We start from the raw sequence: 143349 nt of genomic DNA, 5'->3' as shown, positions 1-143349 counted from the left end.
AGGAGCAGTTTATATGACAAAATTTATCCTTGGACACAAGTCGAGGATGAATTATATTATCTCTTCCAAAGGAGATTATAACTATAGATGACGAATGTGTACAGTGTTTTTTCTCTCTTTCTCCTGCCCCCCTTCTAATCGTCTTCCTCTTTTCCTTTTATATCTTCTCCCTTCTTCTTCCCCTCTTCCACGTATGGATCAAATTACTATTTAGATACTTGTCTCATCCACCTCCTCTAAAGTCTTTGGAGGCAGTTGTAAGGTTGAATCCTGATACTCAGGCCTCACTTCCTCATCAATGCGGCCAGATAAGCAGTTGTAAAACATTCAATGCGGGGCGGTGGTGACAACTTTATCTTAGATATTTCACTGCCCTTCTTCTTATCTTCCACATTTACCATGCTTACCCTTACCTGTAGGGTCTTCTAGAATATTGCCTGTGGATGTTAACCAGCCCTTCTCCTACCTTGACTTCACATAGCCAAGAATATGATCTTCCTCGGACTATCTTCTTGGATATACTTGTTCATGTATCATCTCCTTACTTTTTAGTAATGCTTTGTGAGTTGACATTCTTATGTCCTCAGACCATTCAGTGTCCTCAGATTGGGCCTTTAGCCTAACAAATACTCTTGAGCCAACCCCACACATATTCCTGGGTCCATTGACCTTACAACAACTTATTTAGATAAAAATAAATTAACAAGTAGATATAATATAGTTAATATGATATATTTTTATGGGTAATCTAATATTAAATTACCACTTAATATTCACGGAGTGGTATTTGATTTTTGTGTGTGTATATATATATATATATTTTTTTTTTTTGCTAAATGATTTTATATATTGATCTTGAGTGTTATATGCAAAATATGTGTGCATTGTATTGGTTCATAATGTGTATAAAACTACGCACGTTCCCTGGCGTATATATATATATAAAGTTAGATTCTAGCTTTACTATACTTTATCACACAATTAAACATAAAAACTACCAACAATTATATCTTTTCTCTTACCTTTAATTAGGTAAAAACAAATAACCTCTTGTATTGTTGCCATACGAACACTGATAAAGTCTAGTGAGGCGACTAGCGTATCCCTTTCCGTATCCAAGGTTTTTTTTTTTTTTTTTTTTTTGAGGAAGGATCCAAGGTTATTAATCGCGTTGGAAATGTGACTCTTGCCGGGGTTTCAATCATGCAGTGAACAATTTCAAAATAATTAATACTCTAGCATCTTCGCATGTGATGTGAAGACAGTAGTTTTTATCTTATGTGCTGTCTGACTTTTACAGTATCTCTTATGCGTTCAAACATCAACATATACCATGAAAACATCACTGAGAATCACTGTCAATTTGTCATGATGGTGTAAGGGTGAAATTGAAAACTATAGGAATCAAGATTAAAGGTGAAAATGAAAACAATTCAGTTGGGCAAGGGGAGGATAATGTGTTTGAGATAAGAGCAAAATGAAACATTTTGATTTAATTTTTTGGAAAAGGGATCACAATTAGTGTATTGAATGCAATGCCTTTTTTTTAAGAGATAATTACAATATATTACTAATCTAACAATTTGAACATTTTTCCTCTTAGACCCCTTATTAATAATTATTTAAGGTCACTTATTGTGGGGAGTAAAGATACCTTGATGGGAATATGGGCCGATGGGTCATGCTAAGGAAGGCCGACCTGCTCTTGGGTTTAGGGCCTGTTAGTATTACGGGTCGGCCCATAAGCCGAGGATCCGAAGATCCAGCCGAGGATGTTTTTTCCCTCGTACTGACACCAGAGAACCCGGGACTTCATGGTAAAGGATAGGGAATGACACGGTCAAGACCAATGGTTAAAGGAGGTGAACCCTTGAATGTCCTAGAAGCACTGATGTGGGAAAAATGTCAAAGGTAAAGGCTGCTACCTCCACATTAAAGATCCTGCACCTACCACCCTGGCCGCATTAATGGGGAAGTGACACTTGAACAGTGGAAGGGAAACTTCTAGTTACTGTTCAAAGGCACTAAGAAAAGAAATATCTAGGCTAAGGGAGGAGTTGGGACAACACGTGTATAAGGTATTAAAAAGAGGAGTATTTAAGAAAGAAACCTAGAACAGAAAGGGGACGGAACTTTTTGTAACCTAAAAAATAAAAAAGACAAAGAGAGAGATATAATATAAGAACAACTCTCGGCTTACATCCGAGGAGGCCTATTTACATTATTCCTTGTTGTTTCCAGGTACTGGCAATCTTTAGTTTGTCATTTAATCCCCACACACTTCTAACCTAGGTTTAAAGCCCTCACTCTACAAATTCGTATTGTTTAAGGCTCATTGGGCCTGAGCCCATAACTGTTCTTGGGTCCAGGTGCAATTGTGCACTTACACTTATATTCTAAGGAGAATTTTTTGTAGAAGTCCATTAATCAAATAAATCAATTCTGGTGTTTTGTAAATTAAGATTGGAATCCTCCTTTTTAATTTTTAGGTATTTTTAGGTTGACCAACTCATTATAAATCAATATTTTTCTTTTCTCTATTTTTTTTCCTCGTTATCTGGTGTGTGAGCTAGAGAAACCCTTCCCACTCTTACAGTACCTACCACCTAGTCTTCCTCCAAATTATTGGGCAACTTCAAAACAGATTAGCATTTTTTTGGCAGAAAGTTTAGGGGCATTACAAATTCTCATAACTTCTTGGTATCACTCTTGTTTTAAACTCAGGTGAGTCCTAATATAGTTTATCTTATTTTACTTTGACATATGGTAACCTGACAGTCTGACATTTTAATGTATTATAAAAATATTGTGAGATTTTATTGAATCTGTAAGTCCATTAATCAAATAAATCAATACTGGTGTTTCGTAAATTAGGATTGGAACCCTCCTCTTTAATTTTTAGGTTGACCAACTCATTATAATCCATTTTTTCTTTCCTCTATCTTTTTCCTCATTATTTGGTGTGTGAGCTAGAGAAGCCATAGCTTCCCACTCTTAAAGTACCTACTACCTAGTCTTCCTCCAATTTATTGGGCAACTTCAAAGCAAATCATCATTTTTTTGGTGAGAAAGTTTAAGGGCATAACATATTCTCATAACATCTTGGTAACACTCTTATTTTATACTGTGGTGAGTCCTAATATAGTTTATTTTACTTTAGTTTGAATTATGATAACTTGACATGACATCTCAATGTATTATAAAAATATTGTGAGATTTTATTGGTTCTGTAAAAGCTTTTTTTTTCTTTTTAATTATTTTATTTTATGTAATTCAATAATCAATGTATGTTAACAACAATGGTCCCATACGCTAACATTCTTGATAGATACAGTTTGTTTGGATAAACTGTTTAGAGTAAATGAAAGGCATGAGAATGGCTTTTTGGAATGAGGCCCAGAGCTACTAGAGAGACTGAATTCGAATACTGTTTAAAAATAGGAAAATGGAAAAGAAGAGAGAAGAATGGTTCCCCCCCCCCCCCCCAACTCCTCTCTTTTGTAAACTCTCCAAATATGGCAACTACGCTAGTTGTTACCTATAATTGTAAATTTGTAATTACCCTAAAATAGCTTGATCTAATTTAGCTAGCAGCTCGATCCTCATGAACTAAATAGTTCAGCCATTTATAATGACAATATGACATGCATGCTCGACTATCTTGAGCATACTTCAAATGAGAAGTAACATAGTTTTTCAAGAGTGACATCCAAAATAAGGAAAACATTTAAGCCTCAATTTGGCATCGAGAATCTCAATATTAAAGGAGTGTTTGGTAAAGTAATTTGAAATCAAAATTTTTGTAGTTTGAGATGGAGTTTTTGTAGTTTTTTTAAATACGTGTGGGTGAAAAAGTGTGTGAAAAAGTGTGTAATGTTGTTTAAAATGTAAAAATGTGAGTTTGAACTTAGAGACCATCACTAAGATCATGAGATGCCATCTAATGAGCTAGAATTCTCGCCACCGTTTGAATTTCAAACCTATAACATAAATTAAGGAGAAAATCTCTCCCATGAAAGAACAAATAAAATGTGGTCATTCTCGAAGGAAATTTATGAACAACATATTATGATATATTCATAATTTTATAAAATTGTAAGGAATGTCCCCCCAAATTATACACCTTTTACTTTCTCAAAAAAAAAAAAAAAATTATATACCTTTTACATTTACCCTTCTAAACTATGAAAGTGCACACTTATCCCTTAAACTACTACTTGTGTAACACTTTGCACCCCCATCTAATAGGTAATAGTTTAGAAAAGTAAGTATGCATTCTTATAATATATGAGATAAGTATAAAAATTATATAGTTTAAGAGGGTAAAGTTTACATTCTCATAATTTATGGAATAAGTGTAAAAAAGATATAGTTTAAGAGAATAAGTATGCATTCTCATATATTATGAAATAAGTATAAAAAATGAGGATAATTTAAGGGATAAAGTGTAATTCTTCCACACAAAAAATATACAGTTGATCCTAGAATTTTACAGATTTACTCCTATAAATTTTAATTTTTTAAATCCTAGTCCAATAGGCTTATCTCCCACTTGTAATCTTTGAAAATACTTGTATGTTAGAGTATTCATAATGGAAAATGTCATCATATTCTATTTTATCATCCCAAAAAGCTACTTTATCAATTATACCATACTATTTTACAATATACCCAACATCCTAACTTTTATTTTCTTATTCTACTCATTAAAATAATATATATTACCCACTAAAATAATATAATATATTCCAATATAACTCTCTTTTTTTCTTTTCCTATCTCACTTCCACTTTATCAATTAAAATATATTATATTTTTACTAAAGTGCAACAGTGTCATCTTACATTTAAGATTACACTGTAGCACAATTGTAAAAAAAATTGAATATGGTAAAATTTTACAAATTTAGTTGTTGAGCTCTTTTTGTGCATTTATGTTAAATTTCCATTTACAATTGTTAATGAGAATGCAACTAAGACAAACAACGGCTGAGGAGGCACGTGGTTAAGGTTAGGGCCGTTATGTAGTCTCTAAGCTTTTCACATCCCTTTCAAAATCAAAAAGGGACCAGCCTCCCTAGTGAAAGCAAATTCTTGCCTCCTAGTCCTAATCCGATAAGATCGGAATAAGCGGGTCAGATTCGCCCATTTCCTTCTAAGATAATATACCCTCGTGACCAAAGGTACAATTCTATTTACAACCAAAAATTAAAAAATAAAAATAAACCAGAACCTTCCTAGTTCCTATGATATGAAAGGTAGGAAAATTATTAAATATTTTAAAAGCACACATTTATAGTATTTATTTATTTTATATAAATTGTGGGTTTTATAGTAAGTTTAATTAATAGGTTTTATAGATACGTGAAGAAATGAATATATATTTATGATATTTTAAAAATACTTAATAATTATCTTAAAAAGTAATGTTTAGACTACATAAAATTGCATAATTTTTGTCAAAACTTCTTCTACTCATAGTTTTAATACATGACAAATTATGATAAAAATTTATCATTTTACACCAACGGATCGTGATTGTGATATGAATTACAAAAATTCTCCCATCCCATCACGCAATTTCACACTTTATTTTTATTTTTATGTGTCACACTTTATATATATATATATATATATCTATCTTGGTCATAATCAGATAACTCCTACAACTAGGCCTAGCTAGTCTTAATCTAGTACAGAGCTACAACTTATATTCTGTAACTTCGTCGAAACATCTGACCCACGAAAAAATAAAAATATATAAGCGGTTGACAACTTGATTATTGAAGACCGAGAGTCGTCCTAGTATTAGTATTTTGGTATCATAGATCGGTGGCCACGAGTTTTGCGCATTTGGGAAAATCGAAAGCTATACAACAACAACCTTTGGTGGACTGAAAGCGATTTTTACCTTTTAGAAGTCGGCATAAGAAATATATGGGTGTCATCAATCATATTGTATAACTCAATTTGAGATTGTCGATCAAAGTTTTTTTCTTTTTTTTCATGGTAAGTATATTCTGATTGAGGAAAAAAAAATTACAATTAATTTGTTTGTGGTTCTGTATCATTCTAGAGAGAGAAAGAGAGAGAGAGAGAGAGATCTGGCGGGGTGTTGTGACGCGTGTGGTTTTTTCTAATAGCCGGCAGTTTTGTTGGGATATGAATCTGGCTTCTCTTTTTGTTTTTTTGAAATATATATTCATCGTTTCTCTTTATCTGTTTTTTCTTCGGAGAGTTGATAGGTTGTTCAATCTTTAGTTTATGATAATGAAGATATAGAAGTGAAATTTCTGTTGGCTTGGCTATAAATCCATGGGGTTGCTGGTGGGTACACTTTTTTTTTTTGTTTACAAATCCAAATCGTTTAATTTCTTGTTCTGTGATATATTCCTGCAATGATAAATTCTGCATTTCTTTTTTTTTCATTCTTCTTAAGATTAAATGATCCATCTTGAACTTTATTTTGAGGGTGGAATTTGAGGAAAAGCATGAAGTTTAACTCTCTGAAAGTGAAATTTGTATTTCACACATATTAGAGCATACATACACTATTTTTTTGGTTTCCTGGTCAACCAGCATCATCTTTCAGTTGTGATTTGGTCTTCATTTTTTTCCATAGATCAAGGGTTTCTGTTCCTAAAATTTTGGTTTTATTTTTTAGTCATACTTATAATAATTGGCTTGTGAACCTTTATTTAGCTTTTTTTCTGTTTATATAGATATAAGATATTGACTAACATCTGGATTCTAAGTTTTTTTTTTTTTTTTCTTATTCTTGTTTTTTTTTGTTTTCTCCCTATTTTTATGTTTCTAAACTTACCCAAAAGCTAGGATAAAAAAGCTGAATTATTGTATGTTATTATTTAAATATGTTTTTCTTTGGGTTAAAATAGGTTGTTGCTGGCAATCTGATTCCAACTCACATGTTGCCTCCAATGTCGAATTAGTGAGGATTGAGCTTCTGAATTATGGAGGATCCTTGTGAGACATTGGGCAATGGTGAAGCAGCCAATCACAGCCTTCAGATTATTAGGTACCAACCCTACACAAAACTATTATCACCATGGTTTGATTTGAGAGTCTTCTATGTGAGGATCAGCAATTTTCGTGTCGATGATTCAACTCCTGAGTTTCTTACTCTGAATCATATTCCTTCAAGCCCTGACACCCTTTTGAAAGTAAATGGTGCAAGAAGTTGCAGTTATTCTGATGGAGCCTCTTCCCTTCTTAGAAGGGATCGGGTAGATAAGAAATCGGATGAAGCCACATTTGTGAGCACAGATAGTGTAAAATTGACAAGGAGTATAAAATTCGAGGTTTTTGATAAAGATGATCTAATTCTCTCTGGGGTTTTGGAGATGTCTAATAGCAATGGTTTCACTGGGGAATCGAAAAACAGTACCAAGCGATGGAGCATGAATTGTGAATCAGTGATCAACGCAGGCACTGGATTCTTAAAGGGGAAACATCTTGATGGCCCCGAATTCCCTACACCAACAATCGAGGTTTATGTTGCAGGCTCCTTCTCTGGAACCCCGATCATCTTGACCAAGACCTTACAGCTTAGTTTTCGAAAAAAGTACAATCGGAAGGGCACTTTGGATGCAATTCCGGAGTATGATACAGCTGAATCCCAGAAAAATGTGTCTGCTGATGATCTACAGGTATTCTACTAGATAATGTTTTACATTAGAATTCAAATTTTGTGATGTTCTCTTTGTTTCTCTGGTTTTAATTTATTGGCATTAATCTAGTGCTTTAGTACAGTACAATAATTTGCATTTTTTAAGGGTACTGAACAACCCCTCCATTGGAAGAGTTCTGTGATCCAAAACAACAGTGCAGTAGAGAATCATGTTTGTTTACCTTTCTGTTATGGCTAGCTATATGCTTCCTGTGTCGAAACATGTTTCCCGTTACAAAAAGTTCCAAGTTTTGGATGTCTGGGCCGGTGAAGTGAATCTTATCCTAGAAGTGTCATTTGAGGGGGTATGGGCAGGGCACATAAGTTATAAAGGATAGGCATTCATCCTTTTTGTTTTCTGTTGCATTGTTTTCAATACCCATCTTCTGTCATAGTCTGATGTGCACGAGCCTCATCTAAATGCCACGTGGAGGATGGTCCGTATATGTGGGGCCCACTCCAATATTTTTGGGCGATTTCTTCCGGAGGCCATATTGGCAAGTGGCAACTACATTATAAGTGCTTGAGCTTAGATGGGCTCTTTATGATTTTTCTATTTAGTTCCTTAATCAGCTTCAACTGAGCCAGTAAATTTACTCCTGCTCAGATATCCTTGACTGATACAAAAATTTTGTCTGACGAGTTTTTAACATTAATGCACGTTGAATTAGTGGAGAGAGGTGATTTGTACTCGTACTTTCCAAAGAGACTACATATTAGCCAGAAAAAATCACAGGATATTTTTTTGGCTGTCACGTATATTGAATGTTTCTCAAACTTACTAAACTGATGAAGGATTAGCACAGTGTTTAATACTGAGATGGTTCTTTTCCTCCCCTGCTGTCCGTGCACACAGGATATCATTATTAAGTTAATTCTTGTCCTTAATTTCATTGTCTGTCACTATAACATGCATCCCGCTGTTGATATCGCCTTGAGAGAACTATTTTAGTAGTCACTAGACTCCTGTAATAGATGACTCTTCAAATTTTCTCCCAACATCAAAGAAATCAATGTTATAAGTTTTATGGAGTTGCTGTTATGGATTGATTACGTTCTCTCAGAATATTTAATCTCTGTGAATAAGTGGGTATGCACAATTGCACATTTGGGGATGAGGGTGCTACATTTGTATTGTGTCAAGAGCTTCAGTATCTTTGTTTTCTGAGAGTTCTGAAATTCGGTTCCACTATTTACGTGATCTTTTCTTTGCCTGTTGTTGATTGTGGCATGTGGCCTTCTAGATGAGAACACTGGTGCACTTGGAGTTAGTAAGCTGCCGAGTTTTGGCTCTTTTTGATTATTCATGTCTTGTGTTTTCTTCATTTATTATTGACATCTAGATCTATAAGTTTGCAGATGTAGCCCCTTGGTTCTTCTGCATTTTGGCATTTTGTTGTAATCATTCAATTTTTTTCTCCATAGGATGCTTTTAGCTTTGATGAAACCCTCTGCAAATTTTTCCTTTGGATCAGTCTTGAATCTTTTAGATACTTTTCTTTGGGAGCTGCAAGAAAGTGTTGTTCTATTCAGATGATTATGTGTCTGCTTTGAATATTTTTATGGAGTGCTTGTAATTAATATTGAATATTATTATGGGGTGCTTGTAATAAAAGTTGAATCTTTTTATGGAGTTATTGTAATTAATATTGAGTATTCTGTAATGGTACTCTGACATGATGATATGGATAATGCTTAGGAAAAAAAAAAACTTGTTAGGTTCAAAAGTATGGATAATCGCCACTTACTTTCTTTCATGGTTCTATGATTACTCTACCTCTACATTTTGCTTGATTATCTTTCATCATGGGACTTTAGTCCAGCCACCTAGACAAAAGGTTGTATAAAAACTATTGTCATCACTTAAATGCTTATGCTTGTGTCAATTTGATGTATATGAAATAGTTCCTGTACTTGCTATGTATGTGCACCATGTTCATCCCTTCGGCTAAGTTTCTTTAATATTGAATCATGAACTCCCTAATTTATCATGACCGGTAAAAAGTAGCTGTCAAAGTTGAATGTCCTACTTTGGTGCTGTTTTGCTGTTTATTCTTCCATCTAGTATTTGCTTATGTGGCAGTTTTTTTTTTTTTTGGGTAAGCTAACTCAAATGGATGTGAACCACCAGTTGGGCCATTTACATTGTTGGTTCATCAAACAAGTCACCATGTTTGGCTGGATTAGGTTGCCGCATACATAGAAGAGAGATTTAGTTAATCTAGAACTGTTAAAAGCAAATACTGCTACCTTTCTTAGCCTTACTTGTGAACTGATATGCTTTTTGTTGTTTTGTTAGCTGTGTACTTTATATCTTATGTATGCTTGACTATTTTAATCCCAATTATTGGGTTTTTTGAATTGTAGGTGGCAGATTACAGAGCCTACAAAACAGAAAATGAAGATGACTACAACAACATGTACTGGAGGACAGAATACATAGATGGTGAAGATGGCGAATTATCCTGGTTCAATGCTGGTGTAAGGGTTGGTGTTGGGATTGGCCTTGGCATTTGCGTTGGACTTGGTATAGGAGTTGGATTGCTAGTCCGTACTTACCAATCAACTACTCGTAACTTCAAAAGACGGCTCATTTGATCCTTTTATCGGAACTATGATACAATAGTCCCTAAATATTCAAAGGCAGCTAACCTCATCTTTTTTTCCAATGTGTATGTTTGTTTGACATGCATTTTTCCTTATGGGCTTTGAGTAAGTAGTTCTTTCAGTAGGTAATGCTCCTTTGTTCAAATTGCGTGGTTTTGACCGACAATTGCTAGTTCCTGAGATTGGGAAGGGTGACATCTATGTGGTTCATGAAGTTATACACATCGAAGCTTGTGTGACACGAATTTCCCTGTAAATAAATGTCTTTGGAAAGTGAACTACAGCTTTGATATATGGATCAACTTCTTAAAATAGAAACCTGTGTTTCGGCCTCCTTAATTTATTGTTTTGAGCAACTTACCCAAAAAAATAAATAAATATTGTTTTGCGCACAAAAAAAGTAAATATTGTTTCGGCCTCCTTAATTGCCTTTGGCAGAGTGGTTTAATGGATGAAGCCCCTTTTAGGGTTCTTTATTATAGTCACTTAGTTCACTACTATGCAAACATATGCAACATAAGACTTGAATGGCTTACAAATTTGCATCAGCATGCTAAAGTAACAACTAATAGAAGTCATTTTAGGTAAACCACCCGTAAGAGGATGAAAATGTAGATGAGCATTTGGTAAGGTTTGTCAGAACAACAAACAAGAAAAAAATGTCATGAAATCTGTGAAGTTTTTTTTTTTTTTTGATAGGAAATGGTGCTTGTGTCATTACTCCATGCATATTTCCTTAACGACTTATCATTCATCTTTTTAACTTCTGTACATTCCCAACTATCGAATAATCAGAAAAAACTTTTGTTCATTCCCAACTTATCACTAAATCTGACTATCATTACTTAGTCATGTATTCTGTATACAGTATGCACATCACACCCCAATCTGCACTCGTTTATTATGAAACTACAACTTCTTCAGAGATTCATGACATTTTTTCTTAAGTAATACTTGGGATACTACAAAAGCGATGTGTACATTACAAAATAGTAATAAAGACCTTTATTTGAATCTCCAAAAAGAAAATTTTATTATGTATTGGAATAATACTAATTACATCTATAGTCATGTCAGTTTATAAATGTATTGAAGTAACTTTAGTATGCCTGTGAGTAGTCTAACTGAGGGAGCCAAGTGTAAGCAAGTTTAAGATAGCTTTTTTTTTTTTTTTTTTTAATAATAATTTGCTGAATGTTGAAGATAGCTTACGCAAAAGACTGTCTTTCATAATAAAATCAGACCAAAAAACCTGAAATTGCTATAATCTCTCAACAAAAGAATGGATTAAGGCAATAAAGTCTTGTCAAGACTCAAGAGACGCGAGAATTCAGAATTGGGAAAACAAAATTGAATTAGCAAGCATGTGGCAGATACGGCTTACATAATGAATTGTTGAGTTCCACCACCCAGAATGGCCCCAAGTAGGGACGAGTACTGAGGACATCTACATGCATTACCATGAATATGACATGGACATATAACCCCTGTAGCTTCTACCATTACATCTCCAAAAGAATTCCCGCAGTGGAAGTTGATTTAATCATCATTAGATTTAGCTGAATATATGTCATTACAATGTCCTGCTTGTAACTACAGTTACAACGTAAAGAATCAGTGCGGCTCTAGAAATTATTTTTAAGATAATCACTAAAAAACTTAAATTATTTCAAATTTAATAAAAAGATAATTTGAATATATTAATATCACAAAAAAACACGCAAATATATGAAATATTACAATTTTTTGTATTAACAAAGAGAATAAGAAAAAAAAATAGACTAATAAAAGCTAAAGTACAAATTGAAAATGTTGATATGAGAATAATAAAGTGATCACAATAATTTCATAACAAATTTTATGCAATAAGTTGTTAGTCTGTTATTGGTGGGTAAAACATATTAATATTGAACCCAAATTAGAATTAGTAATAGCTTACCAGATACAATTTATTGTGAAAATGTTGTGGATGTAGAATTACTTTTATATTTATTGAACTCAAATTCTTATGAGTCTCAAGTAAAAGTGTTCAATAATTTTATTAGATTGGTCAAAATATGTTAATTTAGTAAATAATATATATTTTTAAAATATATATATACAATATTTTCAAGTAAAGGTGGTCCCAGAACATATTAATTTAAACATAAACTTTTATATAAATTTTTTTTTGCATATTTTCTTGACAAGTGAGGGTGGTCCTAGGACCACCCTCACGCGGAAGTAGAACCGCCAGTGTAAGGAATGGAGAGATGGAGTGATACCGAGTAAAATAATATCTAAGGTATAGCACAATCACTGCACAAAGCAAACACAACCAGCCGCAAATGATGATAGCAGCAGTATAATGCATAGGATTATCTTCTCCAATGTGCTCCGACAAGTCACGAACCCAATCCTGATTCTCTTGCTTGGATTCAAATTCTTTCCAGAAGACAGAATAAGTGAAGTTGACTTTGATTTCAGCATCTTCAGTTATATCCAAAGCAGAATCATGGTCACCAACAACATGTATTTCTGTCACTTTGTTTCCTAAGTAATGAGGATAAAAGCGCAGGTGATTGATAAGAAAAAACCTACGACTTGAACAGATGTAGTCGCAAAAGGAATCCTTAGTATCTTCTCCAATGTCCTATGACAAGTGAATGCTATCGAAGTACATCTCGTACATATATTTGTTTCCAATGGCATTTCTAAATTTTGCAACTTCTTCTCTTGTGAGATTTTTCTCACAAAGGAGTTTCCCTGTTGTTCCCATCTTGAACCTCAATTCATACGGAGTGTTGACATAGCAATCCCCTGCTAAAAGTTCTTTAAAGGATATCTTCCTGTCAGGTATTGGATCTATACATCGAGATGTCTGTTAGAAAGTGCATAAGAATGCTCTTTTTTTTTTTTTTATGAATGAAATGGGTGAGCGGGGGCGACCATTGTGGTAGACCGCATGGGCGTGACTATTGGGGCACTCACCCGCTATGGAATGTTGGATTGAATTATAGCTACTGTAGTCTGGAGTAACAACAAACCTCATCCTAGCCCCACTAGAAGGCTAATACCCTTAGACTAGCTACAGGAGAGAATTTTAACGTTCCACCCTTTGGGGTTCGAACATGGGACCTCAAGCAATGTTGCACTCTTGCGTTCACACCAAGACCACTAAACCACCCTTCTCGATGGTAAGTGCATAGGAATGCTAATCATGACTATTACATGGTAATTTATAAGACTATCCAATATTCATGACTATTAATTATGCTATTAAAATTTTTTTTTAGGTATACTATAATTAGTAGACCAATTTGAACCTATTCAAGATAATTTATAAAAAAATGTACACCCACATTTCATGGAAGACATGTTACATGTTACATTAAGTTAAAAAAAACTATATAAGTTTAGAATGGTAGCATTTATTTTTCTTTTCTTTTCAAATATAATTAGAATGCCTATATTATTGAAACTTGAGTTTTAAGGTAATCTTTTGAATATTTATCATTTTTATCGTTATTTTTAGCCAATATCTCTAATTTCTAATGCCTATTTTGTTTTCTTTTTTTAAAACCAAAAAATTAAGAGTTTGGCTCAAAATATAATAAAATTTCATTCTTTTCAACCTAAAAATTAAGAAAAAAAAAAAGAATTTTTGAGCTCAAAACTGAAAAGGAAACCTACAAAAAGAATCAATTTAATGTTCAATTAGTCCAAAATAGACCAAATGAACTACATTGGACCGAATTGGACTAAATGAATCAAATGAGACCCAAGTGGACTAATAGGAAAGAAGTGGACCAAACAGATGGTATAAAACTGAAGTGGATCAATAGGACCTAAGTAGACCAATAGAACCGAAGTAGACTAAATGGATATAATTGGACCTGAATGGACTGAATTGGACCTAAGTAGACCGATAGGACCTGAGTAGGCTTAATTAGACCAAAATAGACCGAACAGGACCAAAATAAACCAAATGAGACTGAATTAGACTGAAATGCTACGCTAGTATGGTTCAACAAGAGAGTAACAACAATAAATACTATCCGTCAGTTTTTAGATATTATATAAATATATAGACAAATTACATGACTTATTACAAAAAGTTACACGATGAAAACTACATATGGATGATTTTATAAACTGCCATATAATAAGTTAAATGAAGAGAGCTCCAAACTAGTTTGGAGCTAACAATTTTCCAATCATAATCGTAGTGGATTATAATTTGGATGTCTCTAATTACAATAGAACCAATGAATTAATTATCTATGCCTAGAAACTATGTTCATAAGACGAATATGTGCAAATTGTAAAATTGTAACAAGTTAAATTTTGTAATTTATATATTTATAATAATGTGAGAGCAGATAATGTTAATGATTTTTCCACAAAACCAAGAGAGTTAAAAGTTGTTCTTACCTCCAGGAGGGCAGAATGGCAAATCAAAATAGGAATATGCCTCACTGCATGTTGGAAAAAACTTTCCAATTAATATACAAACAGAGATGCATCAAGTTCATAAGGAGAGCCAGGGGAAAAAAAAAAAGCCATTATATGAAAGAAAAATTTTCTCTCCCTTCAAAGGCATGAGAGAGATTTTGAAGAGCTTGAAAATTTAGGAGGGAAAAGCTGTTAGAATTGCTCTTGCTTTTTAAGTTTTTATATACCATGGATTATGCGGGTTTTTTTAGCGGGAGAGTTTGTTGTAATAGTATAAATTTTGATTTTCGAATCTAAGCCGTTGATCTTTTAGATGGGAGTCAATCAGAAATTTTAGACAGTGAAAGATTGACTTGGATAGTGGTGCTGACGGGAGGTTGGTTCTTTTGCATAACAGAATTAGTTCTGTGCAGTGATAGAGTCACGAGTTGGTAAGATAATTATCTCAAGCCCCTCCTCGAAACTCATTTGATTGGAGCTGAGGAATAATTGACGAAATTACCCTTGGTAAATAGAAATTTTGCCATAGTTTTTCTTGTTAAAAGTTAATTGATGAAATGACAAAATTTAGTTATAAAATTGATTGTAAACATTACTATGAGGGCGTTTGGATTGCACTTATTCCTGCGTCTGCGTTTTCAGTTTTTTTTTTTTTTTTCCTCCAGCCGCAAGTGTTGACCCAATCTTCTGCGAACAGTGCATTCGTGCACTGTTCACAGACCCACAAATTTCACTTTTCAGCAACTTTTTCATTAAAATGGGTCCCGCGATACTATTCACACATTTTAAAATTATTTTGCTACAGTTTTCAGTTTTCAGTTTTCAGCAATAAGTTCTATCCAAACTGACCCTATATATTGAAATTACCCTTATTAGTTATATTGGAGCTTGGAATTCGCTATTAAGTAGGGGAAATGAAATAGTGTTAGTAGAAAAATAAAATTGGGTTTGATTTGATGATTTTGGAATTTGAATAAATCCTTCAAGAGTGCTTCTAGAGATGTCATTATTGATACAGATGATTAACCTGTACAAAATCACTTGGAATTTTTTTTTTTTTTTTAGGTGACCTCTTGATAAAATGATTCAGAAATCTTAATAGAGGTGAGGTGTCTGTGTTTCTGAAAGTGACCTATTGGTAAGCATATTTGCAGTTTGTTCTTGAGAAAAATTTACAAATCTTCCTATAGTTTGCCATAAAAACACAAAATCTAAGTAATGAGTGTAACACTAATTCGTGTGGTGTTATTTTATGTGTAAATATAAACTTTTAATTATGTAAGACTTAACCCCATGGGGTATTAAGTGTAATACAAAATTCGCATGCGATATTGTTTTACATCAAAATGTAACTCTGAATATTAACATGTGTCATCACCTTAGCAATTTATTGTTTATCTTGATGGATATTTATCAGTTTTCATATATTATTAATACCACAGAGAGAGTGAAATGTTACGTTTAAAACTTTAGTGGTTCCATGTCCTAGGGAGAAACAACAGCCGGGGGTGGGAGGTTGTGTACTTTTTCCCTTTTCTTCTAGCTTCAAATAAGACCTATGGGTTATCAGATTCATATGCCATATTGGCTTAGCTAGGAGGCAAGGATTAATGGGTCATTATTGGCCTTCTCAGGTTTTTTTAAGACTCTTGGAGTCTTGGTTCTATGTAGAATGTCTCCAAAAAGCCTTAGGGAATAATCTACCGAATATATTTTTCCTCAAAAAAGTAGGTTCCCTCTTGAAAACTGGGGCTGGAGAGTGGACTAATGCAACTCTTCAGTTAATACAGAGGCAAAAGATGGTGTATGGTGCACAGTTTCACCATCCCCAACCAGATTGAGGATGAGGATCATTTGTCCTCATTGTTCCTTTCCTAGATGCCTTTGGATAGTTCTACTTATGATTTCTTTGTTTTAAGTTAAGTTAATTCCTGTCCTTAATTTAAGATGGTGTCACTATAACATGCATTGATTGCATTCTACCGGTGATATAGCCATGATAAAACTATTTTAGTAGTTGCTATACTCCTGTAATAGATGACTGCAAATTTTCCCCCAACATCAAAGAAATCAATCTTATAAGTTTTGTTGAGTTGCTGTTATGTATCGATCATGTGTACTTTCATAAATAAAAAAATTGCATTCTGTAAGAGAATTTTTAATCTATGTGAATGAGTAGGCATGCACAATTGCACATTTAGGGATGAGGCATGCTTAAATTTTGAAACACTCAAATTTGGTTCCCGTTCCACTATTCAAGAGATCTTTTCTTTGCCTTTTACTAGCTGCAGAATTTTAGAGCTTTTTAATCATTCATGTCTTGTATTTTCTTCATTAATATCGACATCATGATCTAAGTTTTGAGATGTAGTCCCTAAGTTCTCCTGCATTTTGGCATTTTTTTGTAATCATACATTTTCCTTCTCCATAGTTAGGATGCTTTTAGCTTTGGATCAATCTTGAATCTTTTACATTCTTTTCTTTGAAAGCTGCAAGAAAGTGTAGTGTTCTATTCAGATAATTACGTGTCTACTTTGAATTTTGTTATGAAGTGCTTGCAATGAATGTTGAATCCTTTCATGGAGTGCTTGCAATTAATATTGCGTACAATATTGGTAATATGGCATGATGATAACGCTGATGATTAAAAAAAACTCGTTAGGTTCAAAGGAGTGGACAATTGCCACTTTCTTTCATGGTTCTATGATTGCTCTACCTCTAGATTTATAGGTTCTCTTTCATCATGGGACTTTAGCCCAGCAACCTAGATAAAAGGTTGTATAAAAACTATTGTCAACAGTTTAAATGTGTATGCTTGTATCAATGTGATGTATAGGAAATAGTTCCTATACTTGCAGTGTTTATGCACCATCTTCATCCCTTCAGCTAAGCTGCCATTTATTTTATGGGAAGACTAAGAATTTTATTCAGATGAAGAGATAAAAACTACGTCCGGGTGAAGAGTTTGTTCTAAAAGACAAGAACTCTTCAATCCAAGCAAAAAAAAATCATCTATGCCTAAAGGATGTTTTTAATGGATCACGAACCCTCTTAATTTATCATGACTGGTGAAATGTAGCTGTAGTAGAACGTCCTGCTTTGGTGCAGTCTCGCCATTTATTCTTCCATTTAGTGGTGCTTATATGACAGATTTATGTTGGTCCTTCACATAAAATCACCCTTTACCCAAGTTACATCCACTCAACAATATGTCTGGTATGTTCCAATTTGTCATTGTAAACTACGCTTATCCACAAGGATGAGAGTGAGAGAGAGAGAGAATCATATGATATGGCATTATAGGAAGAACCGAGTCCCGAGAACAAGGTGTGAAGGTGAAATAATAAAATGTGCTATCAAGGAAGTTCGGGGTTCAACTCACCTTAATGCGGAATTTGTGGAAATTATAGGATAAGAAATGACATATATTATGCATTGATTAAAAAAAAACAGTTTCTCTCATAATAAAAATAATAAAAATAATAATAAATAAATGAATAAATAAATAAACAGTGGTGTCAGATATTATGCAGGATCATTCATGAAAAATGATTTATCACAATGGCAAACGCACGCAAGAGAAAGAGATAAACCCATCGTATGCCCAAATTCTTTCATATCTTTACTTCAACGAAGCTAGTAGGGGACCCAACTCACCCAAGCCATCATATGCCTATTTCACTTCACATCTTTATTTCAAGGTGAGATGGGAGGATGATGTTGGCAACGAAGTGAGAGGTATACTAAAAATAGATAAATTCCCCTGTTAGATAGTAGGGAGTTGACATTGAATTTGTTTATCCTAAGCGGGAACAACACTTATGGCTACTCTTAGTTAAATTCAGATCCATCCCTTTTAGTCAGTCCAATAAGCATTTCAGGCATGGTGAGAATTCTATAAATTTATTACAATAATACAATGGGCATTAGCATAGTTGGCTCAGCTAGCTGCTGGTGCAAGACACACTGGCTCCGGAGCCACCTCAGCTCCTGAATATCCATTGCCAGCTTGTTGAAGCTTGATGTCCGATCCCCACAGGGCAGCGGATTTGACATCATCTTGAGTCATCATTTTTGAGAACTCCTCGTGGTCATAATTCAATAAGGCTTTTCCTCCAAACTCTTTGGGAAGATTTTGCTCATCGAAGTATGTCCTCATGAGCTCCACGCTATCTTTATTTTTAGGGTACACAAACTTCACCTTCTGGAATGTCTTCGCATCCAAGAAATACTTGACAATCTGTATTGGAAGTAGAACACATTATATATCCTAAAAGAAGAATCGTACATGAAGGAACAAAGAAAAAGAAAAACGAAGAAGGTGATTGGAATATAGAGAAATCTTGGTTAAATTCTCTCATTTTTCTGGGTGATTCCTCAAGATTATTTCAGCAAGTTTACCAAAGGTTGTGGAAAGCACTATGCAATGTTCGTCACACATAGTAGGAGCTGCTAGTGCATAGGAGCATCTATTCGTAGGATTACAATATTTTAAGCTACTTGGTCTAAACAGGGCATCCATCTATCCAACAAGCAACAATCATATGTTGCTCTTATCTTCAAGCGTATATTAGTGGTGAGTACACCAAACCCACAAATCAAAATTCTAAAAAAGAGGGCTCTTGGTTCAAATAACCTTGTGCAGGAGGGAGTATAAACGGGTTTCTAGTTGTGGTACAAGTACTTTAGTCAACTATTCTGCTATATTCAACTTATTTCTGCTAACATCACCTATGAGCCACTTCTGGACAGAGAGCACATGAAAAATGGTCCATATTTGTTTTATTCTTTAGTTACTACTCATTCATTTAAGTAATTTCAATTCTAGTGGTCATTATGCTATTTATTGATGAAGCAGAGTGCAATCAGGGAGGGTTAAACTCAAACCTTCCAGAATGCTTCAAAAATCCGTGGGGGATTGTAGAGAAATGCTATGGCAAGCCTCTCAGGGTAGTGGTTCTGCAAAATGTTGATAGTCTCTCGAGCAGATTTGATGGGCACATTGTTGGTTATTGACCACCCGGTGAAGTCAATCAACCATGACATTTGTTCTTGACCCTCTGGAAGGTTAAGGATAGCGTTCTCTAAGAGATACACTAGATGTCGCATCTGATTATCCATAGATGTAGTGTTCTGCAGCATTTGGAGAGACATTAATTTCAAAAACTAGTAAGCACAAGAAATATCTGTGCTAGAAAAATAAATACTACCTGCATTCCTGGCCTTAGTATAAGAACACTCCTCCCATTTCGGTCATGAAAATTTGCTCTGTATATTTTCCCAGTCTCACCTTCAATTGCAACTTCATTCTGGCAACAAAATCATTATATATAGTGATTTTCAATTAAACTATTATCAGAATTAATTTCTGGCTTTCGTAAGCACTACTGAACATGTGAAAATCAAACCCAACATACCCATCGAATTTCCTCAGGTTTAAAGGTTGATCTCCATTTGAGTGTCTCTTCCAACATTTTTTTTGATTTCTCTACATTCCAGTTCCTAGCTTCCAAATATCTCCTAAAGCATGCATCAGTACAAAACTGTAAACTATGTCCAGATAGAGGTCCAATTGCATCCTTAAGTTCCTTGACCTGCATGGAAATTAATAATGACATCTACTATTTTTGAAGCTGAACTGAAAATTCTTATTTCTGTGGAACTGTAAAAGTAAAAATCAATTATGAAAAAGGAGATCCTTTATCACAAAAACTGTTTCTATATATCAACTGGACATCAAAAAGAGCTATGCCATAGACAAATTTCAATCATGAAGAAGAAACCGTCTAGTGCCTAACCCAAGTGTTTGGGATTGGATCAGTTGAGTTAGGCTATTTGATAGATTTTCTACCTATGGACATGACGGCTAGCAGGGGCAAAGCCATTATATTTTAAAAACTGAAAGGAGCTTAACATAGTCAAATGAATTATTGTCTTCACAATCTCTGCAACTTCCAATTTATCATTACCTTTAACTCAGCCTGATGTGGATCATTCTCCTGATCATGATGAGAATTAGTCCAACGGCTAAACATGGTCACTGCCTCTCCGGTAGTCTGATACCACAATTTGGCAACCAAGTTTAACCTACAACATCAAACATCACATAAGAACATTCAAATATATGTGTGTATGTGTGTGTGTGTATTCTGTACCAGCTTTTACAGGAAAATGGCCACTCAACAATCTGGCAAACAGGATGAGAAAGGCATGTATCACACGATAGATAGAAACGACCTCTTCTTTTTCTTTTTTAAACACAACATTAGAAATCCATTGTATATTATTAGATATCTAAATCAAATTCTGTGTTCACCTTAAGTACCAACCCCCATTGACCCAAGTGATTATATATATAAGAATTACTAAAACAACAACAATAACAATAAATTGTTATGAATATTATCAATATTCTGTCCAATTTTATTTTACATCAACAGATAAAGCATGAGTCATATAGGCATATAGCCCCTCCCCCCAGAAAAATTAAAATTGTAATTGGACTTGTGTTAATATTCTCAAATTGAAACCATACAAATAAAATCAATCACCTTAAGATGTTTTAATTCCAATTATACAGCTCTAAACTCAAATCTGAAGAACTAACTTTTAATTCTGCTCCTCTCTCAGTGCAGAGGAAATGCAATCACATGGTTCCCAAATCAAAAGCCTCTGCTTAACCCACAGAAACACCATTTATTTCCCTTAATTTTAGGTGGGAGGTTTTTCATATTTCAAAATTAATAAAAATTTCTTGAGCTTTCTTTTTCTTTTTTATCTCCAAACAAGTAACAAACTAACAACAACAATAACAATAATAAAAAATGAAAGAAAAAAAAAAGTCAAGATCTCAAAGTATTTCCAAGAGCAATCACCTGAGCTTTTCATACCAAATTAATTTATTAATAACCAAAAAAAAAAAGACCCATCCGCTAATTCAAAAGACAGTAATTTGATCACAAAAATTAAATATTTGGACATAAAAGATACACATTTCAAAGAGAGAAAAATGCATATGAACTCACACAAAAGCTGAAGAAACTAAACGTACCTCCTACTCCACCACAAGAGAGAGATGGGTTGCCTAGACTTGTGAGTCTTCTTCACGGAAATAACATGTACTCTACGATTAGTGTGGACCAGTTATAGAAGAGAGAGAAGGAAAACTGTGTGAGAAATGAAAAGAGGGAGCGTTGGAGTTTCTATTGTCTTTTTGTGGCAGACCCTGATATTTATTGGGTTCTCAAACTAGTCGTAGTAGTAGCAAACTAGCAATAGTATCCGTACGATGCGCTGACAATTGACATGCTAAAGCCACCTACTGTTCTGCTTTTTTTGGCTAGTGACAGGCACTACAAAACCGACCCTCCTCCAGTGGAACGAGGGAACTATAATATAAAGCAAGAGTAATGTTGAGTGCACTAAATTTGTCATAATTTTGTACCTTATTTATCATGTAGTGACTTGTGATTAATAAGAATTTTTTAGTAGGCTATGTAAAAATATATTTTTATTCATCACAACTCGACATATGAGTAATTGTGACATAAAATTATGCTTAGTTCGATGTCCTCTTTAGCATTACTCATAAAGTAAAGTAGATAGATCTGTCTCATCAAAAAAGAAGTGGATAGATCTGAATCAGATCTATTTTGCTAGGGAAAGAGAGATTTTACTTTTCCATTCACTTTTTACAGCACGTGCTGTACCAACTTTGAGTCACACGTGTGGTTTAGAGAATCTCAATGGGATTGGTTTTCGGTTTTGCTGTCTGAAATGACAGGAAAGCCAGCCAGACTAATTCCAGTAATATTGGAGTTTAAACGAGACTGGCCGGCCCGACCAATTCTATTTTTTCCTTTTAGGGAAATGGCATGTATGTACTTTTAATTATTTTTTATAATCATATTGATTTCTAAAAGTAAATGATAAGGTCATCTCATTAAAAAATAAATAAAAATCTACCATCATAAAAATATATACAACTTTTATTATATATCTTCTCCTGATAAGTTATAATTTATCTTGTAAGATAATTGTGATAAAAGTTGTAAATTTGTTTATGGTAATAATATGTAATTAACAAATCTAGAATCATAGTCAATTGGAATAGTAATTACCTTGTGTTTAGTCTGATCCAAATCCTTAATCATTAGATTTTTTAAGAGTGTGGCTTGAAATTGATACAAATTTGTTTTGGGATTAAAAAGAAAAATCCAAATTCATAATCCAATTAAAATACATTGTTTGAATACAAATAATTTCTAATTCTAACACAACAAATGAATTCAATTTCTAGTGAAATTTAATAAGTTCGGTAATACCTCAATCAATAATACTTCTAAATTTTTAGTGAAAGAGAAAGAGAAATCAAAGTAAATGTGAAAGCAAAAACTAACATAAAATAAGTCGGATAGAACTAAGGAATTGACTAAATATGTTTAAAGCAAATCGAAGAGAACAATTTTGATGAAAGCTTTACTTGAATCTAACTAAAATTTATTTGAATTCCAATATTGAATATTGCTAAATTAAATACAAAATATCTCTCATACTACTTGTCTTTAATAAAAATTATCACCACACACCTTTGGTGCAATGGTCACTCCATAAGTATAAGTGTTTGTGGGTGTGGGGGGCAAGGGTCGAGGTTCAAGTCTCCATGAGGGAGTTTCACACACTTATACACTTAGATTAGACTAGAGTATAAATTCTATCTTATATCAAAAAAAAAAAAAAAAAAATTCAAGTTGTGAGTTTTACCTTGGCTTACAATAAGTGAGGAGGTAGAGAGATTTGAACCTAGATTCTTCTTATAAAAGAGACTGAATGATACTATTGAACCATAACACTCTTACATTAAATATATCATTCATAAGGTTGAAAAATAATAGTATAATTTTAACTTCACATCCACAAAATAGTAGGCAATTTATCATCTCCTTCTTCTTCTTCTTTGATAAATAATACAACAAGATTTAAAATTTATGATGTCCATTCTATAATAATTATTTTTATCATTAAATCAAAACACCAGTAAATATGTGTGGAGACAAAAGGCCCAAGATACGTTTTTGGGTCATGGGCTTGAGCCGATGACATTTCCTTGTCCAAGGACGGGTTAATGGTAATAACGATGTCAAACTTACAGCCCCGGAAGCAAATGTGGCGGATGAGGTGAATGTAAATAGTCCGAGGAAGACTACCCCCTCGACTGAGTATAGCGAGGATCAAGTGGTACGTCATGTTAACTATAATGATATTTTAGGAGGTCTTGGGAATGAAGATAGGAGGTCTTGGGAATCAAGATATGCTTCAGCCTTACAGCTATTACCTAGGGACTTCCAAAAGAGGTGGATGAGACAAGTATCAGGGGGAGCAATCTGAATCTAGGGGAAGAGAGAAAGGACAGAGGGGGGGAGGTCCTGTAAAACGAGGAAGAGAATTTTTGTAAAGAGTCTTTAAATAAGAAGAAATATAAACACTTGGTTCTTGGCTTAAGTCCGAGGATAAATTTCATCTTATAAACTTGTTTATCTATATTGTTTTATGATCTTGGGTCATTGCCATTTCTGTTTAAGCCTATTAAAATCAAGATTTCTAGCACACACTCTATAAATTCATTGTATTGGGTTCTTTGAGCCTACGTCCTTCTTCTTGTTAGGCCAAGGTTCGAACGGTGACCTTACAACATGTTTTTAGCAAAAGCAGGTTGATGCATTTGGAGGTCTAAGGCGAAAAATGAATTGAGGCATTTTATATATTAAATATGATTTTTTTTAAAAAATTTAATATTACTTAAACTCTATTCTCTTGTTTTTAGATGCAAAATTATTAATTAACATGAACCATGTAAAATTGTTTTTTGAGAAAATCTATAAATGCAAAGAAATTACAAAACTTTTCGCACTTGTTGATGTGGCAAATCAGTAATGGTAAGTAAAAAAGTAATGTTAGTGGTGAATGTAGATAAAAACTAGTAAAAGTTTGTCAACTCAACTATTATGAAAAATGTGAAATTTTTTTGAGTATTACTCTTTTTTTAAAAGTGCTACATTCACAATATTTTTCACAATAAATCCTAAGTGTTAAGTTGTTACTAGTTTTAATTTGAACTTATCATTGAAATTACATTTTTAGCCATCAATAATAGCTAGTAACAATCTGTCACTTAAGATTTATTGTGAAAGTATTGTGAAAAATATTGTGAATGTAGAATTTCTCATTTGATAAAAAAAATTATTTTATTTATTGGCTAATGCTTGGACTTAATTAATACTATTACAATGAAAAAAAATAGCTCTATTGCTTAAAATGAAAATGCCTTTTTTACTTGGGGGTCTTAGACGACCGCCTCTCTTACTTATATGGTAGAGTCAGCTGTAGTTTTTAGTATAGTCAACCCTTATATTGAAACTAACCAAAGAAAATGTATAATTTGCTAATGAGAAAAGTTAACAAATGTTCTAAGAGTATTGGTTTAATAATTATTTTTAGAACATTTTTCTATAAGAAAAGAAAAATAACAACTTATTTTTTTTAATAACTATTTATATTTCTCATAAAAATAATATTAAATTTTTTAAAAATAATAAATTAATAAATTTTTAAGGACACCGTAACAAAAGAAAGTCTAAAATATTAGAGCATTAGTATTGAGGGTGTGAAACCCCCAAGTTGCTAAAATAGCCACTAACCATCTAAAAAAGAGCTCCATCCAAGGATGTATACTTAAATTTTTTTAACAACATGTGAATTGTAAGTTCTTATATTTAGAACTTACTATTTATGAGTTAATTTGTAAACTAAAATAATATATTTTATTCAATTTTTCTCTCTCTCTCCCTCTCACTTTGTCTCACTTACTTTATATTTAAATTATTATTTGATGGGAAGGTTGATATTATTTTAATGAGCTGTATATAAAAATAAAAATTAAAATATTTGGTGAATTATAAAATGAGATAATAAAATTAATAAAATGTTGTTTAAAAATGTGAAATAGATTTTTTTTTTTTTTGTGGGATCCTCGGATGCTAAGGCTGTAGAAGACAGTCTAAAATGTCAAATCACACCTGCTTTTACTAACTATTCTTTGTTTTGTTCTTTCTCGTTACAAGTAATTTATTATACCATTCTAGAAAAGACAGTAGTGTTGAATTTTTTCCAACACAGCTTTGTATTATTCAATAGGCACTGAGCACTAAAAATAATATTATAAATGGAGAGGCAAAAACTTTTGGTGGCTACGATGGAGGAGCGCAGTAAACATGATTTGAGAAAGAAGGAGACAATAGAATATAGTATAGAGAAAACGCCAGGCAGGTGGGGACGAAGAACCTGTTATAACAAGAGGAATAACTCGTGTGCATTTTAGCTAGGTAGTTCATAATTAACACAAACGATGACCTGGTATTCACGGCTCGGTGATGCCATTGGCTATATAAAGTATAAACAATTGGGTAAAATTAGCAGACTGTGTTTTACACTGCAAAAATACACCCAAAACGTGATTTCGACTGTCACATTTTTAGAGTATTTGGGCAGCTTGTATTTTGCACATACTGCGGGTAATAAACAAACAAAAAATTGATTGAATTTGACTTTAAAAAAAAACTTTTTATTGCATTGGTTAATATAAATATAGTTGAATTTAATTGGATGGATTTTATTTTTTTGATAATGATTATAAGGAAAATCTAAAATACAACACTTGTGGTTCTGAGGAAGTAAACCTTGGGAAATATTAGTGGGATGTCCTCGGAAAGTACACACCTAATTCACGGAGAGGTTGAGCAACCATAATTGGCGAGGGTACCGAGGACGCCTACCTAACCTCAGAAAGCCGAGAATCAGGGTTAAAGGGAGCACGGCGCAACCTAAGGGTGGAAAAGGGTAATTTGGTGTTGAACAAGAAAGAGAAGAAAAAGCAATGACAAAGTAGCAATCCGCATTAAATGCACTGCAACCACTTAGCTGACTGCATTAATGGGAAAGTAACCATCAACAGTGCCCACACAGCTCACACCTTAATATAAAGCCTTCTAGCAAGGCTCTGATGGGGCAAGTATCAGGAAAGTTTGATCCTAACTCTCAAAATGTAAAGTCCAGATGCATTTTGGCTAACTATATAAAGCCAAAAAGCATCTAGATCAATAAAGACTGGTTTTGGGTGAGAGAAAAACAGAAGAGAAAGAGAGAGATTATCCAATTGTAACCTCTTCCTCGGACCAAACCCATGACGAACATTTAACCGTTTCAAAGCTTTTTTACATTGAATACACTTTACACTTGAAATTGATCTGATTATCATTATCTATCATATAATTCGGTATTTAAATGTTGACCTTGTATCCCACCTCTAAAAATGAATTGTGTGAGCAAAAAGTAACACGTTAACATCCACTTGATTCGTTAGTTATCTATCTACACCCACCACAACACTTAAAAAGAATTATAAGTAAGTTTTGTCATAATAAAGTTTAAAACACAAACTAAATTATAAAGATAATTATATATAATTTATCTTACATTTATATATGAAAAATTCAGCTGTATATTTGTTACAATTGGGATATTTTAATAGAAAATAATATTTGTAGTTTATTTTCCCATTAATTGAAAGTCCAATTCTTCACTGTGAATTTTTGCTCATTAATGGAGTTTTACTTAAGAATTACAACCATATCAAGCAGCCATTTTTATATCCATGATTTCATATTTGTTTGACTTATTTATTGTTTTTGCAACTCACTAATTGAGAGATACACCATTAGTCTGATGTCTCTTAGTTAGAAATATTGTTCCCCATTCTTTATATTGTTCACTCATATTTACACACACACAAAAAAAAATTGTCTTTCTATAACTGTGTTACATGTATGGTTATCAAAATCCAGATTTGGATCCTGCGATCCTAAGATTTTATGATTCCACCTGTCCAAAATTATCCACATCTTTTAAGAATCTTTAGTAGGATCGCTCCGATAATTCAGGATTGATAGGATCGTACAATCCTAACGATCCCAAACAATGAACGATACTGACTTCTTGTAATTATCTTTAACTTGACAGAAGACTTAGTTGAACCCAAATGAAAAATAACATCTCAATAGACTCAATTTTGCTATTCTAAGGTTTACGAGAAAAAATAGAGGAAAAAATTTAACCGAAAAAAACCCACAACAATGATACTTACATGTAAAATGATACCTACATGTTTGTAAAAGCGAGATAAATACATATCAAGAAGTGAAATTTTTTTTGAAGTAGATCTTTATTCTTTCTATCCATTGATGATTCATAGTTCATAATTAGAGAGTCTGAGTTGAAATGAAGGAGAAAGTGAATAGTAGAAGAGGGAGATAAAGGAAAGTAAAGTAACATAGGAGGAAAAGGAGAACAAATGGTGGTGATAGGTGGGAATGGGAATAGAAGTGGAGAGTAGAGTGCCACATTTTGAGGTTTTTGGCATCTTTAAATGACGTTTACAAATAGAAGTAGTGATATATGGTAATTATATCAAATGGATGTAAATAATTTGTTTTTTAAGAATAAATGTATAATTTATGTGATTATTTGACATATTAGTGTTTTTTTTTCTCAAATAATGTAGGATTTTACAATTCACAGTCCGATTTTACGATCCACAATCTCACCTACCTCCCACAATCTTGCGTAAGATTTCGATTTTGACAACTTTGGTTACACGTGAGTCCGAAAGAGAATACCATTTTACAAAAATTTAGTAGACCTATCTATCCTATTTTTTTCACCATTTTTTTCTACAAACTTATTAAAGTGACAAATTATAATTAAAGTAATATCACTTTTGCATTGACTTATCATTTAAATAATTTTTATTGTTTCGTTGATCACAATTAGACATGCAAATCTTTTTAATAAGTTTGTGTGTCATTTACTTATTAGTAATTATCTCATGCATTCAACATATTAATTGACTATTATCTCTCACAATATATAGATTACACTCAACTGTGAAAATAATTTACATATTATAAGAAAGATAATGCATATGCCACGTGTATGCGTAACTTCTCCTATACTTACTAAGCATAAAATTTAATCAATTTTACGAAGGCATTGTAAAAGGCATTAGATTGGACCCCTTAATAAATTAAAGAGAAATGTTAATGAATGTCCTTAGGGTATTGGTTAATAAACTATTTAAAGAAAGTTTTTATGGGAAAAGAAAAAAAAAATGCTTTGACAGTTTTTTTTATTTTTCATAAAAATAGTATCAAATTTTTCTTAAAATAAATGATTAACTGATACCTTAAAGGCACTTGTTAGCATGCTCCTAAATTAAAAATAAAGGAGTAATAAATAACCATAGGGGGAAGTCGGAAAAAGACGAAAGAGAACAACGTGACAAATGCATAGGAAAAAAGGGTACAGATATCAAGTAGAAAATCCAACAAATCAAATACCTACCCATTAGAAAGAAAAAGTCAAGTCCAAATAGCTTTTATCGAAAACTGAAAACCAAACGCATGGGGAGGCATCTGATTCTATTAGAATTTGATCCCAATTGATGCTCAGAAAAGCTTTAAAGTCATGAGAAATTATTTTAATGCCAGGAGTCCAAAACATAGGAAAACATAGGAAAACACGTTAAATTCATGGAATCAAAGAAAAGGAATATATATAAAGACAGGAAGATAGAGCATCCACTATATAAACATTCATTGCACTTATTCACTAATAATCTAATCAAAAAAATTATTAATTTGAAGCACTATACAAGAGTTCAATCATGTCGGACAAGGATCAATAACAGACTGCAAGCTTATCACATCACTTCTAATTGACACTCTTCATTTTCAGTTGAGACTTGAGAGTTGAGAATGACAATGTACATGTCATATAGTCTGTAAGAATTGTAACATTTGCCTATTCTTTTTTCCTTTTTTTTTTTTACTAGAAAAAAGAAAAAGAAAAAGGAAGGGGTGATGAGAATGGATTCTCTATCTAAACATTATCACATTTACCTATTCAAGAGTAGCTGATCTATAAGGCCACATATTTGATGTATTCATTAATGCCAATCAATTACATTTTTTTTTTTATAGAGTTTCAACCTATGGCGTCCGCTTTTGATAATAGCTCTTTATTATCAGACCAAGACACCAATCAGTTTTTAGTGTAAGAGGAGATTGAATCTCGGATTTCTTATACAACCATCAAAAACTTTACCAGCGGAGTTAACTGGAACCCACCCAATCAATTACATTTCATTTTGCCTTACTCGGGGACATTTTTCCCACATATGATATGACCAAAAAATATGCTTTTTTATTTTTTATTTTTTATTCCTGATATCTAATCAAATTGCAAACTGCATATAAATTTTAAATAACTTCTTCCACGAACTCGAGAAGAAGTAGAAAGCCAGTAGCCAAAGTGAGTTTGGCATTTGTAGTTTACTTTATTTGTTAAAAGATGAGTCAAAAAGAAAGAAAGAAATTTATTATTTTATATAAAAATTAATTAATTTGTTTATTTGGTAAAATGTGGAGAGAAAAAAAAGGGACTAAAAATGACTAATCAAGTTGCTATTGAGGTTCCTTGAAATCATTTGTATACCCAAGATCTGCTTAGAAAATACCCAATGTGTAGCTCGGTATACATACCCGAACAACACACACTCAAACAATCAAATCCTTATAATTTGGGGTATCACAACTACCCATAGATTTCTAACATCCTTATCAATATCTATGTTGTGATGCAGTTCCCTCGAACCACATAGAGTTATTATGTCTGGTCTAATACCAATGTAGGATTGAAAAGTATACACATGCTTAGTATTAAAACACAAATAACCAATAAATATGAGGGTTTAGGCACATACCACTGAACACCATGAGCAATAGTAAACATGTACGTGTGCACTTGGCACATAACCCAAGCGAGCCTTCCTATTCTTGCTCATCCTTTCAAGATGACTTTTGATTTATATATATATTGTTGTATCAATGTGATATATCTAGGGTTGTCCACAGGTTGGGCGGGTTGGGTTTGTGCCCAACCCGCAGTCGACTCGCTAGAGATCGGGTAGGGAGGTGCCAGACCCGCAACCGACCCGTATTAGGGTCGGGTTTTACCCGTCGGGTGAGCGGCGGTTTCGGGTGAGGCCGAAACCCGCTGGAGAGTATTGAAAAAATAGAAATCGATGAGATCTCTCCCGTTTGGTCCAAGATCCGGTGCGATCTAGCCGGATCTGGTGGAGATTTCGCCAAATCCGACGCTTTTTCCCCCAAATCGTGCCTAGAATCGCCGGATCTAGTGTTTTGGTCGCCGAAATCTGCGAAATTGTGTTGGAAAACTCACCGGAAAGCTTGAAATCGCAGGGGGTCCTTCTCTCTTCGGGTGGGTCGGGCTAAACGGGTTTTGAAGGAATGGAACCTAAACCGAACCGTCGGCATCGGGTTTTGGAGCTCGGAACCCGCATTCGACCACCGGAGCTATCGAATCGGGCTGTAGCGGGTCGGGTACGGGCGAGTTGGGCGGGTCAGCGGGTGAGATGGACAGCCCTAGATATATCTTCCCTCTCAGAGGGGTTGCCCACCCTCTTATGAGAGTGGGATTATTTATCACAAGGATACCTAATATTTAGTGGTGGAACCACGTCAGGACCAAAGAAGGCCTTGGACTCCCCAAAATTTTTAGAAAAAATTATATATATATATATATATATATATTTGAGTTATCTTAGCTAATTTGAAAATTTTTAAGGAAAGCTTATCATTTTGTCCCTCCTGATCGGATAGATTTGAAAAATGCTAAAATTACAAACTATTTTTCAATATTTTTTTACAAAATACTAATTATTTGTAAGAAAGAAATACAATAACTAAACATTTTCAGAATATTAAAATGAACACACGGGTATTTCAACAAATATCTCACCAACTAATAAAAGGAATTTATTTATTTATTTTAATTGTCACTCTAACACTTCTAGGGCTTACTTGTATCCCAAAAACAGAAAGATTGAAGATTGGAAGCTTTGATTCACCGCACCAGCACATAGTTGCAAATATTTTGCTCATCACATGGCAGGACACCAGTGACTCTCTCTCTCTCTCTCTATGGCAATTCAACTCTTGTTCTCTCAACTGCTCCATTCACCTTCTTCTTTTTTATTTATGTTTTGTCTTTCACTTTTTCTTTCTTCTAGGCTTTAGTTTCCGTCATTTACAATGTAACAAAGCTTTTGTGTGAATAGTAAATGCAGATAGTAGACTAGGAGGTTTTTTAGGAGCAGCTTATTTAGTTAAAATATAAAATTTTTTGTTGAAAATACTGTATATATATCTAAAAAGTAGCCGAAATAGTACAGTAGGACCCATGAATAGTATCAAAAAGTGTAATGAGACTCATGAATAATAATAACCTAAGTAACCACGTTTATGAGTGTGTGGTTAAAACCTCTAGAATATCTACAAAAACAAGTGGGTAGATTGTAATTTGCAGCCGTGTTGCCTTGTGTAGCATTCTCTCCTTCCTCGGTACTTTTCCTCTTATCTTTTTATAATTTGACTTTTCTTTATCATATATTTATTTCTTATTAAAATAATCCATATATCATAAAACCTCTAGAATATCTACAAAAGCAAGTGGGTAGATTATAATTTGCAGCCATGTTGCCTTGTGTAGCATTCTCTCATTCCTCAGTACTTTTCCTCTTATCTTTTTATAATTTGACTTTTCTTTATGATATATTTATTTCTTATTAAAATAATTCATATATCATATAACATATGTACCTATTAAAATATAATACTATTATCATTTTTTGTTGTTGCTGAAATACTATTTATCATTGATAATTAAAATTATATGCACGTTACTATTTCAAATTTTATATATAGTATGAAATATGTATGTAATTAATTTGATAGTGCCTAATGATTTTCTTTTTTTCTTGATTGTATCATGGGACCATAAAAAAATGGATGTACTATATATATATATATATATATATATATATATATATATATATATATATATATATATTGTCTAATTTTATGTGTGCCTCCCAATGATGAATTCTTGGCTCCGCCACTGTTAATATCAGCCTCTCTTAATAGGGTATGCCAATGTTTAGAAAGAATGAAATCTAGGGTTTTGTCAAATATTAAGAATGGGAAGGGGATCTAACCGTATATTCAAAGTAAATATTCACTGTGGGTTCCAGTTAGCTCAATTGATAAAGTTTCTGATGGTTGAATAAGAGATCTGGTGTCTTGATTTGATGATAAAGAGCTATCATCATGAGTGGACGCCATAAGTTGAAACCCTCTTTCTCAAAAAAGAAAAAAGAAAAAAGAAAAAATGTAAACATTCACTCATTGTGGATTAGGCTTAAAACTCTATGCTCTACCTCAATATTAGATTGGGTCACAAGTTGAATGAAAACAAGGTGTACCAAGTCCAATATTAAAAATGACCATAAGATATTAATAGACCTTGAAGTATATTAAATGAGTCACATCTAATTTGTTTTATGAAATGGAAGCCGTAGTCTAACACAACTCGCAAATGAGATATCTCCAAAGCATCATTTTTTAAAGTGATTCCCAAACTTGATCTAATGTCTTTCAAGAGAATTTAGACATTCTTTTGAGATTGCTAGGGAACTTGTTAGTTGTTCCTTTGGGTGGGTGAGACAAGAGTCAAACTGTACTTCTCATAGCTCATGCAAATGGGGTTTAAGTGCTTGTTTCTCAAGTCTTTTGGTTCCTTGTTTTTTTCCTCCCTCAGTACTCGTTAGTGGAGGCTTTGAAAAGAAAACTCTGTTCCTTAGTGTGTATTTATAGTGTCAATTGCAGCCAAAAAAAAAAAAAAAAGCAAGTCATGACAAGGTTATAGTCTATCTTGTACTGTAGGACTTCTCTCTAAACTATTTAGTTGGACTTGGGCTTATATGTCCCATTTGAACTTGCAGTGGTCTCTGGTTGGACTAGTGGGATATTTGGGTCAAGAGGCTTTGACTTCGGCCTTTAATATTATTTAGAACTCTGGCGGGAATGATTTTGAAGATCCAAAACCAAACATAATGGTGCAAATCACGGTTAAAACTCCTGAAATCATAAATGTCAACTGGGAATAGAACTTGCTATTAGTTTATAACATGGGATCGGGTTGGTAGGATTTGAATTGGGTTGGAATGGGTTTTCTAGGCTAGGGAAAGGCCCTAGCCAAAGCCCACTTCTTTTTTTCTTAAACTTCTTTTCTGTTGTTACTTTTCTAACATTGAATATCATCACACACTTATTATTCCACATCGTGGTACAAATACAACCTATTTAAATACAACCTATTTCACATTTTAAATTTGGACATCAATAATATATATATATATATAGAGAGAGAGAGAGAGAGAGAGAGAGAGAGAGAGCATAAATTTATGGATGTTTTGTGTACCGATGCATATTAACAAATGTGAGAGTACAATCATCATATCTTATTTTGATAATCTTTTATTTAACTAATCTCTCTCACTTCACACTTCAACTCACTTTCTCACCAAAGATCCAACACTAATTCGTGGCTGAGCTCCACTTTAAAGAGGGGCATGGATAGAGCGGCCTGAATGAAGGCAAGTGGTGGTAATTTATGTGTCTCGTGTGGCCATGTGTAGCCTTGGTTTAGTGATTTGATTTGGTTATGAGATTTGATTGGAAGTGATTTTCTGGTGTTGCCAATGATTGTTGGTTGTTCCCATAGGCCATAGGTGATCTTGCCCTTTTTGTGGATGATGTTAATTTTTTCTTAACTCTAAAGAAGAATGAGAGAATACACCAAATAACGTGTATCATAGTACGTTTTTATTATTAAAAGTTTTATTTTTTTTAAGGCTAAAATGCATTTTATTCCTCTAATTAAGTCTAAATTTCAAATTTATTCAATTTAGATTTTTTGTCCAATTTTATTATAAAATTTTCCGTTATATACAATTAACTAATGAAAAATATTTATTTTCACAATATCAAGCAATTGCTACTCTATCAACATAATCGATCTCATTAAGCCTCCTCTTTGTTATGGCAAATTAGTGCACATTATTAATTGTATTTTACTTCTTTTCCACCCAGGTTTGGGTTTTACCCTATTGACGAAAAATTGGTTTTTTCATACTTGATGAAAAAGAATTTTGATGGGCCTTTACCACCACACACACAGAATACACATTGTTGATTTTTACGAGTACCATCCCAGGGATTGGGGTTGAGACTTTTTATGAAGGTTTAGGTTCTTCCAGTATCCCATTACTAGTACTCGTTGAACACTTTTTTTGGAAAAAGCCATCAATTTGATATATATATATACGCCTGACACACACTCTCTCTCTCTCTCTCTCTCTCACATTTGTCTCTCCCTTAGGGTCTGTTTGGATAGAACTTATTTTGCTGAAACTGAAAACACTGTAGCAAAATAATTTTTAAATGTGTGAATAGTATTGTGGGACCCATTTTTAATGAAAAAGTTGTTGAAAAGTGAAATTTGTGGGACCCATAAACAGTAATTTTGTGTATTGTTCATAGCTGAAAGTCAATATATGTGGCTGGGTTTAAAAAAAAAAAAAAAAAAAAAAAAAAAACAGAAGCCAAAACGCGGACGTGGACGCAAAAAAGTGCTATCCAAACGCCCTCTTAGTCTCTCTTTCTCTTTTCTAAACCTGCATTTCTCTCTATCTATCTCCTCCTCCATTGCTCCTCCACTTCCACCTCTACATGTTGTCGGCAGAAAAAAAAAAAAAAAAAAACCAAGCTGAACTGTTTCTATTTGTGAGTACTCTGTTTCTATTTTTCCTTTCTTTTCTGTTGTGAGTGCTCTGTTTTTTTTTTCTTTTCTTTTCTGGTCTGACTCTGTGTGCTCTATGTGAATGCGTTTAGAAGTTCTGACTCTATGTGTTCTGTGTGAAGTCGAACCTTGTTGAGAGAAAATTCACAATTGTCTTCGATGGGTTGTGGGTCATTTTCCCCCAATGCCAAACAAGATTTTTTCTGCCGAAGTTGGGTCATCATCTCTGACTTCCCACTCGGCAACAATGGAGACTTGGGCACTACCCACTCATCGCCGCACTAGGTGAGCCACTTTCCCTTTCTTTTTGACCAGATGAAATTCTAGGATTTTCTTGCCCCATAAAATAAAATGTTCTGCCATAGGTGTTCTTGATTTTTTAATTATTTGCTTTTCTTTGATTCCCTTTGATAATCATGTTGATCTATTTGATAATTATAGTTAAGTCCTTGATAAAATAGTGTATCTTGAGTGATTTTTGTATTGGGTAATTAGGAATTCATGGCCAATAGATTTCACAACTTGGGCTCATTCCTTTTGTGCTCCAACTGTTTGATCAAATGCCCCAATGAAATTTTGTTTTTTCCATTTTAAAAAATTTGAGCATGGTCTTTTCATGAAACTTGCCTATTTCCCTGAGAAAAACTTACTTTAATCATCAAGACTCAATCCTGGACATGCGATTGTTATCATGTAAATTCTTTAAGTATCAGGAACAAGGCATAAACATGTAACTTTGATTCGTAAGTCATTTTAGTTTCTAGATCATGCTAGAAGTTATATTTTTTGCTTAGATATGATCAAGATTAGTGGTATAATCATTTTGGCACCTGCGTATACATGCACTACAATGTGCAAAGTGAATCTGAGATATATGTGGTGAGGACAACATTTGGTTAGATGATTTTGTGTTTGTTTTTTAGGCTTATTTTGATGTTAAAAAGGTGGTAAATGTGTGATTGGTGGTTGTTTATTATTGTATTTCGAAGTGTTCTTTATATTCATGGATGTAGTATTTTCACCCATCCACAATTATTGCCACTTGGACATGAGGGCCACTTAGTTAACCTCTCTTATGTTGCTTGGAATTTGATTTTGCAGCAGTTAACCTCTCTTATGTCTTAGCTTCAATTTTACTTCATTTCTACTCAAATCACTTCTATGCCAACCTTACTATGGTTATATGCACAATTTTAATGTTGATTACTAGATAATAATACTCAAGTAAGCTGTTGGAAGTATGAACCTATTAGAATTAGATAAAACTGATTTTTTATTTTTCCTTTAAGCTATTGGTTGGGCAGGATATGTAATGTTGTGGCTCTAATTAGCTTATTTTATACTTTATAGGAATTGGATTCAAGAGTGTATTTTTGGTTAGTGCTCAACCATACATATTCAGCAATGGAGCAATGTAAAATGAAGAGCCCTGTCCACACTACAATCTTGGGTACATAGTTCCTGAATGGGTTGAGGAGAACTCAACTGTTTCTAGCATAAAAGAAATATATGGTTTTGGAACTAATCTTCCAATGACAATATTAGTCAATTCTGTGTAATGCTTCTATTGAATTGCTTATACTTTTCTAGACAATATTTCATGGATTATTTTTTTTATATGTATTATGAAAATGATGGAGCTCCTTTGCCTCTTTTATAGGTGCGAATTGCGCAAGGTCTTGTACATATGGGGAAAGGCTTTCTGCTCCTGGTATTGGAGTGTATCAAGACAAAGACTCAGGCAGTGAGGCAGAATGCCGTAACAGTGCATTGGAAGAGTTTAAGCCAAGACTACCTAAAGGACAGTGCAGTAAAAAGTGTAGTAAACGAGCAGACAGTGCAGTAACTTAAAGTAGCTATACTACCTGTAGTTTTAGGATTAGTTTTTGATTGTTAGTTGTGATTTATATACACGTGTAATGATCTGATTGTTTGTAAGACTAGTTCCACATTAATTCACTTTGGAACTAGTCTATAGTTGTTCAAACGTGGGGTTACAGCACTTCTTGAACTATCTTTGATTATATGTCTAAGTTTTGTATAAGCACACTTGTTTATAGTTAAATGCATCAAATTTACTGGTTTGGTTTGGTTTTATAGTCATCCCAATTGAATTCCCAAGATTGATGGAGACTAAATGATAGTCATAGTGCCGTTGATATAGGTACATCTTCTCATGATTAACATGGTTATGGTGAAGGGACCCTTCAATTATTATAAGTCGTGTCAAGTCTTGCTCTTAAGTATTGCTGGTCTATTAGGAGGACTCACTCTTCCAGTCACATTTGCTTACCCTTGCTTCATGTGGGTTCTCATAAAAAAGCCTCCAAAATACAGCTTCAATTGGTATTTCTATTGGATCCTTGGTTGTTGGGGATTGCTTTTAGTGTGGCCTTTTCCATTGGAGGTATTTGAAGCATGGTAAACGATGGACTCAAGTTAAAGTTCTTCAAGCCGCCCAACTGAGTTATAGGCGAAGAGTAGCTAAATAGTGAATCTGAGTTTTGCATAATGAATGTTGGAATTGTATTATGATGTCTTATATACACCAATGTAAGAACCTAAGCACTTGTAGTAAACTGTTGTAATAATGAATTCATTTTCAACTTCCTATATATTATATGGTCTTAATGCGGAATTTAGTTCCTCGCCTAGATGTCTTGGCCCCATGTTGCAATGATGAAGAATGGGAAGGATCAAGGTATATACTGCAGGTTGTTATCAAAGATATGTAGACTAAGTAAGATTCATAGGTAGGACAGGACCAAGTTACACATTATGCAACTCTTTATGAATATCACACTAATCAATAACTTAAATTAAAATATTAAATAATTATACAATGCGATTGTATTGTTTTCATTACGCTTAACAACACATATCAAATTTTAGTGCCTTAAATATTCAGTGCCTTAAAGTGCAGTAAAGTGCCTTAAATAAAACCACAATGCAGTAAATAAAACCACTAATGCAGTAACTTATGCAGTGCACAAACAAATAGTGCAGTGCAGTTAACAAATAGCTATACTAATGCAGTGCAGTAAACAATGCAGTAAGTGCAGTAAACAGTGCTGTGAACAGTGCAGAACCACTAATGGAGTAACTTAAAGCAGCAATACTACTTGGTATTTAGAACCACAAACAAAGATAGATCATCCCTAAGAAACTGTTATTAAAAAAGCAAACACAAAGCTGCAGGTACTCCCTCAAAACAAGAGGTGAGCAGTAGAAAATATGAAAAAATGAGGCATATGTCTTTAAATAACAGTATTCCAACATAGGTCCTTAAAAACACACTGTTAATAACATTAAATTGAAGCAAAAACAGTATTCCAATATAGGTCCTTAAAAAAAAAAAAAAAACCAAATAAAACTATTTCATCATGATTAACAACATAGGTCCTTAAACATAGTTCATTCAGCTACTTGGACTCAATATATATATATATATATATATATATATATATATATAAATTCCACCAAGGAATGCTCATTTTGTGATTCTCTTCAACCACATGTATATATATATATATATATATATATATATATATATATATATATATATATAAATTCACCAAGGAATGCTCATTTTGTGATTCTCTTCAACCACATGTACCTACAGTAAAACAAAAAAAAGGTATAAGTCAATTTGAAACATGAGATATATATTATTACAATAAAAAAATCTTAAAAAAAAAAGACTCGAAAAATGTTATGAAAAAACTCATTTTATGCTAAATCATCTAAATCATTGTCATCAACCTCTGTAATGTTTTCTTCATCTTAGTAATTACTTCCTTCGCCATTATATTGTTTATAAGTACGACGATTATGACCATAATTCTGAAGAATTTCACATAAACCAAATATGTCAAAAGAAAGATGATTTATTCTGCCTTTAAAACACCAACAAAAAGCTTTTTCTTGCCATTCTTTGTTCTTTCAAGTCAGACTGTTTGTAATTTGTAGTCTTATCCAGTTTTGATGGTTACCTACTTTCTAGAACATGATTTATTCAGCCTTTACAACACCAACAAAAAGCTTTTTCTTGCCATTCTTTGTTCTTTCAAGTCAGATTGTTTGTAATTTGTAGACTTATTGGCAGTTCTAATCAAACATATGATGGGAAATCCATTTACTTTATGCTGCACCCTAAAAACCCGGAGCCTTTCTAATTCCTAAACTGAAAAAAAAAAAAAGAAAAAAAAAAAAGAGTTTTAAAATATAACGAAAAGGAGGCATCTTGCTCTTAACATTACCATTACGCAATGGCTTTTGAATCACCAATAAAAGGTCACTTGTAAAGAGAGTTTTTTTATTTAAATTTTAATTATAATGAATATAGTAAAGAGATTCCTTTAAATTATATTATGAAAGTTACTAATATGCATACTCAATTTGAACTTGTTCTTTTGTTAATTAAAGGAAATTCTCTCTTTTTTGGCTAAGCAAATGCATGTCTACAGTCTACACATATAAAAGCCAGCATTTTTGGCTGACAAATTTCCTTGTGTACTGGGAATTTTACCAGTATTTGGCTAAGTACAGGATGTGATTCAAAAACAGGAATTTTATGAAAACAAGAATCACAACAAAACAACCAAATCTTCACGTTTAAATACATAGCAATCTAACAGCAGCAACAACAACAACAATGACAACAACAGGTAATTAAGTAATAAATCATGCACTAAAAAAATTTATTTTAAAAAAAATGTTTAAAATTCAAGTTCACTAAACCTAATCATGCAAAAAATTTAGCTAATCAAGTATATGTAATCTAGTAATCATTATTCTTGCATAAATGAATTTTGGGTCTGTTTGGAATGGAGGGAGACAAAGGGAGAGGACTCCCTCCAACCAAACACTGGGTTTCAAGACAAACAAAACTAATATTCCACAAGTAAAAATGGACAGCATATTTGTGGATTACTCTTTTTGGTTGCTAGGAGAATATTAACCTATAAGTAATGGCTTTTTTTTTTAATGTTTACTGAATATCTTGGGGGTAAAACTGAATGTTGAGTTCAATGAAGATAAATTGTGAATTTTTTTTCTCTACAAAAACATGAGGGAGAGAGTGTGGAAAGCCCAAATATATCAAAATCAAATCACATCTTAATTCATCTCATCTCCAAATAGTTGAATGATTTGAACTTTACAAGATTTAAAAAGTGTCACTTTGCCCACTTGGCTTAATAATTGGTTAATTGGCACAATCATAGTCTAAATTTCCCAACATTTACAAAATCAGATACTTCTTCAAGAGCAACTAAGCGCTTAAGATCTTAATAGTAGTCCACTAGTAACAAAACAATCCTTATAACCTTTTGTCCCTAACAATTAATCTAGAAAAAATGTAGTAACATGGAGTAATGAACAAAAAACTCAATACGTGGTAATTCACATATTAACAATGGGGTCTAGCAAACGCACTGGGTTAACATGATGAGACAAGAAGTGAATAGAATATCAACGAGACAAGAAGTGAATAGAAATCACAAACAGTTGACTGAAGTAGTGCTTGCTCATAGAAATAAAAGGTATACCTTTAATGCGCAATGCTCACAAAAATAGTGCTTGCACTTGGTTACAACAGCATCGACAAAAGGCTGCCTGCAAATGAAACAAAGCACTCACAACAGAAAAGAAAGGAAAAAAAAAAGCACTCACAATAGTTCAGCTTCACATAGAATGCATAGAACGCATTCAAGACCATTCAGCTTGGCTTCACATAGAACACATAGAGTCAGAACTTCTAAACGCATTCACATAGAGCACGTAGAGTAAGACCAGGAAAAAAAAAACAGAGCACTCACAACAGAAAAGAAAGGAAAAATAGAAACAGAGTACTCACAAATAGAAACAGTTCAGCTTGGTTTTTTTTTTTTTCCCGTCGACAACATGTAGAGGTGGAAGTGGAGGAGCAATGGAGGAGGAGATAGAGAGAGAGAAATGCAGGTTTAGAAAAGAGAAAGAGAGACTAAGGGAGAGAGTGAGAGAGACAAATGTGAGACCAAACGTAGAAAGAGAGAGAGAGAGAGAGAGAGAGAGAGAGAGTGTTAGGCGTGTATATTTTTTTTTGGGTTTAGAGATGAATAAATAAGGAATAATTAATGAGATACTATTAATAATATTAGCATTAATGAGGATTCTTTTTTAACCGTTGGATCTATTTAGATCTAACGGTTTAAAAAAGGTGTAACTCTTTAGAGTTACACCAGGTGTAACTTGAACCCATCTCATATATATATATATATATATAGTTAGGTTCAAGTTACACCTGGTGTAACTTCACAAGAGTTACATCTTTTATGGACCATTGATTACTATTAAATCTAAGGGTTAAAAAACACTCATAGTAATGTCATTATTACTCCCTAGAAATTAGTGATTTAAGCATTAACTCTTATTATTAAAGGGGAAAAAAAAAACCACAGCATTAACTCTTTTTTTTTTCTTCCATATCATCATCTTCTTCCTCCATATTTATTTTTACTATAATTTCAGGCCTCCACCATTCATAAAATGCTCAAGATTAAATGAGAAAAATGCCAAGAAATTCCCTGAACTTTGGGGTAGTAGCCATTACACCACCTGGACTTTTAATTTAACCAATATACTCCATAAAATTTACACATATTCCAAATCAATACATCTGTTACTTTGCCATTTAAACTCACTAATGGAGCTCACGTGAAACTCATGTGCAACTAGATCACCAAAGCTAGACGCCCAAACCAGTGGAGAGAGAAAAAAATTTGGATTCAATAGTGATGCAGAGAGAGGTTGAGGCTCGCTGGACTTTGTGCTCCCATAACTGCTCGTTGTTCCTGCCGTTGATCTCACCATCCTTGGCTTCCACCACTGTTTCATGGTTTTCTACAATAACTAATAAATAAATAGGCTCAATCTAAACCGTTGAATGGAATCAGAGATAAATTATACTCCTCCATTTAGAATTGCTCTTGACCTCCATATATGTACCTGCTGTTGTTGTTAAAGATTCTTCATTAAGCCTTGAAATTGAACCCCTCTCTATCTCTTGTAAAAGATCACCAATCACACATAACAAGTAACTAAAATCTCTATGTATATTTATATATTTTTTGTTGTTTGTTTTCACTTAGATTTGATCCATTCATCTCTTTAATTTGATCGTGTTTATTGTTTAGTCACTTCAGTGTTTTCCAATTGGTTATACATAGATCAAAACATTATAATTACAATATCCATTTATTAGGCTTTTGTAGGTATGGTTTTTGTGTGTACACTACATATATTAGTTGCTATTAAAAAACCACAAATTGTGGCCAAGGACAGCAATATCGGCAGCAGGAAAGACCAATGCAATGAGACAACAAAGTCCGGTGAGTCGTCCTTTCTCTCCTCTTAGCCTTTCTCCATCAGTTAATGCTGTGGGTTTTTTATATATATGGGATGGGTTTAAATTACACTTGGTGTAACTTCATAAGAGTTACACCTTTTGTGAACCATTAATTACTATTAAATCTAAGGGTCAAAAAACACTCATAGTAATGTCATTATTACTCTCTAGAATTTAGTGATTTAAGCATTAACTCTTATTATTAAAGGAAAAAAAAAGACGTAAATGCACTTTTAGTCACTACATTTTGACTCAATTTCTATTTTGGTCCCTACATTTTATTTTTACCACTTTTAGTCCCTAAACCAATTCACGAGTGACATTTAAGTCCTTACCGTCACTCAGCTAACAGAAAATGCTGACGTGGCAAACAGAGTTTACTGTTGGGCTTATATGGCCAATAAAATAATATTTAAAAATGCCATGTCAGCATACAATAATAATTAAAAAAGACACATCAGCATCCACTAATCTTTTGATTTTTTTAAAATTAATTTATCAATAAAAAAAATGATAAATGATAAATGAAAAAAAAAAAAACAAAATTAGAACCCAAAATTAGTCGTAAACGCATGTAATTTTTTTTTTTTAAATTAATCAATCAAATTCAACAAATTAAAAAAGAAAACAACAGAATTAAAATTCAAAACATAAATTTAGATCTGGGCTGATCTTCAACAAGAACACAATGAACACAAACCCAGATTTAGATATAAGAATCACACACCTAAATATGAACCAAACCTCATGAACCATGAACTAGCCTCACCACCGTCCTCGTCTTGAAATCCGGCACCGCGAAAACCTTACAAGTCTCCGCCCAATACCAACCTCAACGGCGATCGCTCGTCGCCTTTACCATCATTAGCAATTGTTACTCTCAGTCTCCGCCTAATACCAACCTCATCGGCGATCACAATCGGCAATCGCTCGTTGCTCTCATCTTCGCCTAACACCAATCACATCTGCGATCGTTCATCACTCTCAGTCTCCACCAGATCTACCGATTTTGTGACTGGTATTTCAACTCTCTCTCTCTTTGTTTTGGACTGTGATAGTGCTTTTGAAATATGTGTTTGTGAATTGTTATTCGTTGAGTGCGGCCAAATTAAAGACTAGAATTGTTTATTATTGGGCGGAGACTGAGAGTAACGAGTGATTTTTTTTTAATTTTGTTTTTTTTTCTTTCCATTTTTCATTTTTTTTAAATTGATAAATTAATTTTTTTTAAATAAAAAATTAGTGGATGTTGATGTGTCTTTTTTAATTATTATTTTATGCTGACGTGGCATTTTAAATATTATTTTATTGGCCATGTCAACCCAACAGTAAACTCTGTTTGCCACGTCAGCATTTTTTGTTAGTTGGGTGACGGTAAGGACTTAAATGTCACGCGTTAATTGGTTTAGGGACTAAAAGCGATAAAAATAAAATGTAGGGACCAAAATAGAAATCGGGTCAAAATATAGGGACTAAAAGTGCATTTACGCCAAAAAAAAAAATCCGCAGCATTAACTCTTTTTTTTTTTTTTCCATATCATCATCTTCTTCCTCGTCTTTCTTTTTGCACTATAATTTCAGGCCTCCACCATTCATAAAATTTTCAATATTAATTAAATTGTAAATACAAGCTATCTTTATTTAGTTTTAATAAACATGATTACCATTTTGCAAATTCATTTATTATGGAGGGAGTATTGTTTTGCCATTACTTAACCACAGTATATGGCCTGAAAAAAGGAGATTTTTTTTTTTCTTCATCCATTTGAGTTTTTGCAATACCTTGAATAAAATTTGACACAACGGTTTTAGAAATAATTAGTCTCAACAAAATACCATGTCCGCCGGTAGTTCTGTAATTCTCAGACAAACATTCCTTTCCTCTTCTGGATTTGGGAGAACCCGTTTTGCCTCTAGCTCTGCACTCATCTTCTTCTTCTCTCTCACACACACAGGTAGGTTTAGCAGAGTTGTCAAGAACTCAAGATTTCTTTTGGCGAGAGGAAAAGTTGAATTTTTTTTTATTCAAATTGTAGTGCTCCCAGAATAGTGAACTAAGGAAAAAAGAATCAACAGGCAATGTTGTACTGAAGTGAAGAATGGAGCCAATATTGTCAATGTATCCCACTTTTTCGAATAAATAAATGGTACTTCCATTTTTTCCTAAGGTCTAAGGAACCCTCCTATCCTAGGATAAGTAAGGTCTAAGGAACCCTCCTATCCTAGGATGAAAGCAGAAGTAGGGTAATTAATCTCTTACAGAGGCTTAGGAAAGGAAAAAGGGACCATGGAGGGATAAGGGATGTGGCCAGAGATTTCCTAAAAGATATACTCCCCACCTCCACATTGAATATTTCATACAAAGTATATTAGCTGCATTAATGTGGAAATGACACCTGAACAGTGACTTCATAGCTAGCAGCCCTTTCTACCACCTTCAGCAGAGCTATGATGGGACAAGTACCCTGAGAAATGCTTAAAGGCGTATAGATGGAAGGTTATGATACAAGAAGGGAGGGAACCTCCCAGAAGGAAGGGATTTGTTTTTTTTTTTTTTTGAGAAAGAAAAAAGGACTAAGAATTAAACAGTGTATGACCATTAGCATTCATAGATAAGATCAATATTCAGGCTTACCTGAGGAGAGTGTTTTTCTCAATTATCACTTGTATTTCATTTTTCTATCACTCTTGTTTGATTGGCTATACACTAGCACTTAGTATGATAGAGAGAGAAAGGAAGATTAAAAATTTTGAATATTCAAGAAGAGTATAATATTTTAAAAATAATTTTTACATATTAAGTTTTTGGGCCTTAATTAAAACTTTTACATCATAATGACTCCCAACCAGTTCCTCGATCTGATCCCTAGATGAAAACTTCACCTTGTCATGTAGAGTTGAGGAAACAACACCTAGGGCATGAAGCCAAGGTCTTGCCACAATAGCCGCGTAGGGAGAATCCATAATGAAATCCACTTCTACTACCTCTAAGCATGATTGCACAGGTAATCTAATTTACCCCTTTGGTATGACAACCTTCCCCTCAAAACTTATTAACGGTGAATCATACGCTGTCAGATCCTCAAGCTTCAAGTTTAACCCCTTGTACAAGTCAAGGTACATAATATCTGCACCACTACCCTGATCGACCATCACCATTTTCACGTCATAGCCCCCTATCCTCAACGTAACCACCAAAGCATCACCATGTGGCTAGATAGTCCCAATCTTGTCTTCTTCTGAGAAACCCAACATTGGTTGGATACTCCCCTTAGCCCTTTTCGGCTAAGAACTATAATCCTCGGCAAGGGTTCGTGCTACGGACATCACCCTAGAAGGACGAGAACCAGTCCTCTCAGGAGCAACAAAGATAACATTGATTGTACCCAAAAGAGGCCTTGAAGAAGTGTTGCCCTGATTTACCCAACCTGAATGGTTTTCCTGCCTATTGGGTCGATACAAAAACTACTTCAACCTTCTCTCCTTAACTAACTGCTCTAAATGATTCCACAGGGTCCTACAATCCTCAGTGGTATGACCCCTTTCTCAATGATATTGGTAATGAAGGTTCTGATTACGCCTCATAGGGTCCCCCGCCATCTTGTTAGGCCATTTGAAATATGGCTCATTTTGGATTTTCTCCAACAGCTGATATACCGATTCTCGAAATATAGTATTAACTACTTGAGGAGTGGTAGGACCAGATTGTCCGGCAAAATCTTTTCGGGGCCTATTGTTGTTGTCTCTGTCCGACCTGAAATCCCTCCTCTCTTGAGGGATAACCTTTGCCTTTTCCTTACCTTGCTGCTGATTTTTCTCAATCCGTTTATATTCATCAATGCGATCCATGAGCCGACGTACATTCCTTACAGGCTTTTTGGTCAAAGATTTCCTTAAGTCATGCTCGGTAGGTAGGTCAATCTTGAAAGTCCTTATTACTATATCATCAAAATCTCCATCGATCTCATTGAACATCTCCCAGTATCTGTCAGAGTATGTTTTCAGGGTTTCCCCTTCTCGCATGACCATAGACAGTAACGAATCTAGGAGCCGAGGAACTCTACTACATGTAATGAAGCGAGACCTAAACGCCCGGGTGAGTTCCATGAAGGAATCAATAGAACCTGCCCTCAAACCATTAAACCACCTCATCGCCACAGGTCCCAGGCTAGAGGCGAAGACTTTGCACATTAAAGTTTCATTCTTAGAATGCACCGCCATCCTCTGATTGAAATGACTCACATGCTCCACGGGGTTCGTTCGGCCAATATAAATGGTGAATGTTGGTTGGGTGAATCGCCGAGGGAGCTTCCGTTTTTCCACCCTACGTGTGAAGAGTGACTTGGAAATTTGGTGCAACGCCCTACTCATAGCATTATTTCTCAAGCCTCTAGAGGAAGGCTTCTTGCCCTCACAACCGCGAAGGTTATCCTCCTTGTAGGAAAAAGACTCACTATGAGGAGTTCTTGACCTGGGCCTGTAACTACTACCTTGAGTGTCCTCAAATGAAGGGTCAGAAAAGGAGGGAGTTCACCTTCACCTTTCGTGGTGCAACTTCTTCTTCAGCTGGTCAATCTCCAATTGCATGGCCTTATCATTTTCCTCGTGAGGAATTATGCTTCCACCTCATGAATGACTCCTATTAGTGTGCGCCGTGTGCACACTGCCTTCCTAATCCCTTTCCTGTTCAAGATGCAGGAAATGATCCTCACGCTGGAACCCCATAGACTCTGCATGGTGTGGACCTGAGCCTACCATAATGTTAAACTTCCTAGAACACAAGAATTCCCACAGACGCCGCCAATTGTAAGGTCACAATTTGCACCCGAACCCAAAAGTAAGAATGAAATAGGTCCAAAAAGTCTAATACAATAAAATTTGTAAAGAGTGAGCTTGAAATCTAGGTTTTAGTGATGTTGAATAACAAAAATGATGGGCTAGATTGCAACATCATACACATTGGATTGTTATGTAACAGAAATTGTCCTCGAACACAAGCCGAGGATGATTGATATTATCTTTCACTCTTTCAAAGATAGATTATAATTATGGATGCTAATGCGTACAGTGTTTTCTCCCTATTTTCTCCAATCCCCATTCTGAATGTCTCCCTTTGCTTTTTATATCATCCCCTTTCTTCTCCCTATCTTCCATATATAAATCAGATTACTTATTTAGATACTTGTCCCATCAACTTATCACTGAAGTCTTTAGAGGCAGCTGTAAGGCTGAACACTGATGCTTAAGCAACACTTCCCCATTAATGCGGCCTAAAAGTAAGCTACAGAGCATTCAACGCGGTGATAACAGCTTTATCTTAGATATTTCGTAGCCCTTCCTCTTATCTTCTACATCCACCATGCCTACCCTTACTTATAGGATTTCCTAGAATATCGTCTTTGGACGTCAGACAACCTTTTCCAATCTCGGCTTTAACTAGCCGAGGACACACTCTTCCTCGGATCACTTCCTTGGATAACCTTAATCTGACCTCACCTCTTCATCCATCAACAATACCTCTTGGGCTAATATTCCCACATCTTGGGACCATTCAGTGTTCTAGGATTGGGCCTCTACCCCAACACACATTCCCGGGCCCATTGACCCCACAACTTCAATCTTCAAGCTTCTTTGCCATTTTGAACTCTGTTAAATTACTGATTATCCTAAAAGTTTAAGCTATTGAGATATAGTAAATTTAACCAATACTTCTAACACTCCCCCTCACGTGTGGGTCGAAACTACCTTTTAATAGGTGAGGCCCAACACGTGGGAATTTAAATGGAAGGTAGAGTGGAGGAGACAAAGATCGAATTCAGGATCTCATGCTCTGATACTATGTTAAATTACCGATTGTCCCAAAAGCTTAAGTTATTGGGATATGGTAAATTTAATCATTTAACCAATACTTCTAACAAACTCAATAGTAATAAGAACGTGTTATATTTCTTCAATTCATTACCATTATTGCACTAAAATTATTTATTTATTAAAAAGAATAAAAAAATTAAGTTCATCCCCTAATAACTGCTCTCTTGTGCATTGCATATGATAAGGTAACTTTTAACTAAACTAGTAAGTTGCCCGTGCGATGCACAGATTATATTGTAATATTTTATGTAAGATGGTTTTGGAGAATTTTTTTTCATATATTATAGCAAAATTGTTATAGAATTTTGTTAGTAAAAAGTTTATCATAAGAAAAAAAAAATTATATATTGCACACACACATATCCATTATAATTATTTAGTTCAAGTAATGAGAAATAAGAAAACAACTTTGGAGGAATATTGTAAAATAAAAGTTAATATAAAATGTGTCTTTTTTTTTTCCCTTAATTCTATAAAAAAAAAAATACACATCTCAAACACCCACAATCAATCACATCATTTAAAATACTCACAAATCTACCTTAACATTAAAATTGTAGTTGCCATTGTCACGCAATATAAAATGCATGCCCCCTTCTTTGGTTGTAGCCAACTTATACGGGTTAGGATTAGATGTGAGAAGAATGAAAGAGTTAGGTAGGTATCATCAAAAGATTGAAGGTAAATGAAATCATTTTTGGTCTGTTATGACATGGGATGGCATGAAGGGCTATAGGTAGGTATATATAAAGGAGTAGAAGTGCAACAAGTGAAAATGATGAATTGAAATGCAAAGAATTTTATGTGTATATGTGAGGGAGGAATAGTCTTGAAAAATTGAACCAAAAAATACAAATAATAATTACATTTTAATTAGAAAAGTTTTGAAACATTGAACCAAATGAAACAAAAAATCAATATTTAATTTGTTCTTATCTCTAATGTAGCACTTGAGGATATTTCAGTTCTTTTTTTATAGAATGCGCCACTTAACAGAATCTTATATTTTTCCACATAAGGTCTATGCTTTATGTATATTGATGATTTTGACAGATAATATGTTTTACTTGAATATTTTCATTGTGGTAGGACAAATAGAATGAAACAAGTGCTTCATCACATTCGAAGTAGAAAAGCTTTCACCTAGCCAATTCCTATTAAAAAAAAAATCCTGAAGCTATTAAAATTTCAAAGAAAAGGAAAAGCCCATCAAGAAAATTAAATTAAATACCATAAAAAAAAATTAAATACACTAATTCTCCCAGTTATCATATAACTGCAAGTCTAGCTAAAAGATATCAAGGAACAAATAAAAGATTAAGTGGCTATGGTAGTTACTAGGGTTTTGAGGTGGCCGAAAGAAATGAGTCCTAATGTGAGTCTCTCTTTATTTGTTTTTAGTTTTTAGTTTCTTTTTATTTTTAGATTTTAGTTTTTAGCTTTTTTTTTTAATCCTAACATTAGTGACTCTCTCCCTCTCTCTCTCTCTCTTTTAACCTAGCATGAGTCTCTCTAATATTGCTAAAAAATTAAAGATATTAAAAAATGGCAAGACTTAAATACTATTTCTTAGATTCCCCTTTTAAGATTTAGTCATGTAGATTTTTTCTCATGGGATGGAAGTGTATTTTTTTAGTTAAGTAGCTACATGACTGAATCTTAAGAAGGGAACTAAGGAACATAACCTAAGAAATAGCACCTAAAATACCGTACCTAAGTTTTGTCCATTAAAAAAATAAATTAAATTATAATGAGGTGTAAATTTGTGAAGTTTGCAAAATCGATATTTCAAAATTTTAACAGGTCAATAACTTTGGTTTTATATTATTTATAGGTTTATAGCTTATAGATACATAATTTGTGTGAGTGACTACAAACTGTAAAGTTAAAGCTTTTTGGCCAAAATGGAAAATTAGCAATAATTTCTAAACAATATAATTAGTAGTTACTGTTTACAAACTATATTTTTTACTAGCATCTCAAGTCTAAAAGACTCGATTTTGGGCCTATAAATCGAGTCTTTGAGGGTCAATTTTCATAGTCTGATTCTGTCTGATGTGGCATTTTTCCGCATGACGTCCACTTGAAAATCGAGTCTCTAAGACTCAATTTATAAGCAAATATCCTAAAAGTCCAAACATAACAACTTTAAATACAATTTTCATAGCATTATTTTACCTTCTTTCTCTTTCTTTTCCCCTCTGTCTCTTTCACCTGAGTTTACCAAGCTTCTCTTTCAAACCCTCTGTCTCTTTCACCTGAGTTTACCAAGCTAACAAACAAAGAAGAAGAAGCCACAGCCGTCACACCATCAATTTGCCCCTTCAGATCTGCTAGTTTTTCTCCATCCTTTCGCGAAACTGACATTGCAAATCTCTTCTTTGGCCTCCGATTTGCAAAACCCAAGAGTTTGATCTCCATTTCGGAGACACGCGCCGCCATGCGTGGTGGCCGTCGACCCACGAGCCGTCATAGATTTCGCGTCGAATGGTGGTTCATGAAACCAACGCCACAGATCTCTTCTTCGACCTCCGATGTGTAAAACCCAAGAGACAGGCGTCCATCTTCAGGCTAACGCACCTCCTCTTGTGGCCTGAAATTTTGCCATCGACCCACACGTCACCGAAGATCACTGTTGGTTGTGTTGCTCCGATTCCGAAGAACCCATGCCTTCTTCCTGCACTTTTAGAACCCAAGAACTGTGTTGGTAGTGGTTCTTGTGGGTTCTGGGGTTTTCATCACTTTGTATTTTGGGAATTTAGAGACAGTCTCATATACGAAGTGAACCCTTTTCGTGCTTTTGTCAAAAAGCATGGAGAGGAGGCTGGGAGAGACTTGGGAAGAAGAAGAACAAGAACTCAGTTGGGTTTTTTTTTTTTTTTTTTTTTTTTTGGCTTGGAGGATAAATCGAGCTGCTAACTGTCGAGATATAAATCAAGTCTCAGAGACTCGATTTTCAGGTGGGCGCCACGTGGAAAAATGCCACATCAGACCATAGAAATCGAGTCTTTAAGACTCGATTTATTGGTCTAAAATCGACTCTTTTAAACTCAAGATGTTAGTAAAAAATATAGTTTGAACACAGTGCCTACTAATTATATTGTTTGGCAAACTAAGTTAATTTCCCATTTTGGCCAAGCTTGCTAGACATGATGACAAAACTGATGTGTCAAACTTTTAAAAGGTTAATAAAAAGTCAAAAACTTTGGTTTTATATTATTTTATAGATACCTAATTTGTGTGGGTAACTACAAATAGTAAAGTTAAAGTTTTTTGCTGGACATGATGACAAAATTATTTTAATAAAAAAAAACACTTAAAAAAGTCAAGTTAGGGTCAGGTTTAGATATCCATGCATACAAATTTGGGTAGAAATTAGGTACGAGTATTTAACAGATATCAAGATCTAAGTATTCATAGGTAAACATTTTGGGTTAGGTTCGAGTATACCCAACTCAAACTTGGTCTATGACGATTCCTATATGGTGCATCTTCTTTATCATTAAAAGTTTCACTTTAAAAAAAAAATTTTATTTTCTAATGTCGGTTATTAGAATTTTATCTTAGGTTTTATCATAAACAAGATATGAAATATACTCCTACCCCTGCTGGTTTCCGGAAACACAGTTATATATATATATAACAATATCCTATCAACATAATCTCATTATTAAACTCTCGTCTTTGAACTCTCCGATCTTTTGCTATGGATGATTCATACTTCTATTCTTTCCCAACGGGTTATAGGTTTCTCCCCACCCATGAACATTTAATTTTTCATTATCTAATGAAAAAGTTCAAAGGTGAGCCACTACCGCCACACAGGATTTTTGACGTAGATCTTTACCAGTACCATCCAGAGGATCTCACTAGTAAGTTCTAAAGTTTATATACATACTACTATCTATTACTTTCTTCCTTTAAACCCTAATAATGGAAACCATAGTATATTAATTATCTTCCTTGTTCCTTTACTTTTCTTTATTTATTCTTTCCCCTGCTTTTTAACGTGATTGGCTTCTTACTATAGGTTTGTTGTTGTATATTATATATTCACCTTTTTTTTTTCTCTCTCACACACACATACATATATATTAACTTCTTGGTTTAATTCTTTATTTCTTTCCTAGATAAAAGAAACTTCTCAGTCATGTATACTGCTATATATATTTTAGGACAATATAATCATGTGTGCCTCTTCTTTCTCTTCTGTTTTTTTCTTTCTTTTTTTTAATCATACAAAAGTTGCAGATTGTAATAACTATAAGATTTTTGGAAAAGTTAAGCGACAAATTAATATGTTATTAGATACTTAAATTTTCGTTTTTTTTTTTTCCTTCAAAATCCTTTAAGCCCCCTCTATTTTACTATTAAAAATTTTAAATTATGTGCAAATTTTATTTAGTGATCGTTCATATTTTAAAAGGAAATTATACAAGTATACTCATCTAATAAAATTGTCATATATCGCTAGCTCTTCTTTAACTTTAAAAGCATTTAAAGTATATGTTCTTTAAAAAAAAAAAAAACACTCACAATTTTACCAAAATATTATATTAAAAAACCCTCTTTAGTATAAACTATTTTTCTTTTAAAAAATAATCTCTTTTTTATTTTGTTTTTGAAGTGTTAGGGATACAAGAATGCATTATTATTATTTTTTAAGAAAAAAATATGCTGCGATTTTATAGTTCAAGGTTTGGGGTAGTTTATATTAACATGGTATTGTTTAGTTAATCTGAAACTAATGGATTTATATGCATTTAATATTTTTCTACTACTAGTATTAAAAAATATTTAAAAAATAATTATGCATGACTTAGTGAAAGAGAATATTTTAACTTGAAATATATAAAACTAACTTAATCGAATTTTCTTATATACATGAAATATAAGAAATCATATTAAAGACATTTGTTAATTATAAATTATACATATATGGTGTGTGTTATTTTGTGAATTTTTACTATATATATATACACACACACACTTAGTTTGACCCTTTTGAAAAAGTTAAATAAAAAAATTTATAACTTTGTCACTCTTTTGAGCGTTTGTATCCTTTCGCTGAAAAATCCTTGTCCATTTTAAATTTAACATAAGAACCTACTTTTTCTATTTTATATACTTATTTTTCAAAATACCACACATTATATTATTTAGTTTACACTACACTTCATTAAAATATCAAAATTTTTTGATTTTATTAATTGTTTATCTTCTACATACACAATAACCATAATCCACTTTTTTTTTCATCCTCAAGATACATAAAAAAATTAAAAATTAAAAAATTTAATGTAAATTTATACGGTTATTATAATAATAATGTATTTTTACACGACTTTGTATAGTTTAATTTTTAAATAGGTGAATTTTGGGCTTGGTTGACTATAATGTGATACTTTTATTATTATTATTATTATTATTATTATTATTATTATTATTATTATTATACAATCACTAGTACAAGTGCTCTAAGAGTAGTTTAATGTTTTCTCTTTATCTTTTGTTTTATTTTTTTTAGTCTTTTGTTTATTTTAATGGTGAGTAAAATAGTCATATTAATTTCTTTTTATTGAACAATAATCAGAAAACTACAAGTTAATTAATGAGGAAGCGTGGTACTTTTTCACCCCAAGGGACCGGAAGTACCCGAATGGATCTCGACCAAATCGATCCGCTGGTGATGGATCTTGGAAACCAACTGGCATACCTATAAGAATCGGACAATTCGATGAATATACAGGATGGAGAAGATCACTAGATTACTATGAAGGCTCACATAAAGGTGAAAAGTCAAAGAGAACTAAATGGAAAATGATTGAATATACAGTTAAAATTGAAGCAAATGCTCAGCCAAACAATATAAATGTTGGAAATGGCATGCAGGTACGGATTTAATGACTTTTCCTAATTGCTGCAGTTTTTTTTTTTTTTTTTCCCTTTTATTTATTTATTTATTCTTATATATATATATGTTCTTTTTGGCAGTTGGACAAGTGGGTTCTATGTAAGGTTTATGAAAAGGTTACAAGCAAGAAGGATGAGGATGACAACAATACACAGAACACACAATCTGATCAAAGAAACCCATCGACATCTCCTTCGGTAAGCAATCATGATTCTTCACCTAGAATTATACCCAATTCGTTAGATGTGCATGGAAATCAGCTTGAAGCTACAACCTCAACAACATTGAACCATACACATGTTTATCATATGCCTCCCCAGATTCGACATTTTTACCCTTCTTTGGAATCCACGTACAATTTCTACAATCAATCTTATCACAACATGATTAATTCTACGCCCAGAGTTGTACCCAATTCATTAGATGTGCATGGAAATCATCTTGAAGCTACTACCTCAACAACATTGAACCATACACATGCTTATCATGAGCCTCTTTTGGTATCCACATGCAATTTCTCCAATCAATCTAATTACAACATGATTGATTCGTCACCCAGAGTTGCACCCAATTCATTAGATGTGCATGAAAATCATCTGGGAGCTACTACCTCAACAACATTGAATCATGCACATGTTTATTATGAGCCTCTCCAAACTCAACATTTTAACTCTTCATGGGGATCCACCAATAATTTCCCCAATCAATATCCAGTTAATTACAACATGGAAATGACAACTCTGAATCATACTGCAATGTCTAGTTCTTCTGAACAGCCTACTCATGTTAGGGAGGATGACCCACTGCTTGAAGCGCATGGAATTAACACTTTTGGAAGTAAGCAAGAGCAACAAGATGATTTGTCTAAGATGACTTCAATGGCCACCAATTCTCATGAGCTGCCTACTCATGCTAGGAAGTATGAGCCGCCGCTACCTGAGGTGCATGAAGATGATACTTTTGGTAGTAAGCAAAAGCAACAAGTTTATTTGTCTGAGACAGGTGACATAACCAACGATTGGGTTCTTTCCGATTCCCATTTTGACATAAGTAATCTTGACTCCAGTGATTGGCTCCTTTCCGATTCCGATTTTGATATGATTGATCTTGACTTCAGTGACATATTAGATGACGATAATCACAAGCCAAACACCTAAATTTAGTAGCACTCGTATATTATCTAAAAGTTGTTTAGGTGGTATTTTTCAATCATGTCTAGGTGGTGTTTTTCAATCAGTGTCTTTCTAGTTTAGGTGGTATTTTTCAATCATGTCTAGGTGGAGTTTTTCAATCAGTGTCTTTCTTTTATTTGTTGAGTAACTTGAGTAATGATGTTGATTTTCAACTGATCTTTGGAGTAATTTTTTGTTTTTTTACTATTGTATTTGATAGTTGATTTCCCTTTATATTTACAATTATTAACACATATAATTAAGCATTCAGTTATTTGTCGTGTAATTGAGTGTTAGTGTTCATTTCAACTGATCTTTGAAGTACTAATTTGTTTATTCATTATTGTATTTGCTAGTTGATATCATTGATATCTATATTTTTTTTAAACACAAATACTTTAGCATCAGTTTATTAAAATCTCAAATGTTTAAGCTTAGTTGTGGACATTCACTAGTGTAATTGTTGCCTGGTCATCTGTGTGCAAACGAGGCAACCTCGTCCACTTGTTTTGCCAATTTTGGTAACACTAGAAAGCGGGGATGTTTTATAAATCTCTCAATTACAGTGCGATTGAAATAGAATGAAAATTGAATCATCGTATGTGATAGTTGGATATACATCTGAAAACTAATTTATTAACCAAGCAAAATATTTATGTTTTCCAGTTGTGAGTTAATTAAGGGCAAAAGATTGTGCACCAATGCACCAATCTAACACCATGAGACGTGCCTAGAAAATATTCTTGTCAAGCACGCACGAAGAACTACAAATTAAATTGTATCATGCACTATTTAAACTTATTAACTGGAAAATAAACTCCTGATATTGAGCACAACTCCTAAATATTTAAATCATTATTTTCTTCTCAAGAGCTAAAATAAACACTTTCTCAACAGTAATTTCTCATGGCTTTCCCACTTGAAGATATTTAAAGTGTTATTACTAATGTCACCACCACAAATATATCTAGGCGAAAATTAATTACAAATCCTCAAATACAGTAAATTAAGTTCCTTCCTAGTTAAATTTACACACCTCCATTGATTAATACAACATAAACAGTATAATATTTTCTAAAGAAAATTTGGATGTTTAATTTTAATTGGCGAATTTATACACCCGGTGTATTTAAATTTTGTCCAAACATCCAACTCTAAAATAGAGGATCCAGGTGGACTTGAACCACCAACCTCCCAAACCACGTAGTTTGAGCGCTCTCACCAGTTTGAGCTTATAGATCCATGTACAGGTAGAACCAGTTTCTCAACCAAAAAAAAGTACAGGTAGAACCCAATAACAACACAATTACACCACAATAAGCTTTGCCTAATGCAGTAACATTTAGATATGCAGCCTAGAAAAAGAAATCTCGGTTAATCATTCGGTTTGGGGTCTTTAAATCAACTAAACTTCCATCAATTGACCGCCATACACAAAATATTAAGATACCATACCAACAATAGTAATTGCAGGGTTTATAAAGGATATTATTCACATATACCAAAGGATTAAAAATTGGAAAAAAAAAAAATTCCATCTACAACGCATTGTCAGGGTTTATAAAGGATATTATTCACATATACAACATATATGTTACTAGCATCAAAGACCTATAAAGTTAATAGTCCCCCACAATAGTTTCCTAGGAGAGCAATGTTACCAAAAATAACTTCCCCAATTGCAACACAACAAGATTATCAAGCAAATGTCTCAGGCCAACCATAACTTTCCCATTTGAATGAGATTTTAAGAGTTAGGGCTAATGTAAAATATAACAAAACTAAAGATGGAGATTCACATGAATAACTGACCTTATGAAATGAAATAGAAACCACAAAGGGATATCACTGAATCATGAATTGCATTTTGACTTGAGTTTCTGACTTGAATTGGGCATTGCATTTTACCAAGACGAATAACCAACCTTGTATAAATAAGGTATTGGGTATTCGATGTACGATTTTAAATCAACGAGTCCAGCAAACGCAATCCTTGAGGTCTCGCACAAGTCTTCAATATCAGTCTCAATAATCTTCAAATCCTAGGTGGAACATGGAATTACAATACTGACCTGATGATGATGAACATATACAAAATTTATGCCTGACTGGAGAAACATATATTCTCCAAATCATACTCAAAAACGAAGTATGGACCCTTAATAATTATAGCAGTAGCAGTATATAAGTAAGAACATATAAATTAATTAAATGAAAGCTCACTATTCACCCCAATATGCACAACAAGAAGGTATCAGCTTTATCAAACTAATAATCTTATTGAAACCGCACCAAAAAATCAGTCTACAAAGGAGTTTAATGTAATTTAAGGCAGCAACGCAAAATCAGCAATGACAACAACCCAAAATATGCGGGGTAGACAGACATTTACTTTTTAACATTCAAGCAATGACAAATAAAGCAACATATTACAGGAAGCTTGAAAATACCGGCAAAAGTGTCAAGAGCTAAATGACATGACATTGGAATAAGAAACGCTGATCTTTATCCTGGTTCATGAACTAGAGCAACTTTGAAAAGGCATCACAATTCTGGAAGCTAAAGCAATTTGTTTCAAAACAAACAAACGCCTCGAGGAATTTCAAAGAGAAAATCTACATCAACAAAGACTTCAGCCCCAACACAAGTACAAAGAGGCACTCCACAGCAGAACTGACCAGAATACACCACAATACAAGCTGTCTCAAGAGATATACATCCTGCATCCAGTGTATGATACACATTAATTAGAAAACAGAAACAGATGTCTGCCAAGCTCTACCACAAAACAAAAGAACCTTCATTGCCCAGCAGCAACCAGAGATATCGCAAAATGGAAAACAGAAACAGATGAACAAAAATAACACTAGGAAAAACAAATGGAGTGCCCTAAAATCAAATGTTGGCACTCTACACAATCAAAACCATTGAACAGTTGAACTCCCAAACTCACCCTCCATCCCATTATTATGGGGAGATGAAAGTGCCAGTTGAGCTATACTGTCCTATAGCTCATTATTATGAGGAGAAGAAACATATTTAATGCAATTAAGCAATAAGTAAAGTGCAAAAAAGATAGGCACAAATGAATTCACCAATTTTGCTACTACTAATAACCACTGAAACGACTAATAAGCCAAAAAAAAAAAAGGGTAATCATAGAAGACAATCATCCAGTTGAAGTTTGCCAGACAATGACTGATCAAAATACATCAAAGCCACAAAAAATAGCTATGAAAGTTGAAAATTCTTTAAGACACAATTAGAATAAGTGCAGTACAGGACACATCATAATAATCCATTGGCAAAGGAAGGAATAAAATTATAAACATTTTGCTAAAAGAGCCTTAACATGCATCACTTGTCTTGAAATTACCTTCGCTGTTATAGCAAGCATAACACGTCCAAGCAAGCTAGGAGTCAAAACAGCAGATTTCTGCAAGTCATAGAATTGATCAACCATACATATGAAGAATCCACAACTAGGCCCAGAACTTGATCAGCAGTGATTCTGGTTAAGCAACTAGAGAGCACGCTACTTTATACGGTTACATTATGTAATACAAAGCTTTACACCCCACAATTGATAAACAGATACAGAAGTTGAGTACAAACTGTACTGAACACTCGAATCCTAAATGAGGAACATAAAACTATAAACAACCTTGCTACAGAGCATGAAGTCCACACACGACTTGTGCAATAATAAATGACCAGCGCACAAAGGCATTGAATAATTCAAGTCCGAAATATGATGCCTCCCCATTCATATGCAATTGTCAGTAACCAATTGGAACTGTGTGGTAGAATGAAATTTATGGGCATTGTGCTAACATTTGGTAAATAAAAATGTAAGTACCAACTCATTTGCTTAGTTGCTTATATTATTTATTATATTTCTCTAAGCATGCCACCTCCAGTTGGATCCACGATTATAAACAAAAGGAATAGCATATCCAGATTTTTAAAAATAGAATGAAGCATGTTGTGGGGCATATTGTAGTTGAAAATTTATGTGTGCTTTCATGCTGATGATATGCTCAAAATTATTAAGCTTGTTAAATGGATTATAGGGCAATGCTTGGGCTGTAAATTGTAATAGATTGGAAATTAAATATTGCAAATTTGCAATTTACCTTTTGTGTTAATGAACCTTTTTGATGGGCAGCATAAGGAGCAGCTACTCTGGCCACGCTTGTCTGTATAGGGTAATGTATACTAGTTTTTTGCGAGTTGGGCAAAACTAAAAGGTTTTGAGCCTTTTGACTTTTGAGAGAGAGATTATAAAAATATAAATAATATAAAAATAATAATTAAAAAAATAATATTAAAAAAAAAAGAAGAAGAAGAAGAGGAGAGAGAGAAACACGCACGCAAGGGAGGAGCCCGGCCCAAAAGCCCAAAATGGAAAAAAAGGCTGGGCCGTCTCCCCCCAAAACCCAAAAAATAGAAGATTTCATTAAGTGTGGTTTTGACCTGCCATGCAAGCGCACCTGTCATGGCAAAGGTCGATTGATAACAACACACATTATACCTCTCTCGCTTCTCTCCATCAGATTCATTGAATGATTGATATAATAACACAACATATATGCCAAACTTCTCTCATAAGCTTATTCAAACCAACCAGCCTTTCTATTTTATCTTCACAATCAACGGTCCCCGCAAGTAAATCTTTATGCGATAATCAAACTCCATCGCCAACGATCTGATCCTCGGGCACGTCACCATTTCTTGAAAACACTGAAAAGTTTATCAAATTCAAAAACATTGAGCATAAGAAATTCAAGAAAACCAGATCGAGATATAAATTATAGAATACAGGATTTCGATTCTTTTGATTACGAACCTCCGGTGAAGAAACTTATATGCTATTCGTCGAATTGAATTGGTCCCGAAAGTAAAATCCTTGAGTTATAATCAAAGATCCTCAGCCAGGTCACCATTTCTTGAAAATACTGAAAGTTTATCAAATTCAAAACAATTGAGCATAAGTAATCAATGAAACCCGGGTCAAGAAAGCGAATTATAGAATAAAGGATTTCGAATCTTTGATTACGTACCTCTAGTGAAGAAATTTATATGGTATTCATCGAAATTGAATCGTTGAGAACCTTGAGATTGAGATTCGCAACGGCTGTGACGAACATGCCTTGACATAAAGATTTTCGGTCATCCGAAGTTCCGAACTCAGTGGATCTAAAGCTAATAAGAAACGGTAATCGAAACGTTTGAATAGAGGAATCTGATATTGGAGAACGGTGATCGAAACGGAAAAAAAGCCATAATCGAAACGGAAAAAAGCCATAATCGAAACGTAGAAGAAGAAACGGCCTGGTCTAATCTGAGGAATTTGGATTTGAAGAAATAGGGAGGAACAGATCTGAGAGAAACGTTTTTCATGTGAGAAAGAGAATAATAGCGGGAATGAAAGATGAGCGGATGAGGAGAGAAGGAAAGTTTATATAGTGAAATCTTTGATTTATCAGACGGTTCTGATTGCTTGATGAAAAAATTATAAACGGTTGGATTTGAGAGATGAAAAAGGAGTAGTGATTTTAGGGTGCAAGATTAGGGTAAGGCATCGACGGCTCTTATACGAAGGGAGAGAAGGTTCTCGATAAATTTTGGTTGGGGTGAGATATTTTTAGCATTCACACGTGTTTAAATGCTAGTGGTCCATGTGAGTCACCTACCAAAAAAAATCAACGTCTATACTATATACAACCTGTTTGGCCACATGACTACTTACATCTCTGTTTATAAAAAAGATTTAGAAATTTAGTTATTAAATATGTCAAAATGTCCATTTTTCTTTTTTATGACTTAAACCCAAATTCAGGGCGGCTTAACGAATTTAGGGGCTCCAGGCGAAAACTTTAAACAGGGCCTTTTATTATATTTAATCATTGATGATGTAAGAAAAATTAATAGGCTGAATGCTTCGAACTTCAAAGGGCTAGCAATTGATTGAAAGATCTGAAAAAAGAAAACACGATCAAAGGTGACCGGGGTAGACCGACCAAGGACCCTCCAATGTTAAAGTTAGTTTCTTTCTTTGATTCTAAAATTCTAACTTTTCAGAAGTTGTTTTGAACTTACTTTCACTTGATGTGAATGAACGAATGAACGTTTATATAGTGTGGTCTTGGAGCAGTTAGTTGTCTCGTAACTTTTCCTACGAATGAGGAGTTCAGGGGATTTGAGGTTAACTTCCACAACCGCTGTAGGAGTTAGAACATTTTATCTCCTATAACTATTGTGGAAGTTAAGTCCTGGGAAAGAAGTTGATAGGGTATGATGAAGTACCAACCTCGACATCGTCCATAGAGGTCGTCCAGGACAAGGCCAGCGAAGCAAGGATTATGGAAACCTCGTCAATAACTATCTCGTCCATGGAGGAAGAATCTTGGACAAGATTCATATGATCAGGGGACAAAACTACGTCGTCTCGTCCTGAAGAGCCACAAACCTCGTCCTGAACAAAGGCCGTCCACAGGGGGAACAACCTTTGTTCCTAAGCGTGGTACGCTGAACAGGAAGATCCTCGAACGAGGCCTTCACACTTAGGAAAATTCCCGAGTGTGTGTTGCAACCAGTGGCAGAGCTAGAATTTTAGTCTAGAGGGGGCAAAATTAAAAAACGATATTAAAAGTAAAATTTATCTAAAAAACACTAATCAACAATAATAACAAAATAAATAAACAATTGTAAGCAAATATGAATATATTTCATATTAAAAAATAAATAAACAAAAACAACAAATTCATAAGTACTAAAAAATTTACAAATTGATGGAGTAAAAATATGATTAGTATTACTTAAAAAATATAATGAATAAATGTTTGAAATTATTTTTTGTGATTGGTGACATGCCAATTTGTAAGACATAAGTAGTAAAATTTGTAATATCTCTAGTATCATTCAAAGATAAAATGCTGTGAAAAGTATCATAAATAGTAAAAATGGTGTAAATAATGATATAAAAAAAATAGTGAAATAGGTGATTTGGTCACTTTCAAGTTTCAACAAATAGAAGTCTTTTTTTTTTCCTCCATGTGACTATTAATACAAAAAATAAATAAATAAATTAGTAGTCAGGGGGCAGGTGCCCCCCCTCGCCCCCCTCTGGCTCCGCTAGTGGTTGCAACTCCTTATTACACGCATAACTTTCAGTAACCGTTATGTGAGAAGTATATAACTCCTAAGCAGTTGTGGAAGTTATCTGTGAATCCTCACACCTCCTCGAATCCAGGGGAGGTTACAAGTTTGATAACTGTCTTTGTGACACTATATAAACGCTCATTCAGACAAAACAAAGGTACGTTTTACATTTCCTAAAAATTTGGAACTCCAAAATTATAGAGAAAAAACTAACTTTGCCATCGAAAGGTTCTTGGCCGGCGACCCCGGTCACCTTTGATCACATTTCTTTCTTTTTCAGGCCATCAAGACAGTGAGTAATCCTTTCAAGTTCGAAGCATCCAATCTATTGATTTTTATCGCATTATCAGAAGTTATAATGGTGAACCCAAATTCTGACACGTGGTCTAATTTAGTTCTTATACATTAATTTCTAGAAATTATTCCAAGTGTCAGGGCTCGTCCAGGGGTTTCCTTATGGATGACCATCCTAACAAGGGAAGGCATTCTTGCCTTCTTGCTCTGGATGACCCCTATGGACGAGTTGGAGTTTGTCTATTTTTGTTCACCATCAATTATAAATTCATATATTTTTTTCAATTAAAATTTATTTTCCTTGCTTTTAGAGAAGCAAAATTACTAATTAAGTTTTTGCATTCAAGTTCTGTTAACATTTCCTTTTCAATTGATAATATGACTAATCTACTTAATCTTTCTGGTGACATAGTTGATCTTAAATAGGATTTTATTATTTTTAATTTTGAAAAACTTCTTTCTGTGGATGCATCTATAATAGGTATAGTTAATAATATTCTGAAAGCAATACATGCATTTAGAAAAGATTCTAGCCTCTTTATATAATTTAGTACATTAATTGGAGATTTTTCATTTATTTGCAAAACTTATTTTAAAATTTTTAATTCTGAAAATAAATCTAAGCCATCAATATCAAAATAAGTTTCATGTGTGAGAAAACATTCAAGATTAAGACAATTTTTTTTCAAATTATTATCATCTAGTGATTTAGTTTTTCAAAATTAAATAAAAAACCAAAAATATTTTCATATATTTGAAATTGTTAAAATTAATATTAATACAAAGTAAATTATTCTAAATTTATAATTTTGTTATCAATACTCTTTTTTTGTGTAGGATTGTAGCAGTAAACATTCTTTCTTTCTTTTTTTTGAGCAAAAACTCGTAGGACTAAACTTGATCCACTAAGACCAGCCCACTATCCATCCATACCACTCAATCTGATTTTTTTTTTTTTAAAAAAAAAAAAAAAACCATGTAGGACTAGGATTCATGCTTTAAGTGGGTTTCATTCCATAGTCTTCTAGAAAATACTAAACATGATCCACTAAGACCAGCCAACTATCCATCCATACCACTAAATCTTATTAAAAAAAAAAAGAAGCAAACAAACAAACAAAACATGTAGGACTAGGATCAGTGCTTCTAGTGGATTCCATTCCATAGTCTTCTAGAAAATACTAAAGAAATCAAGATTTAAGAGTAAAAACAAAAGAAAGTAAAGAGTACAACAAAAGTTAAGTCAAAAAGGTGAATGAAAACCTAGTTGCAAAGATAATTCCATGAAGAAGACCAAAGAGGCAAAGAGAAGAGAAAACGAACTTGAAATGAAGATCTGTGAGCACACTAAATTTATTGCCAACACCAATTGATGAGTAAGTCAACTAAAAAGAGTGTTTTTTTTAGAATCAAGATGGAAAGAGTGAGTGTTTTTTTTTTTTTTCCCCAGCCTTTTGTTACTTGTCTATTCTTTCTGTTTCTACCTTTTGTTATCATTTCTTATGCATTTTGTTACTTGTATATTGTGAAAATCAATGCCTCTCTTTATTTCTTTCTCTATATTTCAAGTAATAAACATGGGTTTTCTTATTGAAATGTGGTACAAAAGTTTGATCCAGATAATACTTGAATGCGGTGATTTTTTTTTCCTAAGAAAGCTAAAGATTTGGTGATTTGATTGTACTTCATGTCATTTCAGCTTTTATGCTCTGTCACAAATGATTAGAAATAACTTGTTTCTTCTCAATTTTCAATTATGGGCTTAAATAATTTGAGCAGGGCCTTAAATCTTTTGGGCGGGCCTTACTTCTTCTTCTTCTTCTTCTTCTTTTTTTTTTTTTTTTTTTTTTTTTTTTTCAAATGAGAAAGCAACATTATATAATATATTAGTACTATTGGGGGCCCTCTTACAAGTAGGGGCCTTAGTCGATGGCCTAAATGGCCTAGAGGTTCAGCCGGACCTACCCAAATTTTATGGCGCGAGACCATTGAAACTAATATGGCCTATCCATGGGGCTATCCATGTGACACAGCATTTTAAATTGAAACGCCACAATTCAAAGCACAACCCCCAGACTTGCGATAATGATAGTTCAAGAGACTCCTACCATTAGATTGCCACCTGTGGTGCCAAAATATCAATTAAAATCACTTGGAAAGTTAATTTTTGATGTGTGAGTGGTTCCAATCGTTTTCATCAATTTAAACATTGGTGGGAGGGGTTGTGGTGGTGGCTTTAACAGATTTAAAGTCGTGAAAGGATTGTAATTTATAGGTTAAGTTTCAATCCACTATAATGGATCCGATATAATACAGACACATGTCCACAAGCATCAAGTCATATACATGGTTTAATAGGGATCAGGGGAGATTATCTTATTGTTTCTATTGGAATTAGATTAGCTCATTTTTACAAAATGAATGACTAAAGTTAATAAAAATTAAACTTGAACAACTAATTTGACAATTGAAGTAAAAGTTAAGGGATTAAATTAATTTCCAATTAAGAAAATATCTTATTAAAGAGCTTGTAAGCCAATTCTATCATCTCGAGCTTTTCCAAATTCCTTGTATTCAGTTGTACCAAGAAACTTTGTTACTTTTGCACTAATATTTTCTTTACACTTTCTCCTTCTTAATTATGTTCACTAGGATGCCTTTCCAATCCATTTATTATTTGCCTAAAATAAGTCAATAAATGAATATATTTTAAAATCGTTAATATATACTTTTTAATTCATTCAGACTGATACATCTACTGCATCTCCTCTGATAACAGTTTTTAACTTATCAATAATTATGTTAAGACTTTTATAGTTTAGGAGTAATTCTTACTCACATTTAGGGGCTATTTGGTAATGTTGTTCTAGTAACGTTATTTGTATTTTTTAAAAATATATATGAGTAAAAAAGATATGTAAAAATATATATAATATTATTTAAAAACTGAAAATTATTACTCAAAATTCATACTAAACGGCCCTTATTTTATTAGGTACTATTGTACATTTGCAAAGTAAGCCATACTACTAATTAATTTTCTTTCACATTTATAATTCATTAATTCATGCCTTTAATAGTTCGTGACGTAAGTCATAACCAGGCTGCTCTGAGAGAATTCAGCCTACTAAAATCAGAAATAGCCATACTCACCAGACGATGACTCAAATTTATCGAACTCTATTTGTAAATATTTTCATTGTGCATGAGTTAATTGCTTGCAGGCTGTCCTTTATGCGAAGCACAATTCCCAGTTCCCTATAAACTATGTTGACTCTGCCCCATCACGTGCAAAAACTGAATAAATTTTGTTTGTGAACAAGAATTTTATTGACAAGACAAAACAGAACTACAAAGGGATACAAGAACCTCATCCTTAATGATAAACTCAAAACAGGGAGGGCCGAAACCAACATTAAAAGATCCAAAAACATTGTTTAACAAGGACCACTTAGACAGAGAGTGAGCTGCTTTATTTTCCCCCAGGGATCCAGGTAACATGACAATTAGGGGTGTCAATGTTCGACTCAACCCGGGAACACGACATGAACCCGACAAGAATTTTTTCAGGTTAGGGTTGAGCCTTAATGGGTTTGGGTCATAAACGGGTCGACCTGAAAGCGACACGATAAGAAACATGCCATAAGCAGGTCAACCCGTGTAACCCGCAATAGACACGTTTAACATGCCAATTTATTTGTATCAACCCAAAATGACATACTTAACACAACCCGTTTAACTCGTATAACAAATAAATATTCATTTTATTTTAGATTTGTCAAATACCTTTTATATCTAACATATATTTTAAATTTAAAAAGAAAATTGAGTAATTACAAAAATTTACAAGGGATATAATTGAAAATTGAAACTTTATAAATCCTAGATTTCTAAAGCTTACAAACTCTAAATCTCTAAACCTTCTTATAAATATTTTTTTTTGTTTTAATTTCAGTCAAACTACTCTTCTCACACTCAATTCTCAAACTCAAAGTGTCAATTTTTAAATCAGTTATTGCTCTGTCTCTCTCTCTCTGAAGTGTATGCACTTCTTTTGGAGTGTAAAGAACTTATTTCTAGATGAATGTTATATTTTTGTTGAACTATATTATTTTAAATGTGAGTTGAAGATTTGAAGTGTATGCACTACTTTTGGGATGTAAAAAAAATTATTTCTAAATGGATATTATATTTAATGTTATGCAGGTTAAAATGGGTTGTGTTACATTTGTGTTAACCCAACACAACTCGTTTATTAAACGTGTCAAATGGGTTGGGTCAGGTCAACCTGCCTTATTAACAGGTCGTGTTAGGGTTGAAGGATCATGACACGATTATTAAATGAGTCAGGTTAGGGTTGAGCCATTTAGTCGAATACCCCTACCTCGACACGGCACGAACCCGACACACTAACCTGAATTGACACCTCTAATGACAATTAGGAATAAGCGAAATCAAGTTGAGAATTTCACTGCAATTACCTCAAATAGTTTTTAGTTCTAAATTAAATTTAAAAGCATTAAAATCATGATTTTAAACCGAAAAGAATGCCGAATGATTTTTAAAGGAAAAGAATGCCGGATGCCATAAAAATATTAGTTTAGTAAATATTTTTGAAAACTTTTCTGATGAGAAAAGAAAAAAAGATAGGAAATATTAACTACCCGAAAAACATCAGTTTAAGAGCTATTTTTAAAAATAGTTTATTGGAAGAATGATAAAACAATAAATATTGTTGATAGCTTTTTATATTTTTCATGGAGTTTGACTTAACTCCTATATTTTTTTAAGTGGATATGTCTTTTTGTTTTAAGGGAAATTTAGCGGATGCCCTTAGGGTATTGATTAACAATCCATTTAAAGAAAGTTTTTATGGAAAAAGAAAAAAAATAATTAATATTTTGACAACTTTTTTCATTTCTCATAAAAGTGGTGTCAAAATTTTCATAAAATAGATTACTAACCATTTTCCTAAAGACGCTCGTTAGCATGACTCTTGTTTTAAATATACAATGGCAAGTGGTAGTGGACTTTAATTTTCACATTTTATTTAGTAAGTGAATGACGTGACAGTCTCTCATTAAAATTAAAGGAGATTCTAGATAAAAAATTACTGAAAATAAGTCAAACCTTTTCTCATGAAAGTAGTGTAAACTTTCTTATTATGATTTATTAACAATTATCCTAAGGGCATCTATTAACATTACTCAAAAAATAATTAATTATTTTGATCTTTATATATTTCCAATAATAGTAATGTAATTTTTTTAAAAATAATTTATTAATAATTATCATAAAAACACCCCTTAACTAATAGTACATCTTAAGAGCTGTGTCTCATCGCTCACTCTTGTAAGCACACTGATATGAACACTGATATGATGACCTACATTAGTCCGTGTGTAATTAAAAGGATCAAAATCATCAATTTTAACACATGATTGATGAATAATTAGTGCATCTTAGAAAGATTTGTGCTCACTCTTGTGTGCATGATACGATGAGCTGCACTAGAGTATCGGTGTGTAATTAATTTGCCGTAATTTTTTTTAATTTGTATTAATTAACCGTAAATTAAATAATAAATATATCTATATAATGAACACGGTACCGTGTCAACTTTCCAACTTCCCTAATCAGCTTTGCGAAAAGCTTGATGCCATCGTCGTGATTCGTGAGGAGATTGTGCTGGAAGCTATGAAAAGTAAAAAAGTGAAAACCATATGGGAAGTTTGGGAACTATTCGGTCTTTACTCTTTAGGGTTTTGCTAGCCTGAAAAACATGGTGGACTTGAGTTAAAAAGATTCGAGGACCTTAACAAAGCAATACTGCCGAAAATTGTGTTGACATCCAACATAGACAGTTTGTGTATATATAGAAGTGCTGAGAGGAAAATCTGGGGGGGGAATGAATGGTTTCATGAAAATGGAAAGTTAAGGCTAAAAAAGGCCAAATGGGTGTGGAAAGTGAGAGAAAGAATCAAAGAAAGTACTAGAGAAATGAGTAACAAAGGGACCTGCTCTATTGTGAGAGATGGAAGAAAGGCAAAAGATGCTAGTGGTGCTGGGAAATCTGCTTGTCACATGGTCAGAGGTTTTTTTTTTTTTGGATAATTCAATAGTTTGAGAGAGGGGATTTGAACCTTAGGCGACTACATTAACAACTCCATAAGGTATAAGTTAAATTATAAAACTCTTAGCATCACATGGTCTGTGTTATGATGAAGAGAAACTAAATAATTTGTTTGGCAAGAAAACTCATACATCCATCAAAAGAATCCTAATTACCATTGTTGCGCAGGCCTGATAAGCTGATTTGGGTTGGCAATAGTAAAGGCCAGTTTCCTGTGAAATGAAGCCAACATATTGAAGCAACCTATGTATGAGATTAGATCAAAGTGGAAAGGCATTGTGGGGGAAAATTTTGGAAATTAAAAATGCAAGAAAGTCATAAAATGCACTTGAGGAGAGTTTTCTTTGTGTGCTTCAATTGCGTTGGATTGTTTATAGATATAGATAATAGGAGCTAAGATTAAGAAGCCAAGTTACCATGCAATTGTCAGGTCTCACTGAAAGACATCCACACATGGTGGTTAAAATGTTTGAGAGCGCTATGGTAGCTTGGCAGTGTCAGATAATTGAAACATGCATGAGGATCATCCAGGCTTGTAAATTGGAAGTTGTAGAAGCGTTGGGGATTTGTTGGGTAGTCAATTTGGCCAAGCAAACAAGGGGTTCCAGAAGTAGTTATTGAAGCTGAATTAAGGAGATGCAAGTGTGTGTGTGTGTGCATGGATTTATTAATCAAGCGCATGCAATGTCCATGCTGGGAGTTATCTCCAATATTAATAGACGATGTTAGGGACTTGTCGGGTTACTTTTTACTTTAGGAAGCTGTAGTTTTAAATTGGGTAAGTAGAGAAGCAAATGTAGCGGTTCATGAATCATGAAAGTGAGCCTTCAGAAATTCATGTATTGGTTGTGCCTTGTCATGGGCTTTCCCAGCAAGGCTGATCAAGTCCCAATGGAAGATGGTTATGTTTTGATGATCATTCAATGCATTTGTAGTTTAGGAAAGAAGGTAGCTCTTCAATTAGCTATATCTTGGTACTAAGATTTAGAGAGAGGTTCCTATAGATTGGTAATTACATTTGATTCATTTAGGTAAAAGAAATTCTCTCTCTCTCTCTCACGGAGAGTCCACATCGCTCATAAGATGATTCCCTGACACAATTTCGAAGACACTCCATCAACTCTATAAGACTGTAGATGGCAGCTACATCAAGTGTGGCATGTGTACAATGATTACAGCACCAGGTAAATGTGTACACCATGCTCAAATGTCATTTTGCTATTTCCTCACCTTCCTTGTGTCATCATGAAATATGTCGTGAAGCACAAAATGTGAAGACCCTTTCAAGGATATGTAGCAATTAGTAAATAGTGAACATAAAATATAGAAAAGAAAAAAAAAAAAGGGTAGAAAGTTCCTCGTGAAGAAGCTTGAAATAGAAGACGTCTGAATCCTCTAGCATTGCTTGGATTAGAATAAAAGCTAGCGCACACAAACGTCAGAAAGAGAGTGTGAGATCTAACGTTCACGTCAACCATTGAGGATAAATTTTCAAAACTCAATTAGATTGCTTTGGACTGGACTTCCCACCTCACCCAACTCTGAAAGAGCCCCACCAACTAGAAAAGAAACATTTTATTCCTCAAGAAACATAACATTCCTTCCTCTCTTGCCTGTAAAAGAAATACAGCCCATATACAATGTAAAGACATTCTGCCATTTTCTTTCCACCAGAGCTCAAGATTGAGACACCCTCTTGCAAGCACAACATGGCGAAGAGATCGGATTTTGCGCAGAAGCTGTTGGATGATCTCCGGTTACGCAAGGAACACGTAGCTGCGTCTAAAAGCTCAAACCGTTCAAACTCAATGGCTATAGGTAAGTATCTATCACGTATTTGCATTGGAATCATATAATCATTAATTGTGTCAAGTCAAATTTAGGCATTTAAATTGTTACACACAAGCAAAGAGCATGAAACAAGACCTTCAAGGTACAAAATTAACATTTACTTCTGCATGCATAGTCATCTCCAAGAAAGAATGACTTCTGCCTAATTTTTGCTGTTGGGCCATTTGATTTGCTTCAAATTGAAGCATGGTTCAGACTTTATCCTGAACTATTTTACTGAGTTGAGATTCTAATTCAATAAACTCAAGCAACACCAAAGAAGTCTGGAAGTATCATTTGGAAGCTGAAAAACAATTATAGGAGAAAGAATCAAAGAACTTTGTCACGTGTCTTTCTTGAAAAGAAAAAGGGGTTAATATGTGAAACAGTGAAAGCACTATCAAGTTGCTTAGCAAAAGAATATTAAAAAATAATAATAAAGAAGAAGAAGAAAACACTGAACTTAACTTGTTTCCTAAAAAACTTATACATCATACCATGAAAGATCATCTACTGGCCGATGATTCAATTTAAAATAATAATAATAATAATAATAATAATAATAATAATAATAATATATTAAAGATAAAATATTTCGATATCCAGCGGAGTCAGCCATTGCCCATTGAGTGCCATTAAGTTAACCATGTACTTCCTAAGCCGAAAAAGAGAGAGAGAGAGAGAGATAACAATGCTATTAAATACATCCATCTTCCGTGAGTTTACATTTTGTTCAATTACAGAGGGATTTTGACAAAACCAGATGCAAATTATACTCACAAATATCAAAGGCAAACTGAATTGATTTACTAACTGGAACCATTAGGTAGTTTACACTTGACACTGCTAGGCGGTTCATTCAATATACATAGCTCATGACCATAATATGAAAACTTCTCGAGCCCTGCCTTCCAGTTTCTCATGGCATTGCACTCCCAGACAGATAAATTAATATGTAAAATAGGAAAATTTTAGGAGCAAAAGGAAAATAGTGGAGATATATTTGTCTAAGAAAAGGAAAAGAGAGAGAAAATGGGGTTGGTTGGCTGCCCGCAGGGATGATTTTTTTCTCTTCCTTGAACAGACTTCAGTGTAAAGGTATACTTGAGTGCATATGCACTACAGAGATGCTAAAGTTTCAATCGGCAAAAGGAAATACGACGGAATATCCAAAAAAAAAAAAAAAAAACAAAAGTGGCTTTCTACTATTAATATCCCCAATTGCTCATAGTGAGCAACACAATGCTGTTTAGAGTTCAAAAACTGTGAAAGTAATATAATTACCTTGAGTTAAAAACCAATCAAGAGATATATAATTACATCCTGTGTTGCTCTATCTTGTGTATGTACAGATGCTTATGCTTACTCAAAGCAAACTCATAAGGGATCCAGGAACATAAAATCCCATGAACCTGTAAGCTACCTAACTTTGTTGCAATCTTTTTTAATAGTTGAAGCAGAGGGCAGGAACTTACTTGAGTCAATTGCTTAATTTCCTGCAGATTGGTTCCAGAACTACAAATGTACAGAATAGGTCTAATAAAAGCAGTAGACCATCCATCATTCAAGAAGCTTCAGGACAGGTTGTTCCTTATGGAGGTGGTCGGAACTCAGAACAAATAGGAAGTCTATCCATGGCTCTGGCTTTTGCCATCGAAAATGGAGGAAAGCTAATAAGAACAGATTCCTCTGGCAATAATTCAATGTTGGGTTTCCTCCACCAAATTGGCAGGACATCCAAGGACTTTGGCAAGATGGAGAGAGGCAGAGCAGATAGGCAGAGGTCTTCAAGTAATCCCTTCCCCGCTCTCTCTCACCTCCACATTAATGAAATATCAAAAGGGGCACAGAAGCTAAACCAGATTCTGAGAGCATGCTCTAATGGCCTTAACTTTGATGGATACTCGATAGAAATTGGGAAGGAACTGTTAAAAGGGGCCATGGATTTGGAAGAGTCTCTGCGGATGCTTGTAAACTTGCAAGAGGCATCAGACTACATGGTCAGCCCACAGAGGAAAAATCGGATTGTATTACTAGAGGATGATGAAGACAACGAAGAGAATACAGTCCCAATGCCCGAGCAGAAGCAACTTGCCTTACCAAGGTTTTCCTTTGACAAGCCCTCAAGACGTTCTCATAATATCCAAGAAGTTGAAAGGAATGATCTCAAGCAAAGGCTGACAGCTCTGACTTACCGTGCAGAAGCTACAAACTACAACCATGAAAACCAAGCACTAATTAGTTCAAAATCAGTTTCCCACAAGCAATCAGCTAGCTATGGCCCCAATATCAAGACTCCTGCTGCATTCTCAGAACAGAAGAATCACTCTAGTTCATCTCAATCCAAACCAGAAAAGGGGAGGATTTCAAATGTTATTGCAAAACTAATGGGACTGGATGACGTCCCACAAAAAGTAGATACAAAATCCACCAGACAGAAAGATTCAACTCCCAGGCAGAAAATAGAAGGGATGCCCTCACAGCATATGGCACAGGGAAGCACCAAGAATGCTGTACTGAAGACTAAAGAAACCATGAATTATGAACGCCCCAAAAAGGAAAAAGTGATAGAAGCTAAAAGGAATCATGTCATTCAGGATGCTGCATTTGCACCGCAAGCAGGGAAAAGCCCACATACACGCAGTGCCAGTTTGGAGGCAGTTATTAATAATGGAAAACCACCTCAAAAGGATTTGGAAAAAATTAATTTAAGGACAAGCTCAGAGAAGGCCACCACCAAAATTGAAAAGCAGCAAAGCAATATAGCCCAGTTATATCAGAATACTGGTAGTCAAAAGTATATTCAGGACAAAGAAAGAAAACATGATGATACAAAGCACAGGGAACAGAGCAGCACAGGAATGGGCAACACCATGGAATTAATTTCAAGGGAAGAACCACACCAGATGGATGCAAAGGCAAATAAAAGATCTGAAGCTAGAGTGATTCTACAAGGAAAAACAGGGTACAAAGACAGCACTCTTCAAACAGAAAAGAGATATGCAAACATGCTTCTGCCAAACAATCAAGAAAAGTCTCAGAACCTTGGATTACAACAACCATATATTCTCCAGAAACCTGAGCAACAGGAACAGAAGAATCAGGGAAAAGAGTGGGAGCAGCAGAGTGCAAAACAGAAGTTGCAGATGAGTAAACAAAGAGGAAGTGAAATGACATTTAAGAGTTCATCAAAACCCCTGCATGAAACGATAAATATGCAAAAGAAGCATCCGCGTATGAACCAAGCTGCACAAAGTAAGAAAAGTTCTTCAGAAGCTACTGATGCAACACAATTGGAAGGATTTCCAAACGGAAGAAACCATGAAGATTTATTCATGGGTAAAAATTCCACTGATTTAACCTTCCACGTGAAAGCTTTAGTGAATAGGAGCTCAGATCAAAATTGTTCTCCGCGAGCCCCAGAATCTGAACCAGGAAGAGAAAAAGCTCGTATTCCATCCATTATGGAGGAGAAAGCTGTTCATCTACCAGCCATGCATAAGACAAAAAATACAAGAGCACGTAAAAGTGAGACCCCTCGAAAGATTGATGAAGTAGCAACCAGAAGACATGGAACACTGCAGAACTTTGCAAGGCCATTAAAACATCAGAGCTCCAATTTGCAGGATGTGAAACCAAAAAGGAATGACAAATTCAGTGGTTACAAAGGAGCAGAACAAGTAAGAGGCAACAAGTCTAAAGAAGCAGTATCACACATCGTCAAATCCAACAAATCAGTGTCAAGTATCCATCCATTGAATGTAGCACAACTAACAAAAGAAGAAGAACAGGCTTCTCCTTTGTACAGTCCTCCAGGTGACAGATTCCAAAGCCTAAAAGAACCAATTGTGCCTCCACCTGACGGCGTAAGTGTTGTTCTTTATTTTTGCGTAAACCACAAATCTATATATCATTCAAATTACAACGTACTTCTTTGTCCACAAAACTTGTTATCTTTGAATTCGGTAGGGAGCTTACATAAACTTTGAATGTCATGCAGAGTCAAAACATGGTCTCAACAATTAGTAATGATCAGCAACATCAAGCACCTATTTTTGACGGTGATGTACTCAAGGCTAGCAAATTTACATCAAATGTACTTACCGGTAAGTACAACCTAACATTTGCAATTTAAGTATCCACCTTCCAGAAGTAGAAAATTTTACCTCCCTTACTACCAAAAAGCAGAGCAAGAATTAGCACCAAGTTGGTCACCCCTAACCATGTCAATGGCTTATTGTTCATTCTCTGGTACAACGTTTACTACATGTAATTCCAATAAATCTTTTCCCTCTCAGACCAACATAAATCATTATGCCTCCACTTTGTCAAACCCCACTCCCCCACAAAACATGAATAAAAGGGGGGGGGGGAAGAGAACCACCGTTTTCATTGCATTAGTACATTAAGCCTACAAAAGTATTACAATTTTCAAGCCATGCACAACATGCCAACTTTCAAAATCATCATATATCCCTATTCCATCAACAATTATGGCAATTGGCAACACAAAATTACATATATACAATGAAGATCACAACTAATACGTGAATAAATAATGAATTTTGTATTTAAATTTCAATGTTAAATGTTGCAGGAACCACTGACGACAGCACAGACATCTCTTACCCCTCACACCTGGAACACCAGAAAATTCCCAAATTAGGAATGCAAGAGCCATTAACTGAAAGTGAAAACTGCCTAAAGCAGATACTGATAACAAGTGAACTATTCCTCAACACTGCAGAGGCCCTTTTCAAACTAAATATTCCTTTCAACATTCTTCATGCCAGCAGTTACAATTGTCAAGATGAAGAAAGCAAGCTCATATTAGACTGCGGTTACGAAGTGATGAAACGGAAAGGTAGAAGGCAAGAGTTCATCATTCATCCTTGCATGAAGATATCAATCCATTCCACAAAGGTAACATCATTGGACAAATTGGTTAAGCAGTTGAATAAAGACTTTGAGACATTGAAATTGTACGGAAGGAATGGGAATCCTAAATGTGATGTTGAAGACTACCTGCCTAAAATGCTAGAGATTGATGTCTACCATAGTGTTCCTGACGTGAATTGTATGTGGGACTTGGGTTGGAACGACATGATGTTTGCATTGCTTGAAAAAGACGATGTCATAAGGGATGTGGAAAGGCACATGCTTAATGGACTCGTTGACGAGATCACCAGGGATCTTTTACAAGTTTGATTGAAAAGAAAGAGAATTTTTTTAATGGTTTTAAGTTTTCTATCATAACAGAATTTCATGTTACTTTATGTGGTTTTGTATACTGTAACTTAATAATGTAATGCTCATTTGATGGTTTGCAATTCTTAAGTTGAAGTGTAATGCACAATTCAAATTTTCAAAAACTAAGTGGAAATTTCATCAACAAGGTGAAATTGAATCTCTAAATGATTTTCTATGAAGTATAACAATATAGAGTAGCGTAATCTAATTCAGAATAAGAGTGCAGATTTAACAGGTCAGAGGCAGAAAGAAACAATTAACGGATAAGGAATAGTACTCAAAGTTATAAGTTGAGTAATATTAATGCCAAAGTACGAGAAAGAAACATTAAGCCTATAACATTAATATTACTTAATTGTCTGCCATTACATTAAGCCTACAAAAGTATTATAAGTTGAGTAATATTAATGCCATTTCATTGTAAGATATGCACACCTGGTCAAGATCTAGGGCTTTGGGCAACTGAAACAAATTATGCTATAACATCTGCTTTAAACTTTATACATTAAATTGACTTATAGAAACTCAGCAGCAATCATAGTGCTAAAGAACAGTGAGATGGTCGACTAGTACTAATGCAATACTTTAAAGAAAGGAAGGAGAAAAATCAAAATCTATTAAAAAAGAATTCAGTAAAAATAACACACACATACACACAATTCTGGCCCAAGAAACAAAACCTCCAATCAACGGGTCAAGTGAGTCGACTGAATTTACAGAATGATTGTTTTGGAAACTAAAAAGTCAGCAAGAAGCATCAAGCATAGCACTCAAAATTTTCATCCTTTTTGCATGGGGTGGGTCTTGGGGTGTGCACAATTAGATCTTACATTTGCATGCAGAATCTGAACCAAAAAGAAGTAAGAAACAAAGAAATCAAGGAAAATGCCATATGTATCGTCCTCCTGATCTTCAAAATTTTCAAATCCAGAAAATTACAAATTTACTACCTCATATGTCTTTCAATGATTTTTGTACATCTATCATATCTTTCATAACCCACACTGCACTTTCCTAATAACCTATCCTTTGGACATAATGTATAGCTGTTTCAAATTTAATTCTCACCGATTACTATTTACCTGCAAGAAACATAAACAAAAATAGAAAACAATATGCTTAGCCAAATAATAATAATAAATAAATAAACAACCTAAACTTAAAGAGATTTGCTAATAGAGCAGGGTATACCTCGGTTTTTAACTATGAATGCCCATATCCTTTCCCATAAACTATTTGGGGCACCAGGTAAAGAAATCTGTCCTTCCACAAACATTTCAACTGAAAGTCCCATTTCATGGACAAATTTGACAGACACGCAGTCGATTTAGTAAATTCATCGCGGCAATCACTTCATTCCATTGCAATGGCAGCTGAAGGCCAATGCAACATGCTTTAGTGTTAAAAAAAGAAAAAAGTCCCCTCACTAGTAAGCCAAAGTGCATATTATGTTACTTTTTTTGCTGTTGAACTTTTGCACTTTGAAGAGAAATTTATGGATACTACTGTATGAAGTCCAGAAACAGAAAGTGACAAATAAAAATGACATGCTACCTAATAATTGGAAACATGCCACCTAAAGATAATTTGGAATTTCAGAATTACTGTAGGAAATGCTTACAGTCTGATCTGAGTGTTCCTGATTATCAACAGAGAACAGGATTTTCAATGCAGTACCCAGACCAAGGACCTGAAGCTTTCCCCACATACAACACTTCTTGCATCCTACACAATCCATCAATCCACTGCAATGCCAATGAAATTGTTATATCATTTCCAAAGTCATGAGCCAGTCAAATTAGCAGTACAGCAATCAAAGTGAAAGTGGAAATATGTGGAGTGAAACTTGTTCTGCAGTTTCTCCATCTTTGAGAGTAATATTTGAAACCAAGAGCAGTAACACCATGATACCAGACAAGGATTTGAACACCATCCTAAACAAACAATAATTACTACATAGTGCATTTGGTTTGGTGGAAAGAAGGAAGGGGAAAATGAGTGAGAACAATGGAAGGAAAAGGTATTTCCATTGTCTAGTTGTAAGGAGGAAAGGGAAAATATTTGGGCAGATGCAATTTCCTTCATGCCCACATATTTGTCATTTACATCAACACTTGAACGATTTATCATTTTAAAGATGATTCTCTTAACTGGTATCAAGAGCAATAAACTCATACACATATTTAAACGAACATTACCAAAAAAATAATAATAAAAATTGAATTGTGCAAGAACGATATGATATGAGCAATTATCAGTTTCATCATCAATTGTCCAGGGAGTGTCTGTTACTGTCCAGCCTCTGAAAGCTTTACTATCTATTGTACAATCCACAACTGCCTGTAGCTTTCCTTCTTGACAGATAGGATCATCTGTTGAGAGGCCATAATGGGCCTCTTAAATGATTCAGGGAACTCACTTTCTGCGCAGTCACAAACACTGCAATCCCGCAGACAGCACATACCATCATCAGGCCAGGAAGAGCTGTAGTTCATTGTATAGTTACACTATTCAAATTTACACCTCAAGAAAGACCTAAGTTTGTAACATTGCATTAACAATATTGCACATATAATCAATCATATAGATTAATATTTGGTATATGAGGACTGGCAAACTTCTAATGTCTGAAAGAGATCCATGCCTTGTTTCTTATGCTAATTCGTTTTGCACCACCAATATTTATCTTAATGTTGTAGTAAAAGTAAATTTCAATTATTAAAATAATCAAAATTGTGCCAAGCGTTTTTTATTTTTTTTTATATATACTTTCAAAATTTTATTCAATAGATAGTAGTTCTCATGTAATCAGTCTACTTCTTGCCAATACATTGATTAAACAACTAGCAAACCTTGAAATACTGGAAGCATGGGGTTTTAACAAGCTCTTGGAGTGATGGATGCAACGCAACACTTCCTCGTTAAGACAGTCCACAGTCTCGTGATTACAACAACAATCCTCCACAATCCCAGTATACTGCACAAATTTGAAACTCCAAAAACCCATTTAACGGTCAAAGATCATACAGAGTAAAATTCAAATCAAATCAAATCCAATTCCAATTCCCCATCTCAACACCTAACAGCACCCCCCCCCCCCCCAAAAAAAAAAACTATGAAAAAAGGTTAATTACAAAAACCAAATGATATGACAAAACTAGTTCAACATAAATGCATACAGTGATTAGACCCATAAATGAAAAACTGCTTCCATTTCCCTCAAACTAAACACAACATAAAATCATAACCATCACAGTTTTCCACTCCTTCCTATGTATTTCCCTTCATTTTCTCAGTAATAGCACTATAAACGAGCCAAGTCAAATTGAGTATTCTTTTTTTGATAAATAATGTAAGAACTTTTTATTAAAGAATAGCCAACCCAAGTACACTAGAAATGTTCTACAGTGGCAGAAATTATTAACCCAAATTACAATGATCAAGAAGAACACAAATTAAAAATTCAAGCTTGTTCATTTAATTTTATTTCGAACACAAACCAAACTCGAGCTCATCATCAAACAAGATTACATGTTCAAGTTTCGTTCAACTTCTTGTCGAACAAGCTCAAGTTTGTTCACAACCTACTTGATTAACCTTTTTTCCCACATATATAGTAAAATCATAACTAAAATTTTTCACCTCTTCACAAATTTATGAATTTTTACTAATAATGAACTATTTATGTTATCAATAAACTAAAAATAATAATTTGATACCATACAAACCTATATACAAACTTATATGTAGTTAAAGTTAAGTCTCATGTTCACAAACTTGTTTACGAAGCTTGACTCATCTAAACTTAGGCTTGATTTTGGCTTTTTCGCTGAACAAACAAACATAACAAGCTTTTTTACAAGTGCTTTTCTCAGTAGCCAAACAGGGAAAACAAAAAATAATGAAACTCGAAAAAAACACGCACAAACACGCAGAAAAATAAGGAGAATTTACCTTGGCACAATGACAAGATGTTATAGTTTTCGAATACACAGCCACAGCAATAAAGGCGGCGATGAGAGCTGCAAGCACCGCCCAGCTCCATTGCTTTCCACGGCCAAGCCTGCTCTCTCTATCTCTGCTATCACCATCACCGGCCTCAAATTCTCAAAATTCCAGCCCTCTGTTTGTTTCTCAATGGGCCACAATGACCGTGTGGGCCCAAAGAAACACCAACCCACCTTTATTTTATTGGGCCATAACGGACCTCCAAGTTCGGCCTTCGTATTGTTTTGAAAAGCCCAGTTCTGTTTGTTCGCAGTGTAATTTATATTTCCTTAAGTTTGTAGGTAATTTTAATTTTGCTCTTTAAAGTTTCAAAAGGTTGAATCGTTCTCCCCTAATGATAAGACTCCAACAAGCCCCTCTATATTTGTTTTTGTTTTGATTTTTTTACACCCTCTATGTTTATATTTGTTTTGATTTTGCACCTTATGTTTGGGATTTTTTTTTTTTAAAAACTAAATTTGAACTTAAAATTGCTAGGCCGGTGCTTTGATGGAAGCGAGTATATCATAATTTTGAAACTTTAGAAATGTAATTTGTAATTTAACATATTAGTTTTTTATTTTTATTTTAGGAGAACATATTGGTGTTAATTTTGTTTTTACATGGGAGATGAGTAGGGTTCAAATAAAGTACATTAAAAACAATGGTAGAGCCATAAATTTTTTTTAGGAGGGGCCAAGTTAAGCGCGAAAAAAAATTAAATAACGAAGCAAAATTTCATAAATTATCTATGTTTAAAGAACCATGAGATGTTCGTGAAACTATAAAGCTTTTAGCAATTTAGAATTGATTTTAAACTAAATTTTTTTAGTAATCTCTTTCTGTGCAATTAGGAAAATTAAACCAAATAACTGAAATGTAAATTTGTCTCTATAAAATAATCTTGATCAAATATAATTATATAATATATAACAATAACTAAATTTAATTTTTGGAACCATTCTTAACAAGTATAAACATCAAATAAAACCACAAGTCAGCTACTATTGTAAAATTTAAAAACAAAATATAGATTGTAGATTATTTGAAGGTACTAGTCTATTTAATTTAATTTTTTTTTTTGCTGAATCTATTTTATTGTTTATTTAAAGATTAACAACTTTAATGTTTAATGCTAAAATCTCAAATCTTAAATTAAGAATATAATATCATCTGACATTCATGAATAGTTATGGTATAAACTCTTTTATACTTTGAGATTGTCATTTATTGTTCTATTAATTTTTCCGCATTATGTACTTTTTTTTTATTTTTTTTATACAAGATAGAATTCTACTCTAACATAATCTAAGTGTATGTGTGTGTGAAGCTCTTAAACCTCGGTCATTGTCCTTCACACCCCACAAGCACTTATACTTGTAGAGTGACCATCGCATTATGTTCACTCTTTTAAATGCAATGAATGTTGAATTGCTAAATTTAGTTTATTTAATATTGTAATAAACTACTAATATTATCAAGACTATAAGTTATTGTTCGATCAAGTATTTCATTGATGTCTTTTATGAAAGAAGGGACATATTTGTTTCGATGTAAACATGTATAGCACAAACATTTATATTTGTATTGCTATAATGTATCCCATTAATTTAATGTTTATGCAAAGCCATTAATTTTGATTTGGGGTCTGTATTTTGATATGTATTGGTAGTTACCAAAGTGGCCCAATCGAAAAGTCGCATAGATAACAAGTCAAAATAACTGAAATTTAACACATTTTCTAGTGTTAAAAATTAGTGACTTTGCAACTCACAATTTTTTAATCACAAGAATATTAGGTTGCCCCAAAGGTGCACCACTTTCAAGTGATTGATAAATTGGAATAGGATAGTTTATGAATATTCATGGTTGAGATTGGAACAGATACCCAAAGGTAACATACCAACTTAATTATGAATAATTTATTAATTAGTCCTATTAGGTGAAAGGGAATCACCATAACTGTTTAATAGTTTACCATAAGAATAGCCCAAAGGTAATCACGGCAATACTATGTATCATTGTTTAAACATGTGTTTCATTTTGGTTTATTTTTCTTTAATCGATATCTCTTAGCACTAATGTAGTGAGCATATGTTATTACATTCTTTGCAGTATCAGTCCCTGTTTCACTTCATTCACATGCTTCGTCTACTCTCAAGCTAAATGGAACAAATTTCTCAGATTGGAAAGAACAAGTTCAGTTTCACCTCGGTGTACTGAATCTTGATATAGCACTTGGATCTAAGAAACCATCTACTCTTACTGATACAAGCAGTGCGAAAGAAAAGGCTTTCTATAAAGCATGAGAAAAATCAAATAGACTAAGTATCAGGTTTATGCGAATGACCATTGCAAACAATATTGAGACAACACTTCCTAAAACTGATAGTGCAAAAGAATTCCTTTCAAATCTGGAAGATCGTTTCAAAACAACTGACAAGTACCTTGCAGGGACATTAATGGCTAAACTTACCACCATGAAATTTGATGGTAAGTGTAGGATACAGGACATGCCATTGAAATGACAAATTTGGCTGCCCAATTAAAGACTCTAGGGATGAATGTGGATGAGTTTTTTCTCATTCAATTTATATTAAATTCCTTGCCTCCGCAATATGGGTCATTTCAAATTAATTATAACATTATGAAAGATAAGTGGAATGTAAATCAATTAGCCATTATGCTTAATCAAGAAGAGGCAAGACTCAAGCAACTTGAGCAATATTCAATTCATCTCATAAATCAGAAGCTGAAAGAAAATGGAGGAAGCCTAAAAAAAGCTTAAAGCATGGATCATGCAAAGCAAGTGATCCTAATCCAACTGGTCAGCCTCAAAAGAAGGAAAATTGCGATTATAAATGTCACTTTTGTAAAATGTTGGGACATTTTAAGAAAGATTGCCCAAAACGTAGGCAATTGTTCGAAAGAAAAGGTAGATCTTCAAATCAAACCTAACTGAAGCTCCTTCTAATACTTGGCGGTTTGATTTTGGGGCTACTACTCATATTTCAAATACGATGCAGGGATTTCTTTCAATCCAGTCCATAAATCCAAATGAGAATTTTGTATTGTTGGGAAATCGGGTCAAAACACCAATTGAAGCAATTGGGACTTATCGTTTATTCTAGATACCAATAAACACATAGATTTGTTTCAAACATTTTATGTTCCTTCTCTTTTTAGAAATTTATCCTCTTTGCCTAAACTTGATCTTGATGGATATTTTATAAAATTTGGGAATAAAAGTTTTACTTTATTTAAGAATACGTCTTTTGTTGGTTATGGTATTCTTTCCGATGGTTTGTACAAATTTAAGCTTCATGATGAATTTTCTAAAACCCTTCTCACCTTGCATCGTAGTAATAGTACTAAATGTAGCCTAATTAATGAAAATTCCCCAAATTTGTGGCATAAAAAGCTGAGACACATTTCTAGAGAAAGGTTAGAGAGACTAGTAAAAGATGAGATTCTCTTAAACCTAGATTTTACTGATCTCGGTGTGTGTGTGGATTGTATTAAGGGCAAACAAACCAAACACACTAAGAAAAGTGCCACAAAAAGAACAGAGCTTCTTGAAATTATCTATACAAACATTTTTGGGCCTTTTGATGCTCCATCTTTCGGTAAAGAATTATAGATGATTTTTCACGTTACACTTATACTTTTTTATTGCATGAAAAATCTCAAGCAGTGGAAGCCCTTGCGGTGTACATTACTGAGGTAGAAAGGCAATTAGAAAAAAAAAAGTGAAAATCATTAGATCAAATAGACGTGGTGAATATTATGGAAAGTATGATGAATCAGGGCAATGCCCAAGCTCATTTGCTAAACTCCTTGAAAAGCATAGCATTTGTGCACAATATACTATGTCAGGTACACCACAACAAAATGGTGTAACTGAAAGACGCAATCGTACTCTAATGGATATGGTTAGGAGTATGTTAAGTAATTCCACATTACCTTTATTATTTTGGATGTATGCTCTTAAGATCGCTGTGTATTTATTAAATCGGGTTCCTAGGAAGGCAGTTCCAAAAACTCCTTTTGAGATGTGGATAGGAATGAAACTGAGTTTAAGACACCTGCATGTTTGGGGTTGTCCGCGGAGGCTAGAATTTATAATCCACTTGAAAAGAAATTAGACTCAAGAACAATCAGTGGTTACTTTATAGGTTACCCTGAAAAGTATAAAGGGTATAGGTTCTACTGTCCTAACCATAGTACGAGAATTGTGAAAATCGATGATGCTAGATTCATTGAAAATTGTGAAATCAATGGGAGTGATAATCTACGAAATGTGGATGTTCAAGAAATTAGGGTACAAGTTCCACTACCTATAACTTTAAATGAAATTGTTGTTTCAACAATTGTTGAACAACCAAACAATGTTTAACAAATTAATGAACCAGTACTCCATAATGAGATGCTCACCAATGAACAGGTGGTAGAAGAACCACAAGAAATAGCATTAAGAAGATCTCAAAGAGAAAGAAAGTCTGTTATTTCTGATGATTATATGGTTTATCTACATGAATCTGATTTTGATATAGGAACAAGTAAGGATCTGGTTTAGTTTTCACAAGCTATAAAAAATGTTTATTCTATTAAATGGATGGATGCCATGAAAGATGAAATGAAATCAATGGACCAAAATAAATTTTGGGATCTCGTCGAATTATTTGAAGGATACAAGAAAGTTGGTAGAAAGTGGGCCTTTAAGACCAAGTGTGACTCTAAGGGCAATATCGAATGATTTAAAGCTAGACTTGTGGCCAAAAGTTTCACTAAAAAAAAAAAGGCATTGATTACCAAGAGACCTTCTCCCCTGTATCCAAGAAGGACTCACTTAGAATCATTTTAGCATTGGTAGCTCATTATAATTTGGAATTGCACCAAATGGATGTTAAAACTGCTTTCTTGAATGGGAGTTTAGAAGATGATGTCTATATGGATCAACCTGAAAGTTTCTCCATTAAGGGTAAGGAACACTTAGCTTGTGAACTTAAAAAGTCAATATACAGACTTAAACAAGCTTCCCGACAATGGTATCTTAAGTTTAATGATACCATTACATCTTTGGATTTAAGGAAAACACTATTGATCGGTGTATTTATCTGAAAGTTAGTGGGAGTAAGTTTTTATTTTTAATTTTGTATGTTGATGATATTTTGCTTGCTAGTAGTGATCTTGGCTTATTGCATGAAACCAAGAAGTTTCTCTTTAAGAACTTTGAAATGAAAGATATAGGTGAGGCAACTTATGTGATAGAAATAAAAATATTCTAAGATAGATCACGTGGACTGTTAGGGTTGTCTTAGAAAGCATATATTGAAAGATTTGTTGAAAGATTCAATATAGAGAAATGTTCTACTGGGGATTGCCCCAATTCAAAAAGGGGACAAATTCAGCCTTATGCAATGCCCACAAAATGAATGGGAACGGAAACAAATGAAAAGAATTCCTTATACTTCTGCAATAGGAAGTTTAATGTATGTCCAAACATGCACAAGGCTCAACATTAGCTTTGCAGTTGGTATGCTAGGAAGATACCAAAGCAATCTAGGACTAGATCATTGGAAAGCTGCAAAGAAAGTGATAAGGTACTTGCAAGGCACAAAGGATTACATGCTCACATTTAAGAGATCTGATAATCTTGAGGTCGTTGGTTACTCAGATTTAGATTTTGCTAGATGTGTTGATAGTAGAAAGTCCACTTTTGATTATTTGTTCATGTTAGCTGAAAGAGAAATATCATGGAAAAGTTCAACGCAAACTATCACTGCTACATCCACTAAGGAAGCTAAATTTGTGGCATGCTTTGAGGCCGCAGTTCATGGATTGAGGCTGCAGAATTTTATTTCAGGACTTGGAATTGTTAACTCTATTTCCAAGCCATTGAGAATTTATTGTGATAATTCTCCAGCTGTGTTTTTCTCTAAAAACATTAAGTTTTCTAATAGTGCGAAACACATGAAATTGAAATACCTTACTGTTAAGGAAGAAGTTCATAAACAACGAGTGTCAATAGAATACATAAGCACATAGCTTATGATTGCAGATCCATTGACAAAGGAGTTACCTCCTAAGACATTTAAGGACATGTTGATCGAATGGGTCTTGAACGTAGAACATGATGGTTGTTATTACTTTATGCTTTTGACACTTGGAGATCTCATTAAAAGTGTTTTTGATTATTCATGTTTTATTTTATGTACGTACATATATGATAATGGATAAATAATAACAGGAATAGTCTCTAACAAAAGAGACATTATTGTTGGACCTTTTAAGTCACTTCTCATTGACGGGCTATGTTAAACAGATTGCTAATGTTGTAGTACATGGAAGGAATTATGTTGTATAATTGATATGGAACCGCCATAACTCGCATTAGTGGGTTGTTTAATTATAGTATTATGATGACCAATTTAAAGTAAGAGGATATGTACCATTGTGCACATAATAGTTAATCTTATTAAGCCTTGATGTAAGTTATCATATGGGCCAAGTGAGAGAATGTAAGAATAAATTGTCTCATTTGATAACGTATCCATTTGATAACTTCATATATGTTATGGTTTAATAAGAAGCTACATGTCCTTAAAACATTGGTTAATGGAGAAGTAAGTTTCCAAAGTAACTCCAACTTTAATGGGCAAGTGGAGATTATAGATACAAGGAATTTGGTCTTCTCTTTACCTATAAAGAGATATTCAGCTACCCCATCAAATACACTGAATAGTTAAAGATAAAAGAGGGTCAAGAGAGAGAAACCAATCCTATAAGAATTAAGTGTCTTTTATACTAAGACTTGATCTTAAAAAGAGTTTAGCAATGGATCAAGGTAAGCTTTATAATTAATTTGTGTTGTGAAATCATGATAATTCAAGATCCTAAAATTTATATTATGATTATTTATAATCTGCTAACATAAAGAAAACATTTACATTTACCACTTGTTTATTTTACATATAATAAACATAATAAAATATATCAATGAATTACAAAGATAATCTATTGAACTTTGTATCATGTATACAGCAGTAAAGTCATAAATAACAAAACACACAACTCTTGAACTAACCACAGAAACACAAAACAGATGAAGAGAGAGATACAATTGTGGCACACTAGTTTGGAGGGAGTTAGTCGCTATTCTTCAAGTCCGACTACAGCTCAGCCAGTGAGTCGAGGTGGTAAAATGGTGAATTGTGAAGGCAAAGGGCCGAGGCAATGTAATGTGGAGATTTATGGTGATGGTGCAAGGGAACTTTTTTTTATTAAGGTTTTTTTTTTTCTTCAAGTAAGAGCAGATCTATGCTTGTGAATCCTTACATAGAAGAAGAATACTAATTCAGGGTCCGAGATTCGCTTATTTTGCTGAAACTGAAATTTTTTTGCTAAAAGTACAATAGATAAAGGTAAAGATTAGTTGAAATAGTATAGTGGGATCCATGAATAATATCAAAGAGTACAGTGGGATCCGCTTATTTTGCTGGAACTGAAAACTTTTTGCTGAAAGTACGGTAGATAAAGGTAAAAGTTAGTTGAAATAGTATAGTGAGACCCATGAATAGTACCAAAAAGTACAGTGGGATCTGCTTATTTTGCTGAAACTGAAAACGTTTTGCTGAAAGTACTGTAAATAAAGATAAAAGTTAGCTAAAATAGTACAATGAGATCCATGAATAATACCAAAAAGTGCAGTGGGCCCCATAAATAATAGTAAAAAATAAGTTAAATAGTAAAATAAGTTGGCAAAAATAATTTTTGCCAAACACACACTATAAATGAAAATTTTGAAAAGTTGAGGCCCCTACCTCTGCACTTAAAAAGTTCTTACCTAGGGTCTGTTTGGATACCTCTTATTGCTGAAAACTGAAAACACTGTAATAAAATAATTTTTTAATGTGTGAATAGTACCATGAGACCTAGTTTTAAAGTTGTTTTTGCTGAATTCCATACTTGCGGGTCCAGAGAACAGTGCACAGGACCCATAAAAAAAACGCAAACATGTTGCTAAACGCAAACGCGTTGCTATCCAAACTTACGCCTAACAAAATTTCAATTATGGAGAGTAGGAGGATGCCAGCTAACCATTACTGAAATGGCCCAATGTTGCAAGCAATCATCAAGATGAGATTCTGCTTTCTTTTTACTTTTTTTTTAAACATTCTTTCCGAGCCTTAAGAAACATTGACAAGAACATATGGGTCGCTAGGTCCCCGGTGTTAACAGATGCTTTAGTTGCTTTTTGAAAGTTATCTTGCATAAGAAGGGCGAGGACAATAAAGTGTGACACTTGAAGATTTATTAACACATGCTCCCAATCAGGATGAAGAATATATATATATATACACACACACACATCCACGCAGGTGTGGCTTGATACTTGGTAAACATGAGTTGAGTGGTCTGAACAGTAGCGCTTCAAATAAATTTTTCATGCACACAACGATAGTATCATCAAAGCCTCAATGGTACACTTGATATTACCGTTACTACCATGTGAAGTGAAAACTTATTACTATATGAATTTTTTTTTTATTGCATTTCAATATTTTTCTAAGGTGTGGTATCTATGTATTATTGTGATCAAACTTATCACCAATTCACCATACATTTCTCCAAAAAAAAAAAAAAAAAAAACTTATCACCATATATTTTCAGGTTTTTTAACTTTTAATTTTGACTTTTATTTATTTATTTACGAAATGTAATAATAGGTAACATGTCCCAGAGTTACTATAGAAGAACCTGTTAGTGTATGTGTGTGTGTGTGCATATATATATATATATATATATATATATATATATATATATAAGCTGTTGATATAAAAACCAAACATTTCCCCGGTTTCTTTAGCATGGTTGTATAAGAATTGTGAAAGCTGAAAAGAAAAAAGAAAAAAAAGTAATAACTGCCCCTAATCAGGATATAGGATCTGTGCTTTTTTCTTTTTAATTGTATGATTTAGAAATTTTAGGTTCTGGTCATATCCCTAAGCAGCTAAGCTGTAAGCCATGAAAAGATCCTAATTAAAGTGAACTTGTTATTGTTATATTATGTATCTCCCACTATAAAAACAATGAATTGAATATGGCAAATTCAAAAGGTTCTCTTATGACATGCCGCACATTTTTAAGACTACGTAAATGAATGAATCTGAACATGTGGTTATTGACAAATTATCATAAGCTAAAGTAAATTTAAAACTTTTAGAATCAAGAATGACGCACATTTTAATTTAACAAACTTTGATAGCTACTTTGAAATATGCGTGTTGAGTTCTATAGTTAAAACATTGGACCATTTTAGTTAACATCGACTCATTTTATCTGTGTACGTAAAAACTGGTAATCAAACCTATTTTTAATTTTTTTGCTATTCTAATTTTTAAAACCATAGTTAGAACTTATAACTTGTAATCATGAAACTTGTATAATTACTAAGGCATATTGTCGAACTTTTTCAAGAGCATCTTATCTAGTTCGATTTGAACATGTTGTTGAAGCAAATTTAGGGTTTTTATTTGACAACCCAAGTCAATCACAGAATCTTGTTGCCTTGATTTTTCTATTGTATTTAGTTGGAAGCTAGATGCTTTCGTGTTTACTAAGGCAGCTTAGCAATTCAACTGGGCCATACATTTGGAGTAACACTGGCACCAACCTGCAACACGTTCGAGAAAAATATCCCTATGCCCTTTTAATTTATAGGTTCTTTTTTCCTTTGGTGGTGCTTTTAATGTACCCTAAAGAGCAAAGGTAGTCCAAAGTCTTTGCTTCGTTGTGTAAACTTCGTTAACTTAAATTAAATAATAGAAATGTTCTATTCAAAACAACAACAACAAAAAAACTTGTAGAGAACTGCAATCATGAAACGTTGTTTTTTGTTTGTTTGTTTTTTTTTTTTTTTATGGAAAATATAGCAAATTTATTATGAAGAAGAAGCCAAATTTAACGCGTCTTGAGTCACAGTTTATTCCATTATAATTATATTTTCCTCCATCCAAATTACAAAGTTAACAATTCTAATGACACATTGGTTTTGACATAGGTATTAGCTATAGTATTTCTTTGGCATTGTCCCATTCTGTAACTTGATTTTAGCATGAGTAGGTTTGTTTTATCAAAATATGGCAAGATTTTAAAAGGGTGATGATTGTTCTCATTCCACAAGCTTATCATCATTCTTTCCATCGTTTTTTTTCTTTTATTTTTTTGGGGTGGTGTGATTAGTGCTACATTAACAACATAATGATTTTTTTTTAGTGAGAGTTTCAACCTATGACGTCCGCTCCTGAGAGAATTTCAACATAATGATTGGTTTCTCAAAAAAAAAAAAAACAACATAATGATTAAATTTCTTAATTACTTTTGTGTTTCACATTTAAGAGTTTTTTTTCTTAGATATATTTAGAAGTTACACATAAGTTTATATGATTTATATAATAGAATTTGTAATACTCGTAACATTACATTAAAATGTACTTGGACTAGTAGTCCAGTGGGATGAACTGGCAAGTGAAAAGCTTAAATTTGAATGTTTTTGAAAGCTTTTTTTCGGTTTTAAAAATTTTTTAATATATTTTTTATGGCTGAACGAAAGCTTGCTTTTCGTTATTATTTAAAAGGTTACTTGTGCATTCATTATACCAACCTTGTTAAAGTTAGCCCACCTTTGTGCGTTTGTTCTTGAAAGTAAAATATATTCTACATTTATATGGCAAGCTCTTTTTTACAGTGCCTTTTGAAAATGGATTACTTTTCACATTGCTCGAAACTCTTTTGTATGATGGAAATGTTGTCACGTTTCTAGAAGGGGAAGTCCTGCGATTTCTTAGCTCATAAGCAAAAACCATATATAGCCTTTCCCTTTCTCCTTTTCGGTGAATACAATGCCATTGCCGAAGCGTTAACAGAGTTATAGGGGTATTTGACAAGCTAGTTTTAATATATTTTTACACATTTTAGACAACATTACACACATTTTCATCTATACGTATATCAAATATACTCAAACAACATAACTCAAATTCCTTTCCCAAACACCCCCAGAGAGGCTTTGGATGTAAGATTATAGCAAGAAGCAAGAAGCAAGAAGCAAGAAGTACATTTAAGTGCCTTTCCATTCTTCTTGGAATCAAGACCAACAGTATATTATTATCCAAAAATATTTCAAAGAATACCCTTTTTTTTTATAAGACAAAGAATACCTTAATCATTAATCATAGACTCATTTTCCAACATTACAATAAAAACAACAATTTTTATAAATAAATAAATAAATAAAAACAACAACAAACCTTACCTTAAAAAGTTACTAACATGATTGTTTTTAGTAGAATTTGTAGTGTGAATTTGTATTCAAACTTCATTCTCTTTTTTTTTTGGTGTTTATTATTAATTTTTTTATAAAAATACATTTTCCTCTAATAAATAAATAAATAATAGACATACAAACAACAAACTAACTAGCCAAATCAATTGCATTTTTTTTCTTCATTCTATTTTATCTTCAAAGTTATGCTCTTTGTTTTTCAACATTAATTTCTTTTCTTTATTTTAAATTACTGTATTATTGTATATAGTTACTGATTTTTTTGATTAATATATTTTTCTAGAATTGATTTTGAAAGAGTATATTTTTATTCATCTATACATAAATTTTTATTCATCTATAATTGAAATCAAACTTTTAGAAGAAAATGTTATCTATACATAAATTTAGGTTTTTGAACCATGCATCCCCCCCCCCTCCCCCAACATGTACCCCCAAAAAATAAAAATAGTTCTTTTATAACTCTATCAACACTTTTTTGTTTCTCCAACATGAAATCAAACAATTTTTTTGCCAGATAAATTCAATAATTATAACAAAAAGATAGAATAACCCTAAATATCCTAATTGAAAATGCTAAGAAGTACTAGTTGAACTACAAAACTCTCAACTCTATATTATCTATAATTTGAAAAGATATCAAAGTAATATTAGTTGATGTTGTGTCAATTGCGATGACATGACAAAAGTTTTTCATTAATTCATTTTATAAAATGTATAATATATATATATTGCCAAATGAAAAAAATGGGCAGCTAGGCTAAGCAAGCCCTTAGGGCAGGGTGCACTGGTGTTAATGTCCACCAACAATCAACTATGGAGGTGATTCGAATCCAAACCTGACAAACAGGGACACAAACTCCTTACCACTGAACCAACCGATGTGTTGGCAAATGTATAATATTTTTACCACTAACTTTTGCACCAAAATGATTTTGAGGTTGTGTTTGCCATTAGCTTAAAAAGTCAATTTTTTTTACTATTCAACTTATTTTTACTACTATTCTTGGACCCTATTGCACTTTTGATACTATTCATGGACCTTAATGTACTATTTCAACTACCTTTTAGCTTTATCTATAGTATTTTTAGTAAAAAAATTTCAATTTCAACTAAATAAGTTATTTCCAAACGGACTCTAAGTATATGCTCTAACTATTAAGTATTAATTTTTTTATATTAAAAAAATATATTGGGTCTTGGGCCTTTAACAAGTTAGAACCACATTTTCTTTCCATTTCGTCTTTTCGTTTTTATTTTTTTGTTCTTGACTGGAAATTATTTTTCTTCCGAATAATGCCATCATGTCATTTTCAAATCTTGTATTCATTGGGCTCATATCCATATATAAATGGAATGAAAACAACCCGTATACATCGGATCCAAGTCACATGCAGTAAAGCCCGCATTCCATTCGTAACGGGCATTTTAACGGTCACCACAAAAGGGCATTCACGTCATTTTATCACAAAGCGGTTTGGTAAAAATAAAAAATAAAAAATAAAAAAACCGAGTTTCAGGTTTCAGCACCTGTCGCTGCATCTATATAAATCAACGTCTCTCTCTCACTTTCTTCTTCCACGTAACACAACTCCACTTCATCCCAACCCCTGCAAACTCAGTTCATCCAGGTGCGCTAAGGATCATTTGACGATTTTGCCCTCACCTTTTTCCAGTCCCCCTCTGAAACAAAGCGAAACAGAGAGGGCTCTCTCTCTTCAGTCACCCATGGCAACGCTTCGTTCCGCCACAGCTTTCGTTTTTCTTCTTTCTCTCTTACATGCTATCAAAGTTTCCAGTAAGTTTCATTCATTTTCCTTTTCATAATTTCTTCTGTAAACACACTCAAAAGAATATTATTTTTGAAAGATTATTGGTAAAGTACTCCTGGTTGGTACATGTCTTTCTTTATTTCACAAGAATTAGTGTCTTCTTTGGAAATTTGTTTTTTGATTTGGGGTTTGTCTTTTGAACATTTGCTCAGTTGTTACACTCTGTTCCTAGTAATTATATCTAAATTCTTGGTTTTTCTTGCACCATAAAAGATAGTATCTATAAGTTTTTTAAACGTAACGGCTCCATCTGATCTCAGAGAAAAAAAATAAGTAGAAGAATTAAAGCTCTGTTTGGAAGCTAAGAAATCACTGGAAACTGGAAAGAAAAAAGAAAAGTCGAACACTGAGCCAAAATAATAATAATAATAATAAAGGTTCTGTTTGGAAGCTAAGAAATCACAATAAAGAAGACGAAAAGTCGATTTTTTAGGGGAAAAAAATGAATTTCCTCTGAATTCAGAGGAGTATGAGCTAAAAAAGCAAAAAGAAGTAGAAGAATTTAGGCCCTGAATTACGTAACGGTGTGATTTTTATTTTGTGCAGAGTGCCAATCGTTCATCGGCATCAACTATGGCCAAGTTGCCGACAACCTTCCTCCACCGTCAGAAACAGCGAAGCTTCTCCAATCAACAAGTGTCGAAAAGGTCCGACTTTACGGGGCCGACCCGGCCATGATCAAAGCCCTAGCGAACACCGGGATCGGAATCGTGATCGGCGCCGCCGACGGCGACATTCCGGCGCTAGCCTCGGACCCGAACTTCGCCAAAAGCTGGATCAACTCCAACGTGATCGCCTACTACCCTGCGAGCAAGATCATCCTAATCAACGTCGGCAACGAGGTCATGACCTCCAACGACCAGAACTTGATGAACCAGCTATTGCCGGCGGTGCAGAATGTCCAAAATGCCCTCAACGAAGCTTCGTTGGGAGGGAAGATTAAGGTGTCGACGGTGCATTCCATGGCGGTGCTTAGGCAATCGGAGCCACCGTCTGCCGGGATGTTCCACCCGAATTTGGTTCAGATGTTGAAAGGGCTTTTGAGTTTCAACAATGCGACGGGTTCGCCTTTTGAGATTAACCCGTACCCGTACTTTGCCTACGGGAGCGACCCGAGACCCGAGACCTTGAACTTTTGTCTTTTTCAGCCAAATCCAGGGCGGGTTGACTCGAATACTAATATCAAGTACACCAATATGTTCGATGCTCAGGTCAGTTCAATAGTTTAATTTGGTTTTAGTTATTTTAGTTTACTCGCTATTTGTTCAGATGTTTGTTTTGGTTTTGAAATGCCTATTTATCTCTAAGGTCAGAGAAATACGGACACACTAAAGAAATATGGGAAAAAATTTTAAGAACTCCTTGAGAGTAGAGAAATTGTGCTTTTTTATATTCTTGGTCGAACTATCATAGATTTAATTAAGAAAATAGAGTATCATTCTTTGTGCTACAGTAATATTTAAGAATTACTCGAAATATGGACATTAAAAAAACACACACTAAAAATACGTTTGTCTTGATGGTTGTGCCTAAAAGATATATTTTGTGCATATGTTTGTTTTTAGTTTGCATTGACATGTCAATTTATATATAGCAATTTGACATACAATATTTTTATTTAACATGCCAAAAATAGCAATTTATACTGCATTGGATATGAGCCCAAAATTATGACGAAACTGGTTTTGTGCAAATGAACAAAACGCATCCATCCAAATGCAAGTTAGGAAATTTGTTTTTGTCTTGATGGTAGTGCTTTAGGGACGACAAAGTATGTCTTCGTAACAATTATGCCAAGCCATCCATATAACAGCACTGGATATGATATGAGCCCAAAATTATCATGAAGCTGGTTTTGTGAAAATGAAGGGAGTTGAGTTGGAAATCTGAGTTACCAACAGCTTGGTTGTAGTAATTGGTCAAGAGCAAAATAGCTGCACAAATTATCCTGGGGGATATGTTGAATATGTACTAACAAATGGCCCAATTTTGTATGTAGGTGGATGCTGTTCGTTCTGCTCTGAATGCCATGGGCTTCAAGGATGTTGAGATTGTGGTTGCTGAGACTGGTTGGCCATACAAAGGAGACAGCAATGAGGTTGGCGCAAGTATTGAGAATGCCAAGGCTTATAATGGTAATTTGATTGCTCACCTTCGGTCAATGGTGGGAACCCCATTGATGCCGGGTAAATCAGTGGATACATATCTCTTTGCACTATATGACGAGGACTTGAAGCCTGGAGCTGGTTCTGAGCGAGCTTTCGGGATTTACAAGCCTGATCTAACCATGACCTATGATATTGGCCTCTCCAAGAGTAGCCAGGTGAGCATGATGTAGATGCATCATCAAGCAGATCAATAAAATGTTCCAATTCTTAAGTTTTTTTTTTTTTTGAAAGAATTCGTTAGTTATAAAAACAAATATCTTCTTCTGACATGCTAATAAAAATAACATGTCAATTAAGTAGCTTTAGGTAGAATATAAGGACACATGAGAATATATGTGGCTGACCTTATGGCTTGTTAACGAGCTAGAGCTTTTGGCTCTGGCTTATGCTCTATGCTGTGTCTTTAGGAGGCTAGCACATTTGGTAGGATCCCTTAAAATAGGTAGAAGAAAAATCACTTTTTGTTGTTCTTCTTATATTTGTAGTTGTAAAAGTATAGAAGTAGTGATGATCTTCATTAACGTGATTTCTTTTGCTTGAAGGCTCCGTCTATGCCAAAGACTCCAGCGACTCCAGCACCAACTCCAGTTTCTCCAGCATCTCCAACACCAACACCAGTTTCTCCATCACCAAAGCCCATTTCTCCATCACCAAAACCAAATAAAGCATCGTGGTGTGTGCCAAAGGTAGGCCTATCAGATGCCCAATTACAGACAAATTTGGATTATGCTTGTGGACACGGGATTGATTGTAGTTCAATCCAACCAGGCGGCGCTTGTTTTGATCCTAATACTGTGGCATCCCATGCTGCTTATGCAATGAATCTCCTCTACCAAACAGCAGGCCGGAATCCATGGAACTGTGATTTTTCACAAACAGCCACACTCACATCCAACAACCCTAGTAAGTTCTCTGGCACAAATCTTCTTTCATACCCATCTGACAACACCAAATTCTAGCATAAATCAAGTCATTTTAGGTTTGTTATTAGGTCAGTTTTGTTAGAGTAATTGTTAAATATTTAGTTCAACCTTTTGGGACAAGTGGTAATTTATCATAGTATTAGAAAATTTAGAATACTATCATGTTATTCTTGATTTTAGAACAGATTGATTTTTGGTACTTCCAATGTAGTCATATCATCATTTTTTTTTTTTTTTGAGAAACAAGTCATATCATCATTGATGTTCAAATTGTGTGTGTGTGTGTGTTTTTTTTTTCTGTCAAGCTGTCAGCTGTTGCTTTGGTAACATGCTTTGGTAACAACTAACATGCCTTATTCCTATCTGATTCGCAGGCTATAACAACTGCGTTTACCCTGCTGGGAGTACCTGAGAAGGGAAATCGGACGAGGCCAACTATACGGCGGACTCTCTATATTCTGAACATAAATAGGCAGTACGACCTGTATTGCTTGTGTAGAAATGTTTATATATTTGTCTTGAACTACAAGTGTGTAAATGTTTACTAATTACTAGTGTTATAAGATAGATGCAGAGGTGTGTGGGGTTGATAATGTATTTTCAGTTCTAGCTTGATTCATGCTCGGAATTGTTACTTCAATCTCGAGGTGTGCTTTGAGGATGTTGTAAATGTCTTGTAACTTCAACCAGATGTATCAAAGCTTCTCACAACACCATTGTTTTTGGTTGTGGTGGGCACGAACATAATATGTTTTTTTATTTAATCTAATTTTTACTAGGTTAACAATTCAAATGTAGTGAAAATATTGTGATACTCAGTTGTGGCCGCTTTTGGGAATAGTTTGGTTGTGAATTTTCTCTTTTTTTCTATAAACTAAAAATTAAATGACCATATTAAATAGAGAGTAATGCTAGGACACATAAAAATGCACAATTTTGTACCACAACTCTGCACGTGGTGAGTTGTAAGTGGTAGAAGTGTGTCCCCATATGGTCTATCATCACATATCCACCAATCACAACTCGTTATATGGCGAGTTGTGGCACAAAACTGTGCATTTTTATGTGTCCATAAGGTTGGAAAGTTTTTTTTTCCTTTTTTAGACGTCACATTCCCAATTTTGTTCTCTATTACTACTGCTTAGGTCATTTAATGATAATTTTTACAAGTATTTATTAGGTTATTTATTAGGAGGTCATGTTAACATAATTGTTAATAAATGCTCTAAGGGCATTTAAGTCATTTAATGATTTTTTTTATATTTTTATACAAGATAGAATTCTACTCTAGCTTAATCTAAGTGTATATGTGTGTGAAATTTCCTCCTGGAGACTTGAACCCCAGCCCTTGTTCCCCCACACCCTACAAGTATTTATACTTATATAGTAACCATCGCACCAAGGGTACACGTGGTCATTTAATGATAATTTTAACAAGGTTTTATTAGGTTATTTAATTGTAGGTCATGTTAATCGCTGCCTTCAAATAATTGTTAATAAATGTTCCAAGGGCATTGATTTATAAATTAATTTTAGAAACATTTTATGTGAAAATAATAAAACAATTAATTTTTTTGATGATGCAAAGAAGATCAGTAGGCTGGATGCTTCGGAGTTCAAAGGACTACTGGTTCTCTCTGCGGCCTGAAAAAGAAAGAAAAGCGAATCAAAGGCGACCGGGGCTACCGGCCAAAAACCCTCCGATGGCAAAGTTAGTTTTTCTCTCTATGTTATCTGAGTTCCAACTTTTTGAGAGTAAAAAATGAACATAGCCTTGTCTGAAACAGCCTTTATATAGTGTTCTTATAGGCGGTTACCAAAATTGGAACTTCTACTGGATTCAAGGAGAGGTAGAAATCAAACGTAACTTGCATAACCGTTTAGAAGTTATGCTTTTGCCTCCACAACGGATACCTGGCAGTTATGCGTGGGATAAGGAATTACCGCGCTGTATTCGGAGATTTTTCTAAGTATGATACTCTCGTCCCATAATTCCTTAGTCGAGTATGTTTTGGCACAGGCGCAGAGGCTGGTTCGTCTAACAGTCACTCCTTCAGGACGAGGTTATCCACGCTTTGGACGAGTGTCTATTTTCTGGTGGTGCCTACCTCGTCCAGAACTCTTCCTATCTGGACGAGGTATCTGCAAGTAGGTTTCGAAGGGTGTTTACAATTCCAAACGGGCCACGGACGACCTTTATGGACGACTTGGAGATAGGCAAAATCAGTACCCCATCAATAGTTATTAACATGACTCTTATTAATAAACCATTTTTAAAAAAAATGAAAAAATTTAGCTACAAAATTACTTGTAGCTTTAAGTTACAAACTCACTCAATATCTTTTTATTGGAGATGAATTTTGACAATTTCACTATTGGATTATAGCTTTTTCTTATACCCTCTATGCTTGCAAAATTTTAAGAAAATTAAAAATTAATAGCTATGTCATCAATAAAAATTTTAAATTACTTGTTTTTGTACTTTAAAATTATACACAAAATATAAGCTTATAAATCATATAGTAAATAATATCCGATTAACACAAAATTTGACATGTATATTAAGAGTATAAAAAATATGTAATTTAATAGTTAGATTTTCAAAATATATTATAATATATATTTTATTGAGTGAGTTTGTAATTTTAAGGTACAACCAATTTTGTAGCTAAACTATGTCCTTAAAAAAATTAAACATTTTTTTATGAGAAGAAATATAAAATTTAAATAAGAAAATTAATTAATTGTTATTTTTTCATAAAATATTTATAAAAATATATATAAAAACTCGTAAAAAAAATTAATTAAAAAGTTATAAACTAATTCTTGACTCTTCTCAAAAAAAGAAAAAAAAAAAACCTTGAGTACCTCCGTTAACTTGTTAGTGATATGTCGGTTGGCATGGAAAGAACAGGGCGAGTGAACCCCGGGCTGCGTGTGATTGGTTAAGTTGAAAATTTCGTTAAAGAGCTTCCAAGTATCTCTATTGTTCCTTAACCAACTTGATCACTTTGTTCGTTCGTCATAGGTGGTGCAATATTCCACAGCGCAATTGAGAGAGAGAGAGAGAGAGAGAGAATTAGCCTAAAAAAACGAATCTGAGAAGAACAAGAGGAGGGGGGAAGAGAAAGAAAATGGCTGGGGCTACGAGAGAAAGGGAAAGAGATCTAGAGCTGCTGATCCCGGTTGCCGGAGGAGGAGGCGGAGGAGGAATCACCGATAATGGAGCCTCCAACTCCAAATCTTCATCCACTTCGTCTTCTCCTGCTGCTGTTATCTCCTCTTCACATCATCACTCCGGCAGAGAGGTGAGTTTCTTTTTCTCTATCTTATTTTTTAATCATGGTTTAGGATCAACATGGTAGTTTGATTCTTATGGGTATGCAGGAAAAGTATTTTAGGGTTTTTTTTTTTTTTTTGTTGATGAATAGGTTATTGCAGGAAGCCTTTTGATTAAAGAACATCATTTCCTGTATTAATTCCTTTTTTGTTGCAGATAGATGATCATGATTTGCTGGTTTTTGTGTGTTTAATCTATGTAGATATGTTTAATTTTAGAGTTTATTTTCTGGGTTGTTTGTGGATTTTTTTTTTTCTTATTATTTCTATATTGGTTTGTAGGCACTGTATTTTCTTGAGCTTATATTGTAAATGTAATGGGTCTGTGGTGAAAGTTTCAAAAGCCAAATTTTAAGAACAAATACAGATTAGAGAGCCAAACAGTGGAATTTTTAAATGATGGGATTATAAGAGCACTCCCATCGGCTTATGCCCCCCCCCAAAAAAAAGGCATTTTGCATAAGCCATTGAAATGCTGTTGCAAATTATAAATTTTAGATGCAAAGTGAATAAGCCGATGCAAGGGATTTTTTGTGCATTTGGATGAACTATTATGCATTTTTAAGGTTTATGCATAAGCCATTGGGAATGCTCTAAAGTCATTGTTTGGTTGTTTGTGTAGGCATTTTCTAAAGTCATCCGCAGCTGGGCTTCAAAAAAGTTCATGAGTGGATGGTAAGGTCTTTACGGTTTACATAAAAATTAATCTTATTTTGGTGCCTTATCACAATTAAGCTGTTCTTGTTGTTTGAGGCTGATTATTCAGAACATGTCACCCCCTTTTCTGTATGTAATTTTTAGTACTCCTACTAAGACTACCCCTCTTTCTTTCATCTCCTTGTTTTTTAACTTTTGCACTTTATTTTGGGTGATTTTTGCATTAGTTTTGGCATTAGCCTTTGGGGCATTTGGTATTTTGGAAGAACTTTTTGGAATTATGTATTGGATATGGTCTACCAGTTTTCATGATACTTTTAGAGTTGCATATACAATATAAAAAGGTTGTATGACTCGTCAAACTTCTAAGCCAATAAAGTGGCTTTTTTTTTACAGTGACTAACGCGACACACACTTCTTCAATAAGCTGTTAGATCTGAACATTCCTTTGAAGAAATTTACAAGTATGAGAACCCCATGTTTGCTGTTCTTGGGCAAATTGTAGACCTGTTCTAAGTTTTAACATAATGGTTATGTAATACTTGAAAATAGTTTTTTTTTTTTTTAATATTTTAAAGAGCTTCTTCAATCTTCATTTGTGTGGGAAGTCTATAAATGTTTCATATTTCACTTGTAAAGGGCAATTCCATTGGGTTCTTCACTTCCTTGTCATATGTTCTTTGTTAGATGAGTGGTGGATTTGACATGCAAGCTAAAGCTTTTGATTTTGAATTTAAAAAAAAAAAAAAAATAGTCATTGCTTTCCTAATACTTAAATTTGAAGGTCAGTGTTTAATTGCTAGAATATTGTTTGAAATGAGCTTAAACATGGAGCAGTAGTCTATCTGGATTTTAATGAACCCTACAAGATGAGAAAAAAAGGTACTTTCTGGGAGTAGGGACTGAAGAGATAATCCTGTTCATTGGTTTTGAGGTAGCAGAAACACATTTACATGTTAAAACCACATATAATGGCAAAAAAGTACCAACAACTTCAGTGGTGATTTCTGAGATTAGTGGACTAACTGAATTTCTATTGTGCAATTACCCTCAGTTGTGCTGCAATGCTCTATCACTGACAATTTTGTTGGAAGCCACTGCAACTTGCATGAAATTTCTTAAGACATTAAGATGAGTAACCTGTAGCTTATATGCATAACCCTCAGAAAAGTAAATCAACATGAAAAACTAAAACTGTTTGTTCAGGTATTTTATTTAATGGGTATCAAGTTTTTTTTTTTTTGGTAGGTAATGGGTATCAAGTTTTGTACAATTTATTTGAAAATGGATGTTTGTTTCTCTAGAGATGGCCATGGAATTATTTGGCGTTTGTTATTATATCTGCTTTTTTTATTTTTTTAATAAACATATCTGCTAGCTACTCATCCTAGTTTATCCTACTGAAATTTATAAAAAATAAAGTATGTGATAGTTGAGAATCTTTTAAATTGTTCCATGAAAAGGCTCGTATTGTTTGCAGCGTCATTCTTCTTCCAATAGCCATTACATTCTACATCACTTGGGGTTTCATTCATTTTGTGGATGGTTTCTTCTCCCCGATCTATAATCATCTGGGGATCAATATTTTTGGTAAGTCGATTTACTTGTTCTGTGTTTAGCAGTTTTCTGAGGATTGGACTAATTGAAATTTTTCATTATGACCGTTCATGTTTTTATCTCATTTGATTGAGTTCATATATGTCAAAATGCATATGGACTTTCAAGTTGATGTTAATTTTTCTGAGCAAGGCAAATGTACTTCAATCTTTATCCAGTTGAACTGAAAAATAGTCCTACTCTATGTTCCACTTGCTTCAGACAGGAAAACAACATATTAAAAATGAGTGCTTCCTTGACCAAGTAAATTGAGTTGAAAATTTCATGCCATGTGGCCTTAAAATCAATCAAGGGAAAGTTCAAATTAATTTATTTTGAAAGTATCTGCATTATTTTATGTATGCATGGGACCTTAGATTTGTTCATAAGAAAGTCCCAGGGGTCAGTAGAACCCTTCACATGGAATCTGCACAGCACATTAAATTGCTGAACAGTCCTTCAAAAGTTACCCAGAAAAATCTGTGCCTAGGCTTTTTGGGAGGAAAATTAATGGAATTGATCTGGCTCTGACACATGAACATATCTTAATCATCCTCAGTGAGCTGATTTATGACTCCAAATTACTAATTCCCAAGAAAATTTTGAGTTTGCAGGCATCAGCCAAAATAGCCAAGATTTTTACTTGCCTGCAATATTATTTTTACTTTTCAATATGTGCCTAATTTGATATATTGCAGGTCTTGGATTTGTTACCTCCATCACTTTCATATTCTTGGTTGGTGTTTTCATGTCATCATGGTTGGGAGCTTCTGTTCTTACTCTTGGGGAATGGTTCATCAAGAAAATGCCACTTGTAAGCTACATCTATGCTGCCTCTAAGCAAATCAGTGCCGCAATATCACCTGGTAAATATATCAATAACTTATGCACTCTTGGCTTTTGAGTTTTGGAACTTATGCTCATGTGGTATTACTTTACAGATCAGACCTCTAATGCCTTCAAGGAAGTAGCTATCATAAGGCACCCTCGCATTGGAGAATATGCATTTGGATTTATCACATCTTCAGTTGTTCTTCAGAGAAGTGAGGGTGATGAAGAACTCTGCTGTGTTTATGTACCCACCAACCACTTGTATCTTGGAGATATTTTTCTCGTCAATTCTGATGATATAATACGACCCAATCTCTCAGTTAGAGAAGGAATTGGTATGATTTTAAACATAAAACTAAGACTGTTTCTTCCAGATATGAATTTTTAACTAAAACAGCTTTGGTTGTTATGTGAGGTGCAGAAATTGTTATCTCAGGGGGAATGTCAGTACCCCAAATATTGACTACAGTGAATTCCCGGACCATTCAAGCAACAAGGATTGGCAACTTTCCAGCAGTGAAAGTATAGAGCGGACCATGAATGGTGGGAATAGATTCTGTCTTCTTTTTTCTTCCTCTTTTTTATTTTTTAATGTTATTCTGTTCTTAGTGATCAGGATTGTGTTTTCGTTCTTGGATAATTGACAGCAACTCAACCAATTTTCTTGACACAACAGCGTTAGTCAAACAAGTGTTTCTGAGAACATGTAGAAGCATGGAAGTTACTAGAGGTTGGATTAGAAAAAGTGATGACACTTCATGCATCCAGATGAATAGTGGAGAAATCTAAAGTGAAGTGAAGAACATCTAGAAAATATACAGGCACAATTAAGGCAGCTCTTATTAATTGTTTATAGTAGATACTCTCTCTCTCTCTCTCTAAATAGTGCCCCCATTCTTATTTATGAAATAGAGATTATACCTTTTTTTTTAAAAAAATTATGAAATAGAGATTATATAATTTTCAGGTGTTTAGATTGAACTGATTTGGCCAAGATTAGATTGTTAAAGTCTCAAAATTGACCAAATCTCGGCCTGCAGTAAAAAGTTGTATAGACATTGAACCTCAAGGTCTTCAACTAATAACTCTAACACAAGAAAAGTTAAATACAAATAAAAAACTGGTGTATCTTATGAAGATTGACTGAATGGTCAAAATATATGTTTAGTTTTTCCTTTCTTCTGGACCCCTCTTTAAAAAAAAAGAAGAGGAAGGACGAGGAGGAAGCTCTCTTTAGATCCGTAGCAAATACTGATGATGCATTACTTTCAGAACCATTTTTTGTGAGTAGGCATACATCAAAAGCTACAATCGTAAAAATATGATGCACTTTTAGGTGAGAATTGCCTTTCATTTTTTGTCTTTGACATTTTTTTCTTTCTTTTTTTTTTTTGAGAATCTTATCTTTGACATCTTATATGAATTGGAGTGGCACAATATGCAGACAATAAAAATCCCTCTGATTATTGGAGGGACAAGAGCCTTGTAGCTTTAAGAGAACATCGGCTTCAAATACCTTTCTTTTCACTTAATTGTAAGTTTCTTTTTTTAAAATACCATTACAATTCTTAGAGGTAGTTCATTGGGTATTTGACATAATTTCATTCAACCATGTTATGTTCATTAAGAAAAAGGAATTCGAACCCAAATTCTACAAGGGCCTCAGCCTCTCTTTGTGGCATTCGGTGGGGAATAAGTGAACAACTCACGTCCTTTTGCACTTGTAATTGTCAGCGATTAAGGCATGGAACCATTATCATCATTGAGTATATGATTCTAACCCATAAATCACTTTTTTGTCCAAAAAATAGAGAAAACAAATTGCACCTATTTTAAAGACTTATTTGAGAATCAAAGTATAAGCAAGCAAAAAGTTCTTCGATCATAATGTCTCATGATCTTTCTTCTTTCGTTTCTATTTTCTATTTTTCAATTATTTATTTATTTTTTGGTCATAAAACTTGAAGCAAAAGTTATTCGTTTTTTTATTATATATATATATATATTTTTTTTTTGAGAAACAATTATTATAAAATTATTGATAAAATGATCATTAGATAATCTGTTAGAACCCCTATGAATGCTTTCAGCATGATTTTATTATATGTACTAGAGCTTTGATCCCTATTTTGGCCACAATAGAAAGACAAAGACCGCCTTCAGGTGCATCCGAAAATTTCATTTTTATTTTCTTTTAATTTGAAACTAAAAAGGATAATATTATCTTTTCTGTAGATAATGAACAACAAATCCGTTGTCGTCCAGCGGTTAGGATATCTGGCTTTCACCCAGGAGACCCGGGTTCGATTCCCGGCAACGGAACTTTTTTAATTTTTACTATTTTCTAGAAAAATATTCTATAAATTAAATTGAAATACAATTTCAGTCAAAAAAGATCCGTTGTCGTCCAGCGGTTAGGATATCTGGCTTTCACCCAGGAGACCCGGGTTCGATTCCCGGCAACGGAAAATTTTTATTTTTCCATAATTTTATGAAATGCTACTCGAAACGGTGACGTTTAAGTATTACGAGAAACGACGACGTTTATATTTATGGGTGCTACTCGAAACGATGACGTTTATTGAGATACAACCTGGAATCCGCATAACATGAGGACATATACCGCTCCAGCCGCCCTCCTTCACGCCACGCCACGCCACAGGTGGAAACTTCGTTTGTTTGGTCTCTTTCACGCACGGTTTCACCACTTCCACACGCGCGCTACCTCCATTTATTAGTCATTTTAAATACTAGAGTACTACACAAGTCTTTCATGATCCTCTAATCCTCAAACTTATTCTCTCACCATCAACTCCCCACTCTTTAAAATCAAACCCACAATCTCTCTCTCTCGCTTTCATAGCTTCTCTTCCTCAGGTATCACTCTCTCTCTCACCACTGCGCTCTCTCACTTCCCTATTTCAATTCTTCCTTTTTCTTCTTGCTTTTTTTGGATTTTTATTTCCTTTGCCACCATCAAAATCGGTAATCACTTTCCCTTTCCGATCATCCTAATTTGAATTTCTCGTCGCTTTTATCTGCAATGCTTTTTATTATTATTACTATTAATAAATTAAATTTCCTTTTGCGAAAGTTTATACCGTAGATTCTGTTAATCCTTCTGAACATAATTTCCTACTATTGGGAACAGGATCTGGCTGTGTATTAGTACTTTGACATAACAATTTCAAATGGCTTCTCCTACTCTAATCTCCGACACCGAGGCCTGGAAGGACTTGAAGGTAACTCAGTCTTGAAATACAATACTAGGCAATTGTATTGTGAATGTATCATACAATCTCCGTTTGTGTGTGTGGTGTGAAAAAATGTTTCATTATGTAGGGCCATGTTGAGGAGATTAAGAAGACTCATTTGCGTGATTTGATGGCCGACGCTGAGCGATGCAAGTCTATGATGGTGTATGATTCATTCTCCATTGGACTCATTGTATTGATAAAAAAGTGTTAAACATGAACCATAGGGATGAATAATAGTGGATTATAATATAAATTATGTTATTTATATGAATAGTCTGTTGAGGATCTATTGCTGATTACAAAGTTTTAGGACTAAGGCTTGGTTTATGTCGATATAATGCTATTAATAACTTCTTCTTCTTTTTTTGCTGTGTGTATTATTTATAGTGAGTTTGATGGGGTTTTGTTGGACTACTCGCGGCAGCGTGCCACTAATGAAACCGTGGATAAGCTCTTCAAGTTGGCAGAGGTGTGTCTTTTTGATATTTAGTATGTGGATGTGAATACAGTCTTTTAATTATTAAAATAAATTGTTGTTATCCTTGTCTAAATGCAGGAAGCAAAACTCAAAGAAAAGATTAATCGCATGTACAATGGGGAGCATGTAAGTTGAATAATCGTCCTTAGCCAATTCATTGATAATCCCATAGAAACTTAACATCTTATGGAACCTACTGGTTTGGACATCCATTTAAGTTTAACATCATTGTATGTGCAGACAGTAGTGCTTCTTTAATTTTCATTTTATTCTTCTGCATTAAATTCTAAATTTGGAAATACGATGTTTTAATTCTTCTGATTTGTTTTTCATCATTTTGTTGGCGCCTTCAGATAAACAGCACGGAGAATAGGTCAGTGCTTCATGAAGCTCTCCGTGCTTCAAGGGACTCGGTTATACAGAGTGATGGAAAGAATGTGGTCCCCGAGGTCTGGAGTGTTCTGGACAAGATCAAGGACTTCTCTGAGAGAGTCCGCAGTGGTTCTTGGGTAATATAAAGCTGATATTAGTATCTAATTTGGGCATGAAATATGTGAAGTTTTGGTAACTGGAAAATTTTGGTAGGTTGGAGCCACAGGAAAAGTACTGAAGGATGTTGTTGCCGTTGGTATTGGTGGCAGCTTCTTAGGACCTCTATTTGTGCACACTGCTCTTCAAACAGGTTGGGTGTTGCAGTCCCTTATGTGCACCGCCTCTATGTTATCCTTTTGTTTGTGGTAATGTTATTATTTTACTATTAAAATTTTTGAAGCCTGTCGTACAAAATAGCTCAGTCAACACGTTCATGGTTTAGTGGTTGCATCTTACAGATCCGGAGGCTATCAAATTTGCAAGGGGACGCCAGCTACGTTTGTGAGTGTTTATATTTCATTATGAAACCATAAGTAATGAAGTATTCAAATTCTAGATGTAGATCTCCCTTTTGAGGTCTTACTTTTGTATATATAACTTTTAGTTTTTGGTTTTCCTAGTGTTGTTGGAGAATGCTGATTTAGCCTTCTTTTAATTCCTTTATCGATGTATACTTGATTGGCATAGTGAAGTAGTTCGTGGTTGGCTAGAAATTTTAAGAGGAATGGTGTATTTGGTTTTTGTTTCTGAAGCAGAATGTAATGCGTGTGTCTGGGTGTTTATTGTTCTCAACTGTGGTTGTCACATTATGATTATGATTTCCATGTAGAATAATTACATACCATAATGTTGAAGTATATTATTTTTATGATCAAGCTAAGCTTTTGTTGTCATCCCCCTGCAGTCTTGCAAATGTTGATCCTATTGATGTTGCTAGAAATATCACTGGATTAAACCCTGAAACTACACTTGGTAAATGAAAATATTTGTGTATTTATTTCCCTGCGAAATATTGTTTAGTGTTTAGGAGTAACCTAAATTTTATTTGGGTTTTTTTTTTTTTTTTTTTTGTGTGTAAACTAAGCTCTCTTGGGATTCTTCTGATTTTTGCAGTTGTGGTGGTCTCAAAGACCTTTACAACAGCTGAAACTATGTTGAATGCTCGAACTCTTAGGGAATGGATTTCAGCTGCTCTTGGGTTAGTGATTTAAAAGTTCTAGTACTTCAAGTACATGGATATTATTCTTTTTGGGATTCTGAAGTTATTTTTATTTGATAATAGATGAGATTTAGTTATTTAGTTTGGAAAGATTGTGAAAATAATTCAAAAGAAAGTTTACGAATGAATTTGAGACTGGTAAACATATTGAACTTTTTTTTTTGCAGGCCTTCTGCAGTTGCAAAGCATATGGTGGCAGTTAGTACTAACCTTACGGTATTATTCCATCTCTTACCCTTAGGTGATTTAGCATCTCCTTCATCATGTTTATAAATAATAATTAAAAAAAAAAAAAAACATTGGCTTCATGACAACCTTTGTATATTTGTTACTGTCTATTGTACAGGTCTTTTTTAATAGATATTCTGTAAAAGCACACCGAGATCCCTTTAGCTCAATGGCATTATTTGCCTATTTGGTCTCTTGTATGAGGAGAATCAGGGTTCAAACAAAAAAATTAAAAAAAAAATCTTCTGTAAAGTTCAGGTTACATAATATGTAACTCTTTATCAATGTTAAATAAGTGTAACGAATCAACGATACTTATCCAAAATTATAATTAATCAACTATACTTATCAAAAAGAATAATTAATAAACTTTGAAATGGTTGACTTCAAAAAAGTTCAATCTTCAACCTCTGGCTAAACTCATCTTAATCTTCGTTCGTTTCTCACGCAGCTTGTGGAGAAATTTGGCATTGATCCTAATAACGCTTTTGCATTTTGGGACTGGGTTGGTGGCCGCTATAGTGGTAAGTTATTTGCCTTTCCTTGGAGGCGCATTTATGGCCAATCCAATGGTTAATTGGAAATTTAATTGTTGGATCCAGTTTGCAGTGCTGTTGGAGTTTTTCCATTATCTCTCCAATATGGTTTCTCAGTTGTTGAGCAGTAAGTGACTTCTTACTTCCTTTATTTTTGCAAGCATTTCATCTCTTTTGGGTTCTTGGGAACACTTCTGAATTTCATGACACATATTTTTTGCAACACTGCAGTAGGCATTACTGATTAGGTAGTACTCTATAATGTGTTCTTTTGTTTGAGGAAAATATATGCAACTTCATATTTTAGAACAAGAATGGAGTGTAAGAGAGTTCTTCTTTATCATGAATCGAAATCCTCGCAAGCTGTTGACAGAGTATCAAGTAATACTTCTTAAAAAGTAGATTTTTAGTATTCCAATCATTCAAGGCTCAAGTAAATTATCTGCATTTATTTTAAAATGTTGACATGATTTTGGTGTTTACTTGAATAAAGTGTTGTCTTCTCTTAATTAAAGGTTCTTAAAGGGAGCCTCAAGCATTGATCAACATTTTTACTCAGCACCACATGAGAAAAATATACCGGTAAGTGGCCTAATGTCCCAGACTTATAGTCAGGTGTCACCCACTGGGTATATCATAGGATGATAATGGCAATTATGGGTCTCATCAAAGAGGAAAATCTCTTCCATTATAAGCATTGCACTCTTTTGGGTTTGGCTATTTCTCTGAATCCCTCAACTCCCAAGATGGATCCATTTAGTGCAACCGTTGATGTTCCTGCACCAATTTTGCTTTTTTTTTGGGGGGGGGGGGGGTGTTTAAATTATCCTGATGATCTTCCAGAAGCTAAATTTAACATTGCACTAGATAACTGATGACATGTTTTATAACATTATGTTGGTGCTTCAGGTGCTTTTAGGTTTGTTGAGCATATGGAATGTTTCATTTTTTGGGCATCCTGCAAGAGTAAGCACTTAGCGTCTGCTCAAGACTTTATTTTCAGCTGCCGCTGAAGCATTTTCTTATGTTGTCTGTTTACTACCTGTTCAATAACACTGAGACTCTTGATATTCCTCCAGGCCATATTACCTTATTCCCAAGCCCTGGAGAAGTTTGCCCCACACATTCAACAGGCATGTATACCACAGCATTCTGCTTGCAAATATTTTTCGAGGAGCTGCTTTTTGAATGTTTGCATACCTTCTTCATTTAATAAATTCAGGTTAGCATGGAAAGTAATGGCAAGGGTGTCTCAATTGATGGGGTCCTACTACCTTTTGAGGCTGGTGAAATTGACTTTGGTGAGCCAGGAACAAATGGTCAGCACAGCTTCTACCAACTAATTCACCAGGTGATCTAAGTGTTCTTTTAAACAATGATCTTAAAATAATGTTAATAATTGCATGAATGCTTATTAAAATTTCTATTATTATTTACAATAAATTCTTGAATTTTTATATACTATTTCTCTTACTGTGTTATTTTAACTATAGGGAATGTCATGGGGTCTAATAAATCGATGTCCTGTTTTTGGGAGATTGTAAATCTTTTGGTGCTGCTCAGATTCATGCCTTGAGTATTTGAGTTTTACTACTTTATTTAATGAAATTATTTGTACTAAAACAAATAATAATAATAATAAAAACGCAGGTACAAAGTGGTAAAATTCAAAGTAACCATCTTTTAACATGTAGCCATGTGTGCAATTGTATGCTTATTATGTTATTTTCTGTCTGAGTTTTTAACTAATAAATCATAATCAATAGAGCTATAAATCCTGCCATAAGCATGGAAGTGTGCCACTCTTAGTTTTGATGCGCACACTCAATTTCCAAGAGTAAACTATTTTTTATTGGTCAAGAGTGAATCAAAACTTAGCACCAGTGGAAACATTAATTTCTCAGTTGTGTATCCACTTATGCCGAATATGCTAATGTGTTTTCAGCATTCACATGCACAAGAGTGCATGCAGGTAGGGGGATGTGTTCTTTCATTGAGTTTTGTATTCCTCTCTGCCGAGGGGTTAGGGGGATGATACTTTGACTTGGAAGTTGACTAAGACGGCGGTGTTTAATATGTGCTCTTATTATAAGTTGATGTCTGGCCCTCTCACTGAGGTTTTTCCTTGGGAGTGTATTTGGTGTGCAAAGGTGCCTAAATGGGTGTCTTTCTTTTTATGGACAGCAGTTAGAGATGGGATGCTCACTATTGATAATCTAGTTATAAGAGGTCAATCATTGGTTAGTAGATGTTGTTTACGTTATTGTGATGGGGAAATTTTGGATCATCTTCTACTCCACTGTAAGTTTTCTCATGCATTATGGAGGGCAATTTTCAAGGTATTCAGGATCCATTGGGTAATGCCAAAGACAGTTTGCTCTCTCCTCATTGCTTGGAGAAACTAGTTTGGAAAGCATCTGTCAACCATATGGAATGTGGTCCCGGCATGTTTAATGTGGCTAGTTTGGACAGAACGTAATACACGCATCTTTGAAGACAATGAGAGACCTTTAGATCCTTTAAAAGCTCTTCTCTTCGGCACTTTGTTTCAGTGGGCGCGCGTTTGGGGTTTTACGAATTGTATTTCCATTTCTGCATTCTTACACTATTAGATTATGTTTTTGATGTATATTTTTTTTATCAGAATGTTCACCATCTTGAACATGATGTTCAATTTTTTGAATAAAAGTTTTATTACCTATCAAAAACAAAAAAAAAGAGTGCATGCAGGTGTTGATACATTCTAGCATCCAGATTTTAGGAGTTGTAGACTTGTAGTGTTTGCCAACCTGTATCTAATGGCTGTGGAATTCCTGTAGTAGTTTAACGTTTACTTGTCATGAATTGACTATGAAGCCCTGCTTTATGCTTACAAACACAATAACGTCTTTTTTTTTCTGTGATGGAGATGATTGATCGTGACTTCCTGTTGATTCTTAACTCATCTGTGGAAGGTACTAGATCTGATTGCAAACACCAATATGCACAAATCGATTGATGAATTTGAATAGTGAACTTGTACAAAGACAATAAAGATAAATATGATGAACAAACTTGTGCAACTATAATTATTTGATACTGTTATGGTAGTTTTTTGGGATAGGTAGATAATGGGGGAGGTGGAGTTTGAACCAAACATGGGACAAAGGTTTTGTTTAGAAGGGTAGTTGGTTCACTGGCACAAAAGTTAGGTACAAAGTTCTTGTTTAGGAGGGTTAAATTTAAGCTCTCCAAAAATTGGATGAAATCAGAATATCTCAGAAGTGATTGTGATTGCCACTCTGAGCATTTGCATCCCCTGCAGAAGTTTATAATTTCTGTTCAAATTTGCCACTGATGGGTCAGCAAGGCCAAAAAGGTCCCTTCAGTAAAAGTGAAGATAACTATACACTGTTCCAAAGAATGAAATGAATATGTATTGGATGGACATAGCTATGGGTTTTTTTAAAAGGTTTTTCAATATCGTTTAATATTTTTATTAGTCCTTTTTAAAGATGTGATTACTATCTTGATCAACGTATCCCCACCTTTGTTTTCTTTTTTTGATAAGTAGCTTTTACATTCAGATTGTAGTATAAAAATTGAACTTTTTCATATGAAAAGGAACATGTAATGCTGGGCTTTGAGGAACGCAATGCCCAGCATGTCTTATGTGGTTAGTATGAAAGGAACACAATGCCCGAATTTTTGAGGACATTGAGAGACCTATTGAATTGTTGAAGACATCGCTAGCTAGGACTTTGTTTGAGTGGTCTCGAATTTGGGGCCTCACGCATTGTATTTTCTTGTCTGATTTCCTTATTTCTTTTAGATCTACTGTTTGATTTGTTTGTATTCTTTCTTTGCCGTGTGTTTACAATTGTAAACAAATTGCATTTTTGTTATCAATAAAACTTTACTACCTATCAAAAAAAAATGTAGTGCTGGGCTTTGAGGGGATCCTATAAAGGAAATTTTTCCATAGAGAAGCTTTTTTGGAGTGTTAAAGTGCCTCAAAAGGTTGCATTCTTTACACCGACAGCTTTGGATAGGATTTTAACAGTAGATAATCTTCGGAAGCATTATTTAGTGATCATTGACTGGTGTTGTATATGCAAGAATAGCAGGGAATCAGTTGATCATCTTTTACTTCATTGTATAGCGGCACAAGATATTTGGTTCATCTTTACCTTATTTGGATTTTCTTGGATTATGCCAAAGACTGTGGCTCAGGTGCTGCTGTTGCAAAGGGAGATTTCATTGTTACAGAAGCTCTAAAGTTTGGAATGCAGCATGACCGTGTCTTGTGGATGACTTGGGGTAAACAAGGTCAAAGTTTGATAATGTTGAACATCCAATCGACGAATCAAACAATGATTATTAAGATGTTTGTATAATTGGATGATTGTTTTAGGAAATATTCCTTGTTCTTTCTTAGAATTCCTAGATAGATTAAACTTGAATCAGTAATTTTCTTAAGGTATCTTGTTCTGTTTCTTTTAATAAAATTATTTTGATCTATATAGAAATGTAGCGCTGGGTGGTAGTATTTTTACCATGGAATGTATTTGTCATCTCTTGAGTTACACATAACTAACTTCAAATTATGATGTATTTTAATCTATAAGTGTGTTAAATGATTTCCTGGAACTTTCAGGGACGTGTTATTCCTTGTGATTTTATTGGTGTTGTGAAGAGTCAGCAACCTGTCTACCTGAAAGGTATCTCACACAATCACATTTTTTTGGTTGATGGCTTGTTCGAAGGATATCTGATGCTTGATTTTTAAATAACATAGTATTTAATTTTTTATTCACCTTATTTTCAGGTGAGGTGGTGAGTAACCACGATGAGCTCATGTCTAACTTTTTTGCACAGCCAGATGCCCTTGCATATGGGAAGGTAAGTTTTATGCTCTCCCCTATCAAGGATGTTCTTTTAGTTTCATAATTATAAGTATTCCAGAGAGTGAAGTGTTGTTAACAATCATTTAGCACCCCATTCCCCAACCAACTGGAGAAAAGGAGAAAGAATTGTGTTTTTTTTTTTCCCTTGTAAAATTAATCCACAAACTTTTAACTTTAAGTGTGCATTATTTAAAATGTCTTTGTAATTCTTTTCACCTAGTAATCCCCCCTGCCCCCCCCCCCAACCCCCCAAACCCCCAAAAAAAAAAAAAAAAAAAAAAAAAAAAAAAAAAAAAACAATACATTTCCATCTGACTTGTGGCGAAGCATCTGCTTATAAAATCCAAATGTCTACTTAATTATCTTTTCCGTGTAGACCCCAAAGCAGTTGCACAAGGAGAATGTTCCACCACATCTCATTCCTCATAAAGTGAGTTTCTTTCAGCTTCTCTAGTAGTCTTTGATTTACTGCTTACTGAATGCTCCTAATTATTGCTTCATTTTTCACAGACATTCTCTGGCAATCGGCCTTCTCTCAGCCTTCTGCTTCCATCATTAAATGCTTACAATATTGGACAGGTTTGAGATTCTTAAGTTATTGAATGAATATTTCATGGCTGATTGTCTCCTTCGTATTGAGTGTCACAGATGAATTTAGATGGTCAAATTGGTCTTTGTGTACAATTAAATGCTTGAATTTCCATTTGTAGGATGAATGAAGTGACTTAGATTTTATTGAAAATGGTCGATATGTGACAGTTGTATCAAGCGTAGTAACTATCTACTTAGAACTTAGTGTAGTTGTAGAACTTAGCTAGGAAAATTATTTCTGCAATGCAAATTTCTCATGTATTGATGTCTTGTTGAGGCATTATGTTATTAATGACTGCCTTAAATGGCCATTGGTATCTTGTATTGTACTTTAAAATGCTGGTATTAGCCCCTATTTATTGGAAAATGAATGTCATTTTCATCTATGCGAGTGCGATGCACTCACTCCATCATTCTAATTACATTTCATTGTTCTGTACAGTATTTGCTTGAACATTATCCTGCATCTGATATACATTTAGTGAAGATTCTCCAGTTTAAATGGAGCATGCACATGTTTTATTAATATTGTTATGGATCAGTAATGTCCTGAAAATTTTGTGCACGGTATGGTATGGATACGTACACGTCTTTCATATAAAAAGTGACCCGAGATTTGATTATATAGGTTAAGAATCTCTTAACTAATTACATCATTCAATGTTTCTATGCCCAATGAATAAAATAGTATTTATTTTTTTCTTATTATAAAAAATATATTATTTTTTTTCTTGTGAGGTTGTACATGTGAACTGCCTCTTTGGCCTAATACCAGAACTTCTTGCCTGTGTTCTTCAGTTGTTGGCCATATATGAACACAGAATTGCTGTGGAAGGTTTTGTATGGGGAATCAATTCTTTTGACCAGTGGGGAGTTGAGTTAGGGAAGGTATGTCTTACCTAAGAAACCTTAATATATTGTTTCCCTAATTCACAAGCTTGCTGTTGTAAGACAGATGATTTGTTCTCTGTTTCTAATGGTAGTCTTACTGCCGTGCTTTTACTAATTCACAGTTACTTTACCATTTTATTTCATATTCCTTACATATCTGGGTCATATCCATGAATGCAGTCACTGGCTACTCAAGTCAGAAAGCAACTTCATGCATCTCGTACAAAAGGCGAACCAGTGGAGGGCTTTAATTTTAGCACTGCAACATTGTTAACAAGATATTTAGAGGTATGACAATTCCTCCACCTATTGTTAAAAGAAGAACATAGAGTATAGAAAGCAATGGATTAAAAAAAAATCAATTTGCTGACCTAAGAATTCCGGCAAAAGGGTGATACTGTTTGTTATTATATGACAAAAAAATTAGCTGATAGTTTTCTCAAAATGAGTTTTGATATTGAAGCATGATGTTCTAAAATCACTTTCAACTTCAAGGCTGGAAAAAAAAACGTTTGTTTTGATCATCATAATGGCAAATAACTAGGCCGGCATTTCTCCCCCTAAAAATTTGTCATTGTGCGCATGCCTCATTCTAAAATGAGGTGTTTAAATATTAAAATTGCAACTATTGGCAGAGCTGTTTGGCTGAGTGGATAGTTTTCAGACAGGTTTTGTTGTATCTTATGGCACTGTTGCTAAGTCATTTCCTACTTTGCAGGCAACTGCTGATATCCCTGCTGATCCGCCTACCCTTCTACCAAGGATATAATTGTGTTTGCTGAAACTTTTGGGCTTCCAAGTCAGGAGAATGATATCAACCTTATGCATCAGCTGTTGTATACATCTTTTTACTTTTTCTCAACTTCAAGTCAGATGAGCTCATGATATCAAGCTAATAATCGATACTTATTCATGCGATTTTGCTAATGTTTTGCACCTTTTTGACATCTAAGTGCAATGAAAACTGCTTAGTTTGGTTTCTTCAATAAGAAGGCAATAAATGGATAGTTTCGACTTTTAGTTATTAAGATGGGACTACGGGCTTATATAAACCACATGTTCAGATTTCAAGATTCTGGGAGCTGAGTTGTGTGATGAATATATTTGTAAATTTTATCAATAAAACAGGAAGCTAAAAGAACTACGATATTATATAACTATTTTGAGAATCACATTATTATATAACTTCATAAGTTGCTTGAACTAATGCCTTCATTAAATTGGCTGATCATGGAGACTGGTTGTGATTTAACTAATTTGCACACATTGATCTGATATGGTCTGTTGTGGGCAACTTGCCTTTTCTTCAGTGCACATCGGTGTCATTTATTTGTGGATTGGAAGTCATGTTTGTAATTCATCTAGGTTCAGGTCAGTGCAGGTGACATAAAAGGTTAACAAAAGAAAGTAATATTGACATCCATGGGTATAAACTGATCGTAGAACCTGACATTTTCTTGACCCGACTCAAGTTCAGCATGCTCATGCTTGACTAGGTTTCTGAATGGAACTGGTGTCATGACAAAGCTTTGGCAGATATGTATTGACAAGCTGGACTTGGCACCCTGCTAGTTTAGAGGAGGTTTGTCTTTTCAGTTTTCCCCTTTTGGTGGATCCATAGGTCAACCAAAAAATAAAGTTGTATGGTTTTCTAACTTGCAAGGAAAATCCATGTGATTTTTTAGTGCAACAAGGGTTTCGTTTAAATAAGTCAAATTAGGGTCTGGATTTTTGGCCAAGTAATGATCTAGCACAATCGATTATTTTTAGGCCGAAGAAACTAAACTACATTGTTCTCATACAAGGGGCTTTGTTTGCGTTGTCAAACACCTACTTCCGGACTTAATGCTGAACTGCTAATTATGTAGCACGTGATATTATACCATTCATTAGGCAGCCAAAAAAATGGTCCACGAGAGCAACCATAATCTAGCTTACCAAAAAAGCCAAATAAAAAAGATCCTAAACATATATCTTCCTATTTTGCTCTTAAACCTCTATAGTTGGGGGGGTAGCTAAGCTTTTTATGTTAAAGAGGATATATTCATGAATTCATGTAATGGCACCTAGAAAAATAGGCTGATGACTTCAGGCTGCCTCTATATTTATGTCAAAAGTATCTCCACACTCCGTGGTCTCTCCTGACCATCCATTTCCTCATTTTCCTCCTACTGCTCCCCCTCCCCCTCCTTTTCCTCTTATGGGCATTACTACCATTATTTTCACATATGTTGTGATCTGCTACCTAGTCGTCGATTGCGTTGGTCAAGCAGAAGGTATCAATGGCATACCCTCTGGCACAGAAGACAATTCTTCAGGTCTTTCCAACCAGGAGTTAGAAAAACTCCCATGTTTTCACTTTGACTATGATGAAGGCAAAACATCGACTTGCGCTGTTCGGTTAGATGGTTTTCTGATAGGGGAAAGTTGTAGGATCTTTCCTGCTTGCAACAATGTGTATCATGCTAGTGTATAGTATATTTTGGTTCTTGTAATTCATTTTAAAGATAATCTGTGGCTCTTTTGGTTCTAGAGAATGTTTGAAATTTGAGTGATGCTATTTTTCTTTTAATATAAAACTGTCAAATATTTCTAGTTGAACTTTAATTCTCAGTCAAAAAACGTGTGTTAGGAGGAATAGTCTCATCACTGAGTGGTCTTGTCTAGTAACTCTAGTGTCTGGCCACTTGCATGTTTTGAAAAAAAAAAAAAAAATTTTAAAAAAGGTGCCTTATGGGTTACAGTATTGCCACTTGCGTTTTTGGAAAAAATATATATTAAAAAAAATAATTAAAAAGAAAAAATGAAAAGAAGAAGATGCCATATGGGTTAGTTAATCTAAGACCCCATATGGCATCTTTGCCGTGCACCATTTGCAGCTAGGGTAAGTTCCGATGTTGTCTAGTTAAATTCATTAGTATATGTTGATACACCTCATTTGAAGCCAGCTTGAAACAGACATCTTGTTGCCTAAGATCATGAAATATACTGTGAAGAGTTCAGGGAAAAAAATCATTCAATATAGGATATTGAAAATAATAGATATATCATACTAACGTCATTCACCTAGTGCTATAAGACTCTCAACAGGGATAAAGTCCTTTATCTTTTTCTTTTCATCTCCAAACCAGTGTTCAAAATAAACACATCTTGTCCCCTAGCTACTAACTAGTTGATTTAAACTGACAGGAAAAGCAATTTTCATCTTCATTTTTTTTTTCTTTTATTTTTTAAAGTAAGCCAGAAAAGGAACAACAGAGTTATGTAATCAGCCTTACACAGACAGCTAAGATGGGAAGTTCATGCAGAAGCTTCTATGCTACAAATTGAACTGCTTCACCGACCTTCTGGACTCTAAAGACTGCTACCAATTTCAACCTAGCTACTAGATACCCATATCCAATCATGCTCTTGTCTAGTATCCTGAATGAAAATGCAATAAAAATATAAGAGTAGCATCTAGGCTTAATACAATCCACTCTCTCGTAGCTTCAATGGAAATGGACATAATAGCATTCATGTGACCTTCGTACTCAAGACAAAATGTTTCGGGGTAAGGATTTAATATCCCTTCAACTTGATCACTTGGGCTTCAAAGATTCGTGATCAATATTAATGTGGAATATAAAAAAGGAACATTTTTTAATAAATTAATTTGATCACTTTGATTAGAAGTATAACATACAACTGGTAGAAATTTAAGGTGATATAGGAATTACTGAAATTGGTGGAGTCAGACAGAGCATTTTCCCTGTGTAATTTTGAGTAACATAAGATTGGAATGGGAGCAGGGGTGGCCACCTACAAGGTTAGTTATTCTGACCATGACTAGGTTTTTGCTGTCATCAGTCATGTTATAATTCTATTGTGATTGTTGTGTACATATGTATTTGAATACATCAATACATATAGAAATATACATAAATGTAAATTGTATACAAGTCAGTGAAAATTGGAAGTAGCATACTTTTAAGTCTGAAGGCCGATGTTAGCTTCCAGCCACAAAGAACATTCAATGGATTCCCTACTGAATTAAAGAGAATGCGTGGTCATTTATAATTAAAATGAACAATAACAACATCATACTCCATGGATTCCCTGTCAAAATAGCTACGGGATTTCCCCATAGACAAGATATCCGCACATGTCTACATGGAGTGTAGTTCATAGGGACAGGGTACACCATGTCGCGTCGAGGAGCTTCACAACGTGGGCGAACTTTCACAAATGTCTTTGGCTGGTAAAAAGAATTTTTTTTATAAATCAATACATGATACAGCATCAAGGCACATAATTTAGCCCTCAAATCTATATTCTATATATATCTAAAAGTTGAGATGTAGAATTTAATGTTGTTGTATTCATGTTGAGCCACCTTATCAGACGTATCATACTTTTTTTTTTTTTCCTTTATGATTTTTCTATTTTATTTTATATAAAATAATTAAATATAGTTAATGAACAAACCTTAATGCACTTCATTATTATTCAACATATTACTATTCATTTGTTTTAAATGCAAATATTGACTATTCAGCTACCCAAATTGATTTCAACTTTTCATTTTCTTCTTTCTAATTTCAAATAATTGTTAAAATTGAATAATTTATTATCATTTAGTGGATATATGCATATGTTTACTATTCATTACAAATGTTACTATTATTTGATGCAAATGTTTAACTATATTCAACTATCCAAATTGATTTTAACTTTTCGTTTTCTTCTTTATAATTTCAAGTAATTGAATATTTAAACTTTTTATCTTCCTATTCTAAAGAAAAAAAAAAACTCTTCTTCTCTTCCTCCAACTTTTCCCCTCCCTCTTTGCCTCTTTATCTCCCTATTATTTACTTTACTTAAACTTTCTTCATCATTTCTTCTTTCTTATATTTTAACTCTTCTTCTCTCCATCTTATTTTGTATAAATTTGATATCATTTATTCGATTCAATCCATATTTTTTTCCACGCAAAAGCTATGAGTACTCTCTCTCTCTCTCTCTCTCTCTTGCTTGATTTTTGTTATTTCTTATAACTCTAATTTAGGTTGATGGTTTATTTATTTAATTTTTTTGTATTGTATTATTTAAATTTCCTATCACAAATCACTCTTATAGCTTTGGTTAAATTTTGGTTTGGGTTAATATGTAGTTTTTTTATTAAATAGAAATTTGAGTTTATATCAAACAAAATATACATGGCTACGAATTTGAATGTGCCTACCAATGGACTTCCACTGAACAGAGATGTATTCACGATATTTGTAGCTTCATAAACTTCTTTGGTAAAGTGAATTTGAGAAAAAGAAAAGGGTAGGCAAAGGATGTATGGTCTTTCTTAATCTCCTATATCTTGAAGAAAGTGAAGGGCCTATTAGTCTCCATTCTACTAGAATTTTGTATAGAAAGCCTTTTGTTATAAGTTCCTTGACTTTTTGTTATTTTTGTAATCGCTCTATAGTCTATATTGTGACAAAAAGTGAATAAATTTTTTTATTTGTAGAGTATCAAAAAAGTAAAAAATATTCAGGACAGTAATTTTGTATTGTTGCATCCCATGTGTTTTGGTAAAATTTCTGTTAGAAATCTTATATGTTTTTCTCAAATCTATTTGTTATTTTTATTTTGGTCATTTTATTACAAATAATTAGCATCTCCACCATCAAAATTTTAGTTAATCTGAATTTTCTTGGTAAGTTTTTACTTTGTTTAGTTGATCATCTTTACTAAAAATGCCAAAAAGAGAATAAGATAAAATATAATTTACTTTATAGCATCACTATGCTATTAATATTTTTATGTATAGATACTTAAGGAAATTTTTCTTTTTGCATTTTATTTTATTTTATATTTTCACTTTATAATATATGATTTGTTGATAATGATCTATTGCATAGTTATCTTTATTTACTTTTTTCACTTGGTTTAAATTGTGAGGAAGAAAGAGACATGGATCTGTGTTTTTGAGAAAAATATATCTTTAAAAGTTAAATCGTGTACACCTGTATAGTAATACAAAGTATACATAGTTACAACTTGGTCAAATAGTTCTCACACTATCAATTATTTTTTTAAATAAAATTATTGCATTGTGTTTTCAGACATATCTCACTATATATAATACCTGACTACAAAATATATTTTGTTACACTACAAAATTTTAATTTAAAACATAATTTCAAATAACACATTGAATTTTCAATAATATACAATCTAATATATTTAATTCAATAATTATCCAATAAAAATAATCATATCATATTTTCCAGCACATAGCGTGGGTCTGCGACTAATTCATATAACATTAAAATTTGGTACCAAAGAAATTTCAAAAACAGCGATAGAGAAATTCTAAGAAACGAGGACACTTCAAAACTCTTGGCATGTCTGCGCCAAGGAACACTTCTGCATGCATGTCCACATTATGTTGGGAGAAAAAAAAATTTATTGGAAAATAATTCCTTTAATTTTAGATATTTTTTTTAAGATTTTGTTAGTTGTAATTTATGTTGAAAACTTATAAATAAATATAAAATAGCCTATAATATATATATATATATATATATATATATATATATATATATATGATTTTAATTAATTAACTATGGAATCCCTATAGTTACCTATCCTAACTTTTCAAGAGTTAGCTTGTTGCCGTGTTTCATGCCATGTCATGTTAGTGTCCACATTTCATAGGAGAAAATGAAGTATTCCAATTTCTTTTTCTTTCTAATGTAAAGAATGTATCCTCAACTTCTCAATTCAATATAAATATGAAAAATGTATTAAGTCAATCCTATTCAAAACAATGATAGTAAAATGAAATGAATGTACTCTCAAGTTCTCGTTTTGAATGTAAATTATGAAATAATTATTTTTTAAAGAATCAAGCACAGAAGCTCCAACCTTAGTAATTGTGTTAAAGAAATGAAGCTAAAAAAAAACAAAAGTGAATGAATTGAATTTGAAACTACACTATTGTTCCCTTAAGGGACCAATTGCACACACAGGACAAGCCAACAGCAATTTCCCATTCGAGTACAGACTTATTGTAAATCCGAATATGCGATAATAAACAAGGTTCCTACAAGAACAACAAAATTGATTTGCAAATATGCAAAGTGTGTGAGTGAATGAAAGAGAGATGAGAGAGAGAGAAAAAGGTTTGTCGAGTTCGAGTAAGATCCACATGAGGACTATGATTTTAGTGATGCAGTTCTCAAGTACATCAACCAGAAGCTTATGGAAGAAGAGATGGAAGAGAAGGACTACATGCTTCAGGGGTCTGAAGTACTCGAGGCTGCTGAAAAATCATTATATGAGCTTCTTGGAGAGAAGTATCCACCTTCTCCTGATAATGTTCAGCCTTATTATGTGGATCAAAACCATGAAAGCTCTGATGAATATTATGCTTTAAATCACAATGACTCTATTGTAGTACTAGCAATAACAACTTCATGATTCATGGCTGGGATTGTGATTTGGTTCAGTATGAATCCTCAAATATTGCTCTTCAGACCACGTCTGAGCCATCTTATAGCTTGTTGGAAGGCACTAGTAATATTCCTGAAACACTTTATGACAGTGAGTTTATTTTGCAATTTAAGAGAGCGTTTGAGGAAGCGAGTAAGTTTCTTCCAAATGGCAACGGTCTTGTTATTGATTGGGAGAGTAATGCATTTCTTGTCAAAGAGCAGAAGGAGGAAAGTAAGAATACCTTTTGTAAGGCTGAGAAGAAAGATGGGAATCTGTACTCCCTGGATGGTTTGACGGCAAAAAATAACCCTCATTCTGAGGATGTGAATTTAGAAGAAGGGAGGAGTAGCAAGCAGTCAGCAACTTCTACCGAATCTACTGTGAGTCCGGAAATGTTTGATATGGTTTTGCCACACTGAAGAAGATGACTCTGTTCTTTGTGAAGCTGTGCTGAATGAGAAAAGCAAGAAAGTACTGCCAAATGATCAGTCCAAAAGGTAAGGGCCAATCAGAGGAAGACTGGAGGTAAAAGGGGTGTGGTGGATTTGAGAACTCTTTTGACACTTTGTGCAGCTGTTGCAGCAGATGATCAGAGTGTGGGGAATGAACACGAAATTCTCAAACCTGTGAGAAACAAAGATTAGAAAAAACACACGTCAAAAAAAAATTATCACACGTATAAGACAGTATTTACGTAATTTGGCAATTTGCCTACGACCACGAAGTTACAGGAATTTTACTATTATCAAAAAAAAAATACAAACTGCGGCTACAGTTTTTTACTCTCTCAAAACAACACCAAGAACCCTAATCATCAAAACAGCGTTTTTCTATATCCTGCGCACATAATATAAAACCACACAATATTATTCAGGTCGGGTTGGGTCGTCAACTGGATCAAACACAACTAGGCTCCACAAAGCCTAACACAGAGGACAGCCACTGAGCGACTGAAGCAGATCAAACAGCATGCTTCTCCTGTAGGGGATGGGATGTAGAGAATGGCTCACTATTTTGCCAATGGTCTTCAGGCACGCATTGCTGGCTCTGGTACTCAGATTTACAAAGTCATTATGACTAGGCGAACGTCAGCTGCTGATGTACTGAAAGCTTACCATCTGTTTTATACTACATTTCCATTTTTTAAGGTTCTCAATTTCTTCTCAAGTAAGACAATTATGAATTTAGTTGAGAACGAAACGACTCTCCACATTGTTGATTTTGGTATTCCTTATGGTTTTCAATGGCCTTCCTCATACAACAGCTCACCGCAAGGCCTGGTGGACCTCCTAAGCTTCGGATTACTGGGATTGACTTTGCAGAACCAGGTTTCCGACCAGCACAGAGGGTTGAGGAGACAGGGCCTCGCTTGGAAAACTATGCGGAGACTTCCATGTTCCATTTGAGTTCAATGGAATGGCACAAAAGTGGGACACCATTCAAATTGAAGATCTCAAACTTGACAATAATGAGGTGCTTGTTGTGAATTTTATGTATTGGCTCAAATACCTATTTTATGAGACTGCGGTGGTAGAGAGTCCAAGAAATGTTGTCTTGAACCTGATCAGGAAGATGCATCCGCATGTTTTCATACAGGAGGTTGTGAATGCAGCCCATGGTGTACCCTTCTTTACTTCAAGATTTCGACAGGCTCTTTTCCACTTCTCTACTTTATTTGAAATGCTTGACACCTACTTGTGCCGTGATAATCTAGAGAGGATGCTTCTTGAGAATGAGTCATATGGGCCGCAGGCAATGAATGTCATAGCTTGTGAGGGCTCAGTAATGGCGGAGCCAGGATTTTAGTTTAGAGGGAGCAAAATTGAAAGACTAGATTGAAAGTAAAATTAATCTAAATATTACTAATCAATATAAATAACAAAATAGATAAACAATTATATACTAATGTAAGTGTCGTACAAGACCAAATATAATATAAACTTTAATTTATATTTGCATACCTAGTTGAATTTACTCAATTGGAAGATTTGCAAAATATACCTTGATACAAGTTCGTTTAGAATTTGATTTGAAAATCATTATTTTGATCAGGCTTTGTCATAAGCTCAATTGCTTACAAGTACACACTTTATATAATTAAAATAAATAAAATCACTTTATAGTTAATAACAATCGAATTAAGAGATTAACTTAAAGACATAGAAGTTAAACATGTGATTTGATTCCTTAAAATATCAATGTAAAAGTGTTAAGGATATAGAAATATACCTGCGAAGTAGTACTTTCTTGGCCTTGAATACTCTTAAAAAGTTATGTAAAATTCAACATTTCTTTCTCTATTCTTTTAAGTAAGAACTAAGAAGTTAAAATTTTAGTCTATAGCAAAAATAAAGTGTTTGAAACTGTGAAAAAGTTAAGATAGAAGAGAAAACAATTAGGAGGCTAGAGTTTTAGTTTGATATAAAAGGTCTTAAATATTATTTTATATTATTACGATGATGTGGATACCCTAATTCAAAGGAAACAATTGTGCGACAAAGCCACCAGGGGAAAAAAAAATTGCAGTTGCTTAAGAACATGCGCCAGGATAAAAAAGGAATATGGTTTTTAAGTGGGACCCAAAAAACATTGTTTTGTTTAAAAAGACAAATAAACCTATGGAACGTTTGTGTTATTTCTAATGGAACCTCTATATGGAAAAAGACAAAATAGTGTTATTTGTTCTCTGAATGTGGAATGTTTGAGGTCAAAATGGCAGGTATTGTAAATTGCAATACTATATAGGATTTTTTTGGGGAGGTCAGGGGGGGCAACTGCCCCCTCTCAACCCCTCTGCCTCCGCCCCTGGGGCTCAGAGAGGATTGAGAGGCCAGAGACATGCAAACAGTGGCTGCTTCGGAATGTGAGGGCTGGATTTAGGCAACTTCCTTTGAATCAGGAGATGATGAACACTGCAAAGGACAGGCTGAAATCACGCTACCACAAGGATTTTGTTATTGATGAAGATAGCCAGTGCCTGCTACAGGGCTGGAAGGGACGAAATTTTTTTGTACTCTCTTTTTGGAGGCCTGATTGTTGAGTGCATGTTCATTGTTGTTCAACTAAGGCCACATTCAAATCTAGGTCATTTTAGATTTAACGTCCATTGTGCTAAATTTGTCTTAAACCCATGCCAATTCATCATATACATAATCATTAAAAAAAAACCCCCAAAAAAATGAATTAGATGATCAAAAAATATTACCATCCAAACACTAATGCTCATAATTGTGTTTATAAATGTGCAACATGTCCAGAGGCAGACAAAATTTTTCATCAGTTGAGGTAACATGGTGTGTTTGCTACTAATAATAGTTAGTGTTAGTAATAGATTTATGTGAAAGTAATGTTTCAATTACAACTTATCACACACACTAGTAATTTTGAATACAATTATGAAACATTTTGTGTCTCTTAGCATTACTCACAAACCACATAATTGGTGTACTTTGGATTTGAATTAAATCATCGTACTAATATGTCAAATCGATAACGGTAAAATCCTTGTTTTTTCACCACTATTAGAAGAAGAAGAATATCACAACCTTATCAATCAGATGGAGGGATAAGATATATATGTGAGAAGCGTCATGAACCTTTGCAAACAGTAGAGAGACAGATCATGCCACCAACTCATTTTACATAACAAAAATGTAAAAGTTACATATACATGGCTAGGACACCAAAGTCCTTGTTTTTGTAATTATTTTATTTTATTTCTCATGTTCATAATCTACTATGCAATCCTTTCTTATCTTGTTTTAGTTTCTCTTCTTTCATACTACTACTTTGGCTATATGTATATACAGTTGTATTCTTTTGTAAAGAGGCAACTAATGCAATAATAAAATCCCTTTCACATTTCCATAGTCTTTTATATTCTCCTTGTGTTGTAATTGGTATCATAACCTCCTCCTACTTATCTAAAAATAAAAAATAAATCTTTCTACTTTTGAGAATTTTGTTTTGTAAATAAGTGTGAAATTGTCTATCTTGTCTAAATCCAAATTAAAACAAGTGTGGGTTTTATTTTATTTTTTGAGAAGCCGTGTGGGTTTTATTTTATATGCAGTTTGAATAAAAGGACATTAAAAAAGCCAGTTAAGTATACCGTTTATAACAAGGTTGAACTATGTGACTCAACAAACACTTTTCATCACCTCTTAATTGATGATGTGAAGTCACGGTACCAACTAATCCATTGTAGTCCAGCCCGGTTAGGATACCTGGCTTTCACCCAGGCGACCCGGGTTCAAATCCCGGCAATGGAAAATTCCTCAAACTGCGAAACCCTTAAACCTGGTGGGATTGTTTTGAGCATTGATCTCAAGGTTTTGTTTTCATTTATTTATTCTTCAATATTCATTAATTCTTTAGTTGTTTCTGATGGGTAAAGGAAATTGAAAGAAATGATTATGATTGTGATTTTGATTTTGATTTTGATTTTGTGAAATAATGGTATATCAACAGAAGGTGAAGGTTCCTCCTTGACTCGTCACTGTGATGCAAGGGTTAAAACTGTATGTGCTGATGTCATGAAGTTGCCTAAACACCGAGTTAGGGCTCACTCTCCTCAGGTATATTCTAAATGTATTTTAATTTGACATATTATCTGATTTTTCATTGATTTTTTGAGCTATTTTCTTTTGGGGGTATCTGAGGTCCATAACACCCTTTGCCATTCTCACACTGCCAAGAAAGAAGTAAACCTTAACAGTGGTCCTAGCTTTTATTGAGGAGGGTGTTACTTAGGTTCATTACTTGCTTCCTGGTTCAACCTTTTCGATGTCCCTTGTTTGAAACCATCCCTCCCTGCATTTGCTCTTGTTTTTATTAGTTCCATAATCTATTGGATCCTTATGTTTCCCGTCAAAGGGCTAGTAGATAAAGATGGAATGGATGTGCTTTCTATAGATGATTTCTTTGTAAATTCAATTTTTATTTACCCAAAGCAGAATGGCTTAATTAATTCAACGGTTCATCACCTTGGGTCACTATATTTGAAAGCTTAATTACTTTGCAGCGTGGTCTAGTTGTTGATTCCTTGACACAACGAATGCTAGGTTTTTTTCTGCTTCTTGCTTAAATACAGGTTGACCCTTAACCTTGTTTGCCTTATTATGTTTGAACCTTTGAAACAAAAACACTTCAGAGATGAGTGTTCATCTTATCTTAAGATTTAGATAGACTGGGATCTTTATGTATATAATCTAACTTGATAGATCTTAGTTTCTCTCAAGGCAAACCATTTTGGGGGTCTCTCTCTTTCACTAGTGTAGGGATACAGATATGATTTTGTTTTCCTACTGTGCAGCAGAAACGGTTTTCTGTGATTCTCTCGGATGTCGGATATGTGTCCATTGGTTTCTGGAATCACAACTAGGGATGCAGCTTTATCAGTTGAGTTGGGAATGCAAGCACTTGATTTGGCTGCTGGTAGAGCAACATTACATTCTCTTGCTGATAACGTTCAGAAGGAAAAAGAGATGGACGGTTCAGCTTCTGAATTAGAGAATGAGGGTTTACCGCTAACAGGGGGCCATCTTGTCATAAAGCTTTTCAAGAGTGAAGATGTGAAAGGTTGGATTGTATTTTACAAACGCAGTATCTACTCTATCTAGTTCTTTTCTAGCTGAAAGGTTGGATATAATTCTTGCTTTCTTTCTGGCTTTTGCCTTCACAAAATTCAGCCAGATATGCAAACCACTGTTTAGAAAAGCATCATGGTTGAGGCCAAAAGCCACAAGATCTTCATCCAGAGAGATTTACCTGATATGTCAAGGGTTGCAGCAAGGACAAAGATAATTTGTTCCATATAATTGGCTTCTTGTGCCAGACTCAGGCCCCAGAAATCAACAATAGTTGGGCTAAACAGTTTACAGGGAAAAACACAATGAGGCCATGACTATTGCCAATGTAGGAAAATATTCAATTCTTTGCAACCTGCAATGTATTTTATGAGCTTCATTTTTTATTTTTACTTGCTGTGTACTCTAGGATGTAGTTAGCTTGGTGTTTGTATTTTCAAGTTGGAAACTGAAATTTCATTAAATGATAAACAAGTCATTGTGACCTGTTCAAGAATCGTTTCTTCTTGTTGTGTGCAGTCGTTCAAGCCTTCTATTGGCTTCTATGAGTATCACATACACAAAAGCTAATATAGAAATTACTAAAAGCTTTGATTGCACAGATAATAATAAAATGACGTTAGGCTAGAGAGAGAGAGAGTACAAATTATCTAGTGTTATATTGATGTCCAAGTATTATAATCGAGGAAACACTTTACAGATTCAAAACTTTATATAGCAGAAGGGGAAAAAAAAAAAAAATAGAATACATCATTGCCAATCTCTCAGCATATCTCAGCTGCTTACAAATAAATTACAGTTTCATATACAGTATAATCTAGCCCTTTCCTTTCCATCTTCATAACCAAAACATATTCACATGTGCAAAGAATATCATCGAATTTGGGTTCGCCCAAGAGAACAAAGACCTGTATCTCTCACTGATGTCTGAAAACACAATAGGAAACAAGAGCAGTGAATTCAAAAGAGATAGCAAAGTGCAGTTTGATTATTATCAAATATGGTCTGCAATGGTCATGCTTACCGGTGTTTTCATGGATGGGAAGACATTCCAAAACCAGAGGGTTTCATCACCTGCACCAGTAACTATAGTCTGCAGGAGGCAATTCAGTTCAAATTAAAAAATTTGTATATGCACTATAATATATATTTGCATCTATGTTTGGTGTTGCCAATCAAGTTCACCTGCTATGAAAAATGCTTTAAAGGAAATGATGAAGTACCTGACCATCTGGTGACATTGCAAGGTAAACCCCTTAGAGTTGCAACCTAATTAACTCTTCTGAGTTACATCATTAGATAGCATCCTATAATGCCACTAGAAAACATAAAACATAGAATTGTTTAACTGGTGAGCATCGTTAACAGGGATATGAAATGTGCTATTAGAATATATTTTAAACTCTTGAGGCTTTCCAGGGTACTTCTCATGTGAACCTGATGCAAGATACAGAGTGCCACTTCCCTTTAGGACAACAAAAACTTCTTTGCAAATGTTTGAAGCCATACCTTGCATTAGATAATGCAGGAAAACAGATGTGTGATATCTTTACCTTGCCTTTTAATTGTAACAACCACAAATTCAAATTCATTGAAGAAAAAACTTCATTAACAAAATGCGTTAAGCAGATCAGTTTCACAATCTCAACAATGGAACCTAGATGTACAATTTATCTGGAGAAACCTCATCAACCAATTCATCTAAAGAAACCTCGGTTCATGGTTTCATATACCTTACAGATTTACATCTTATCAAAGAAAAGAAAAACAACATCTCGAAAAACTATAGGACACCCTAAACAGACTAAATTTCAAATATAAAGATTGTATTGCAGAAAATTAAATATTACAGAATGTAGCCAGTGATCATAACTCCACAACAAGTCAATCACAAAAAAAAAAGTCACTGCTCAACGACTGAGATGAAGCCTCCGTTTGCTACTATTTTAACTAACTCTTATCTTTTACTTTCAGCAATAAATTTTTAGTTTCAACAACAGATGCGGTATCTAAACATTCCCGAAATGCTTGCAAAAATAAAGGAAGTTATGAGTCACCTACTGCTCAAGCTCAACAACTAAGAAACCGTATTAGTAGGCACATGGCCCATGTTTCAACTTTATTATGCTCATCTGTGCTCTGCTGTTCAATAGCATACCACGAATTGTATGTATACATCACAAGAAAGCTTAACAAACACACTAATTTACAGAATAAAGCTTCTTAAATTCCATTGAAAATATCATTAAGCAATATCAGTACAACTTGCTCTCTAACCGTTCGACAAATTTACTCACAGATGACAACATCAAACAAGTCATTGATCCTAAATCTAATCCCTAAGAAAACGAAAGCAGGAGTAATGGCACCGTTGCTAATAGCAAAGCAGCTCGCTCATACGCCAGTAGACCCGAACCCACCCTCGCCTCTAACCGTGGAGTCCAAATCCTCAACCTCGATCACATCAGGCGTCATGATCTTCTCAATAATCAACTGTGCAATCCTATCACCCACTTTCACCTCAAAATCAACATCCGAATGGTTAAACAGTATAACCCCAACTGGACCCCTGTAGTCAGCATCGATCACACCCGCACCCACATCGATCGAGTGCTTCCACGTCAATCCAGACCTTGGCGCTACATAATCACAAACACCCATTTCATCAAAACCCCAAACAATACTAACTCACACCTTCAGCACTTTGTAAATCATTGAAAAAAAACGACACACGAGAGAGAGAGAGGGGGAGAGAGAGAAATTACCAACACGAGCGTAAGTTCCTTCAGGGATTGCAATGCTCAGATCGGTTGGAACCAAAGCTTTTCCTCTTGCTGGTACCTTAGTCTCCGTTGCACTGCACAAATCATAAAAACCCCCCCATAAACAATTTTTTTTTCTTTTTTGGATGAAGAAAAATTGAAATACACTGTTGTGGATTATATGAATAAATGTACCTGGAGAGATCGTAGCCAGCAGAGAGAGGAGAGCCTCTAGAAGGCAAAACAGCTTTCTCAGAAAGCTTTTTCACTCTGAGTAGTGAAATGGGGTCCTTCGAGATTTCAGCAGCGACGCCGTTTTGGCCAACCTTCGGGATCTTCAGCGATGGTTCTTTGATTTCGGGGCTGTGGTTTTGAAGATCTGGCTGAGCCATGGTGAGGATAATAGAGAACGATCTGTTGCGAAATGGGTATTTGCAAAAGCTGAGTTTTAGGGACCGAGCAAAATATGTGTCGGGTTTAAATAGAGGGTTTACCACCAAAAATAGAGTTTCGCGGGTTTTGGCGCCAAGCTTTCCCGCCATTTGCTTGTAGCGTCCGTACTGGGTTTGGTTCGGCTTTTTGGTATAAATATATTAGAAGCTGCGTTTTCACTTTTCAGCCCCAAATACTGTTGGAAACTTTCTCTCATATCCTATAATACCCTTACAATTTTCTCAAAAACCCAAATTTACCCTTTTGCCTAACCACAAAACATAACCCATTCTCAGAAAATCACCGTGTTGTTGCTGCACCTTGCCGTCACATGTATCTTCTGCATTTTTGCCCAGTACATTTTCTTCACAAAGCAACTTCAAGTGAGCTTGTGAGATCCACTGATACTAGCGGTGACAAGTTGTTGACGAGGAACTGAGAGTGAGTAAGAACCAAAGAGAAGCTTTACTAGTTTGGGTTAGACGAAACAAATGGGAAAGCACAAATAAAAGAAAAACTAAAATGAAGATGAAAGATAAAGGCGAAGAAGGTGAAACCGTGAAAGTAAAGGAGAGGAGCCATGGAGGAGTCAGGAAGATACATACGTGTGTCCCTGTGTGGAGGAGAAAAAAGGAAAAAAAATAAAGATAATTCTAGTTGGTGTTAAACTTTTATACCTTTATTATGGTTGAGAAAATAAAGTTAATGGGAAAAAATAAAATAAAGAATAAAAAACAAAAAGGTTTTCGGTAAAGGAGTGTTTTCTAAATGCTAAATTTTTAGCATTTAACCCACAAAATATAGGAAAACAACCTACACCAAATGTCTCAAGTGCTAAAAAATTATCTTAGTATTTGTGGTCTTATTATGATTATTTTAAAAATTATTATTATGATTAACAAGGTGAAACAATAAAGATATGTTTGGTAACTGTTTTTCTATTTATTTTTTGTTTTTAAAAACAATTTTCTATTTTTGAGACTAAAAAATTTGTTTGACAAGCTAAAAATAGACTAAAAACAAAAATTGTTTTCAAAACTCAATTTGTGAAGGAAACTAAAAACATGCAAAAGGTTGTTTTCAATTTTTAATTTTCAAAAATTAATAAAAACACGCATTTAATTTAATAAATATGTCTCATTTAATGAGTTAACATTAAAATACAAATCCTAATAACAAAATATTTTAGTATTTTCTATTTGTTTTCTTCAAAAAACTATTGTTTTAATTTCAACTAACCAAACATGTTTTTGATTTCAAAAATACAAGAAAATTGTTTTTTCTTTATATTTTTAAAAACAAGTTTTTGAAAATAGAAAACAAAAATTGTTACCAAACATAACCTAAGTATGAAGGAAATTATCTTTATTTATATATATATATATATATATATATATATATATATATATATTGTCCATTTTGGTAATTTACACCTCAAACCGAAATTTGAAAAGTATTAACCAAATATTTTGCTTTTTCAAAATGCACTTTTTAACAACCTTTATCAAACACTCTACTTTTTAAAAAGACTCAATTCCAAACACTACTTTTTAAAAACACCACTTTTTCAACTAAAAAAAAACAATTATAAAAAGTTGAACTAAACTCACCCTTAGCTATGTCCAATTGACCTGCACTCTTCTCATTCTAATGAAATTTGCTACATTACATTACTCAATTATTTTTCGTATAATGCATTACATATTAGCCTGCTGCTTATATGGGCTTTGTTTTATTTCATAAAAAATAAAATAAAAATATAAGCTTTCTTTTAATATATATATATATATATATATATATATATATAGCATGATAGCCCATTTTTATCTCAGAAATCCTGGACCCGGACCTTTTTGTCACCAAGGTGAACTGAGCCCCGGCTTGTTGTTGTGTGATTAAATTCATGACTATTCAGAAAATTAATACTAATATTATTATTAATAATAAAAATATATAGTCAACAATGATACCGTAATACCACCATGGCACATGATAACTTGATATTTCGGTTAATATTATTCATTCCTCGTAGCATACATAAATGTATGTCAAAATCAATATCATCATGAATATTATTTATTATTCAATTCATCGAATCATTCATTGTGTGTTTCTAAAATAATACCTAATAAATAAATATGAACAATTTACTTATGATCTTTTTTTTTTTGGAATGATTTACTTATGAATTTGAAGCTTCTCCTTATGTCACCGTGAAATAAACTACACTGCACGCCCATATCAAGCATTAAACCTTCAACATAATGCGGAGTGCAATGGTTAATGCATTTTGTGTTGCAAGTTGTGCATTTAGATCTTGTGTGTTATTATGCTTTTCTTTTCTTTTTTTGTGTGTGCATGTTATGTTATTATGCATTTTAACCAAATGCGTGTTCGAAAAGTTTTTCAAAGCACTTTATTATGTATGCATTTAGATACTGCTTATTTTGCTAAAAATTAAAAATAATAAAAAATTATTTTTCGGTTACCGTTCACTTTTAAAATTACTGTTCATAAGCCTAGGTACACTGTTTATGTCCCATGAATAGTGCACCAAGCGCTGAAATTTTATTTTATTTTAAAAAAAAAGCCAAAAATGCGTCTGCATTTTCACGCAGACGCAATATGTATGTTTTAAGATCTCAGAATGAGACACCATCTCAATGTCTCAAATCTTATTTATCTAATCTTATTATATGCATTTTGCCTGCCATTATCGTGTCGTCGACAAGTAGAGTGTTAACTGTTGTAATTGAACTCCAACTTGGTGAATGCCAAACTTCAAATCTAAACCAAGTGTGAATAGAACCCAAAAAAAGGAAGTTTACAAATTTAATAAGATCAAAATCAAACAGTACGTTTTAAATCACTTTTTTTTTTAGAAACAAACACAGGTGCACAAAAAAGAGGGAAATGAGTTCTAAAATAAAGGTACACTACAACTCACTCAAAAGCTATAGTAAAATTGAAAGGGAGTGGAACAAATTATACTACTATCTTAGATTCATATATGATTACTGTAAGTGCACAATTGCACCTGGACCCAAAGACAATTACGGGCTCAGGCCCAATGAGCCTTAAACAATGAAATTTGTAGAGTGTGGGTTTGAAACCTAGGTTTGAAGTACTGAGAATTTGATAACAAGCTAGAAGTTACAAACACTTGTAAACAAAAGATAATTGTAAATAGGCCTCCTCGGACGTAAGCCGAGGACTACTTCTGTATTATTTCTATTTCTTACTTAAAAGTTACAATTCTTAGTTTATTTCTTTATTGCGGATCCCCCTTTCTCTTTGGCCTTCACCCCCCTTAAACACTTCCTTCCCTGATGCTTTATCCACGTGTTGCTCCAACTCTCCCTCCTAGATATTTCTTTTCTTAGTGCCTTTGAATAGTGACCGAAGTTCCTGTTCGGGGTCACTTCCCCATTAATGCGGCCGGGGAGGTAGGTGCGAGTCTTTAATGCGGAGGTGGCGGCCTTTGCTCTTGATATTTTCTTTAACATGGTGCATCTAGAAGGCTCAGGTTCTCCCCCTTTAACCATTAGTCTTTCCAGATTTGTTCTTTAATCTTTATAATGAAGCTTTAAGTTCTCTTGGGTTCTATGAGGAGAAGCTTACCCTCGGATGTGTCCTCGGATCCTCGGCGTATGGACCAACTCGCAGTACTAACAGATTCTTAGCTTAAGAGCAAGTCGGCCCTTCTTGCTACAGCCCAAAGGCCCATATGCCCACTTGGGTCTTTTTACTCCCCACAATAGCCCCTCAAAACTCTATTTTTCAGCATCCGAGGAGAAAAATGGGGTTTTGATCCAACGAGAACTTTCCCCACACGTTTTGTAAATAACCGCGCGTGTGAAGACCGTTTCGCGTTCCAGAGGATGCCACTTGGCGGTTCTATTTTCAAAAACGCGCACATTTATTCCTGTAAATTACACCTTGTCCCCCACGTTCAACGGTGAGATGAACATCCAACGGCCCTTGTTACTCCACGAAAATTTGGGCGGGACAAATGCAATTTCGAGGCTGCTTCCCGCACGTCGTGACGCTTCGGAAACCTGCGCCCTCATTTATTTCCTCAGAGGCTAATCCCATCAAAATATCAGAAATCACCTTTTGTCTGCAGAAATCCGTGGAAATTCGCACAACTTGAAATTTGTAAGTTCTTATTCTTTTTCCTTAACCCTTTCTCCTCGGATCCTGTCCTCGGCTCCCCTTCTAACTGTTCCCCCTCTTAGAACTTAGTCTTTCGTTTCTTTCTGATGGGAAAGTTTAAGTGTCTAGTAGATATCGCTGCTGGGATGGAAGGTTTTAGGGCCAAGTATTGCATTCCCAGCGACGTAGGTTTAAAATACTGCCCGGCGGAAGCCGTGGCCGGTTCTAGGAAAACCGGAGAGGTCATCATCCCAATGGTCGCCTTCGTAGAAGGTGGGATGACTCTCCCAATGAAACCCGTATCCAGGGAGTACCTCCGCAACCACCAGTTGTGTCCCGATCAATGCGCTCCCAACGTTTTTAGAGTTTTGGGTAGCGTCGACGCTCTAAACGAGCAGATAGGTCTCAACCTTACCTGGCACGACGTTGTTTTCATGTACGAGTGCCATAAACTTACCAATGTAGGTTATTACATCAAATCCCGTTCCAACGTAGTTAGGTTAATCTCCTGTTTGCCCAAGTCTAATAAAGGCATGAAGGATGACTACCTCATCGTCTCTGGCAACTGGCACGACGGCCCCCACTACCTTAGGATTTAACTTCCCACCTCATAACTCCCTCTAACGTCTATAAATGTGCATTTGCATTTACTTAAGCGTCTAACTTTAATTTATTGCATATCCTACGAATCTGACCGTGTTTGTTTATTTTGATTTCTTTTTTGCAGACAAGCAACTCGTGCGCCCACGTTTAAGCCATTGCAACGTTGCCGATTTGAATCGAGTGCTACGCTCCGAGGTGTTCGTCAGCGAAGACTTACAAGTTAGGGAGGCTCATTTGATACTAGGGTACAACCCTATCTCCTCGGATTTCCAGGAGATCGAGAACGCAATAATTGCGGGTGACCGAAGGCGCAGGAGGATTCACGTAGCCCGACCCCACTTCTTGGCTGACCACGACATTCTTGACGCCCCTCACACCGTTCTGTACCATCATCCTATTGCGGCAATTCCCCTCGCCACGCACTCTCAGGCAACAGTTATCCCAGAGGAGCAGGTGTCTTCGTCGAACACGTTGGACGAGGAGATAGACAGGTTCCAACTTGAGGACGTCCCACGACCTCGCGGAAGCCTGTTCGTTGTTCTTTCCGACAAGGAAGAAGAAGCACCCGAGGCCTCTGGGATCGCGGGTCTAGTGATAGCGCGTCCAAACGACAGCTCCTTTGAAGAAAAGATGGACGAGCTGAAGGACCTTATGACCGCGAGAGGCGCACGAGTGGCAAAGAAGGGAACGAGGGGGTCCCAAGTTCCCCCGGCTTTACCACCACCTCCTCCTCCTCCAGCCGACCCCAAGCCTCCGGCTGAAGATCCCAAGAAGAAAAGGAAGGCGGAGGCCGAGGGGGCTAGTGGTGAAAAACAAAAGAAGATAAAACAGCCCGCTCCGGCCCAGCAGCTGAAATTGGACAAGGGCAAAGGGCGCGCCCGCTCAGTTGAAAGCGGGGAGATCAGAGACGTGGTCGAGGTGCACCGAGCACCAGCTACCTGGTCTCCTGACTTGAGACTGGACGGCGCACCAATTCCCTGCCACTCCAGCATTAGGGCAGTCCAACAAGGCCACCCCCACCACTTGGCCGAGGTGTTGGAGCGTCCTCTTCTGCTGTCCAAGGACATGGAAACCTTGGAGAAGATGGGCCAGCCGCAGCTGTTCCTCTCGTTAAAAAGGGGTTTAGCTCTGGTAAGTTTCATCTTACACTTATACTCTAGATTCATTTGTAGACACTTTACCATTTTTAACCTCCTAACGTTTTTTGCAGTCCATCCAAGAAGTTTTCGCGGCCGAGAAGTTTGTGGAGGACTATCGGAAGCGAGCAAGGATGGAGCAAGAGCTAAGGCAGGAGACAGAAAAGTCCCTAGGCCAGGCCCTAGCAGAGAACGGGAAGATCACGTCGCAGCTGGCCGACTTGAAAAGAGAGAGAGATGGTGACAAGGCCAGCTTGAAGACGATGGAGACCCGAGGGGCAGCGTAAGCTCCTTCGCCAAAAGGACGACGAGCTCTCTCAAGCCCAACGAGTACGCTCTGACTTGGAGAAAGAGCTTACGCAAATGAAGGAGGAGGCTCGCAGCCATAAGCTCGCACTGGAGGCCGCGAAGAAGGCCAGCTATCAGGAGGGGGTAACTAGAACGCAAGAACAGTTGACAGAGGCTTTCGCGGCATTGTGCCGAGAGTACTGTCAATAGGTCTGGGGAGAGGCCATGAATGCATCAGGGGTTCCTCCAGCTTCCGAGCTGAGGAAGCCCGAGAACATCTGGCTTCCCCTAGACATACAGGAGATAGAAGACCCTCCTGTAGCAGCCTCTCCTGCCCTTCCTCCTATGATGCAAGAACTTGTTCCTGATCCTACAGAACCTGAAGGTTCCCATAAAGAGAAGGACAAGTGTGATGGCGCCGAGAAAGAGCAAGTTCAAGACATGGAGCCCCTTATCCCTTCAACAGACAAAGGGAAGCAAGTTTTGTCCACCTTTGAGCTGGAACTGAAGAGTACCGAGGCTGGCAGCAGCTCCCTCCAAGACCCCCCTGCACAAGCTTAAGGCCTAGGATAGAACTTTTTGTACTCCTCCCCTTTTTTTTGATGTATATGATTAATGAAGAACAGTTTTATTCAACTTTCATTCGTGTCGTATTTGTTTTACTTTATTCTTTTTGTGCTTGTCATGAAAGTTCTCACTAATAAATAGTTAAAGGAAGAACAGAATAAATAAGTCTAACTCCACCAATCAAACAACTATAACTTCAAAACAGCCGTATAACTTAGTTTGGACATTAATCAATGCCTTAGTTAAAAGACCCATATGATGTGAGGTATTGCTTTCAGTAGGATGTAGGGTCCGAGGACCATTCCTTACAAAAATTTGTTTAACACTTAAAAATGTGGAACTTGAGATCCAAATTAATGAATGGTGAGACACTGATTTCCATAAAATGTGTGATAATAATAAGAACAGCGACAAGACATTAAGAACAGTGACAAGATATTAAGAACAGTGACAAGGTTTGTGGTCCGAGGACTATATTTAACCAAGTTTCTGTTTGATTCTTAAGAACAGTAACTCCAAATGTTAATTTTCCCAAAATAGGAGGTCTAAGAACCCGGCATAACTAAGGTTCTGTTTAACAAATGACAAGATATCAATTTCCACAAGGTTTATGGTCCGAGGACTACACTTAACCAAGTTTCTGTTTGACTCTTAAAAATAGTAACTTCAAATGTTAAGTTTCCCAAAGTAGGAGGTCCGAGGACCCAGCATAACTAAGGTTCTGTTTAACAAATGACAAGATATCAATTTCCACAAGGTTTGTGGTCCGAGGACTACACTTAACCAAGTTTCTGTTTGACTCTTAAGAATAGTAACTGCAAGCCCCAGAGGTACTTATAACTTTGAAATGTTAACTAACAAAAGCACATTTTATTAATAATAATACCTTCGAAGGTTATTTACATTCCATGGGCGTGGTACAATTCTTTCATCTAGGTCAGCTAACCGATACGACCCTATGCTCGCTACTGAAACAATGCGATAGGGGCCTTCCCAGTTTGGTCCTAGCTTACCCCAAGCTGGATTCTTAGAAGTGCCCACAACATTTCTTAGCACAAGATCACCAGGTGCGAGCGGCCTTAGCTTCACGTAGGCATCATATCCCCGTTTTAGCTTTTGTTGATAATAAGCCATTTGGACCATAGCTGCCTCGCGTCGTTCCTCAAGTAAATCAAGACCTTTCTCCAAGAGTCCATTGTTATTCTCCGGGCTAAAAGAACTCGTCTTTAGGGTGGGAAAACTAGATTCCAGAGGTATAACCGCCTCGGCTCCATAAGTCATAGAGAATGGTGTTTCTCCCGTAGACCTGCGCGATGTAGTCCGATACGTCCACAGAACATGTGGGAGTTCTTCTACCCATGTGCCTTTCGCATCGTCCAACCTTTTCTTGAGCCCACTAACTATGACCTTGTTAACGGCCTTGGCTTGCCCATTTCCCTGAGGATAAGCTGGGGTGGAGTATCTATTTATGATGCCCATATCACCACAATATTTCCTAAAAGCCTTGCTATCAAATTGAACGCCATTGTCTGATATAAGCGTATGTGGTATTCCGAACCTAATGACGATATTTTTCCAAACAAACTTCTTGGAATCAACGTCTCTGATATTTGCTAAGGGCTCAGCCTCGACCCATTTAGTGAAGTAGTCCGTCCCTACGAGCAGCCATCTTTTGTTACCTGCTGCTCTCGGAAATGGCCCCACTATGTCCAATCCCCGTTGTGCGAAAGGCTTAGGACTGGAGAAAGGATTAAGAACCCCTCCAGGTTGATGAATATTAGGGGCCAACTTCTGGCATTGATCACATTTTCTAGCATAGTCCTGAGCCTCCCTCTGCATATTAGGCCACCAATAACCCTGAGTCAGGGCTCTATGGGCTAAGGACCTTCCCCCAGTGTGGCTTCCACAAATCCCTTCATGCAATTCTTCCAAAAGCGTTTCCGTTGATTCCGGGTGTACACACAACAAGTACGGTCCCAAGAAGGATCGTTTGTACAGTTTCTGATCCTCGGACAACCAAAAACGTGGCGCCTTTCGACGTACCTTATCCGCTTCAGACTTGTCCTTAGGAAGGATGTCGTTCTTAAGAAAAGATACGACCGGGTCCATCCAACCAGGTCCAGGCCTTATTAGATGGATGCGAGCCGCATTGATAGCGGTAAGAGTTGGCTCTAGCAAATCCTCTACAAGGATAATCCTGGGAAAACCCTGAGCCGAAGACGTTGCTAACGTAGCCAAAGAATCGACATGGGTGTTTCCACTCCTAGAAATGTGAGCTAAGACGAAGGAGTCAAATTTAGCCTGTTGACGCTTGACCTGAGCCAAATATTCTTGCATTCTTGGGCCCCTAGCCTCCATGGTCCCCGTGACCTAGCCGACCACTAACTGAGAGTCCGAGAACACATGGACTTCCCTTCCACCCATCCTATGTACCATGTTCATGCCCACCAAGACTGCTTCGTACTCAGCCTCATTATTAGTAGCTGAGAATGACAGTCTTAGAGATTTTTCGAAGACAATTCCCTCAGGGGATATCAGGACAAGTCCGACACCAGACCCTCTCTGATTAGCTACCCTATCCACATACATTTTCCAAGTCGAAGGCACTGCGGCTGTGATCACACCAACTGATTTTTCATCCATGTGTGCCTTTTTCAGAGTTTCTTCTAGCAATGGTTCGGTAAACTCTACCACTAAGTCAGCGAGGACCTGGCCCTTCACCGAGGTGCGGGGCCTGTATTTAACATCAAAGGCTCCCAAAATGGTTCCTCATTTTGCCACCCTGCCAGAGTAATCGGCACTGCGTAATACCGTCTTAAGAGGCAATTGGGTGAGAACCACCACAGTGTGAGACTGGAAATAATGAGGAAGCTTGCATGTGGCGTGAACTATGGCCAGAAGCGCTTTCTCCAAGAGCAGATAGCGCACCTCGGCCTCATTCAAAGACTTACTAATGTAGTAGACCGGTCTTTGCACCCCGCTTTCGTCCCTTATGAGGACCAGGCTGATCGCATGGACGGCCACTGCCAGATAAGCAAACAAAACCTCATCCGCCTCGGGGCGAGACAAAATGGGTGGCCGAGAAAGATATTACTTAAGCTGTTGGAAAGCTAACACGCAGTCCTCAGTCCATTGAAACCCTTTCCACTTGTTCAACAACTGGAAGAAAGGACGACACTGGTTAGCTGACCGAGATATAAATCTGTTCAATGCGGCAATCATTCCGGTCAATTTCTGGATTTCTTTTGGGTTCCAAGGCGGTTGCAAATCCTGAATAGCCTTAACCTGCGTTGGGTTTACCTCTATGCCTCTATGAGTAATCATGTATCCCAAGAACTTTCCAGACCCCACGCCAAAAGAGCACTTTGAGGCGTTAAGGCGCAACTTGTACTTTCTTAGCACCTGAAAGGTTTCGGCCAGATCTTTCACATGTGAGGGTATTGTTTTACTCTTCACCACCATATCATCCACATATACCTCAATGGTCTTCCCTAGTTTCTGTTCAAACATTCTGGTCATCATTCTTTGGTAGGTAGCCCCAGCATTCTTCAACCTGAATGGCATGACCTTATAGTGGTAGTTCCCTATTGGAGTAATGAAAGCAGTCTTCTCCTGATCCTCCAATGCTAATGGAATCTGATGGTAACCCTGGAAGGCATCCAAAAAACTCATACGAGGATGTCCGACAGTGGCATCCACCAGTTGATCAATACGCGGCATTGAAAACGAATCCTTGGGGCAGGCCTTGTTCAAATCCATAAAGTCCACACATACTCTCCACGTCCCATTCTTCTTTTTAACCACAACCGTATGCGCCAACCACTCGGGGTAGAAAACTTCTTTAATAGCCCCGACCCTCTTGAGTTTGAGCACCTCTTCCTTCCCAGCCTCGGAATGTTCTTTGGAAGAACGCCGAGGTGGATGCCTTCTCGAAACAATGGCAGGGTTGACGTTTAAACGATGACAAATGAAGCTCGGATCTACACTTGGAGCCTCATAAGGATCCCATGCAAAAACAACGATATTGTCTTTCAGAAATTTCAACAACTCCATCTTCTCCTGGTGCGACAAGCGTATGCCGACTTGGAAGAACCTCTCTGGATCATCGGCTATCAAAAACTTCTCTAACTCCTCACAATGGGCCTCCTCTCCTGTCACCACTACAGGTGCATCAGGAGCTGTTAATTGCTATAAGTCTTTGGTGATCAAAGCCGAAGACTCGGCTTCCGTCTGGTGCAGCACTGCAGCCGATATGCACTGCCTGGCCACCGATTGACTGCCGAGGATCTCTTTAACGTATTCCCCTGAGGGGAACTTGACCTTAACATGTAAGGTAGAGGAGACTGCTCCCAGGGCGTGCAGCCATGGGCTGGCGAGGATAGCTGTATATGGGGAGTACGCGTCAACCACAATGAAATCCACCTCAACCGTTTCTGAACCAGATTGAACGGGTAGGCGAATCTGTCCCTTCGGCACAACGGCTCTTCCTTCAAAACTTATGAGTGGTGAATCATAAGGAGTGAGATCCTCCAACTTCAATCTTAGCCCCTTAAATAAATCAGGGTACATGATATCTACACCGCTGCCCTGATCAATAATCACCCTCTTTACATCATAATTCCCTATCCTA

The 143349-nt window shown here is 34.7% G+C and overlaps 8 protein-coding genes, 3 long non-coding RNA genes, 3 other non-coding genes and 2 pseudogenes across 32 annotated transcripts; 12 read left to right on the top strand and 4 right to left on the bottom strand.

The window, feature by feature from the left end:
• The first annotated feature begins 5736 nt into the window (after positions 1-5736).
• LOC142617323 (uncharacterized protein At1g01500) lies at positions 5737-10611 on the top strand. Of its 2 annotated transcripts, none has more exons than XM_075790128.1 (3): positions 5737-6008; positions 6896-7666; positions 10054-10611. In XM_075790128.1, exons 2-3 carry the CDS (start codon positions 6971-6973, stop codon positions 10282-10284), a joined length of 927 nt encoding a protein of 308 aa, XP_075646243.1. In that variant the 5' UTR covers positions 5737-6008; positions 6896-6970; the 3' UTR covers positions 10285-10611. The 2 variants fall into 2 exon arrangements, with proteins under 2 accessions (XP_075646243.1, XP_075646234.1); XM_075790119.1 differs by lacking the exon at positions 5737-6008 and adding an exon at positions 6032-6326.
• A 7694-nt stretch (positions 10612-18305) lies between these two features.
• Positions 18306-22147, bottom strand: LOC142622253 (uncharacterized). The gene is made up of 6 exons (XM_075795699.1): positions 21779-22147; positions 20697-20814; positions 20145-20321; positions 19938-20036; positions 19615-19860; positions 18306-18967 (listed from the first exon to the last, which is right to left on the bottom strand). Exons 2-6 carry the CDS (start codon positions 20760-20762, stop codon positions 18668-18670), a joined length of 888 nt encoding a protein of 295 aa, XP_075651814.1. The 5' UTR covers positions 20763-20814; positions 21779-22147; the 3' UTR covers positions 18306-18667.
• A 13268-nt stretch (positions 22148-35415) lies between these two features.
• Positions 35416-37661, top strand: LOC142622623 (uncharacterized). 2 transcript variants are annotated; one of them, XR_012841937.1, is made up of 4 exons: positions 35416-35581; positions 35682-35844; positions 36910-37114; positions 37220-37661. It is a non-coding gene; the product is annotated as an uncharacterized LOC142622623 (long non-coding RNA). The 2 variants fall into 2 exon arrangements; XR_012841936.1 differs by having other exon boundaries at positions 35416-35844.
• A 16857-nt stretch (positions 37662-54518) lies between these two features.
• On the bottom strand, positions 54519-61451 carry LOC142621513 (uncharacterized). Of its 6 annotated transcripts, none has more exons than XR_012841808.1 (6): positions 60967-61451; positions 60753-60861; positions 59280-60646; positions 58354-58623; positions 57716-57975; positions 54519-54533 (listed from the first exon to the last, which is right to left on the bottom strand). It is a non-coding gene; the product is annotated as an uncharacterized LOC142621513 (long non-coding RNA). The 6 variants fall into 6 exon arrangements; XR_012841809.1 differs by lacking the exon at positions 54519-54533 and adding an exon at positions 57244-57258; XR_012841807.1 differs by lacking the exon at positions 54519-54533 and having other exon boundaries at positions 57631-57975; positions 60967-61447.
• On the top strand, positions 54567-56662 carry LOC142621512 (uncharacterized). Its single transcript, XM_075794780.1, has 2 exons — positions 54567-54709; positions 54812-56662. The coding sequence occupies exons 1-2, from the start codon at positions 54638-54640 to the stop codon at positions 55886-55888; spliced, it is 1149 nt and encodes a 382-aa protein (XP_075650895.1). The 5' UTR covers positions 54567-54637; the 3' UTR covers positions 55889-56662.
• A 9562-nt stretch (positions 61452-71013) lies between the features above and the next one.
• Positions 71014-76739, top strand: LOC142621229 (uncharacterized). Its single transcript, XM_075794551.1, has 5 exons — positions 71014-71312; positions 72677-72738; positions 72827-75190; positions 75325-75430; positions 75922-76739. Exons 1-5 carry the CDS (start codon positions 71204-71206, stop codon positions 76530-76532), a joined length of 3252 nt encoding a protein of 1083 aa, XP_075650666.1. The 5' UTR covers positions 71014-71203; the 3' UTR covers positions 76533-76739.
• On the bottom strand, positions 76327-80686 carry LOC142621239 (uncharacterized). Of its 6 annotated transcripts, none has more exons than XR_012841731.1 (6): positions 80529-80686; positions 79427-79551; positions 78196-79058; positions 77766-77947; positions 77525-77656; positions 76327-77419 (listed from the first exon to the last, which is right to left on the bottom strand). It is a non-coding gene; the product is annotated as an uncharacterized LOC142621239 (long non-coding RNA). The 6 variants fall into 6 exon arrangements; XR_012841733.1 differs by lacking the exon at positions 76327-77419 and having other exon boundaries at positions 77454-77656; positions 78196-78319; positions 78773-79058; XR_012841737.1 differs by lacking the exon at positions 76327-77419 and having other exon boundaries at positions 77454-77656; positions 78196-78319; positions 78867-79058.
• A 12803-nt stretch (positions 80687-93489) lies between these two features.
• Positions 93490-97621, top strand: LOC142622366 (glucan endo-1,3-beta-D-glucosidase). 2 transcript variants are annotated; one of them, XR_012841894.1, is made up of 6 exons: positions 93495-93706; positions 94287-94951; positions 95740-96063; positions 96451-96594; positions 96677-96811; positions 97206-97621. XR_012841894.1 is itself a non-coding variant. In XM_075795819.1 (5 exons), exons 1-5 carry the CDS (start codon positions 93637-93639, stop codon positions 97241-97243), a joined length of 1458 nt encoding a protein of 485 aa, XP_075651934.1. In that variant the 5' UTR covers positions 93490-93636; the 3' UTR covers positions 97244-97621. The 2 variants fall into 2 exon arrangements, 1 of the variants encoding a protein (XP_075651934.1); XM_075795819.1 differs by having other exon boundaries at positions 93490-93706; positions 96451-96811.
• Positions 97622-99744: 2123 nt separating this feature from the next.
• On the top strand, positions 99745-104226 carry LOC142621986 (protein LIKE COV 3-like). 5 transcript variants are annotated; one of them, XM_075795390.1, is made up of 7 exons: positions 99745-100139; positions 100793-100845; positions 102308-102417; positions 103122-103289; positions 103365-103589; positions 103676-103797; positions 103864-104226. In XM_075795390.1, exons 1-6 carry the CDS (start codon positions 99966-99968, stop codon positions 103780-103782), a joined length of 837 nt encoding a protein of 278 aa, XP_075651505.1. In that variant the 5' UTR covers positions 99745-99965; the 3' UTR covers positions 103783-103797; positions 103864-104226. The 5 variants fall into 5 exon arrangements, with proteins under 5 accessions (XP_075651505.1, XP_075651518.1, XP_075651512.1 ...); XM_075795403.1 differs by having other exon boundaries at positions 99818-100139; positions 103902-104226; XM_075795397.1 differs by having other exon boundaries at positions 99818-100139; positions 103871-104226.
• A 1278-nt stretch (positions 104227-105504) lies between these two features.
• TRNAE-UUC (transfer RNA glutamic acid (anticodon UUC)) lies at positions 105505-105576 on the top strand. Its single transcript has one exon. It is a non-coding gene; the product is annotated as a tRNA-Glu (tRNA).
• Positions 105577-105650: 74 nt separating this feature from the next.
• Positions 105651-105722, top strand: TRNAE-UUC (transfer RNA glutamic acid (anticodon UUC)). Its single transcript has one exon. It is a non-coding gene; the product is annotated as a tRNA-Glu (tRNA).
• A 282-nt stretch (positions 105723-106004) lies between these two features.
• LOC142611908 (glucose-6-phosphate isomerase, cytosolic 1) lies at positions 106005-116915 on the top strand. Of its 2 annotated transcripts, none has more exons than XM_075784060.1 (24): positions 106005-106131; positions 106406-106496; positions 106597-106673; positions 106899-106980; positions 107068-107115; positions 107343-107498; positions 107575-107671; positions 107820-107862; positions 108266-108333; positions 108475-108559; positions 108748-108796; positions 109260-109332; positions 109411-109471; positions 109860-109926; positions 110254-110310; positions 110424-110477; positions 110567-110695; positions 113981-114044; positions 114152-114225; positions 114607-114660; positions 114741-114809; positions 115620-115709; positions 115893-116000; positions 116431-116915. In XM_075784060.1, exons 2-24 carry the CDS (start codon positions 106446-106448, stop codon positions 116479-116481), a joined length of 1707 nt encoding a protein of 568 aa, XP_075640175.1. In that variant the 5' UTR covers positions 106005-106131; positions 106406-106445; the 3' UTR covers positions 116482-116915. The 2 variants fall into 2 exon arrangements, with proteins under 2 accessions (XP_075640175.1, XP_075640181.1); XM_075784066.1 differs by having other exon boundaries at positions 106015-106239.
• A 904-nt stretch (positions 116916-117819) lies between these two features.
• On the top strand, positions 117820-126228 carry LOC142643856 (scarecrow-like protein 9; annotated as a pseudogene).
• Positions 126229-127362: 1134 nt separating this feature from the next.
• On the top strand, positions 127363-129262 carry LOC142622009 (uncharacterized; annotated as a pseudogene).
• TRNAE-UUC (transfer RNA glutamic acid (anticodon UUC)) lies at positions 127386-127459 on the top strand. The gene has a single exon. It is a non-coding gene; the product is annotated as a tRNA-Glu (tRNA).
• Positions 129263-130981: 1719 nt separating the features above from the next.
• On the bottom strand, positions 130982-132569 carry LOC142640261 (deoxyuridine 5'-triphosphate nucleotidohydrolase). The gene is made up of 3 exons (XM_075814336.1): positions 131734-132569; positions 131542-131633; positions 130982-131415 (listed from the first exon to the last, which is right to left on the bottom strand). Exons 1-3 carry the CDS (start codon positions 132078-132080, stop codon positions 131171-131173), a joined length of 684 nt encoding a protein of 227 aa, XP_075670451.1. The 5' UTR covers positions 132081-132569; the 3' UTR covers positions 130982-131170.
• Between the last annotated feature and the right edge of the window lie 10780 nt (positions 132570-143349).

This window comes from Castanea sativa, chromosome 1 (assembly GCF_040712315.1).
Source record: "Castanea sativa cultivar Marrone di Chiusa Pesio chromosome 1, ASM4071231v1".
Classification (NCBI taxonomy): domain Eukaryota; kingdom Viridiplantae; phylum Streptophyta; class Magnoliopsida; order Fagales; family Fagaceae; genus Castanea; species Castanea sativa.
Note: the sequence above shows the minus strand (reverse complement) of the source record. Positions and strands in the feature narration are given on the sequence as shown.

Bases quoted from the DNA above. Each gene is read 5' to 3' on its own strand.
- LOC142617323 (XM_075790128.1), top strand. From the start codon at position 6,971: ATGGAGGATCCTTGTGAGACATTGGGCAATGGTGAAGCAGCCAATCAC. The intron at 7,667-10,053 runs GTATTCTACTAG...TTTGAATTGTAG, and splicing joins TGTCTGCTGATGATCTACAG to GTGGCAGATTACAGAGCCTA.
- LOC142622253 (XM_075795699.1), bottom strand. From the start codon at position 20,762: ATGTTTAGCCGTTGGACTAATTCTCATCATGATCAGGAGAATGATCCA. The intron at 20,322-20,696 runs GTAATGATAAAT...ATTTCCATGCAG, and splicing joins CACATCAGGCTGAGTTAAAG to GTCAAGGAACTTAAGGATGC. The intron at 19,861-19,937 runs GTAGTATTTATT...CAAATGCTGCAG, and splicing joins TACTAAGGCCAGGAATGCAG to AACACTACATCTATGGATAA.
- LOC142621512 (XM_075794780.1), top strand. From the start codon at position 54,638: ATGATTGAATATACAGTTAAAATTGAAGCAAATGCTCAGCCAAACAAT. The intron at 54,710-54,811 runs GTACGGATTTAA...TCTTTTTGGCAG, and splicing joins ATGTTGGAAATGGCATGCAG to TTGGACAAGTGGGTTCTATG.
- LOC142621229 (XM_075794551.1), top strand. From the start codon at position 71,204: ATGGCGAAGAGATCGGATTTTGCGCAGAAGCTGTTGGATGATCTCCGG. The intron at 71,313-72,676 runs GTAAGTATCTAT...GTGTATGTACAG, and splicing joins TTCAAACTCAATGGCTATAG to ATGCTTATGCTTACTCAAAG. The intron at 72,739-72,826 runs GTAAGCTACCTA...AATTTCCTGCAG, and splicing joins ACATAAAATCCCATGAACCT to ATTGGTTCCAGAACTACAAA.
- LOC142622366 (XM_075795819.1), top strand. From the start codon at position 93,637: ATGGCAACGCTTCGTTCCGCCACAGCTTTCGTTTTTCTTCTTTCTCTC. The intron at 93,707-94,286 runs GTAAGTTTCATT...TATTTTGTGCAG, and splicing joins ACATGCTATCAAAGTTTCCA to AGTGCCAATCGTTCATCGGC. The intron at 96,812-97,205 runs GTAAGTTCTCTG...TCTGATTCGCAG, and splicing joins ACTCACATCCAACAACCCTA to GCTATAACAACTGCGTTTAC.
- LOC142621986 (XM_075795390.1), top strand. From the start codon at position 99,966: ATGGCTGGGGCTACGAGAGAAAGGGAAAGAGATCTAGAGCTGCTGATC. The intron at 102,418-103,121 runs GTAAGTCGATTT...GATATATTGCAG, and splicing joins TCTGGGGATCAATATTTTTG to GTCTTGGATTTGTTACCTCC. The intron at 103,290-103,364 runs GTAAATATATCA...ATTACTTTACAG, and splicing joins CAGTGCCGCAATATCACCTG to ATCAGACCTCTAATGCCTTC.
- LOC142611908 (XM_075784060.1), top strand. From the start codon at position 106,446: ATGGCTTCTCCTACTCTAATCTCCGACACCGAGGCCTGGAAGGACTTG. The intron at 109,333-109,410 runs GTAAGTTATTTG...TGTTGGATCCAG, and splicing joins GGTTGGTGGCCGCTATAGTG to TTTGCAGTGCTGTTGGAGTT. The intron at 114,226-114,606 runs GTAAGTTTTATG...TTTTCCGTGTAG, and splicing joins ATGCCCTTGCATATGGGAAG to ACCCCAAAGCAGTTGCACAA.
- LOC142640261 (XM_075814336.1), bottom strand. From the start codon at position 132,080: ATGGCGGGAAAGCTTGGCGCCAAAACCCGCGAAACTCTATTTTTGGTG. The intron at 131,634-131,733 runs GTACATTTATTC...TGATTTGTGCAG, and splicing joins GCTGGCTACGATCTCTCCAG to TGCAACGGAGACTAAGGTAC. The intron at 131,416-131,541 runs GTAATTTCTCTC...GTGATTATGTAG, and splicing joins AGGAACTTACGCTCGTGTTG to CGCCAAGGTCTGGATTGACG.